Genomic DNA, 143,546 nt, shown 5'->3' with positions numbered 1-143,546 from the left:
TAGCAGGTTTGACATATTGAGAAGACCAAGAACTTAATTCATCTTGTGGCAGTGCACAACCCGTGCATGGGTTTCTTCTTATGACCCTGTTGTTGCAGCTGTACAAAAATGGTGTGAGAAATATGGTCATTCTGTTTCAGATTTATAATCCAGAGAGGTTTTTCCTTGCCATTATTCTAAATGGTGTCTTGTAGCTGCCATCCCGTTCTGTTTGAATTCTGTGCGTTATGGTTAGGTTTAGTGCTGTTTAATGATGGTCTGGTTGCAAAATTCAAAACAAGTGTTAGGGTAGGAAAATAAACTCTGGTTCATGATTGTAATAATATTCATAGGTTGTATAAGCAGGAGGAAAGGAGAAGCCACAGCAAAGCCTTACTGAAGGTCAGGTGTGTCACCAGCTCTGAGCTTCTGCAGTGACACCTGTAGTTACAGTGAAAGTGATTGCCCTGATGGAGCTGCTGTCCCTGCCACCACCACTGTGTCACCGCTGACTCTTCACTGGGGAGGGGCAAGTGCTCTGAGTATCATGAAGGTGTGAACTTTAAATGTTTTAAAAGATTTTGATTAGACAAAAATCTGTGTAGTAACAATTCACAGGATGTATACCTGCAGCATGCAGCTGAATGCTCTCATGCTCATTTTTTCCCCAAAATAGGATTCCCCAAAATACAGAGGAAAATGGAGTCCATTTAAATGTAATTCGACTATGTGATGAGTTTCTGTGCATTAAAAGGGAAAAAACCAGTATTATTAACTCAGCTCTGCAGTATTGTAGCTTAATTTGCACCATATATTGTAACAGCAGCAATGCTTTTTACAAAAAATTGATACCACTCAAGGTTTTGCAGTGTGGTTTCAGTCAACTTCATTGGCATAAAATGTGGAAGCAACTAGCAATTCTTTGTGTCTATATTCCCTCTTATTCACCATCTTAAGGAGAAAACTGTCAGTCTTGCCATGCTTTGAAGCATGTATCAGTTGATAAAATACAAGCAGATGTAACAGGGATAAGTTAGAGAAATATCAAAGTCTCAGAAGATACATACCAGGATATAGATCTGGTTTGTGGAAGTGATCTCCTTTTCACTGCTGCAGCTGTTGAAATGATTTAAATTTGCTTTTCTTTTCTTGTTTAAAAAAAACCAAAAGTCCCACCTAGAACCATTCATAGGCCTTTATACTTCCTCTGTGAGAGCCTGATCCCAAGCTTGACTGGAAATCAGTGGGCAGAGCTCAAATGACTTTGGAGGACTGAAGTCATCACAGATTTCACTTATGCAGAGAATCAATACTCTGCTCATGAGATTTGTGCAAATGAGTACATTGTGTGCTCAGAGTCAGAATGTCAAGGATATGGAAGTGGTGAATAAGCTCAGATAAAATTTTCTAAATTAATCATTCTTTTTCCTATCCTGTGTTCAGTTGGAAATTCACAGTGCAGTGGGCAGGCAGAGGAACTGTTCCATGTGTTTTTGCATGGGTATAGAAGGCTTGAAAAGGAAGCATAAACAGAAGGATTGGGATAAATTGTCCAGCAGGAATAATATACTGGATACAGAAAATATGAAAAATTTGTCATCCCCTTGTCCCTTTATAATTGGGAATGAAAGAACTTGGGGAGTAGTATGAGAACAAGAGGGATTTATTGGAAGAAAACAGTGAACTTCAGTGACTGGAAATATGAGTGAGGAGACCACAAAGCTGGGTAAAACGTGCTCTTCCTCGCTGCATGTCCTTCTTTGGGGAAGAGAAATCCATCTTTAACAGAATGCCTTGGAGAAGATTTTAGAAACCCTCCTGTTTCCCTCTCAGTGTTGTGTGAGGAGCAGGCCTTGCACTGGTTTGGACAACTGAGAGTTAATTACAACACAGGACTGGTACAGGGCACAGGAATGAACTGCCAGCTAATGAGGTGCAGCCATTCTCCTCACTCCATGTTTTGGGCACTGAATCTGTCTTCTGTTCAGGTTATTGAAGGGATTTTAGCAGCAATGAAAAATTCAGGAGTGGTACCGAGTGTTAAGTGAAATGTCCCTTATGATAGAAGATATGGGAAGTTTCGCTTTAAAGGTTTTTTTTTAAACTTGGTTTGAATGCCTCCTCTCTTGCAGACAAAGCAAACAATAAATCCCACAGAATAAAAATGTGGGGTTTTTGTTTTAAAGTATAGATGTATTTTTATAATTTTATCTTCTATATTTACTAGTTCACAATAATTGTACTTTTTTGTGTGTGTGTGTGAAACTATCCTATAGAAAATTTCCTGTAGAGTATTCTGATGTGTATGCCATTAGTTAGGATTGGAGATTGTGCCCTTCCCCACCCAGGCAAATTATTATTCTGAGCCTAAAATTAAATGCAAAATTGGATAGGTTTTATGGCCAATCTGTCACGTTTGCTGAGCTGAATCAGGGGTCATACCAGGGATAATTCATGTTTAAAACGTGTAGAGTGGACTGAAGTTTAAGACAGGCAATATTCTATGCCCTAGTCCTTACTTGGCTTAGATGAATGGAAATTTTTCTAAACAATGCTATCTCGATAGATATTTTTTTACTGTTTTACTACTTTTGCATTAATAAATTTTTACTGAATTGATTTGACAACCACTGATACTGGTTTACACTAATCTTTATAGGTTTAATAAAGCTATTTTAGTACATGGTGAGTTAAATTTTTTTTACGCTTACAACTATGATTAATTATAACTCTAAAAAGAATCAAAACCTGGAGTGTTGTTTTACTCAGAAGTTTGTGGCAGAGGGCTCTGGCAAAGTGTAGAAACATTCCCATATAGCTGATATTCTTCAGTTTCCTGCTCTTAAAATTTCATGGAAGGAATGCAGTTAGAGGCTCGCCAGTTTGGGTTAGACCAGGAACTGCAAAATCAAACCCGACCCAGACAGGACAGTTTTTATTCAAACCCAAGCCTCTGTTGAACTGTCTGTTTTTGTTCTGCCCCTGGCCCTGTTTCACTCCCCCACCTCTCTTTAAATTCACAAGTTTTTAAATGTAGAGATGTTTCTAATTTAGAAAATTATTTTGGTGTAATGAACTAAAACAGAGAAGAGTGGACTAAGCTGAGGGAGGTCAAAAACCAGATGGAAATAGAAAATCTGAAAACATGGAGTAAAGAAAAAAATCTGCCTTGAAATAATGGAATCTAAATGCTGAAATTATACATCTGCTCAGCAGCTGTGCATTCCTTAGCCAGGGGTTCTGTTGCAGAAATGGCATTACTCAAGTTTTTCTCAAAGCTTCAAATGCTGTTGTATAATATTTACATCTCTCTAATACTGTCAGTAATAGTCATAGGAGCCTGGAGAATAAAGGTGGAGGGAAGAGCTGATGTAAGAATTTTCTTCTTTGTCCAAAGGCATCTGTAGCATGTATAGTTGTTTGCTGCAATGAAATTCTGTGATTTTCTCGCTTAGTTGTTCTTCATAAATATCTTTAATTTCCACTGACTTAATTTCAGAGGAGAAGTTGGTTACAGGAAAAATAACCGACTAAAATGATATGAAAGGGTGCATTAGTGAGAAAAGAATGTTGCAAATGCCTCAACTGTTTTGCTCCCAACAATGGCCAGCAGTATTGCTCCAGAGGAACACATAAGACAGTCTACCAGACAACTGTGGAATTACACCACTCTGTGGAAGCTTCTTCCTACATTCCAATAACCAGGAGCTAGCTGAGACTGTAAGGCACATTAAATCCATTTCAGTATATATCCATAGCACATGAAGCAATTTTAGTTAGAAAAGGTCTCTCTAAGCTACTAAGCAGGTTATAAAAATGTGTAATTTTACATTTTCTTTTGTGTTTTTTTCTTTGTACTTTTTGACAATGTTGGTGTTCATCAGAGTGACCTGCTAGTACTGAGATTTACATATGGTAGAGCTGGTCTTTGAGAAAGCATTGGTTTGAATGCTGATGTAAAGGGTGATTTAGTTAATTTTAAGACCCTAAGATGGTTTTTTACTTTGTACAAAGATGACAAGCCAGGGGACTCTTGCTTCAAAGAATTTTTACCAAAATTTAGAAGTTTGAGGTTATGTAAGAGAAATGTCAGAGTTTTCAGCGACTTTGAATCTTGATTCAAACTGTTTCTGCTTTTGGAAGAAGTAATTGTTTACTGGAAGATACTTTTTACTGTGTGTACTTGGAACAACTGAAGGTAAAATAAATCTCGTTCAGGTTACTTTCATTGAGAAGGGAAGCTGTGGGTGTGCTGTAAATAGAGATCCCAGAGTCTCCTGAGCATCTGAAAGAGCAGGAGCGGGGCTTTGGGTTCAGGTAACAGGGAGTGGGCAGAGGAGCAGTGGCATGGTGAGAAAGGCTTTTTGCTGGGTTCGAGCCCTGGAGAGGAGCTCAGAGCTTTCTTCTAACAGGGTTTCTTACCTGGGGTAGGAGTGACAGAACTCTTCATCTCCTTGCTCTGTATATAACCGCAAAGCACCTCTTCCCATATCTACCCATCCATACATTATTACTCCACTGTCACTGTTGATTTTTCTCTCCAGCATCTGTGACTTTGTCATAGTGTGAAATGAGGTTTCAGGCTATTCAAGTGTAGCCAGAATGAAGTTTCTAAAACTTAACCTAAGTTGATTATTTTATTTGGATTTCACTGTTTTCGATATATTGTGGAAAAGACTGGGCACAAACAGGAGGAATTGGAGGTCTGTGTGCAGTCACAACTTGTTTTGATCAGAGATGGGGTGGGACAGCTGCTATGGCTGGAGTGTTGCAAGGGCTGGTTACAGGCTCTCCAGGAAGGACAGGCTGAGATGGTGAGGGATGCACAGTGTTGTGGGGGTTTTTGTTGTGAGAGTGCCACAGAGATTCCTGAAGCTCTTCCTTTTGGGTGAATGAGGAGTCAGTTGAGAGCTGTGGGTCAGGCCTAGCAGCAGGTCAGCAGGGGTCATGTTGGTAGGTGCCTGCAGGAGCCTCTCAGTGAATGAGTGGGGAGTGGTGGATATTGTTTATCTTGATTTCTTTAGGGTAGTGGCAGTGTCGCTTGTAACATCCTCATCAACAAAGTGATGGAAGTATAGACTGGAGAAATGGACAGTGAGATAGACTGAAAACTGGATGAGCTACCAGGTTCAAAGAGCTGTGATCAGCAGCACAAAGTCCAGCTGGGGACCAGTCACTAGCAGTGTGACCCAGGGGTCGAGCTGGATTTCCAGTACAGGGCGACCAAATGAACATTCATGGTGGATGGGACAGAGCACACCCTCAGAAGTTTGTGGGCAGTACAGAACTGGGAGGAGTGTTTGGTGGGCCAGGTGGTTGTGCAGCCTCTCGCAGGGACCTGGATGGACTGGAGAAGTGAGCAGAGAGGAAGCTCATGAAGCTCCACAAAGAGAAGTGCAGAGCCCTGCACCTGGGGAGGTGCCTCCTGGGCTGTCCAAGGGTGAGTGTTGTGGGCAGGCTCAGGGAGGTGATGATGCCCTTCAGCTCAGCACTGGTGAGATACATCTGGAAGGCCCTGGCCGGTTCTGGGCTCCCAGGAAGAACTGGGCAGGTACCCTGTGGCAGAGAGGTGGTAACAGCTTCACTGGAAGCAAGCGATGAGGGCTGTTTTATTTTGTGTGTTTGGAAATAGTGTGGACAGGGGAGTGGATGGTGAGGTGGTGAAATTTGTAGCTGATACGGTTACTGTAAACTGGCTTGAGCAGTATTGAATGCCTGGATGATAAAATACTGGATGAGGTAGAGTAAGTGCAATGTAATTTAATTCAAACAGAGGAAAAACAGTAATAGGCTCTAAATGAGGTATTAACACTTGGAGAGATCTTTGTTTTGAAGCTCCTACTTCAGATTGAACCTACCTGCTTATGGTGTTGAATTTTTTTTTCTCTCTTTTTTTTTGTGTTTCTACTTTTGTACTTGTGGCCATGTAAAAGGTTGGATTTGTTTGCTATTTTAACTGAAAACTAAGTACACAAAAAACCCTGGGTTTTCAGTATTTCCAGCTCACTGTGGGACCTTATGAAGAGTAAGAGGAGAGGAGGGCCAGCACTTCCCTTTTTACAATCAGCACAGGCTTAAATGAATTTAAGCCAATTTTGAAGCAGCATTCTATACAGTAAGTTTTTTTAAAATGTGATTATACAGCTGTATATGTTCATTATATATGGACATGCAGGTTATGGCCTTCTGGTAACACAATTTCAACAGTCCCATTAAAATGAGAAGGTAATTATTTTTGTTCTGGTTTGATTTTTCCTTCTTCCAGCAGTACAAATAGGATGCAGTACTAAATAGACTTGGGCCTCTTCAGTTAGGGAACAAGAAACAGTAGAGAGAGAGAGATGGTGATGGTAATCTATCAAACCTTAAATGAAATTAAGAAACTGATGAATAGTGTTTCACCAGTATTTTTTTTTTCTCCACAGTGTAAAAGAATGGCAGGTTTACCAGGATGGTAAAATGGGTCGTTTCTTTCCTTCCCCACAGCAAATATTTTGGTTGAAAAGGCGCTGCCAGAATACATGGCTGGGGCTGAAAGTGCTGTGCAGATTTGCAGTCACACGGATTTGTTGACGGATGTGGGCACTGATGGCAATAGCGCAGTCACTTGTGCCTGGTTGTAGGTCAGGAACTCCACAGGTTTCTGGACGAAGCAAGGGAGGACTCTGCTCTCCCTTCGTTCCCAACCGGTCTGATAGCAGGCGGTGTCAGGCAGAATGCTGGGCTAGACATCTGCCACGGAGCAGGCGGCGAATTCGGAGGCCTTTTATCACACCCACACGCAGCCAGGCACGTCAGCTCCTCTGCTGTTGCACTTAGTAGTGTCTGTAATGCCTACAGCTTTTTTTTATGTTGCACTGGCACCCATCTGCCTTCGTTGACACATTTGTTAGGTTTGCTTTAACGAAACTGCCATCCAACGTGAAGTAACATGTTTTTTTGTATCTGCCTTATCTTAAACATTTTTTGTTTAGGTACTTTATTTTGCTTAGTGTGGAAAGATTGATACTATAATTTCCTAAGGACTGGAGCACTGTAGCCAGGTAGACTTCCATTGATGTCTGCTGGATGAATAATTAACTGCCAGATGGAGAGGGCAGTTCTGGGCTGCAGATAAGCAGCCTAAGCAGCCGGGTGCACTCGAAGGGCCAGTTCTACTCCTTGTTCACGCCACCCTGGTGCGTCCTTCCCTCTTCCTTTGCAGCAGCACTGGCTGGCACTGCTCTGATGCTGTAGGAATCTAAACTGGCTGAGAGCCCATTACCCTTTTTTGCCTTCTTCTTTAAAATTTTTTTCAGTAGGCTTCACTTCTTGCCAGTCTAGCTGCAGTTGTGGGGGCAGACCAAGTGTCACCATTGGCGCAGAGAACAAGGGTACCCCTTCCAGGCTCATTTTAGTTGTAGTTTACTGTGCTTGTGGGTAAGGCTGCTGTACGGGAATGTTACCCAGTTTGGAGTGCCCCCCCTTTTGTTTTTTTAATTAGCTTGAGTGTTGGTGATCCCATGTAACTTCTTAGTGTATACTGACTATATCCCCACTCCACAAAGCAAAAATGGGTTGGTGAGAATCTTTACTTTCCCATCCCCACATTCCTCTTTGCTCTTTCGCAGTTGAGTCCTTTGTTTTGTAGTTCTGTTAAATTTTTCTCTCTGATGTAGTCTGCGAAGTTTTGGAGTTTGGCAAATTCCTAATACCTGAAACTTCAAAGACAAGCTTCATGTATCAGCAAGCTTGAAGATTATATATCTAGTCAGATTATGGAGTGGATGTCACACTGTTTCTGTTTCAAAGGTCTTGAGCTGTGTTAATGTCCGCAGAGGTGAAGGGTGTTACCATCAGAAGTGTTCAGTAAAGTTGTTCTGCCTGGTAAGAGGGAGGTCAATATGCACATACTGTCCAGCCAGCAAGACATTGTTTGGCACCAGAGGATGTGGGAGGCAAGGGAGAGAGAATTGTGGTTAGAAGAATATGCATGTGAGTGGGGAAATGGATCTATTGCTAAGGGACAGAGAGAGTGAAATCATACAGGATATATAGTGAGCTGGAGCAATTACACTGAGAAAAGATACAGACCAAAATAGTACAAATCTGTAGAAAACCAGGCCTTGCTATGTCTATTGCTCGTAATGCAATTTGTTTGATGTATGATGACTTGGGTTTTTTTTTTTCCCTGAATGAAGAGAAAAATTTGAGATGAAAGAATGACTTGAGATTTAAGAACTAGAAATACCATAGGTGTGTGTTTGGCATCACTGCCAGAGCCGAAGAGAGCAATTCAGCCAAGTTTTTTCTTCTGTTCTCCTCGTTAACCTAGGCTTTATTAGAACAGAGAGAAAGCACAATAAAATCTTTATATAGTAGGCTCAGATATAACAACAGGTGTGCTATTCCCAAATGCAAGGATTTTTACAGAGTTGGTCAAAAGGAGCATGAAGTGACATAGCATCTAGAAAGTAAAATGTGGGTCCTGTTTTCTGTATCAGACTAAGCTTGCTCATGGCTATGACTGGGGAAATGTATGTGGGAATTAAATACAGTCTCTAAAAATGTATTTTTTCAAAGAACTTCTGTAGTTGAAGCAGAAGGTTAGCTTTTTGACAATTAACATAATGGAATTAAATGCCACTGTAACAGTGCAGTTGGTATGAGAGAATAATCTAAAACTACAGTGTTGAAATGTCTGACAAGCTCATAGGAGTACCAGTGCAGCCACATGTTTATATATTAGTGTGTCTGCAGTCCACACTCTTCCACCTACAGAACCCATTACACTGTAATAAAAACCAGATTCTGCTTAAACTGCTTGTTGCAAATTCACTTGTTTTTTGAAAATGCTGGATTTGACAAATGCTATTCTTCTGCACTGAGTTTTCTCTTCAGCAGGAAGTAGTATCATCCAGAATCTGTGCTTTTGGAAGGTGTACTAGGAAGTATCTTAGTCTTGTGCAGAGAAATTTGCCAACACTGTTGAATTTTTAATTTTAATTTGGAATGCAAGTTTCTAAAAGTATACTTTAAAAATAACTTTATTTAAACCATCAATTTGGATACATCTTTCGGAAGATTCTCTTCTGTTGGAAGCAGTGACTGGCACAGCTTCCTTTGGCCAGGCACACAGCATCCAGTTACATCTCAGTGGGACTGCTTGTCCATGGTATGTTAGAGATCAGTGAATAAAGTGGCACTTGCTAGAGCAGTTAGTAATGTTCACAGGCACATTTCTCATAGGAAATCAAGTATGTTCAAAAGGACATTTTGTTCAGAATGACACCTGTCAGCCTCTCTGTTACTCATGCACCCAAGAGAAGTACAAAAAGAAGTTAAAGGACATTTTCCATTTCCAAAGTGCTTTCTAACAGTACTTTCTGTAATCTATTTAGTGTCTCTTCTTCGTCACCGTTTCACCATGTATGTATGTTTCTGTGATACGTGGTCTGTAGTTTTCAAAGAAGTTTGTGACTGTGGAAATACTAAAACTTGTAAGCAGGTATATTTCCTAACACTGCATTTCATTTGTTAAAATTCATTTGCAACGACAGTGTGAGTTTGAATGTTTTGTTTTGTTGGGTTTTTTTCTTGGTTCCATCTCCCTCCCACAGTGACTGGTTGTAATTTTTGCTGGCATGAAACTTGTGCTGAAGTACTTAAAGGTATTTGTGAATGTCCTTGTAAAACATTGTAGTGATGTTTTCTATGTGCTCTTCTGGAAAACAAAATCCTTGGTAAAATATGTATATATCTTGTTATTTTTAGCACTGTGGTTTTAACCCCTGCTGAAACCTTTAGGATTACTTTGTAGTTTTAGGACTGGTTTAATTTTCTTTATATGTAGTTGTTGTGTGAAATATCTCAATAATACATCTTGAGACCAAAACACGACCTGTGGGAGTGACGGGGAAAGTTTATGTTAAAAAAAGACACAACAAAGTAAAACTACAGGGAGGATGCTAAGGACGGAACTGTTATATTGGCCTTCTGAAAGAGAATCAACACTAATAACTTCTTGCAGGGCATTTAATAGCTGTCAGGTAATCATGTTATGGCGTTTTGAGCTTCAGTTCTAATGTGTAAACATACTTGCTCTTCCACTGCTAACCGACAATTTGAATAAATTTTATTCCAATGAGTAAGCATTATTAAATATATTTTAAAAGAAAAGTAGCTGTTTATTTGTTATATGTATGACATTTTCTGTTACCTTAGGTTAATAGAGAAATTCTGGATAAAATAGAAAATACTTCTAATTTTGATTATCTGATAGAAATTACAAACTGGAAATAAAATTCTGTAGAATGCTAACAGATAGGAGAGGTTCCTTTGGGGAAAAATTTAAAAGTCGTGAGTTTTATGTAATCTGAGAGACAAAATGCTATCACGTATGAGACACAGAAGCAAAATGAGTGTACTTTGCCTTCTGTAAAATGAGTTCTTGCAAATGTAAGTCTATTTGCAGTAAACAAAAATTTTGTTTAAAGTGCTCATACTCTGTAACAAAGGCACCTGAGTAGGGTTTTTGTTCTCATATATAACAAACAAGAAACCAATCAATCCTATGCTTACTTTGCCTAGAATTATAGAGGTAGCCAGTTGCTAGTGCTTCTGATCCTTGACCTGCAATAGCATTTATTGATAGTGGGGATTTTTTGTAAGTGTATTAGTATATCGATAAGGGTGATTATTTTCATCATCCTGCCTACTTTAGTTATTTGTTTCCAGATGTAAAGTCTTTTGGAAGCTCCCATCATAGTTGTATTTGACATTCCTCACTAGATTCTAGGGTTTTACATGAAGACAGTGATTTAATTCAACATATCTTAGCATTTTGAATTCTTTCCTATTTTGTAGTTCTGAACTAATAGAGGGGAAACTGTGTGAGTGAAAGAATCCTATGTAAAGGTCATTGAGCTCTGAATTTCTGGTTTTGACTTAAGATCCAGGCCTAAAACTTTGTAACAGTAAAGTTTCTGGCAGCCTATTGCTGGTGAGATTTTTTTTTTTACATGAACAGAAGGATTCTACCTATCCAGTGCACAGTGGCCAAAGATCTCTTCTTGGCAGAGTTGCAGAATTACCATCCTTAGCAGTGTTCTGCAGTGTCAGATTTAGTTAAGCCCACGAAAGTACAAAGCACCTCCTATGGCAGTCATACCAGAGAGAGTCAGTGTGAGCTCCTGGTTGCACACTGATGGCTGCACCCTCCTGAGATACCTGGAGGGTTTTTTTCTCAGTTCCTGATAGAACAACATTTGGTAGTGTGCTTAATGAGTAAAATTGCTATTGCTATAAAAATGTTTTTCAGGTTATTCTCTTTCTCTTCTTACATGTGCTGTCACTGGAATGATTATTTTTTCCAAGTCTCTGCTATCTGGTAGCATAATGGCATCTTAGCAATTTCAGTATGTTCAGAATGGTAAAATTCTTGTCCGTTTTGTTCACAGCAAAATACTTATTCCAAGTTGCAACAGCCTTTTTTCATGGTACAAAACGACTACTTTTAGAGAAGATAGATGGAGACAGTTTATCTCTAAGACCATCTCACACTTCCTTTGAGGGGTAACTTACTAATTTATGTGCTTGTATGTAATTGACCTGAAACTTAAGACATTGTAGTGTTGTTGTATCCTGAATAAACTATGCGCCTATAGTTTGAAAAGTTAAGTGAATTCATAACAAAATCGTCCTTTCATTTGAGAAAGGGACAATTCACGTCATTCTAGAAATCTGTCTCATTGGATCTACAGGAATGCATTGGTTTTGAGATGCGAGGCCTTTGCAATGGATGAGCTGTTCTTACCGGTTCCTTCCTTCTGAGTAAGACGGCTTCGTGTCTATCGGTAGCGCAGTTCGGGTGAGTTTTGAGTCAGTGCAGAGGTGGCCCGAAGGAGAGAGACCTGCGTGGCAGAGCAGCGGTGCTTCCCGGAGCCGGGCAGTGGTTCCCGTTGGCTGCCGGAGCGAGGGGACGCGGCCGGGCACGCGGCGCTCCGTCTCCGCGGGGAAACGCCGGTCGCCGAGAAAAGGCTTCTGCCTATTTCAGGAGAGGCTGGCGCAGCCCGGTTCCTGGGGAGGCCGTGCCGGGATGCCATTTTGAGGTTCGATGTGTGCGAGCGCGGCGGTGCGGGAGGAGGGGCGGCGCGGGTCGGGTTACGGGCTCCGCATTCCAGCGCCGCCGCCGCGCCCGCGCCGGGAGGGATCGCCCGGGGGCCGCGCGGGGCCCGCGCCCGCGGCCCCTCACAGCCGGGCGGGGCCCGCCGGGCCCGGGGGCTCCCTGCGGCGGCTTTTCGGGGCTTTGCCTTGGCTCCGAGTAAGCATAAGAACTTATTAGGAAAGAACTTGGTTTTGTGCTATTTTTAGAGATCAGAAATCCTCGTGGCGCTGTTTAATTTTGCTTAGCTGTAGCAGTGGTTATAAGGACTTTCTGGAAGCATACTATTGTGCTTCAGATATTTCCTTGAGAGCTGGAAGGTTAATTATCTGATGCATTTATTGCCTTCTCATTTTTCAAGTTGTTACCTGTATTTACAGTATTATGTAAATTCTAGGTAAATATGTGCTTTTTTTTCGTGGAGATGTAGATTTTTGTATTTTGCTTGTTTTTCCTTCTCTTCCTACGGATACAAAATAGGCATTTGAAGTAATGTGTTTTAAAGATCGTGTAATTTCCATTTCATGTTTGCACTGCAGCAGTACTCAGTTGTTCCTTGGCAGAACAATGGTTGGGTACTTAGTGCACACTTCTTAAAGCTTTCACCATTAAAAAAAAAACAATCTGCAGGAGAATATCGTTAAGGATTTTTATAGTAGAACTGTGTTTGTATTTAAAGTTGACTTCGGAACAGAATGTTTTGTGGAATATTTATTGTAGTTGTTACAGCAACATCAGCTGGTGCCTACTGTTCCTGCAGGGTCATTAGCATGTCTTGTGTACTTCTGTATAAATCTTTTCAGGTAAGAGAAACTAAGGAGGAAATCTCAGTTTGAAACTCTGGGCATGCAGTGTTGTGCTGTTTGGGGTGCTGTGTTCTTCTCCCCGCTTTTAATTCAGGTTGTAAATCATTCTGCCAATCAGATGTCCATAACTGTTGAATTTTTTTCCTTTAGCTTCAGTATATTGTCACAAACATGAGATAAATAACGACTTTAGATGTAGTTCAAGAGCTAAGTACAGCTTTGTTCATGGAAAGGCTCAGCAAGGGCATGAGATACATTCATCAGAGCTTGAATGATGAATACTGTGTATCAAATGCTGTGAAATGTACAGAGCAAATCAGCTGCAAAAATACCTTCCCTGGCAACTGGTTAGAGTCGTATTATTTGTAAAATAATTTGAAGCTGTTAGATCTTGGGATTTTTCTTCATGGCATGTAATCTCTTTGTAGCTAAAGAAGTAAAATGATCCTGGTTGTGGTTTGCAGTGCAGCTCTCTTGTCAAAGGAATTCCTTTTATTCCTCTCCCTCCTCCCACAAATAAAAGTGATCACACGCTGAAATGGGGAGTCTTCTGCAGTTACTTTATTTAGAATGAAACACTCAAGGAGAGTATCTTGTTCTGATGAAAATTCTTTCTGAGAGTTGCTGCTGCTGCATCCCTGAGCTCCCCAAAACTGAAGGTATCCAACTAATTCTTTCTATTTCACTGCAGGCAGTCTTGTGTGTCTCTGCCAGCAGAAGGGTCTCTCATACAGGTTGGAGAATTTTTCTTCACCTCAGCCTGAACATGTGAAATCTAGTCCTGTCTGGTGAAAATCTGTACATAAACTTACGGGCAAGATTGAGTTTACCCTAAAACCAATAAAATCTGGTGATAGTAGCGAAAATGAAACATTGACATTGAATCTCATTTTCTTATTAAGACTATGTATAGTAAAAATAAATTACTTGATCACCTCATGTACTCTTTAGACAAATTCTTCTCAGTGTTTTCTCAATTTACTGCTTCTTGTGCTATAATTTTAAATGTGTGTGTTGCTGGTTTAAAAAAAAAAGTTGATTCATACAAAGCAGTATGTAGTGGATGCAGCTGCTGTTGTGAATAGATAAAGGTAATTGATGTAAAAATCCACCACACCATTTTTGTTTCTGTTCTAGTCTGTATCTCTGTAATGGGTTTCAGTGCAGGGCAAATACTTTCATCATTTTCATACTGAGATCAGTGTGTATGTTGACTAGAAATGAGGAAAAAACTATAAATGCACATATAATGTATTTTACTTAGGTACTTCTGCCGGTTTGGAGACTGCCAGTAGGCTGTGATGGTAAAGCCCCTGGGCTGAGATCCAGGGCAAATTAATAAATGCACAGCTCTGGGTAAAAGTTTATCACCAACACCCAATTTCTTGCCTTAGCTGAAAAAGAGCACAGCTGCTGGAGTCACTGTAAGTTAGCAACACACGTATCTGAGTTATGCTGCTTCCGCCCACACATGCTTACCTTGCAGAATGTTTGCATAGATCTTCATAAAAACACTTCCCTTAATCTGCCCTGGCAAGCAACAAAATTATTTTGGCACTAAATTAACATGGTGTTGGAGCTGAGAGCCCAGAAAATGGAGAATAGGCTCTGTGTCTGCTGTTTCTTTTGCTGTGAAGCTGTTACTCGTTCACCTGTCTGATAGGGCAGTGAGGTAATGGGTGGATCCTGTGCCTTTCACCTTTATTGTATTCCATGTAACAGGTTAAGTAATTTCATTGTCCTGATCTCAGAAATCCAACCTATAAAAAACCAAAACAAACAAAAAAACCCCCAATCATAAACATGAAACCCATCATATCAGTTATTTAAAGAACTTCATGCTTAGGTTACACGGGGTACTAGCTCTCGTCTGCAGCTGGGGAGACAACAGTGGGATTAAGCCCAAGCCTTTTGGGTTTGGCTCAGTGTTCTGCTGGATTGGGACAGAAATCACAGCCAGCAGGCTGCAGGCTTGGTCTTCCAGGTCTGGGTTCCCCAGTACAAGAGGGATACTGATGCAATGGTATGGCCTGCAGAAGGGGGGCTGCCAAGCACCAGGTGTGTTTGCTCAGCCTGCAGAAGGCTGCGGAATGATGTTTGTTGTTTTCAGAGAAGGTGGAGCTAGAGTCTTCCCAGGAGTACATGTTGAAAGGATGGTAAATTAGTAGTTGCAAGTTACAGCAAGGTAATTTCTTACTGGATAAAAAAAATAATTTGAATGGTGAGGTACTTAGGACGTGTTGCTGTGAGAGGCTGCAGAACTGCCGTTCTTGGACATGTGCAGGATATTCCTTGTCAAAGTCCTGAGCATCTTAACATTGAATTTGGCTTTGTATTGGGAATGGGGTTGGACTGAGCAACTTCTGGAGGTCTCTTCCAACCTGTGAGAGTTGATGGTTCTGTCTGACAACAACCTGGGTCTGTGGGGCTGACAATTTGTATGAAGAGGTCGCCTTGTTTTTCTCTGGAGCTCAGAGATATAGATTATATCTTATAGATTGTATTGCAGCTGATTTCTAACCCATCTTAATAGGGTCAGAGTTAGTGAATGGAGGACTGGGGTGAAAATTGCTTGACCTTGTGTAACACCAGCCATGTTGGTTTATCTGGCTTCAGTGGTTAAATTTTCATTTGTATTGTGTATTGGGGTGAAAATAAAAACTGGAACTTGAGTGTGCAATCATCCTTCTGTGTCACACGAGGGAAGAACTCACTAATAGATGTGGCACTGAGTGCTGGCCCTTTTTATAGGGTCAGATTTGTGGTCTTTTTCTAGTAGATCTTTCTTTAGAAGGAGACTTAACAATTTATTTTTTTCATTCACTTCTAAAATTAGTTACTTGTTACTTGTATGGTTTGTTTATTTTAGATGGCCTGCATTCTAGCTTTCTGAAGATCTAGGTTGGGGAATGAAAAACTATGTAGACTGTTTTTTCTGTTTATTCCTCATTTGTGGTAGTCTTCTATTCCCTGATTTAAATCTGACTTTATACAGAGAGCTGAGCCAATAGAGCTGCCAAATATTTTAGTGCTACAGGCTATCTGAAAATCTCAATCTGAATATTTTGTCAGTGGGAGCTATTGGGTGGATGCCTAGCATTTTATTGTTTAAAATTTTTTTAGTCTGACAACTTGATTGTCTAAATAGATTTGGGCTCCTATTTTATTTTAAATCTTAGCATTTGTATTAGCAGAAATAACTGTACATAGTCTTGTGCTACAGCAGTTACTACTTAAGTTTTTTTAAATTATTGGTGATTGTGACCTGGGAAAGATAACATAATGCAATGGATGTTAAATGCTGTTTGTTTCGAAGAGCATATTTGAAACAATGGAAAGACTTTTAAAAATGTTGAAGTGTTTTTTTCTGTCAGTGTTAGATTTGGCAGTGGTTTGCGAACATGACAAATAATTTGCCAGGAAAGAAGTAACTCTTAATGTGCTTCTTGTGAGTCCCCTGATTTTTCTCCAAATGTTAAAATCCTATTGCAGGGCTTAGAATGAGGGAGTTTATTTCAAAGTGAACTGTGGGTAGTTTTCTTCCTTCTTTTTGCGAGGCTGGATATGAAATGGCTATAGGTAGAACTGTTGCCTGTAAGGAACTATTTTTATATAGGTATAACTGAAAACTGACAGTAATTTTTTTTTCAGCATAAATTTATGCATGTCAAGTTTTCAAACTCAAGAGAGGACAATGGTATCATTTCTGTTATAATGTGTAATAAACGGCGATGGGTTTTGTATGGGTGTTCTGGCCATCTGCAAGTCTTGTACAAGCAAATAATTGTGTTATTTTTCCAACTGGATTTTTCTTGGCAGTGTTATCAAATGTGGATGTTACCACTCAACTCCACAGAATCCTTTTTGTGTTAATTTTGTTAAAACAAATTTTTAAATAAACCATGCTGGAACTTGGTAGAGGATGAAAAGCCTTAAGGCAAATTACTAAACAAGAAAAAGTTCCCCAAATACTAAAGGCAAGAATCTTTTTCCCTGGTTCTTTGTATTTTTTTCAGGTATTAACTGTGTACTGGCATTAAGATCTCGTAGCCTGTGTGCCAGTTTGGCCAAATTTAGAAATAGATCCCCTGAGAGAAGGCAGGTCACCACCCCTCCCCCACCAGGTTCAGGAAAAAAGAAATTTTCCTCAAAGGAAAGTGAAAGAGAGAAAAACTATTTATTTAATGAACACACGGGAAAAGGAAAATAATGCTAAATCATAAAATCTCTCGCTGTGGAGAAAAAACCTGGGAAGGTGTCAGAGTCCTCCCTTTGGTCTCCTCAGAGCTGGGGCTTGGCCCAGGGCCAGGCCCTCTGTGCCTGGTGGAAAGTCCTCCCGATGTGCTCTGATACTGAAGCAGTCCAGTGGAAAAGGGAGAAAATCCGAAATTCCAGGGAAGGAAAAGAAGTTCAACTCTGAGTCTCCCTTTGGAGAAAAAGCAACTGAACAACTGGCCAAAAGCTGACCCGGGAGCAGCGAGCTGGGTGCTTCCTCACTCCCCTGCTGCAGCTGGGAAAAAAAAAAATTGCTCTCTCTGTGTGACCTTGAACAAGCTGCAAACTGCTTTGAAAAAGTTTTGCTCAGTTTTTCCTTCCCCCTCTCAGGCTCAGTTTAGAGGCATAGGAAGGATCAAGAATTAATTTCTGGGCATAGGACAGCGATATGGGATACACATCATAAAGTCACCCCAAGACAGCCTGTCTTCTTTTTCCTACTTTCAATTTTGATTGTATGAAAATGACAATTTTTATACTGCATATACATAAATGTATGAGGATAGCTCCAAAGGACTCGCAGCAGCTTGCAAGTTGTTTCCTTGCAAGATGGTGACTGTAAGTTAAGCCCAAACCCAGAACATTCATGGAATCAGAGTGGTTTGTGTTGAAAGGGACCTCCAGAGCATCTTGTCCAAACCTCTGTAGTGATCAGGGACATCTCCAAGTAGATCAGGCTGCTCAGAGCCTTATCCGTCCTGACCTTGAATGTTTCCAGGCATCCACCATCTCTGTGGTCCACCTGTGCCAGTGTTTCACCATCCTCACGGTAAACAAATCCTCCTTCTATCTAGTCTGAATCTATCACATAGTTTAAAACCATTACCCCTTGCCCAGTCACAAAGGCCCTGTAAAAACATTTGTCCCAATGTTCCTTTATTTGTTTACCTTGTGTATTGGCAGCAGTTCTGCAAGTGTTACTTCTTTTCTGAGGCCTATTTTTCCCTCTCCAAACGTCATTAGAAGGTGGAAATACAAGCATTTTGTGTCTTTCTTGGCTTTTGTTTAAAACTGCACATTTAATGTTTTCCTTTTTGTTACTGTTTTTAATTAGGATTTATTGCAACATCAACAAGAAATAGAACCTATCTGTGAACTGGAAATCTTTCTCAAATATGGCTATAGTTTCATCAAAGACTCAAGAAGATATCAAGGGAATACAGCTGTGGTTTTGTCACTAGGTATTTTGCTGTTGTTGTAGTTTTTTCTCTTGCATTAACTCAGGCTTTGAAAAGCAGTCCATTTCCTTGGAATTTTGGGCTTTCTTCCATGTCTTTTTCTTTGATTTTGTGTGTCAATAGGTTTGATCACTTTGAATATCATTATTGTCAGAAAATAGTGGTGATCTTGCAGAGAGCCAGATAAAGAAAAAAGTGAAAATTTTTCCTCCACTGATACATTCTTTGTAACAACTCTGTTGGAAAAATTTCTCCTGTAAAAAGTGGCTTTTTTGGTATTTTATTTTATTGTAGTAGCATCTGATGAAGCCTTTTTAAGGAGGCTAAAATAAAATAAGATAAATGTAATAAAGATAAGGCTAGATTATAAGGAACTTCCCATTACAATTGTTGTGCACTGTTTCTCAGTACTGCAGTAGCAGAAATCTAGCACTTCTAGGTTCTCCATAATCTGTTTTAGTTTCACTTGCTGACAGTGGCTTGGAAAGCTTTTTATCTGTTTTTCAGTGGTAGCTGTGTACCCTGGTGCTGTATAATTGGTGTTTCACACAATTATTTGTCCTAAAAACATAACATGAGAACAGTCTAAAGTATTAAATGGGCTTTCTGTTTGTTCAGGGTTGTATCCTGTCCTGCTTATAAGGGAAAATAAGCACTTGCAGCTCATCAAAATACACCACACTTTAGATATACAATGATAATCTATGCTGTGGAAACTTCTAATATTTGCAGTTGACTAAAGAGTTTAAAAATCGTAAAAGTCTAAGATTTCTTTTTTTTTTTTTTAATGTAGAAAATATTTTTTTCAATGATGCGGATGCTGGAAAACCTGTAAAAAAAAATGTACTCTCAGTGTGCAGCAATGGAAAAGTTGTTTGTCATCACTTCACTTGCAGTAGACACTTTGGTTTTTCATGTGCTGCTCTGTGGAGTCAGTGTGCCTGAAACAGCATGGTGAGGCTGAGGAACTTTGGGGTGAGTCCTTCCCTTGCTGTTTGGGTAGGCTGAGTTCTGGGGTATTTTAACTTCCATCTGGAGATGAGCAGTAGCTAAAAAAAAGCTGTTCTCTCTCCACATCTTTTCCTTACCTGTTTCATTATTCTAAACAATCTCCCTCCTCTTCATCCCAGTCAAAGTATAAAAAGTATAAATATTCGTGGCTATTTGATTTTTGCAAGATACCTTCCTATATACATTGCTGATAAACGTTGCTTTGTCATGACCTCTGAAGCTGATGGAGGGTGAGTTCTTGTTCTTCCTGCTCTTCTTGATACACCTTTGAAAGTCTCCCCTGTCAACTCGAACAGAGGAGTATTGCTTCATCTTGCTCATGTTCTCACTGTTTTTGGTGCAACAGATTCTGGATCTTTAAGAGCATCTTGATCATGCAGTTTTCAAATTATCAGATGTCTTTTTATTTTTTTTTTAATGCCCTCCCCCTCCCAGAGGCAGATACAGGATTCTGAAGCTGCTTTTCAGTTTGTCTGTTCTAGGCTCAGGTTAAAAGTAATGTGATAAGAATTACATATCCAAACTGCTGCTATTTTACAGTATCTAGGAATGTTCCTCTTAAGACAGCTTATAAATATTTCACATCTTTTAACAAAGAGGAACCATGAACAGCTTTCAGCTTATTTAACAGAAGAAAACACCCCTACAGCCGGCCAAGAAGCCACTCACCTCTATCAAACCAGTTTGCTGGACTCTGTGCATAGAACTGATACTGTCCCTGTACAAATTGCAAAGCATTAGGTCTGTTGACAAAGAGCTAAACCTTACCCCCGAGGGAGCATGTAGACAAGGAAAGCCTGCAAGCTCTTAATTCATCAAGAGAATTCTTGAACACTTGAATTTTTAAGCTTTTTGAGCAGTATTTTGAAGAATGCATGTTTTGTGTTTGCCTCTTCTCCCTCTCTAGTTATCTCAGGAAACACAACCCAAGGCCATGTGATGCTTTTGCAATGTTGGCAGGAGTTAGCAGTGTCCAAGGACACTGTTAGGAGTTTTTGGGTTGGGTGATACATATCTCTGTCCCCTGACATCATTGTTTCCTCCCTATTTTCCCACTCCCTTTTCTGGTTTTAGGAAAGGCCAAGATCCATATAGTCTGATCTACCCAAGATTTTGGCAGTTTGGCAGTCAAAACTCATTTAATCAGGTCACTGAATTATCATACAATGTTCTGGTTTATTAGAGACAGACATCCTGTATTTTAAAGAACTTCAGAATTTCTGGGTCTCACCTGATTTCCAGACATATATGCTTAAGCAAAATACATTACAGCATCTTGAGCTCACCCTTTCCTGTGTTTCCTGTGTTTCCTGCAACTCCAAACTTTTCTTTTTGTTCTTGCCCCAGATATTCTTCTTTCTAAATAAGGAGGAGTTAGGTTATGGAGATGCTTACATTACACTAGTGGCAGGCATCTGCTCTAGTGGCTGCCAGAATATGATTGCATGCTGCTTTGATGGAGATTTAGTTATGTTGCTTAGATCTTTCAAGTTCTGTTTTCGAGCTGTAAGCTTGTTGTTGAGTTGTTGTGGGGTTCTGTTTAAATATACTTAAATATTTGTTCTATTTTAATTTTGAGAATATACTAATGTTAGAAGGAATGTGCAAGAGTACTGCTTCTATTCAGCAGAACTTCTTTTTAAACATGCTCATTTATTTCTGCTTAAGTGACTTTTATTGTTTTATCTTGTGACTCTTTTAGAGACAGCAGAACCAAGTCAGACTTTCCAAACTTCCTTGTGTGCTGGAAAGCTGTTTCCTGACTTGCACTCACATATACTTGAATAAATCACTGGAAGTAAATGCAGGGACATACCTGGGGTACATACTTTATTTTAAATCTTATACTACTAAAGCAATCCCAAGAAAGTAACCCATTGTTGGCTCTGGGCTGAGTTGGTAAGGCTGATAATTAGGAAGGCTGTGTGTCTGTGGGGCACTGTGAAAGATACTCCTACCAACAGAGCCTGCTGCAGACTATATAGTTCTGTCTCAATTTTACTCATTTTCAAAGCTGCTTATAACAAGGTGGAAGGTTGTTTCATCATTCCAAAGATTCTGTGGTTTATAAGGAAGGGACTACATAAATAAGTTTTTTAAATGTTCTTTTACATTTTTAAAAAATAGGAATACTGAACTTGTTCCTCCTTGGCTTTGCAAGGCATGTAATCTTAAAAATTTTGAATCCACAGCCTATGTTTTTCCTGCAATTGTTTGTTCTGACAGTTGCATTTCAGATTTGAAGAAGCAGAAGTTGTCATGATAGTGTGTATGTATATATATATATCTTCCTTTTGCAGTCTTGTTTAATGATATGTTATATATATATATAGTAGTTTTAATTTGTGCACCTTGCTGTAAAAAAAAAAAACAACAGAGGCAAAATGTAGATAACCAATCCATCCTTTATAAAACCCTTCAGGAAAAACTGACTTTTTTGTTGTTTACTCTCTTTTTGCTCTTGGACAGCCTTTCACCTTTCTTTACCTGAATAAAGAAGCTGCTGCCCTGAACTGGAATTCTTTTCTATTTCCAGTAAATACTTTTGGAAAGTATCCAGTGTTGAAATCTATCAGCACTTGCAAGTGTCTTGCATTCTTGTCAAACAGGGAATGCTGAAGTTCCAGTAAGTCATTAGTGGGCTGAAATTTCTTTCTTCAAGGAGTAAGGAAGCTCAGTAGCTTTGTGGTTCAGTGGAAATTATGTTATGCTGAACGGACCCACCTGAAGACTGGCACTTCAGCTGCATTGTTGTTGCCTGTTTAAAGGATGAAAATATTCCAAGGAGTGCTTCTGTTAGTGAAGTCCATAAGTCATATACAAGTTTCTTTTGAGCATATACCCAGATGTGACTGAATTCCTTTTGAGCCCAAAAGATGTTTATCCGCAGTTGGGCCCTTGTCTTGCAGAGTCTTTGAGCAGTGGTGTGTGTAGTCTGTAGTCTGTGTTATAGGTGAAAACCAAGAAACTTAAAAGAAAAGATAGCATGCCAATCTTATTTGGAAATCTTTGTTGCCTTCCCCTAAATTTCAGTATTGATTGCTATTTTATAAATAGTTCTCCAAATTGCTTAGGAGGAGGAGGAGGAGGCAGCTGCTCTGTAGGGAGAAACATTTTGCTGCAGTTTTGCCTGTATAACTATAAAATAGATGTCATGTATCTGAAGGGTTAAATCAGCTGAGATTCCTAAAGAGCTTTAGCATAGCCAATAAAGAAGCTACCAGTGTTAAACGTTTTGCTGGTTCTTTTATTTATATGTTAACCCTGGTTAACATATAAGTGGCTTGATGGTTTAATAGAATCCAGATGATTCTCAGTGTAGAGAGGGACAGAGGTTGCCCCTGTATTTGAACTCGTTTTCTTATTTTTCCTTGATTAAAATAAGAATTGTATTCACTTATTTGAGTAGGAAATGAAATAGCTAAGTTAAGGGAACATAAAAAGATGCTCTCTTTTCCTTTTTCCCCGAAAGAAAAATGGAGCAGCAATTACTTAGGGTAATTAATAATTTTAAGTGTATCTGTACAACTTGTTTTAGCTTTTTGTTGAAAGATACACCTCACATGGTGTACTAACTTATACATCTGAAATAGCTTTACTTTCATCTTTATTCAAAGGGGTTTTTAAAAAAATTATTATTAATTAGCTACAAATGGGACAAAGATGGGAGGATAAAAAAATCTTCATATGATGGTCCATGGCCTGTGCAATGGAGCTTCGTCTCCACTGGTTTCGAACTGGTCCTGTATATGGGGAGCTCTGCTTGGTTGGGCTGAGCAGTGTTGATGTTGTATTCAGGTTTGAGGAATGCTGCTTGGGATTGTTCTCTGTCCATGGACTTCAGGGCAAAAGGAAACAACATAAATTCCTAGCTCAGTATGCTGTAAGTGGTCCTAAGCTGTGCATTTTAGAAGTCTTCTCAGAATGGAGAATCCACTGCATCAAGAGTGAATCAGTCTGCAATTGATAAGTCCTTAAAATGTATTTCCTGTTTGAATTTAGATGAGATTCAAATGTCAGCTGCTGGCTCTTGTGCCTTCAGTAAATAGAAAAAGCTGCTAGAGTCAGAGGGTTTTGGTTTTTGTTTGAGTTTTTTTTGGTTGGTTGGGTTTTTTTGTTAGAAGTCATATTAAAGCAACAATGTCAAATATCTTAAGTTTCTTGCAGCAGGACAAGCTTTCCAGAACTAAAATAAACATGAATTTTTCAAAAACATGATTGAACAATAACTATCACTAATGCTTGCTCATATTTTTCTGATGGTGTCTCTCAATGTTGATGGAAAAGCTTTCATATTATTTTTCATGCCACTCTGGAGCACAGTGAAGTCTAAATTACTTTCTCTACATACCAAGAATAAAATAACTTCTCACTTGGTGTGTATTTTGCTATAAAGAATGTATTAGAACTGTGGTTGTCTTTGGAGTGTTCTCCAACCCCAAGAGTGCTTAATTGGCTAAAAATCAAATTATGCCTCCTTTCTCCTCTTTTCCCTTTCTTCTGTAGGCTTTGTGCTTATCTCTGTAAAAAGTGATGTCTTTAGCAGGCACAGCAGTGAATGATCACTTGTACTGATCAGGTCCCTCTTGGGAACACCCTGTTCATCCACAACTTGTGAGATGATGCCCTAACTTCCAAAATAACGTATTGAGATGTGTCTGGAGGAGAGCAGCTGTCAGGTTTGTTAGCTCATGTCAGCATTGTCAGAGCAGTTGGAGGTGTGTGCAGAGTGCAGGGTGTGTTGCAGTTCTCAGCAGGCTTAAGCAAATGGTAGCACACCTCTGTCAGCTTTAGAGCTTTGACAAAAACCTCTCCCTGGCTGAAGAAGCCATGGATTTAATTTAGCTATTCTTTTTCCAGGTTTGTTTTTTTTTTCCAGGATACAGCCAGTCTCCTTCAGTGTTTGTTGGTAGAAGGTGGTGTTGCTATACAAAATGAACCTGTTCCCAGGCAGTTAACCAGAAGAGATCTTTATTGTTCTCTGCAAGTGGCCTGTCACCACTTTTTAGCACAATGGGTTTTTTTTAGTATGGCTTTGCTAAGGGGGGAAAAAAGGCAGCTTAGTTTTCTTTCAAATCCTTGATGAGGATGCCAGTACTTCTGTGCATTTGAAGAAGAGAATTTGAGATGAGATGAATTCTTTACCATTGCTTCCAAATATATAAATCGATAGGAAATGTAAGAGGCCAGATTAGATATTAGAGAACTGTACAGCATGTCCAGGAACTTGGTGATGAGTTTTCCTGCCCTGTGTTTGTGCCCTTCAGGTCTATTCTGGATGTAGTGTTTTAGAAATCTTAGGTCCAGTTGAAAGCATCCATTATTTGGTGACCGAAGAACTACAGGCAGTATAACATTCCAGTATTCAGAATGAATAATTGGTAGACTTAATAGCTGAAATGGTTGAGGATTTTTGAGCACCTTAGTGTCTACACTGAATTACCCTTGTGTATTATTTGCTACATGAGGCAGCATTGCCTTACTCCAACCTGTTCATCTCATCTGGGGCAGATGTTGAGGCCATGGTGGCCTGAGTTTAGACTTGCAAATCAAGTGCTGTGTATCATCATGCAAATGGTAGTAATGGAAATTATTTTATGGTCATGTCTTCTAAAATCCCGATGAGTGAAGGATACTTTAGCAAATATCCAGCTTGTTTTATTACTTGAGATATTTCTTCTAAGCGTGCTTTAGGCACACGATCACTGACTGGTCAAGGAATGGTATTGTCCCTCTCTGCTCTGCACTGGTGCAGCCTTTACCTTGAGTCCTGTGTGCAGTTTTGGGCACCACAATACAAGAAAGATCTAAAGCTATTAAAGAGTGTCCAAAGGAGGCCATGAGGATGGTGAAGGACCTTGAGGGGAAACCATGTGAGGAGAGGCTGAGGTCCCTTGATTTGTTCAGCCTGGAGAAGAGGAGACTGAGGGGGAGACCTCATTGCAGTACAACTTCCTCGTGAGGGGAAGAGGAGGGGCAGGCACTGATCTCTGCTCTGTGGTGACAGTGACAGGAGCTGAGGGAATGGCCTGGAGCTGTGCCAGGGGAGGTTGAGGCTGGATATCAGGAAAAGGTTCTTCACCCAGAAGGTCACCCTTCCGGGTCCGGCACTGGAATAGGCTCTCCAGGGCAGTGGTCACAGCAGCAAGGCTGGCTGAGTTCAAGAAGCGTTTGGACAATGCCCTTTGGCACATGGTGTGACTCTTGGGGTGGTCCTATGCAGGAGCTGAACTTCAGTGATTCTTGTGGGTCTCTTCCAACTCAGGGTATTCCATGTTTCTAATTTCCAGGTTTTTTTCTGAAATAACAATGTTTGAAGAAATTTCAGAGACCAAGTATGCACCAACAAGTCCCTAGTACAAACATCTTACTAAAAGAGTTGATTGCATAATTACAGCTTTCTTGTGTGTAACCACTTCTGCAAAAAAAAGATGACTTGTGTTTTCTGGGGATAATACTCAGTTGTCTGAAGAATGAATTGGTCTTACTGTATCAGGAAAAGTTTACAGCACCTGTAAATGGATGAAGGAAAGCTCAATCTGCTTAAGATGAGATACAATCACAGGCTACCAAGGTAATTTCGTATGGTCATCTGGACTATAAAGCATTCTTTCACTTTATATACAGAAAGGTGGGGATTTTTTTACCACTGAATTACAAAAAAGGGTAAAACATTTAGTTGTGTATCTTCTCTGGCAAAGACTGACAGTTGTTTCTGGAGCTTCAGTTAATTGTGGAAAGCCAGAACATTCCTGTAGATAACCATGTGTAGCATTGTGCATTAGAAGACTATGGGGTTATGACTTTTTGAAGTTTTAACCAAGGGAATCTGTGAAAATACCCAAATATCTAAATTTTAGATACTACACTTGGTCCAAATGAGTTCTGAAGTTGTCTAGAATAATTTGAAATATTTTTATATGCCTTTCTGTTTTGCTATGTGATATAATTAGTGATATAATTAGTGATTTAAAGAAAGCAGGAGGCTGGATGTAATGTGGGCTCCAAAGGTTCCCCCAGGAGAGTTATTTTACTCTTGAATGTTAGGGTGTAATCCACACATTTTTCGGTAGGAAAACTTATGTACTTGTTAGGTCTGCTCATGGTGAAGGCCTTTAACCTTATTGTGATGGGGGTGGTGTTTGAGGTGTCTCCTGATTTCCTTAAAGAATCTGTCATGCTTCCATGTGTTCAGAGCTGTTGAGCTGATGGCTCTGACTTAGTGCTTTGCTGAAGGCAGTGATCTCGTTGGAAAGGTTTTTTCATTCCCAGCTATGTGTTTCTGTGACCTGTGTTTCTTGTCAGAAGTTAGCCAGCCTGCAGCCTGTGTTTAATATGATTTTGTGTGTCTATGTGTATTTGGTTTGCGTGGTAAGGTTTTTGTTGCAGGAGGGCTACAGGGATGACTTCTGTGAGAAGCTGCCAGAAACTTCCCCCCTGTCAAATGGAGCCGGTGCCAGCCAGATCTAGGATGGACCCACTGCTGGCCAAGCCTCAGCCCACCACTGACAGTGCAAGTGCCTCTGGGATAACACATGTAAGTGAGAGAAGAAGTTACTGTGCAGTAGCAACTGCACCTGGAGAGAGGAGTGAGAATATGTCAGAGAAAGAAAGAGAACTCTGCACACCCCATGGTCAGTGGAGAAGGAGGGGTAGGAGGTGCTCCAAGTGCCAGAGCAGATACCCATGCGGCCCATGGTGGTGCAGCTGTGCCTCTGCAGCCCATGGAGGTCCACAATGGAGCAGAGTTCCACCTGCAGCCCATGGAGAACCCCACGCTGGAGCAGGTATATGCCCAAAGGAGGTTGTGACCCCATGGAGGGAGGAGCTCATGCTGGAGCAGGTTTGCTGGCAGGACTTGTGATGCTGTGGAAGGAGCCTGTGCTGGAGTAGCCTTCTCCTAAAGGACTGCATGCCTTGGAAGGGACCTACACTGGAGCAATTCATGCAGAACTGCAGCCTGTGGGAAGGAGTCACAATGGTTAAGTTCATGGGGGAACTGTTTCCTGAGGGAGGAATCCTGTGCTGGAGCAGTGGAAGAGTTTGAGGAGTCCTTCCCCTGAGGAGGAAGGATCAGCTGAGATAATGTGTGAGGACCTGATCGCTATCCCCATTCCCTGTCCCTCTGTGCCACTTGCAGGGAGAGGAGGAGGTAATGATTTTGGGAGTAAAAGTTGAGCCCAAAAAGAGGGGAGGGATGGAAGGAAGGTGTTTTTAAGATTTGGTTTTTATTTCTTGTTATTCTACTTCAATTTGATTGGTAATACAATAAACTGATTTCCTAAGTTCAGTCTGTTTTGCCTGTGACACTAATCAGTGAGTGATCTCTCCCTGTCCTTAGCCCACAAGCCTTTTGTTATATTTCTTCTCCCTGTTTAGCTGAGGAGGGCAGTGACAGTGACTTTGGGCACCTGGCATCTGGTCTGAGTCAATCCACCACACTATTTAAAAATTTTTAAAAATTTAATGTAAAATTTAAATTTAAGAATGTAAATATCAATCCTACATACACAGATGTATAAGGCAACGTGATAGAACGTTAGTATAGTTCTGACATTGTTTGCTCTATAGTATTATGATAGAGCATAAGACCATGGGATTTTAAAGTTGTAACAGAATTAATTTTTTTTAAAAATCAAAGTGTTCCTGAAAATGTTTCTCACCATTTGAATTACTCTGTAAAACAGACAGATAGAAGAAATACTTGACCTTTTGCAGGAATCTTAGGGGGAGGGAGAAGAGGATCACCTATCAGAATGTGGTCTAATATGTCCTGCGGGACAGGCAGAAGCTGAATTTCACTGGCTCTTTTGTCAGAGAGAAATTGCAGTCTGGGCAACATTCCCAGGATCAGTATTATGATAAGAATGCGCGCCTCGGAGTCTGTGTGCCAAGTGATCGAATTTAATTGTTGCTTCCATCGACGTGAGGCACCCTATTAGCCAGGTGGCAAGTGTGGCCCAGTGACCATCTGAAGCTTGCTGGGAAGGCTGACAGGGAATTTGCCTGATGACTGAACAGTATGGAGCCTGGGTTTGGGGTTTTTTGATACATTTTTTTGCAACTCAGGAAGACTTATGAAATCACAAGCAACCTTATGTTTTCGGGGATGTCTGAAACAGCAGAGGGCTGTTCATTGTGGGGCCACTCTGTCATCAGTATCCCAAGAGGAGGCCGAGATTGCGGGTGGAGGAGCTTTGGGCCGGGTACCTCCAAAGTTGAGCTAAAGCAGTTGAGTTTTACATCTCTCTTGAAAAGCAAAGATATTTGTTGGAGAAATTGTTTTGGATACTTGGAGAGCTGTGGGATGTGATGAAAGAAGGAGTTGCTCAGCAAAGGCTTCTGCCTAATTGTTACTTGACAAAACTTGACAAGTCAGATTCTGACTTCACCTCTCCACACGGAATGAACTGGTGGCTTTGATTTGTCACCAGTGCTGCAGGCTGATGGGTCTCCTTTTGAGGGTAACTGCTTTTCTTTTAACAGCAAGCTGTTGTCAGATTCCTTTTTATCTCCAAAGTTTGGAGACTGAGCTGATTTTTCAGCTTCTGCTGGCTCACTGGTGAGTAACATTTAAGAAGGCTCAGAGGAATTCTAAGGCATCCCTGGGAGCAGAGAGCCGGCTCTCACAGCACAGCAGGCTGTGGAGTCCTTCAGATGACGACAGATGGTGTAGTCAGGCATGCCAAAATAAAATACTGAAGATATCCTCTAAGAAATCAGGAGGCTTAGACTCTTCTAGTATGGGAAATTACATCTCCTAGGGCAAAGTAAAAACTTGGTGGAATTACCTGGCACTACTGATGAGGCAGAATGAGCCATGTGCCTGGATTGTTATGGCCCCAATAATGAATTCTTTGTGTCACTAAATGCTGTGGAGACTATGGTGTATTGTAATTTATGCAGATTTGTGTCATTATGAAAAATGCTTTTTTTTCTGTCTGATACTGCACAGTCCCACCTTACTCAGGAATTTATTTGTGCTCTCATACTTCTAGATATGCCCAGGGGCAATGATGTTCCAGGAGCTTGATCATGCCGACCATTTTGTCTTCTATCACAGCAGGCACTGAAAATGATGGGGAAAAAAAAGCGTAGCAAGGGCAGGGAGAGTGCTTGCTTCGCTGCTGAACAGTGTGTTGGTCCTTCAGATGCTACCTGTTCTGTGTCTGCTTGCATGGTTGTAAGGCCTCAGAAGAAATTTCAGGTTGTTCTAGAGCACAGATTCTCCCCTCCTATGAAAAGGGGGCAAATGATGTGAGGAGTCCTCTGATACCTCTTGAGTTGGACAAGAGGAGCTGTCTCTGTTCTGCAAAAAAAATTATTGCTGTGCTAGGCCTTGATTTAGCTTCATGAGACAAAAATCAGAGTGGGAAAAAGGAAGTTGTATGGCTCTGATAGAGAACAACTTCTCCCTCAAAAAAGAGGATGACCTGACTTAAAAGCAGTTGTAGGTTTTTAGGGGTTTTTGAATTGTACAGATTTGTCCTATATTTTCTGTCAGACTGGAAATGGAAGGTCAATCAAGAGTTGTTTCCATTAGTGGCAGCAGCACTCATTCATTACTCTACCTGCCTACACAACCAACCAGCCAGGTTATTTTAGTACTGAAATGGACTAGTTGATGTTTCAATCTGTATTATTTCTGTTCTGTGTGATATTTTGTTTCCTTCAAATTGCTTCATGGTAGTATTTCTGAAGTTCTCACAAATTATTAAGAATTGTTTTTGCCACCAAGGTTCCATGCTGTAGTCAACAAAACAACAAAATCTAGGCTTTCCAAGAACAACCTGGAAATGATGGAAAGGTCACTGGTTTCCTGGACTAATCTGAGGGTTTTGACCAGGTATATAGGAAGGCCAAACCACTGTAACACAGGTGCGAAGAACTGTAAGACATGAAGTGCTTGAATGTTGTATAATTCCTGGCATTTTTAATACCTTGCAAGAATAACTTAATGATTTTTAATTAAAACTCAAGGGAATCTAGGTATAAAATTAATTTTAAAAATTAGCTTTAATGGAGGTATATTTTTTCTTAAATGATTTTAAGCAATTTTGAGCTACCTTGCCTCAAAGATCAAATAAATGTGCTTGGATCATATCTCAGGTTCTTACTTTCCCTCTTGCTACCTGGAAGTTTTGGTGTTCAGGGACTGGAAAGTGATGTGTTTGTTCAGCCAATTTATTTTATTTCATAAACTGGTCTCATTGTATTTGGAAGGGCTGTTTCTTCAATGAGATGTTCTTGCTCATATACCTTCACTGTTTGAAAGACAAAACCAGCAAACCCCAAATCTGCCACGGGTAGTATGATGATTGCTTTTCCCAGCATGCTGTGGGGTTTTATCTCATGTGTATTTGTTGAAAAGGGTTTCCTTAATAAATTCCTATCTTTGGACATGAACTATGGAGTAAAATTTGAAAATTTTGTATGGCTTCTTTCCCTTTGCAATTAAACTCTTATTTCACAGCAGTAGTAGTCCTGTAAAAGCAATAGATTACAGCAATTCTGGCTGTATTTTGTAGTGGCAGTCATGAGATTGTTAACTGAAGCATCTTCCAGGCTGCCATATGGATCTGCAGTGTATTTTCATTGTGCATAGATTTCTAACAAAAAGCCTGTTGTTTAGGACTGTAGTTTACCTGAAAAGGAATAATTCTGCTTCTGAAACCTCTCCCATCTCTGGTTACCAGAGCCGTCAGCTGGCCGTGAACTCTGACACTGCACACTGAGACATGTTGCGAGCACCACATGCTTTTCTCCTTTTCCCCTCTGTTCCTCCCCAAGTCTCAGATGCTGAGTGGTATTGCCCTTTGGGTTTTTTTGCTGATAAACTGTGGGTCTGATACCACCCAAGCCCACGTCTGTGCCATGATCTGAATTTACAGAAACTCCAAAACAAGTTCTGTTTCATGAATTGAAATGAAGGTGTGCTTACCTGAATGGCCACCCTGCGGAAGTGCCATGTGGATGGCTGGAGAAAGTGAAAGAGCAGGAAAGAAGTAACTGGAAGCTGGAGTGAATGGTCAAGTATTTAACCCTGTCTGTATCAATGAGTCCTTGTATGGTCATGTACTTAATTGCACTTGAATTAGTTTAATTCATTTTGTTACTTTAAATTACTTTACAAACTTATGTTCCTTAAATACACGCTGTATTTAGCAAGTAGCAGGCTCCTTCAAGAAGAGAGATAATTTAAGATGAATAAAGTAATTAATTGAAAACTGGTGAGGCAGTTGGAGCAAAGTGGGAATGAACAGAGTGCAGGGAAATTCAAGTGCCAGGAAAGTTTTTGGCATCAAAAGAAAAGACAGGTGAGGGAATGAGTTGGATGTGGCCCTGGAACTGAAGAAACTGGAACTATTCAGAAGGGAAGCAGTAACTGGAGATAAGTAGTAAGACAAGGAAAAAGGAATCCACAGGCTGAGTAAGTTTGCTCCTCAAGGCAAGTCAGACTGACTTGAGTTCTGCCACTGCGAGTCCCTGCGGTCTGTTTGTCCTGCTCATAGCTGCTGCTGCCTGCACTCTGTGCTAGGACGGGAACCACCCCCACTTCTGAATGAGGTTTAAATCAACTCAGTTTAAATATTCTGACTGTTCCCTGGGACCTGCTAGTGGCAGAAAATCTACAGATTTCTGGGTTATCTAGGTAGCTAGTGTGTTCAAGTAATTCAAATCTGTCTTTTCACTGCTTGAGTGCTGATATTTTTCAGTTAATAGTACATGAAGATCTCAAATTTAATCTTGGCACTTAGAACAATTTGTAGATTAATCTGGATTTAATATGTAACTAGTGACAAGCACTGTGAGGCTCTGTACTTTTGAAGTTGTGTCTCTTATAGTTGCTGTAGTTTAGCAAATTCTAATAAAGTGAAGGTAGAGTTGTGCGAATAATTTATTCACTTGTTTTATTTTGTACTTGGTAGCACTTCTCTGGAAGATGCCATCAAGAATGGCACTAAACATTTGGAAAAACTTATCTGTTAATAATTAAGCAGTTTGGATAACTATATAAAAACAAATATTGAAGTAAAATGATTTTTATAAAATTGAGTATGTTCTCAAGTAGCATTTCATGCTGATGAAGAAGTGGAAGAAGTAGTAACACAGTGAGGTCACTCCCATAATTGAATAATTATCATTAGCTTCTGTCCCATCTCTGACAGAGGTTTTGTAGTTTTCCTTTTAAAAACAGGAGAGATTAATCTGGAACTGACACAAAAATTCAGTAAGTCATAAAGGAGTCTGTGTCCACATTACCAGGTAGTGTGGTGTAATAAGATCAGATCTGTCAGGTGCTGAGAACCTGGCATCCGTGCTGTACAGGGGGTGAGAGTTTTATTTCAGGCTGGTCCTGGTCCAATTCTGTGGCTGAATTCCTCTTGGTGGTTGAAGCATGTACAATGTACGCCTGAAGTTCATTCTGTGATCTAATTTTATTCAAAAGAAATCTGGTTCATTTACTTGATGACTGCTTTGCAATGTAAAGCGAAGCAAGGAAAGTAGGGTTGTTTGGGAGATGGACTTCAAAAGTGCAGTCCTGATTTGAATTAAATGCTAATACAGACATACCTAGAGTCAGGCAGATCAGGAAGTTCACCAAAATAAAGTTGTTTAGTAAGACAGCTTGGATATCTGATACATGGGATTGGAATCAGGAAAGGCAGTGAATACTTACGGAATTGCACTGCTACTTCATCAGTTTGGGAGTTTGGAAAAATATTAGGAGGACATGGTTTTAAAAACAAGAAAAAAAGGCCTGAGCATTGTTCAGAAATGTCTTTACTCTTGTAAAGCAACCTCTCAAAATAATACAAAGTGGACTTTATATAAATCAGATACTAGATACAGGGAGATTGGAGGTGGAGTAAAAACAGAAAGCACACCAACTTTTTTCTGTTGTTCTTTTGTCCAGAGTCCACCAGAAGATGAACTCAAGGTCCTTGGTTAGAGACAGGAGAAGAGACGGATATATTTTACAGATTCTTTACTTTAAAAAGCAAAAATAATCTCTACAAACACTATTGCACAGCTAGAATGTTTTCTCAGTTTTACCATGGAAGAAATAAGTCAAGTGTCAGCCTGTCTGCTCAGAGGAGACAGTTGTCTTTAAGAATTGGTGCTATCTGATATTCTGGATGGTTTTGGGTTACCATTTAGCACAAATTTATTATTTATTACCAAGACGATTAAACCTCAGTGTGTGAGGAGCAGTGCTTATAAATGGACATGGAGACAGAAGTATTCTGACCTTCTGGCAATGGTAAAGGTCTTTGTGGTGCTTAAGAAGGAAAAGAGAAGAAGAGTGGATGCTGAAACTCCTTCTCTGCTGGAAATCATGCACATGGTTTCTCTGTTTGCTCCCATCCTGTTGGCCTTGGTATTCAAAAGTCATTACATCTCTACACTGTATGAGTGGTTGTATGTTTTTTAACCGTACAGCTGGAATGGTGGTATTTAATCCTTTGTGTGATTTTTAAGGGTATCGCAGTCATAAGACTGGGACTTCTAAATGATAAAATTCTTGTAGGATCTTCTTAAAAGCTTCAGATGATGGAAATGTTCAAAAATTGTGACACTGATAAAATGGGAAAAGTTGGTGATAGGTGGCATCTGCTCACTGTGGAATCGATCTAACAAAGCTGATAAGCCCATCTTAGCTATCTACAATGCATCTGACAGTGCTGGGATTTGACACAGATCAGGCTTGCTCACAATCCTTAAGAAAAATGGGTAAGAGCCTTTGCCAGGCTTTCCTCTGGTGCTGGGATGTACAGCAGTTCAAAAACACAAACCAAAAATCAAATCCTACTGCCAGTACCTTTGTCCAAATTCTTGGCTTGCTTGTTTCTTCCCGGGAGGAATCATGTCTGTGCACAGCTACAATAAACCGACTGATTATTTCTCCGTATATTGCAGTTTCTGGGTGACACCAGTGGATTTTTGGTGTGGAGCTGCAGTCTTACAGATTCTCTGGTGTTTTATAATAAAGATTGAATTGTGCATGGCTTGTGTTTTCCATTGGTGTCACCAGCAGTGTGTCCTTTTCTTTGGACATTAGGAAGAAGTTCTTCACAGAAGAGGTGATTGGGCATTGGAATGTGCTGCCCATAGAGGTGGTGGAGTTACCATGCCTGGAAGTGTTTAAGAAAAGACTGGATGTGACATTCAGTGCCATGGGTCTAGTTGACAAGGTGGTGTTAGGTCATAGGTTGGACTTTTTGATCTCAAAGGTATTTTCCAACCCAGCTGATTCTGTGATTCTCTAGTCTGACTTTTTTAAAAGGAAAAATAAAATTGGGAACTTGGTGTCTGGAGGCTTGCAAATCTGGCTGGTATAGACCAGGAGAATCCAAGAGTTAGGAGGAGAGATGAGAAAGGCTTATTTTCATAGGAAAAGTCTCAACAGAGATTTTTAACACCCTTCCTGCCTGACATCATTCATCTAAGACAAATGTGTATTTAAACTAAAGGATAGAAATGTTTTTGTTGGTTCATTTTTCATATGAGCAATTAATGATAAAATAAAATTTTTAAATTCTTTTTTGTGTCAGTGTTTTACGAATATGCTGCAAGTGTGTAGCTATTGGATATGCATGACTCTTAAGAAGTTTCCTTCTGGTTTCTGTAATTCCAGATGCAAGTATCTGCAGTGTACAGTTCATATTCTAGACCATAAGCCATCAACACAGTTTCTTCAGCTATCTGTTTAATCAAATCCTCTTTGTGTTTTGCAGATCAACAGAAATATGCATTTCTATAATACCACCTTTGAACTAATGAAGTGGAAGTACAGATGAAAACAGTCTGGAGGAAGCTTGAAGTACAATACAGTTTCATTCAGTTTCCTAATTTGGAGGTAAGGTTAATGCTTGCAAAATTTTATTTCGAGTATTTCAGGGATAAAAAGTGTATGATAAGCAGCCACCATATCTTAGAAAAAATTTCTGAGCCATGTTTTTTTATGCTAGTGACAGTCTTTAATACCATACTGAAACAGCTGTTTGATCCAATCTCTGTCCGTGTTTCAGTTATGACAAAAGACAAATCAGCATCAACTACAGAGACATCTGTTGTACAAAGGCACATTGGAAAAAGTTACGGTACCAGACAAATTTTATTTGGTAGAATCTGCTTACTAATGCTTTAGTTGATTATTAGTTTAGTTTATTATTTTGCTGATATGACTGGGCAAAAGCTTTATACAGTATCAAGTGGCAGGGCATCAGCATAAGTAGTTGGGCTGAAAATTCTGGACACAATACTGTTTTAAAAAGAGAAACACAAAACACACACACCCAACCACCTTCACAAGTTACTTTTTCTGCCTTATAGTCTCTTAAAGAGGAGTAGTATTAGCAGCAGTTGAGGGAGGGAGGTTGTTTTATGCTTTCCCTGTATGTAAATAGCTGATCCAGCAAAAAATGAAATGGCAACACCACTCCACCACAAAATTCCTCTATCTTCACGCAGTTTGTTCTTTGTTTACTAGGGATTATGGGCTTCTGAGTCAACAAGCACACAAGCAAGAAGAGCGGTGCTTATCAGAACCAAATAAAAGCAAGTCCTTGTGCTAATTATTCCTGCTCCTATGTACTGCCTCTTGTTGTCATACCTTTTATACCTGAATTTCAATAGCAAGGGAAAAAGACAAAAGAAAAAATTTGATCATGAAGGCCAAAAGAGGGAAATACTATAAATACCAGATGTGAAACAGGGTATGTTGCCCAGGTGTTGATCAGACATTTTATGTGCTTCCTGAGTGAGATATCAGCAGTATTGTATTTCATTGCCTGACCTGCTTTCAGGTATGTCTTTGAGCCCATTTATGAGTTCGGACATCCACAAGAACCAGTAAAAATGAGTGTTTTAGTTTTAAATATTTACTGTATACTGAAGGTGTCTTTTGTTTGCATCTAAAACTGATGGTTTATTTGTTAGTTCCTCGTTGGTTTACAGAGAGAAATTGGGATTAAATTTCTTTGGTTGTCCCTTCCAATTTAGGGTTCTATGAAGAGTATCAAATGTCTGACAGTTCTCAAGATGGTTTATTTTATCTTTCTTTAATATGGAATCTCTGTAATACAGCCCTTCATTGTACTTTTGCTAATTCTGCTCTATTTTGTGGTACACTGTAAAATTTTCTTACATCTTATTTATTAGGGTAAATAGGTCTGTCTTTTAATTTAATTTAAATTTAATACACCTGTGAATTTATGCAGGCATTTCTAGTGCAATGCAACTGGAGAAATTCAGATTAGTATATTACACGTCATCAGTAGGGTTATGTGTGCTCAATTCCCTTCTTCAACTGGTGTCCCATATAGTGTTGTGTCTTCATTTAATAGAAAGATTTTGGTTGTATGATTACTTTGTTTTCTTTGGGATGTTGAAAACTGGACTTGGATGACTTCTCAGCACCACCCATTAAAATGTCAAATACTCCCTTAGTTTGGCTTGCCTGCAGCAAGGCATGAGTTAGGAGGACATTGAAGACCTCTAACATACAACCACTGAACCAATAACTTTTGTTGATAGTTTAGGAATAATTTCCTGCTTTTCAGCTTCTACTGTCCATAGAGTTGTCATCTTTGTGTCCTCCAAACCAGTAGTGGTAGGACCATCTTCTGTTCTGATGGAGCTTGTTCATTCAGCAGCCAGAAATAGATACCAGGTGCTTCAGAATGAAGGGTGCCAGTGATGAGATGGTATTCCTGCAGTGATTTTCTTATTAATCATCAAGACTGCCTAAGATCCTCTCTGTTCTGTTAGGAAACAATTATTTTGTAAGGTTGGGTTAGCTGCCATTGAATTTCCTTGGTGGCAAACTATTTGCTAGGAGTTAATTCCGTAACAAACAGGCTGAACCACTTGAGGCTCAAACCACAAATGGGAAATGCAGGTCAGTGTGCTCAAAGCATTTTCCAGGAGTGGAGTAAACAGAAGTCCGTGTCATCTTGTGAATCAGTTGATGAAAACAGGAAGTGCCAGTGGTTCCACTCTGGAGCTGCTCTCTTCTGCGCTGTCCTCCTAACAGGACTTTCCTTACTCCTGTTGCCCCTGGCTTACCCCATGTTGTTCCAGTAGTCTCACCATCTTGATCTCAGACCACACAAAACAAGAGCCTTCCTGTTGCTAGCCAAGACTCTCAGGCTCAGCAAGGTCAGAGTAAGCTGCTGAGAATCCCTTCATTTTTATGTTGGCTTTGTTTGGCTCAGAAGCTCCTGTTGAAAGTGTCATGGGCAACAGATTTGAAAGAAATCTAGACAAGTTCCTGTGTAGGAAAAGGAAGCTAAATTTTGTATGTTATTTCTGTATCTGAGGATGGGAATTTTCTGGGGTAGGACAGAGAACAATTAAAGATCTTACAGTGAGAAAAGCATTCAAGGAATGCGTTTGCAGTACAGTCTGAAGATGTTTGTATTGATAGGAATGTATTTTCCAACCAGATTATTGTAACATGAATATGTAATTAAAAACACACCAGATTTCCTTTTTTGCTTATTTTTCTATTTAGCGTTTAGATTAGGAATGGTAAAATGTGGGTTTCAATGAAACATTAATAGAGGGATTAATTTTGCTTTCAAGAATTGTTTTCTTTCCTTTTTTTTCCCTTGAGCCAAAATGAAGCAGATAAATGTTTGTTTCTGATGGTACTATTTTGAAGCAGTCCTAAGTAGTCAGTTATGGAGTATTTCCTCTAAACTAGGTTGAAAAGTCAAGAATGTCCTTCTCCAGAGGTTCTAAGGTTGTGAAGGTACAGTAAGTTTCATGAGATGTTAGGTGAAGTGTTTCTAAAGTATTGCAGTTGATACAGAATTGAATTAAAATAAATCTAGGGGTCCATTTCAAATGTGTTTTAAAATACTAATTATTAAAATAATAAGCAGTTACTTGTTAGCTTACCAAAATCTCAGACTGATTTAGATAAGGGTCTTTATATAAAATCCATAATGTTTATAAAGACACTGTGATAGAAACATGCTGATTTTCTTATTTCTAAACCAGATATAGGCACTGTCCTTTAAAAAAATTGACTGTGTGCCATAGCCAAGTCTATGTAAAGTAAGGATATTTTTATCATGTCCTTAAAATTTGTGTGTTTTGAGTTTACAGCACAGTACAGGAATTTCAGGATCTTGAGTAAAAATCTGAATCTGGTAGAGTAATGCTAGAGGGGTCAGTAGTCACATCTGTTAGGAGAATTTCCATAATGAGGATGTGCAGAGGGGTTCCCAAATGGCTACACTTCACCATGCTCCAAGCACATTTTGTTGTTCTAAGATCTGAAATTCCTGTTCCTGTTCAAACATGCTCGTTCAAGTTGCTGGTGTTTGAAAACCAATTATTTGTTTCAGTTGGCAGGTAAAGCACATGAAAGTTTTTTACAGAAACAGTTCAGTCCTATGCTTTCAGTGGGATGAAAGTGAAGTGATAAGGGGTCTGCCTGTGCAGAGGAGAGTCCCTGAAGTCTTTGAGATGGCAGTGTATGAGAAGAGGGATATTTATACAGGTGTCTTGAAGTTCTGTGCACTTTGAGTTGTTTTGGAATTTGGAGATGTACACTCGCAATCTACTTGGTTTCCCCTCCCCTCAGTAAATTTCATGTTTGGTGATATCACCAATCTCTGAATTAATAAGACTTTTTTAATGGGGAAGGGGGAAAAAAGTTTGCTCTATTGGTCTTTAAAATTTGCACAGGCACCCACCAAAGCCACTCTATCACTCCCCTCTCCATGGGTTGAGATAAGGACCAGGAGAGATCACTCACTGATTGCCATCATGGGCAAAACAGACTCAATTTGGGGATAATAATTGAATGTCTTACTAACAAAATCAGAGCAGGATAATAAGAAGCAAAATCTTAAAAACACCTTCTTCCCACTCCTCCCTCCTTCCTGGGCCCTACCTCCCTTCCCCAGCAGTGCAGGGAGATGGGGAATGGGGCTTGTGGTCAGTTCATAACACATTCCTGCTGCTGCTGCTCAGGGAGGAGAGTTCTTTCCCTGCTCCACAGACTGCTGCAGGGTGGGACACTCTTCCGTGGGGTGCAGTCCTTCAGGCACAGGCTGCTCTGATGGGGGCCCCCCAGAGGGTCTCAAGTCCTACCAGGAAATGTGCAGTGTGTAGGTCCCTGCCAGGACCCTGCTCCAGCACAGGTTTCTGGTGGGTTCACAGACTCCTCTCAGGCATCCACCTGCTCTGGCATGGGCTCCTCCATGGGCTGCAGGTGGATCTCTGCATCCCCGTGGGACCTCCATGGGCTGCAGGGGCACAGCTGCCTCACCATGGCCACACCAGGGGCTGCAGGGGAATCTGCTCTGGCTCCTGGAGCACCTCCTGCCCCTCCTCCTGCACTGACCTTGGTGTCTGCAGGGTTGTTTCTCTGACATGTTCTCACTCCTCTCTTCCCTGGCCACAGGAACATCTGTGCAATAACTTTTTTTTCATTCTTGAATATGTTATCTCAGAGGCATTATTGTCATTCCTGACGGGCTCGGCCTTGGCCGGCAGCAGATCCATCCTGGAGCCAGCTGGCATTGGCTGGACCATGGGGGGAAGCTTCTGGCAGCTTCTCACAGAAGCCACCCCTTTAGCCCCCTGCTACCAAAACCTGGGCACACAGACCCAGTATATTACTGCAGTCTTTCATCCGCTGGTTTGGTTTCAGTACAGTTCTTAACCGTGTGAAAAATCTCAGAGGAAAAAGGGAAATGGAAAAATACTTAGGATGTGGTAGAGGATTACAAGATACTACATAGTGCTTGATAGAGAAGGTTCAATAATGATGTCTTTTTTGTTCCCTTTCTCTCTGCCAGAAATAATTCTGAATTCTCTTTAACTAGCAACAAAAATTGCTTCCCATTATGGAATCTGTGGTTTTCCTGTAACCTCAGTTTTTCCTTCACAGATTTAATTTGAATCAGCCTTAATTCCATCCTATTAGAGGTGATTCCTGTAAGCTAAAGAATCCTGAAAGAAAGGTTTTGATAGTGAAGATCTGGAAGGAATAAATCACCCCTAGATGGAGTAACAGCCTTGACAGAAGTAACATAAGAAAAGGCAGAATGAGAGAGTTTTCAGGATGTGATCTTGAATGACTGGGGAATAATTGAATTGCCAAAGTTAATGAAGAGATGACTTAGGAGGAAGATAATTTTACTTTTAAGATTTTTAGCTTAAGGAACTGTTGAGACATCAGAGGAGATAACCTTCAAGTTTAAGGATGATGGGAGAGTGGGGGGAAATGTTTGCAGTAAAAAATAGTGTCCGAGTCATTCCTGTAATACTGAGTATGGGCAATTTAAGTTGTACACCATGATGGTCAAAGAGAAATGTAGGAAACCAAGTGAAATTCATAGAAGGAATATATCATATAATCTCTATACCTTTTTAGTTTCTTTAGGTCTTAGTCCAGTTGCTTTCTTACAGTATGGAGAGAAAAGCAAAAATTTGAATGAAAAAAAATTTACAGATTTTATTAGTCGAATGTGAATTTCATTTAATCTAAAACCGAACCAAATCAAGCTTCTACTCTACATGTTGATGTTCTGCTGTGCTGAGTTCTACAGTGCAACAGTTGTTGAAAAATGTTTTGTAGTGTGTTTAAAATAACCCTTTTGCACTGAGAGAAGAACTGGTATAGTTGCTTGAATATGAATGGGAGATTTTTAATCTCATTAATCTCATGACCAGAAAGCTTATGTTTGTTTTTGAATTTTGTGTGGAAAAAAAAAATTAACAGTATTGCTTTAGCACTTCAGTGCAGGGAAACAGAGGATTATAACTGTTGAAGTAAACATTACCTTTGAACTCTGTTTCTGTCTACCTATTGAAAGGTTACTGTGTTTGGATTTGGCAATGTCTTTGAAGCTACATTTGATGAAAGTACATTGTTCAAACTTAAGAGGAGTAGTTGTGTGTGTGCATGTGCATGCCATGTTGTTTCTGTAGTTAACTAAGCAGATCTACAGTGCCCTTAGAGTTTAACTTAAGTTTGCATTAAAATCTGTTTTCATCTCAGCAAGACTTGCAGAACACTAACAGGGTAAGATAACACTCAGACACATACAATGTAGAGTCCTGGAAATTTTTCCCAGAGCAATAATACTTTCTCATATATGTCACATTGAAATTAAATGTTACAGATGAAAATAGATGCTGAATGCAGCATATAATTAATTTTACATTATTTGTCCTGTGTAAGCACTTTCTTAATATAGCAATTTAGTTCAGTATATCCATTATCTGTGAGATAACTCCGTAGGTGAGCATGTCATGCTTTACACATAAGCATTTATCACTCTGATACGAAGAATATCTGAACACTTTGCAGGTTCTATGTAAGATAATGAATGATTCTAGTTTAGGCTGTTCTAAACTTGCCACTGATAATACTTGCTCAGCTCTTTAGCCCTTGCTGTGAAGGTAGTAACCTCCTCATGTTTTGTGCCTGGACCTTGTAATGTCCTGAAAATATCCCAGCGCTCTACGGTGAAGTGACGGCTTGCAGATGACAAAAGCTAGTCAACTATTCATTAAAATTCCAAAGAAAAAGAGAGGTTGAAATTTTAAGTTATAAGGGTAATATAACTTATACAAAGAACAAACTTTTTGTTTCTGTAGTAAGAACACTTAAAATATAACTTCCCCTGCCACAGCAGTCTTAGAGGACCATAAAGGAGCAGCACCTACTATTTCATTTATTTGTCCTATCCAGCTATTAAAATGCCTCTTTGGAAGACTGGTGGAGACCACTCCTTTGAGGATATCTGTGTGTTATTTACAGTGATTTGTGGGAACAGCTAGACAGGGAGTTTCTCCTCTCAGCAGAGTACAGTGCCTCTGTGGGCATGGGAAGCAGGTGAGGAAAATGAGGATTAAGACTTACCTTGCCAAGCAGCGTTTTGTATTAGCAAATCTTCATGATGTTTAACTTGCCAGTCTTGTCTCTGCTGTTTGTATGTATCGAGCAAATGCTGTCAAAGAAAGCTCATCTCTCACCCATTGCAGTGGGGAGTGCTGAATTTGATGATTTAAAAATTACGTTGCTTGCTTATGAAGTAATATTTGCAAGTATGTTTTTATCTTGTTCATGAAACAACGTATGAATTCACTTGGACAGCTGTTACCTTCTGTGTAGCAGAACAAAAAAATATGCCCATGTTGACAGTTTGAAGTGTTGTGAGGGCAAGCAGTTCGCTTCTTGTGAAATGCTCTTCTGTCAGCCTTTTTTAATACTAGATCACATGTCACTTGCTCCAAAAGGGACACCATAGTCCCTTTGTCGCATACCAGAGGGAAGGAGTTTGCAGATGTGTCAGTAGGCAGATTCCCCTGTGTAAGGCATCACCACTCGCAGTTTGGAGGGGTTTGTTTGTATTTTTGGCAGAGTTGTCTTCATAAATGTTGTTTCCTGTCTGTTTTCAGTAATTTGAAACTCCATCTTCCAGGTGTAAATTAAAAGGAAGGGGGACTTAAAAGCTCCTTTCTGTTGCTCCTTCCTAAATTTATTTATATTCAGCTCTGTATGGAAAGCATATCCATTAATAACTTTCATGTCCACAACGTGAGTGTGAGGAGTGAGGGCTCTGCGCATTATCAGGTTGACTCTTTTGACCTTGGTAATTACTAATCTATGCAATCGGGCCTTTCTGAGCCTTGTCAGCCTCGCTTGTTTAGCGTTTTATTTATTTTATTGTTTTCTACAAGTCCTGAATAGAAAAAGGGGATTTAAAGAGAAAAATAAAAATTAAAAAAAAAAAGAAACCCAACCCTATGTTTATTCTTAAGGGGTGGAGGTCTTCTAGAGGGGAGCTGGCTTGCAGAGGGGGAAGACAGTATTCTTATGCTAATCCAGGCTCTGGATAAGGAGCAAAGCAGCCGTGCAAACAATGGAAGTGGAGCCAGAAAGTCTGCGCTGCAGTCTAGCACGCCTTGAAAAGCATGTCAGGCCGGGCGCCTTGGGCTGCCGGGAGGGGCCGCGGGGGGAGCGCCTCCCGCTCGCTTTATGGAGCTGGCGGCTGGCCAGCGCACTTGGAAAAACCTTACTACCTAGAAAACAAGAGTTAAGCCTGGAAGAGGCGAGGGGAAGAGGGAGAGAAGTAGTCTTGGTTTTTTTTCCATGTGAAAGAAAGCAACCCTCAGACCCCGTATTGAGTTGTCTCGGCTTTGTTGCTGCTGTTTTCTCCTTTGTACCAAAAATTAAAATTCAAGTGATGTGTCCTTTAAATAGCAATTTTCTATTTTCTAAATGTTGTGCGTGAGAGAGGTAGGCTTTAGCAACGTGCCCCTACTGGGAAATGAGCTTACACCACCCTCCTGTGGGCGAAGTGGTCGGACTGGGAAGCGCGCCGGGAGCCGGAGCCGCGGGCCGGCCTGAGGATGGCGGGGAGGTGCCTTGGTTCCTGTCCCTCGCTCCTCTTCTGGGAGAAACCTGTGTCACTGACACAGGGAGAAAGCAGCGGTTTGTCCATCTTGCTTTGTTATTGATGAAAGCCCGTCACCAAAAATACAGGCTGTTTTCCTTAGACATCGTGAAATGGAAAATGTGCTCTTTAAGCACCACACAAAAACCCAGTTTCTGCAGAACTCTTCTTCGTGAGTTCCATAATTTGCATAATCACCTTCACTTTGGAGACATAAAGAAGTTGTGAATTTCTTCCTCTAGATTGGGCAGAGGTTATAGGTATAGCTGAAGGCAGCCAAGATCACGGGGGCTAAGTAAAATAAATGCTTGCCATGTCAATTTTTTGATCTGGGGATTTTTTTATACATAGATTAATAAATAACTGTCCTTAAATTATGAAAAAAATACTGTAGGATTGTGAAAACATTCATTAGTCCTTATAGTGCTGGAAGGGATGTTGCACGTTATAAACTCTTTCTATGAAAGCTTTTGTAATTTTGAAGGCACTGACACACTGTTTTTTGGGTCCTTTTTCCGCTCTAAAAAAGTGAGCAAATGTATATTCAGGATTGAGGCCCAGCTTTTTCCTTTCCTCAGCCCACATATATTATTTGTGTCAAATTATTGAAACTCAAAGCCAAAAATGTGTGATGAGTCTTAAAAGCAGTATAGTGTGACCGTAATATTTTTAATAGTGACAGGTAAAATTTATAACCATTTCGGTGATTTTTTCCTTGCTGCTTGTGTTCGGTGAACAAAAGTAAGTATCTTTCTTGTGAATGGGATCTAAAAGGTTTATGATTTCCCATTTGGATTTATTAAATTTAGAGATGGTATGTATTACATGTGGAGACTTTTCTCCTTGTTCACGTTGACTGGTATGACAGTAAGGAACTAACGAAAATGATAAATAGATTATAAAAACATGTAGGAAGGATAGCTTCTGGGTAGAATAGCAGAAGTTGATGTCATTTATGGTAGAAAGAGCATGGGTGTCCATTTTGCCAATTGGCTTAAGGGCAAAAGCTCTAAGCCAGCTAATCACTAAAGTGAAGGAGTTGAGAAAAAAGGGAAATGGGTCAAGGTGAATAAAAATGGTGTAGTGAAATTTTCTCTGAATATGTTCAAATAAGAGAATGTGTCATGTTTGTAACACATTAGGATATGTCTGAATACCTGATGTACTGGGAAAACAATTTTGCTGAATTTCATTAGTGTTAATTTAATTGAAGAAACTTTGTAGCAGTTAGTTAATTGGATACCAGTGTAACAGTAAGATGGGCATTCAGGAGTCCAATGAATGGCGTCCCCAATTACCTAATGGTGCCAGGCATGGTAAAAAGCAGCTAGGCTTTAATTTCTTCACGGTTAACAACTTTGTTTATGAAACAGACAGATATATCATAGTTTAGTACTTTGGCTTCTACATTTTGCCGTGATGTACACACGTTTGATATTTGCCAGCAGTGGGAGATCTTGCTTTCAGGAGATACCTGTTTGACTATCCAAGGTGGATTTTGGTGGCTTTTCCCACTGGTCACAAATAAAAAGGCCTTTTTGTTAAGACCATGAGCTCCCCTGCTGCAAAAAAAAATAGTTATTAGGATCTTGTGTTTTTTGAATGAACAAATGTGTTGCAGTGCATGTGTTCTGAACACATAGTTCTATATGCACTGAGGATTAAGATTTAATTTTTCATTTCAGTCTTTTGAGAAGTGTATAATACACACAAATGTGCTTCATTTAGCATTTCAGATTTCACTTCAGTTTGTAGAGGGAGAAGAAACATTTGTATCATTTACACACTTTATTGGCTTTTAAATTTATGCAATCAGGAACAGTTTTAAACAATTGTTACACAGTCCACAGTTCCAGGGAATTATTTCTGTGAGCTTGAACAGATTAGTGCCGAAAAAAATAGGACCTTACGTGAAGTTGTTTTTGTTGGTGGCCATGCAGCCAGCTGGCTTGCAATAGCCAGCAGTCTTCTCCATCAGCTGTAGGATTTCTTGACAGATTTTGGGGGTGGATTTACCGTGCTTTTAAATTTAACATATTTGATAGCATTCAAGCATAGGTAGTTCGAGTGTTTCACTGTGACACTTTACTACAATTTGTGTGACCACACCTTGCAATGGAATAATAGAAACACATTTAAAAAGTAGGTTTGTACAAGTATTTGACAGAATTACACAGTACACAATCTGAAACTTTCTTCTTGTTAGGGGCTTGGTTAAATTTGAGTGTTTGACTTTGGATAAACTAAAGCTAACTACAGTTCTTTTTGTATTAAGAGTGATAAAATATAGTCCCAGATAAGTCTGTTCCCTTCCTGACACCTGTAGCTACATGAGATGGTGGCCTTTGTAAACTAAAGACTGATTTAGGTTTTTGGACTCTATTTAGTCTGAAAATCTGCCCTACAGCCTTCTAACCAGTGGTTAGAAATTGTCTTCTCATTTCTGATCTAAAGAATTTTAATGGCTAATCCATACCTAGTTGTTGAACCAGTAATTTTCTTAAAGTTGAATAGCTGTCTGTCTTTCCTTGTGTTTATTCCTGTTATATTGTCAAAATGTAGTTATCTATCCATCAATTTTAACTGTCTTAATTGTATTATTTTCCTTTCTTTTCATCTCCAAATGTCTTTCTTTCCTTGAGATACCGATGTTGAATTTATCAGTCATATTGTCTCTGTGCTATTCATGCCTTACTGTTTTCCCAGGGAAATTTCCCTAGGAAATACTGGAGTTGTGTTTGTGTCTTTCTCCCAGCAATGTCACACGGATGTGTCTGATGTTCTGTAATCAGTTGGTGTCCTTGAGTTCTTGGACATAGCTATCTCTTACGTGTGAGCTTCTAGTCTGTGTGAAGCAGAAATTCCTCAGTTACCCATATGCGTGACGTTCCCAATTTCATGCTGTTGTACTTCATTCCATTTCTTCAGTTTTTCATGTGATGCAAATTTTCCTGCATAAAAACAACACTCAGCTGAACTGACAATTTGTGTTTGTCAGCAAATTCTTTTAAAGTCTTGCTTTCTGTGCCTACTTCATTAATGAAAAGGGTGAGTATTCTTCAGTCAAGCTGAATCAAGAATCAAGGTCCTCAAATGCCATTTGAACTAGACTACTAATCTCTGTTCTTGAAACTACTTGTCTGCCCTGTAGTGAATTCTTTGCTGTTCTTATAATCCCTCTTTTCTTCATCCAAATGAGTAATTTTCTTTGTGGCACCATATCAGGTTTTTTTATAATCTTACAAGAAAGTTGTTGTTGCACACTGACTTAGACTGACAGTCCAGTTTATCTCTGGCATTCTGTTCCATCTCAAAGTCCTGTTCAAAACTGTACCTATGATTGAGGTAATATGCTTACAGTTGCCTAAGTTGCTTCTTGCCCCAGTTACACATCAGAGAACCATTTAATATGTTTAGTTTTGTTTAAATACATTAACTTGGTGTTACATGTACTGCTGCAAATGGTTCGAAGTATCTTGTCTGTTGAAATGGATTGTACGTTCTAATTCTTGTGAAGTCTAAGATTGACATTTTTTCATGTGTTTCCCCTTTACAATACTGTCTTTGTTGTTACATTCAGCACTATCATTCGTTATTGAAATTTGGAGCAGTGCAGCTCACTTGATTTGGGGATCATGCTGTTAAAAATATTACATAGCCACATCTAAAGAACAGTTACCACTTAATTCCATGCTTTCAGAGTTGGTTTGGACCATATGACAGGTCTTGCACACTCCGGCTTCATATATTTGGAGTAAAGCAGAACACAGGGCTGGACTGCTGTGGTAGTGCCATGAATTCACTGCTGAGTTCCAGTTCAGAAAAAACCCCCACAGTTTTAACAATAAAAGCATTTTCTTCAGTAAACTGCTATTGGGAAGGATAATAAAATACAGTGCAGAAAAATCAGGTGTTACAATTGATGAATAAATTACTTTTTAGTGGATTATACTTGAACACTTCTTCGTGGCTACAGTAGAAAAGAGATTGAGAACTTCAAAATCAACTGATTGGCTTATGGGTTTGAATCTCTTCAGCATCATTCTGTTGGCAGAGTAGCATTCCAGGTGTTAATTGGTGCTTTAATATATTCGAAGTAGGTATTTAGTTGTGTCATTCTGCACTGTTATATCAGGCAGGTTTTGGAGAAATTCCAGCTGTTGCTCTCTCAGTTTTGTGCCTTAGCCAGGGCTGCTAGTCTTCCTCTTTAATGGGAGTCTGAAAAGGTATTTTTTGTTTTAAAATGGGGAATTAGAATTTGTTCTCTCTGATTTTTATTACTTGGTTTTATATATGATATTATATATATATCTGTGAAATGTGAAATATTACTGGAAGGAAGATTGAGGTACAAAATGCTGGTGGAGAGCATTATTTTTTGAATAGGCTTGGACAGCATGGGAACTACCTTAGATTGTATCACTGAACAAAAAAGCACCATGATATTGGAGTGAGTTGCATTTAAATGGTCTATTTTCCCCATTTTTTCTTGATTTTTTTGGGTAACATGCTTTGTGGTACAGTGGCAAATACATGTTCCTGTGCCAGTGTGCCCTCTGGTGAACTGGGGGGCGAGATCACCAATTCTCTGAAAGTTTGAAACACTCCTACTTTTGCAGTGTACAAGAGTGCAAATATATATTCTTTCCTGAAACTTGCATAGACAAGACAGAAATTATTTTTTAAAATACTTTAAACAGACTATTACTGAGATTTGTTTTTTCTTGATAGAATGCTGTAAATAAAGGCTTTGTTGTTATTGCTACATAAAGCTGTTGGCAGTTTTCAGCTTCCACATGTGTTATTGAGAATTGGGAGTTTATTGCCATTGAAACACAGAATAAAGCAGTAATGCTTACGGACTTACGTTGCTGGACTGGTGGTTTACAGCTAGAAGGACGTTCCTTGTTAGCTGTCAGAATTGGTGCTGTGTCTTGTGCATAGGGAACACCAAAGAGTGAATATTTTTGCTGTCACATCTCTTTTCCCTCTGCCTGGCCAGGAAGTTTACTTTGAAGTTCCTGGTGCTCCAGACGTTTGCGCAGCGCGCGATTCCGAGTCCATCCCACCACAACCTGGCAGTAATCCTGGCAAGGGCTGCCGTGGTGCTGGGGGCGCCCGGCTCCCTCTTTGTGGCTGCATTAGGGAGAAGTCAGAGACGTGTGAAAAGTAGGCCAGGGGTCGGGGCGCTGCGCCGCGCCCGCCGGAATTGGAAGTGACAGACACCTCCCGGCTCAGCCGCTAATTTGCCTCCATGTTAAATGCCTCCGAAGACTCATTAAAATGAAAAGTTCTTGGGTCTCGCCGACAGACAGATTGAGTTATTGATGCTGGAAGCGGCCACCAACAGTAATTGCTGCCCATCCCCGAGCGAACGCCCCTTCTGGCATTCATGAGCAGCGCCAGGCTGACAGGGGTCAGGGGGGTCAACCCTACCAAAACGAGGCCAAGGAGAGGCAAAATCAGTGCTCTGTTCATCTTTGTGCAGCTTTGCTTTTGTTGCAAGTAACTATTTAGGTGTTCAAGCTGTGTCTTAGTCCTTTGAGGCCCAATTACGCTTCCCTTGTGCATCACCATTGAAAAGTTCTGTAAGCGGAACATGACCACAACTATTGCAGTCTGAAAAAGTGACTTCTTACTCTGTTTGGCTGTCTTAGCTGTGTGTTCACCCATGCTGCACGAGTAGAATTATATTTGTGGAGCAAATGGCATGTGCATATGGTAGTGTAATTTTTCAGGAGGAATTAATTTGCACACAGCTTGGGAATCCAGGATGTCACGATTTTGAATTGCAGTTAATGTTGTCTTTTTTGTTGTTGTTTTTGTTTTAAAGATGCAGTACTCTTCTAAGAGACAAAAGTAACGAGATACGTATATTAGGAAACGAAACTAACTGTTAAATTTAATACAAATTTGGTTTTCATCCAGCAGAGAGGCTGGGGTTTTTTTGCAACGAAGTTTCTCTACCAGCAGTTTTCAACAGGTGGCCTAACATGGTGTTGCTGTTTCTCCCCACAGTATTATGGGAAGTCACCCATAATTTAATTTTTATAAAAAATAATTTAAAGACGTTTTCGTTTCTGTAAAGAAAATAGTTTTCAAACAGATTAACCTGGTCATCTGTTGAATATTATGTCTAATAGCTATATGCAAGTCTAAAATTACACGGCTGTGACCAGTGAGTTGACAGACCTAATATTTTTTTATAGGAATGCGAAAACATCCCTGTGGGTTGTTACCAAAAGTGTGTATTTCAGAAGAACCCTGCTCTTCAGATAGATAGTAAACATGGCTAATGTTTTCAGTTACTAATGTTAATAAACACATGGGGGTTTTTTGTTGGGTTTGTTGGTTATGCTCAGCATGATGACCATCTTGAGGGTTTTTTCTTGTTTCTCAAATACATGAAGTTTTTTAACACTTTGTTTTATTGTATCTTTCAGGAAACAAAGGTGGAAAAGCTACAGAAACATCTTTGCAGCCAAGCACCAAATCTTGTATTAGGCTTCACTGAACAGACTGAGCTTAGCACTTGTCAAGCAGAAGGGCTGGGTGCCCTACACAGGAAGGATTAAAAGTGAACAATGACTCGATTGAGAGTTCATGAGCAATTGCTTGGAGCCTATCTGCTTATCATTCTCCATGTTCAAGGTAAATATGTACTAGTTGAAATAAGTTTATCTTTTTGATTTGTAACAAGAGTTGTGTGTTCTCCAATGGTTGAAGTAGGATTTTTTTTCTTTTGGAGTTTCTTTTGCAGGCAGGTGACTTTACTGGCCTGATGTGCCATATGGATGGTTCCCTAAAAAGAAGGACATTCTAGTGGTCATTCATTGTAGTATAGATTAGGTCTATTATAGCAAATACTTAAATAGAAACAATACCAAAAATGTGTAGTACACCATGGAGCAAGTTGGATGAGCAGCAGAAGTGAAGGTTTGACCTTCTGTATTTCAGTTCCATATATGTGTGAATATTTGATCTCTTTAAACTTGACCCACTGAAGAACTTGCAGTGTGCAGTTCCCCACACCTTCTGATGCTCCCAGCAGCCCGAGGCAGTATGGTATAACTAATCTAAATTAACTTGTTGTGCCATCTTGATGGGCCAAGGTGAGGCTATGGAACATTCACAAATTACCCTCGTTTTCAGTTAGTGAAGATACTCATTTGTATGTCTGTTGTCTTTCCAGACACCAATTATCAAAAACTTCTGGAAATCCAGTTACCATTAGAGCTTTAGCTCCTCTGTCAAATTGGGTTGAATTGAAAAAAAAATATGCAGCAGTGCCCTGCATGTCCAGCAGACACATACATGCCTAGTTGGTCTCTGTGTAAGAGTATTTGTTCTCCCAGCTGTGTACTCCTCATGTGCTTAAGTACACAGAGCTTTCCAGGTATTTTCAGGAAAATAGAGAAAACTAATTTGGTACTGCCATCTAAATACTTGAATATAAAAGTCAAATATACATTCTTATTCCATGCTTAGATCAGTTACTGCTTAGTGCTTGATTTTGAAATATTATGTGAGATATTTACTTTCAAGAATAGCAATTCAATGAACCTGTTGAAGTGGGGAGAGGAGGAAGCCTGGTAAGTACCCAAATGCCGATCTTTTTGTTCTGTTTCTGGTGTTAATCTGCAATATTAGATTAAAGGATGTAGTAGAGCTGTCTCTTTCAAGACTGTGCTTGATACATCCATGTGTATCAAGCACAGTTTAGTAATAGCCTAGTTTTGGGTATAGTTGAAGTCTGTAGTAGATTTACAAATATTTGCAGATTGCTGTAAGGTGCTTAGATTGGTAAGGGGAATAAATCAAAGTAAAGGAAATTTCATTGAGAAATTAAGAAGGAAATTTTCACTGAACGTTAAGTATTAGAACAGGCTGCCTGGGGAGGTTGTGCAATATCCACCCTTAAAAAGCCAGAACTTCACTGCAATGACTGAACAGCCTGGTCTAACATAGAAGTTGGTCCTGCTTTGACCGAGTGGTGGTACCAGGTGACTCCCAGAGGTCTCTTCTGCTCTAAAATACTCTGACATAGTGTTCTGCAGTGGACCTTGTTCTCCTTGTGTTCGAGTAGTTTGGCTGCTTCTTGCAGAAGAGACCAGCTTCTCCCCTTGTTCCCTTGAAGAGTGATGTGCTTTGTTCTTTTTGCTGAAGTCATGGTTACCCCTTTGCATTAGTCACCATTTATCATTTTACTCATAGGCAGTAGCAGCTGAAGGATTCTTTTTTCTCTCTAGATACAAATCGAAATAATAATACAAATATACAGGTCTTCTAGCAGCTTAAAATTAAATTACATTAACTCCTTCCACGATCACGTTGATTAATAACAGTTCAGTAGATAACTTCCGGTAAGTAATATAGATAAATTAAGTTTAAAGACTGAAAATTATTTTTCAGCTTCAAAGGAAGAAATTGCCTTATCTTAGAAATTTTCCTGACTTCCAAATCAATGCTGAGGGAGTTCTGAAACTATGGAAGAGTTGAGCTTGTGAAATGTTGTTAGTTCTTTGCAGGTTGCCTAAGGGCTTTTCTGCAAGTGTGCAAAATATACTTGGTTTCCAGGGGTGGTGAGGCAAAAACCAGTCAAGTCTCTCTGCTTTTCCCTAGATTCATGGGGGAGGAAAGAATTAAGATCATAGTAATAAAACGTTTAAAATTTTTATAGGAAAGAGACAATCTAAAGTGAAAACTATGAACAGTTGAAAAAGTAGTTTGAACAAGGAAAATGTATGCAGGATGTTAGAAAAATGCATCGTAAAACAATCAACAGAGGTGAGAAAGATTCATTATGAAGAATTTAAGAGGATTTGTGTGATTTACAGAAAGAGGAAGAAAAAGCTGAGAAAGTAGAAACCAGTGTGTGTACTTCCAGTGTCTGGCATCCAGCTTAATGGTTTGCTCTCTTGGGGTTTTTTTTGGAGGCTTCTTCAGAATGTTAGGAATTTCAGAGCTTACCAAGACCTGAGAGAATGATAAAAGCAAGTGTGTCTGTATAACTGCATGTATATATACATACCAGATTCCTTAACAGGTAACCTGAAAAAGCAAGTGGCTGCATGTGTTGATTAATGTGAAAATATTCTTACAATAACAACAGAAACCAGAGGCAATTCCATGGCATTATTGGTGAATAGCTGCAGTTTCTCAGGATGGTACTATGCAGCACGGGGACCCAGTGGTTACCCTTTGGGTTGTATCTTTATAGCTTTGGGACTTCTTCACTTACACTGAGCAATAGTCAGAAATAAGCCTGGGGTGCAGATGGCCAGATTTAAGAGCAGCCTCTTCCATTAAAACGTTTTTGTATTTCCTTTCTTGCTGTGGTTGCAATAGCTTTAAACCTATCACTTGCTCTGCATCTTCATCCACCTCCTTTTTCTGATCTAAGGCAAGAGGGTTTCAGCTTCAGCTGCAGTTGTGACTGCACTAAACAGGCTTTGTCTTCCCACTAGGGCAGGTTTTTCGTTCAGAGGACTAGTTTTACTTCTGAGTAGAGTCCTTTCTTTGTTGTTACAGTGCATTGATGAGCACGTCTGATCAATATCTGTAACAGTAGTAAAGTGCTTAACATCTACTTAAATATGTTCTCATAAATTCGGTACTTCATTGCTGGCAGTTTACTTCCCATGTGGTTCATCACACCTTTGTGTATTCTTCAGAGACACCACAGAAGACCAGCATTTTAATCCTTGTAAATTAGTTGACTAAAAATGTATTAATAGCACTTGATATGTATAAAGCTTTATTAAAAGTCAAATTTTAACAGTGTTGATATTAAATATTAAAATGGACTTAAAGTTTCCACAGTTTGTTAGTGAACTAAAAGAAAAAACCTGTTGATTTTATTTCATGCCTCTTAATTACTTTTATTCAAATACTTGATATGGATAAGGTATATATTAAGATATATTTTAAAGCCCTTAAGCATTTTCTCAATTTCAGGTGAAATAGTTACTGAATTTGTATGTATAAACTAATCTGAAACAAAATTCTAAAAGCTATAGAAGGAACTTCCAGTTGTCAGTAGCCAATTCATTACTTGAAAACACTAGTTCTTTTTACTGGTGATTTCCCCTATTAACGGCTGCATCTGTCTTTAAAATATGGGCAGCAACTGTGTTCTTACGAATTTGTCTGATTAAAGTTCTTCCAAGGGATTATTAAAAGTTGATCTATTTCTTTATTAGAATTTTTCATTTAGTTTTAAGTAACTTTATTCTTTAAAAGTCCATTTAATTTAAGTTGGAATGCAGAGTACTTTTTAAAAGTAAAATACACAAAATTTTCATGTCTCTGGCTTTTATATTGAGTGCATAGGAACAGAATAGTCTTCAGAAGTGACTTGTGGGGAAGTGGGTGAAGAGGCTGAGGATTGTGGGTTGGGAAGTAGAGGAGGCGGGGGCTGCCTGTCTGTGTTGAACACTGGTATAGCTCCTGGGAGAGCTGGGAGGGCAGGAGAAAGGTTTTAAACCAGTAGTCTGGGAACATGCTATGATTTTTAAGAACCAGTTCTGCTAGGTGGAGCTACCTTTAACATGCCTGGTCTTTGGAGATCACAGCCTTGATATATAAAAAAGCACTGTAGGGAGAATTATGGTTAGAATGCCAAACACAGTTAGCAGAAGCATTTAAGATACTTTCTTTGCACTCATAACAATTTTTCTGATTTTTAAAAAAATTTTGTGTTTTAGGAGCAAGTGCTAGTAATTCAAGCTGTGTCAGTTGTACTGAGGTTTAATTCATAACAGAACATGTTAAATCATTATGAAAGTTTGATAAGCAGAAAGGTGAAATGTGCATCCTAAAGCAAGAAAAAGTAATTTAAAACTACCACATAAAAAATGTCAAGGTATGTCTTTTTCATAAGGAAGGCATATCTAACATAAAGAGCACTGGTACAACTTTCATCTTTGATGAAAAGAGCACAGTGTGGGTGAGCCTGAGCGTCAGTACCAGCAGGGAGGCAGGTGAAGGGGCTCTTCTGACAGATTCTTCTTACTTAAATACTGAATTTCTTGGCGTTTACAAGCATGCATCAGAGTAGCTACAAAGAAATGCCTCTAGCACTGTATTTCTGCTAGGACAAATCCCTTTTAAGGATAATGTAGTCTGGAATAGAAATGTTTTTATGGCCAATTTCTGTATTATGAATTTAGAAAGCTATCAAACAACTTTACTGCTATGGGTCATATTGGACCTTTATTTGTGGAGAAAGAGAGGAGACAATTAATTAAAAATTGCAGGTACAATTTGGCTTTTGTGTTTGTGTTCTTTCACTTGCTGCTGTCTCTGTATTTCATAGAGCTGGTTTTTTATGAGTTACACAAATTTTTTCTTAGATCAGAAGACTTAATGAAATTATATCTGTCTCCTGGCATTGAGTTGCAACCAGGTTAACTCGGGTTTTAGTGATTAGTAACACTGCAGTGTCACGCACAGTACATTTTTAAGTTTTATCCATATTAATATTCACATTTGAAGCATGCTTTCAAGTAGACTTAGGTTTCTAACCCAGTGGGATTTTTAATATCCTGTGCTTCTTTGAAATACATTTTATAGTCTTAAGTTATTTTCTGGGATTGGAAAAAGTACTGCTTTGAATAATTTATCTTTTTTGATCAAAGGCTGGATATGATATATTGGCGGGTGTTGTTCTATTTTAACAATTTGTTTTATTATTAACTTTTGTAATTTTTATTTATTTTATTAAAATAAGGTTCAATTTTAAACAGAAAACCATTTAAGTGTTGTCATATCTGTAGCAGTTTTTTACACTTCTAGTAGTCTACATTGAATGCAGTGTATGATGGGGCTGAGCAAATGACAAAGTCAGAACTTGAAGTCTCATCAGCTTTTTTCTCATCAGCATCTTACACTGTTGCAGTTAAGAGAGGAGAATGGTCCACCATTACTCTGATATTTCACTGAATGTTGTAACTTTGTAATGCAGTAAAATACACCTTACAGAGCAGTTTGCATGTTCAGAAGTCTATGATGCTGTAGCTCCCAAGGCTGGATAAACAGGCCAGAAGTGAGCCAGGATCTTGAATAAGCCCTCCAGTGTGTGATAGTTCATTTGTTGCTCGTGTATATTATTTTGCCACACCAGCTCTGTGCAGTTTGCAGGTGGAGGTTAGGAAATTTGCTGTGCCTGAAGTCTCTGGGTGCTGCATTTCAGAGCACAATATATGACACACATTTGAAGGTTATGTGAGATTTGTGTATGTATGTTTCTTAGCTGTACTGCAGAGTGACAACTGCATGTATCATGGAAAAGAAGAGATTAATTACATCATCAAGTAGTGTAGTGTCACAAGATCCCTAAAACATGATCCTCTCTTTCACTGTCCTGCTCCCAGGGGGAAGATGTGAATGTCTGAGAGCTGGAGCTCTGGGGGTGAGGAGATAAAGCTTGGAGGAAGATGTTCTTTAGGCCTATCCTTAGCTCTCTCTTGTTCATTTACTCAGTATCTATTAACCAGGAAAAACAGCAGTGAAGTATCCTGTGAGTTCAGGACCTTCATCTGCCCTCTTAACATCTAAGGTGGATGGAAGCCAAGTCTTTCCATGTTTGACTACCATCCCCATACCTACCAACTTTAAGATGGACACTAACCTGTCTTGAAGTGCTGAGGATGAATTACAGTACTGCAGTAAAGGATACAGTTAGGGATAATATCTAGGTGGAGACAATTAAAAATTGTTTCCTGAAGTAATCCCAAGTATCCTCAAAATTTTCCTATTCTTTTCCCTGGATACTTAAACTCCTGTCTATGAAGAGTTCTCTTTACAGTCTTAGAGAGTAAAAATACAAGAGTGATTTTTTTTTTCCCCCCATTCTTTGTGCAGTGCAGGTATTACCTGTAAGATGAAAGCAGGCTCCTATGGAGTTTCACATTACAAAAATAATGAAATTGTAGTCTGTTTGTGCTTTGAATAAAAATCTTTGCCTATAGAAACTGTACAAAAGACAAAGATGCTGTTTCTTTGAGAATACAGTTATCTATTTTGGATTTTATTTGGTATCTACTCTTCATAAATCTTGTAATGCAATCCATCATAATAACTGAAGAGGAGAAATGTATTTCATGTCACTTATAGTATAAAAGGTTGGTATTCTTGTAGTCATGCTTCAGTGTTAGTTTGCAGAGAATTATACTGCTTTAAAAGATGCAAGACCTGCAAAAAAATATTGTTCTTTCTGTTCTGAGCTAGGAGAAGCCATGTTTTAAGGGTTTCTTGGATTTCTCCTCTAATAAGCTGAAAAAATACTGCATTCAGTGATCAGAGTAGGAAAATGGATGAGTGACTGTAAGATGCTGGTCATAAAGTACCATAAAGACTTTTAACGTGTGGAATGTCCCTGAAGATAAAGGGGGGGGGTGGGGGGGTATAACATCAATTGGGAAAGATGCCATAGTCATTCAACAACATTAGAAAGACCTTATTTGTACATATGCAGTGGCTTTTCCTTTAAATATTAAGTAGAATTACCTGTTTCTCTGAGCAGGTAAGGATCTCTTAAATGCGAATACAGAATGTCATGTAATGTCTGTAGCACAGTATTAAAATTACCTTTCAGTTTACGCTGGGAAGAAATATGTGGAAAGAGAGGGGGGTGGATGGAGGAGCTATTTCATATGTGCAGAATTCCTTTTGGTTAAATCAGAAATACCTACAATCTACTGTTATTCTAGCATTAGATCTTGTTTCTTGTTAACAGTCTGTACATATCAGGACTGTTTAACTTGGGCATTACTGAAATGTTGTTTGAAGACCACATTAAATAAAACACTGCTCTGTGATTTCAGTGTTTGGGTAAATGGTGTATTTCTCAGGATATTCTCTTGGTTGTATCCAAAATACCACAGTTGCATTACTTTGCTGCATTGGACAGTGCACTAGGTGTGCTGTATTAACCAGATGAGGAAATCTGTAAGTCTGCTGTTTTCAGGACAGTAGGATCAAATTTCACAAATATTTAATTGGGCACTTGTCTGAATGACATAGTAGATGTTACAGTAGAGTGATACAGGTGGCTGTATCTGCACAAGGTTTTAATCAAGTTTTTTTGCCCATGTTTTAAGCAAGGTACAACAGGATGTTAATGTTCTCATCACTCAACACCTCGTGTTTGCTAGGTTTGACAGGAAGCCACACAAATCTGTTGAAAGGGACCATGAGTTTCCTGGTCAGGTTTCTTTTCCTTAGAAAAACTGAAATTTTTATTGTAACCTCCATTTTTTTACTAATAACTGAATTTGTAAAAGCCTCTGCTGGTCCTGACTGGCTGTTGGCTTACCTTGCACACTGAGCCTTACACAGAGCCTTGCTATAATCTGTATAAGTGTGGGTGATAGTTTGTTCACAGCTCTTCTATCTGTATTTTGTTCATACCTTGAGGATTTAGAGCCAAGGTGGTGGGCAGAAAGAGACTTCCTGTTGGTAAAATTTTGTATGATAAAGCTGAGGGAGATGGGTAAAGATGTTATCATCTCCTATAGTAATCACATAGCATATTTCAAATGAGGCAGATAATGTTCCTAAATTTTTTCTGGATGTACTTCACTAAGAAGAAAACAGATGGATGTTTTCTTCTGAATGCCTACATTCACAAAAGCACTTTCATAATATGAACAAGAGCAAATGATGTTTAACTCTGCTGCTGTTGAGAAACTGAAGGCTACTTGGAACATGATGTAGCCCTGTTTCTATTCTGTGAAAGCTTGTTTGGATGGATGTTCATGTCATTTACTGAAATTTAATTTGCAAACAAGATTTACTTTAGCTGTGTTTTGAAGTACTAATGCATATAGAGATCAAAAAAACCAAGAGATTTTGGAGTTATTACTGCTCTTCCATGAGACTGCGAATCTATAAAAAATTACTTCAGAAAATTAGAAAATTGCATATTAAGTATGTTCAGTCATGCATAAAATTATTCTTGTTGTGGTTATCAAGCCGTCAGCATTTTGGTTTTCTAAACACATGAATGAGAGAAGCTTTCTTCAGAAAACTCTAACCAGTTACACCACTAATTTTCTTCCCTACTTCAAAACGAGAAAATATCTTTCTGTTTATATGGATTATGGTTGGAAGATCTGCTGTTAAGGTACAAAATATTTCAGCTAGGTATTTCTAGAATAAAATTATTAACTCAGATTTCTACCATAATCTTGGGAGAGGAGATTGTCCCAAGGAGACAAAGGAGAGGAGGTTGTTCAATTCTTTATTAATATAATTACTCTGTTGTCATGTTTTGCCTGTAAAACTCTTGAACAGTTATCAAAGAGATGCAAACATTTTTTTTGTTGTTATTTTTTTCATGTCCAGGTCAAAAGCTAGACAGCATGCTTCATGGTACAGGAATGAAGACAAATTCTGACCAAAAGAAACAAGCAAATGGAGTAACACTTGCTCCAGAGGACACCTTACCTTTTCTTAAGTGCTACTGCTCAGGACATTGTCCAGATGATGCTATTAACAACACATGCATGTAAGTGTTGCATTCAGCATAGAGAGGCTCTTTGAAGAGGATCATTTTGGGTTTTGAGAGAGCAAACTACTTTTAGAGGCTGACCAAGGTTCTCTCAGGTGATCTGACCATAATTTATTATGTTCTGTGAGGGCTAAAACTCATGGTCATCTCTGTGTAAACAATACTGTTTTCACCACACCTTAGAACCATTTGCAACTGGTCATTTTAAGTCCAGCAACGGCTTTGAAGGACAGAGGTTTTAAGTAACCCTGTGATATTTTACAACTGGGTGAGTATTAAGTGACCCAAATCTAAGCCTTCTGACACAACCACCTGTTTGCTTATTTCTTCAGCTAGTAGTCAAAAAGGTAATGTAACCAACATAGCCATTTCCTGAGAATTCCTCTTGTTACATGTTCAATAGTTACAGACTATGAAGGAAAGGCAGCGGAAAATAAAGAAAAGCCTGTGGACATGTAGAGACAGGAGGGGAGTGACAGGAGGGGAGTTTTCTCTCTGATAGGCATAAGAATCCTAACAGACTCATGCACACAGGTTATGTGCTTGCTTAAGGTGGTTTTTTTTCATGTCCTGAAAAGTCGTTGTTTTTCCTTTTTTTCTCTTCATTTGCAATTCCATGTTCAAGGCCCTTCTGTTTCCTTCCTTAAGAATTAATATACACAGTTGAAAACATATTACTTGCTCCTGTACTCTGAGTCTTCACTTTAACATAGTATTCAGTCTCTCGAAGGTGTCACTTGGCAGATAAGGCAGTTTTTATGGAACCCAAGGAGGTAGAATAAACACTGCTGTCTTTTTAAATGTAAACATAGGCGGTAACTTACGAACCGTTTGGAGCTGAGAAAACGTTCCAGTATTTTGTCTTTCAAGCCTCTTGGTATTTATTTATTGGTTTTTATTGCCCTCTAGTGTGTGCAGTCAGTATAGGCCTTACTAGTTTTTGTCTGACCTAGTAACTGATAGGCCATTATGCTGATAATAAAGCTATTAGTTAAAAACACAGTGTCTATGTGCAGGGTATCTTACGGCATTATGCTTTCCATATCTGCATTTCTTTGAATTAATGTAAATAGATTTTTGGTAAACAAAATTATTTCTAAATTTGTTTTCCTTAGTATCTGTGTTGAGGGAATGAATGAATTTTTGTGAGAGAGCATCTGTCTAGTGTTCTACTTGAGAATACTGTGGGAGTCTTTTATTCTCAACCTGGATGGTAACCCCTGTGTTAAAAGAATTTTTATAGAAGTTTTCATTCTAGAATTCTTAATGGGTTCATGGTCAACTAATGCTGCATATTAAATGACAAACATGCTGGTAAAGCACACATGATATGTTTATTCCAGAACTAATGGGCATTGCTTTGCTATCATTGAGGAGGATGAACATGGAGAGCCCACGCTTGCTTCTGGGTGCATGAAGTATGAAGGTTCAGACTTCCAGTGCAAGGTGACAAAATGAGATTTATACCAATGCCTTACTTGGTTTCATTTTTATGCCTCTCCCTCTTTTATATGGCATTCTGAAGATGTTTCTAAAGCAAATAGTGCTGCTATGATGAGTATAAGAGAAAAACTTCTAAAGAAATTGGGTTTTCTGTCTTAAGAGCAGTATTTATTTAACATATGATTTAACTGGTTTTGACTAAGCTCAAGACCTTTCCCATGTATGAAATAGCAACTTAAGTAAAAATCATCTATTTCTGTTCAACAAGTAAAAAACGTTCAATGAAATGCTTTTCATGAAATATAAAAAAATGCAAGATCAAATGTAGGCACTCAGAGATTAGATGATGTCTGTCTGCCACTGCAGAGTGATCTCATACATTAAATGGTGTGGTTGAAGTGCCTTCTAAATAAAATAGCTTACACTTTTGTCTGTGCTATGTTGTAGCTGTAGCATCCCCTGCCCTGTCCCCATTTTAGCTTCAAAATCCAAATGTGTATCCAATTCTCCTTCAACAGGACTCGCCTAAAGCACAGTTACGTCGAACGATTGAGTGCTGTCGTACGGATTTCTGCAATCAGGATTTGCAACCAACATTACCACCTCTTGATAGTACAGGTAAACACCTCCTGTATGTTCACACTGCTACTAAGAAATGCTGTGTAGGTTCTGGTTTTCCTGATCAACAGTGGAAGTAAGGAGAAAATATGATTACAGTATTGCACAGATCTGTTTTTTCCCTTATGAAGTAATTTTTGTTTGAAGCTCTGTACTACACTTCATTTTCTGTTTTCAGTTTTTCTTTTTTTGCCACTTTCAAGTTAATCTTTTCCTCCATCAGTCACTCATGGTATTTTTATTCTTGTTTTTAGTGTGCTCATATCTTCATCTACATGTGATATTTTGATCTGTTTTTATTCAGTTTCCACAGTCTGATCTCTTTTTAAAATGTTTTTCTTAATCTCTGCTGTGCTTTTACTGTTATGAATGCCATCATAAAAGAAGTATTCTGACCTTGTTAACACCTCTTTATTGCAAACTCATTCTCTTCTTTCTGTTGTTCCCAGTGAAAATAGTTTGTTTTCATGAGCTTACTCATTCATTGCTAGGCAAGTCATACTGGTTTAACTGTTGCTTTATACCTTCTCAGAATCTTACTGCTCTAAATCCTTAATTTCTATTTCTAACCAGCAAGAGTCAACCAAAACAAACAACTCCAAAATCCTTTTTTTTTTTTTTTTTTCCGTTATCATCATCCAAATGAATTTATCTTTGCTTTTCTGATATAAATACTTACTTCAATACACGGTATATGAAAACATACCTAAATAAACTGTTTACAGTATATGTTTAATTAATAGACTTTGGAAACTCTCCTTTTTTTCTTTCTATTTTTTTCTTTCTTTTTTTTGTCAAATAGATGGACTTTTTGATGGCAGCATTCGTTGGATGGCAGTGTTGATTTCTATGGCAGTCTGCATAATTGTCATGGTCATCTTATTTAGCTGCTTTTGTTACAAGTAAGAAAGCACTTTCTTTATTGGCAACATTTTTAATTTTGCAAATCTGTGTAAACAGAACAGTTACTTTGCAAATGTTCACAGTTAATCATATGTAGATTAGAAGCAGTTGTAATTTAATTTCACATTTCTGTGGGTAGCAGTTTCCATCACTAGGTAAAATGAAATGTTCATGGCAGAGAATTTAACTGAATTTGGTCCTTTTCCCTGGCTATAAAGTATTTACAGTTTTGTAAGCTACACAGAACTTTGATGCTATAGCAGCTGGTAAACAGGAATATCTTCATGCTTTTTGTGCCTTTGGGTGTTCAGTCACTTTCAACAGTTAAATTTCACCTGCTTCTGAGATTTTCTTTTATCTGCTGTGTTTCAAAACTAAGTAATTGTCCAGCTGAACTATGGCAGTTCATTCAGGTGCTTCTGCAGCCGCAGCCCTGTGCTGGAGTGGTCACTGTTCTAGCAGGAAAGGTTTCCAAGGAAAGCTGCTTGTGTCAGCCTCAGCTGCCATGGTTCGAGGTTCTGTCTGTTCATTTAAACCAAAATCAGCAATGTTGTGCTGGTAACACTGGCTGAGAGCTGAGTATTAAAAATGCTGGATTTCCATGTAACTCATAATAAACTGACAGACCCGTACATGCATTACAACAGCTTCTTAACATTAAAAAGCTATGGAAGTTAAATTTCAGGAAAAGAAAAAAGATACAGTAAAATCTGATTCTCTTTTTTCTTTTGAGAAAACTTCTATATTTAAATAGCTCTTCTCCTAGATCAGTTTGCTACATATTTTAAGTGTTTTGGAGTTCAGCTTAACTTCTGTTACTTTTGCAGGCATTACTGTAAGTCGATGGCAAAGAGGCACTGTTACAATCGTGACCTGGAACAAGATGAAGCATTTATTCCAGCTGGGGAGTCATTAAAAGACCTTATTGACCAGTCACAGAGTTCTGGGAGTGGATCAGGACTGCCACTGTTGGTAAATCATAAACTAAGATTTTTCTTCACTGGATTTCTCTCCATCACGTACAAAGTTTGGTTTGTATCTAATGCCTAGAACAAAGCAGTTTGCTCATACAAAATGCTCATTATTTTATATGCCATTATGATGAAAGATGAAGTACAAAGTGAACAAGTTTAAAGCCAATCTTCACATAATTAAAATGAAGTGCGCAATTGAGTATGTTACAGAATCTGTTGGTGTCAGCAAAATTTAAAGAAAACTTAGAGCCTTCAGCCATTAAGATAAAAATGCAAGAAATGGCTAATAGAAGTATCAAATTGAGTGAACTCAGAGATTTTATTTTCTTAGTTTCCATTGACCATTAAAATAGATTTTGTTTTTATTGACTGATAGAAGTGTACAGGGAGACTTCAGAGCAGCCTTCCAGTACCCAAGGGGGCCTACAAGAAAGCCAGAAAGGGACTTCTTACAAGGGCATGTAGAGAGATAGGACAAGGGGAAATGGCTTTAAACTGAGAGTAGGTTTAGATGGGATGCAATAGTAGGTTTAGATAGGAAGCAGTTCTTGACTGAGGATGTTGAGGCACTGGAACAGGTTGCTCACAGAGCTGTGGATGCCCCATCCGTGGCAGTGTTCAAGGCCAGTCTGGATGCGGCTTTGAGCAACCTGTTTTGGTGGAAAGTGTTCCTACCCATGGCAGGGGGGAAGTAGATGATGTTTAAGGTCCTTACCAATCCAAACCATTTTGTGATAGTTGTTCATAGTTTTTTCTTTCACCATCCTATATAATACTTGCATAAAAATTAGCCAGTGAGACAGATGACTATTTATAAATCAGAAATAAAATGCAAGAGAACATACCCTTCAATTAGAAGATGTGCTGACTTAAATCTTCTGGGGTTATTTTTATACCTTGGAGGCAGCAATAATGAGTCCAAAATTGAAATAGTGAAAAATTCCATGGAACAAATTTTACAATGGGATCAAAATTATAACAATCCAAATTTGATAAATAGCCTGGCCAAGTACTTTTGGTTAACTGCTGTTCCCTCCTCCACCTTATACCTTCTTATTTCTTTTTCTTTTTTTTTCCTAATTATTTTTTTGTCTTCCTTAGGTTCAGCGCACTATTGCCAAACAAATTCAGATGGTGAGGCAAGTTGGAAAAGGACGGTATGGTGAAGTGTGGATGGGCAAATGGAGGGGTGAAAAAGTGGCTGTCAAAGTGTTTTTCACCACAGAAGAAGCCAGCTGGTTCCGAGAAACAGAGATTTACCAAACTGTCCTCATGCGACATGAAAACATCCTTGGTAAGGCAGGAGAACACTGCTTGGCTACTGGAGGGGTGGCATGAGGGTGGAGGAGCAGGAGCTCTTAATGGATGGCTTGAGGGGTCTAAGGCAGCTTCTGTGGAATAACCAGATGGGTTTCCCTTAATGTGTGCTAATAAAATGCTATTGGAAGGATAGAATCTTGGTTGGAAACATGTCTGCAGTCTCTTTGCTGGAAGGCTGGACTGGTAACCTCATGTACATTAAATAGAATCAGAGCTAGATTCTACATGATTAGTTTTCATAAGGGGACCACATATCTTCTGATACAGTACAAGACATTATATCTGTAGGAATTATTACTAAATCTACTGCATAAAAAATGTATGTGCAAATAAATAGTAACTTGGTTTATACATTCCATAGGTTTCATAGCAGCAGATATTAAAGGCACTGGCTCCTGGACACAGCTTTACTTGATCACGGATTATCATGAAAACGGATCATTGTATGATTTTCTGAAATGCACTACCCTGGACAACAGGGCTCTGCTCAAACTGGCCTATTCTGCTGCGTGTGGCCTGTGCCACCTGCACACGGAAATCTACGGGACACAAGGCAAGCCTGCGATTGCACACAGGGACCTGAAGAGTAAAAACATCTTGATAAAGAAAAACGGAACCTGCTGCATTGCAGACTTGGGTCTTGCAGTCAAGTTCAACAGGTAAGAAATCCTCTCTAATGGGAAAACATTATTGTAATTTTATTTATTTATTTATTTGGCATCAGATACCCAGGTTAAAAGGAAGATGGAATCATTTGGTTGCATGCTTTCATTTTTTTTTTTTTTTTAGTTTTGAGAGTAAAATGTTCTCAAATGCTGGTAGACGTCATGATGAAAATTGGTTGTTAAGAAACAATGAAAATATTCTTCTTAGGGAAAATAACAGTTTTGTAGAGGAAATGGAGACTAATTTTTTATTCAAAACTAGCCTTTTACAGTAATGGCAATCATATAAGTTCTTTCATAGGAAATTTGAACAGCATATAGGCAGTTGAAACATAATCGAAGATCTGATATTGTAATGGTATTATTAAATACTTTTTCTTTTATTGGTTTAAGTTCTACAGGGACAGAGAATTGGTTTTTTAGTGATTGTGCCATACAGTATTTCATACCTTGTAATAGTCCACAATTCAGTAGCTTCCTAATGTTTTCATACAGTGACACAAATGAAGTTGACGTTCCCTTGAACACGAGAGTGGGAACAAAACGTTACATGGCTCCGGAGGTCCTGGATGAGAGCCTGAATAAAAACCATTTCCAGCCGTACATCATGGCTGACATCTACAGTTTTGGGCTGATCATTTGGGAAATGGCTCGGCGCTGTGTCACAGGAGGTAAACTTCTAAATATTCTGTATAAAATCTACCAGGCCCTTCCCTCACTTTAGCAATGCTTCACCAGGAAATAATATAATTAGCTTGCTGTATGATCAGGCTTGTATTCTTTAAAAGCGGTAGTAATAGTCTGACACATATTTTTGTGACTCATCCTGGCTTTTCTTTTGCTCTTCTTTTGTATCCTTATACATCTTCACCTGTATTCTTCTTCCATCTTATATTTCTGTGTGCTTCTTTGTAGCATGTAGTGGATTAGAAAAAGCCAAATTCAGCATTTGGTATCAAAATCAAAGGCACTACAAGGAATTATTGTAGCTACTAAAGTTAATAATCATAATATTGGAGCTTTTATGATTGTTGTAGTGAAATTTTTAGATTTTTACACAGTAAAACAGTGTGGTGAGCTTAACTTGGCACAAAGTTAATTTTTGTTCCTGGCTAAGGAAATCCTAGAGTAGATATATAGATTTATTTCTTTTAATTGTTCTTAATCTTTCACAATTATCTCCAGGTATTGTTGAAGAGTATCAGTTGCCATATTATGACATGGTGCCAAATGATCCATCCTATGAGGACATGAGAGAAGTGGTGTGTGTCAAACGCCTACGCCCAGTGGTATCGAACAGATGGAACAGTGATGAAGTGAGTGTGCAGAGAGGAAAATCTACTTCAGTTTGTTCATTAATATAGGAGGGTATTTTAGTTTAATAACTAAAATGTTGTGAAGTAGGGACTGCATTCAGATATTCTGGTACTTTGAAAACCTCACAGCAATAATAGGAGAAAGACATGATTGAGATCGATTCAAAATACTGTATTTTTTAATGTATCTTTTCAGTGGTCTGAGGGGAAGATACCCTTAATCAGCATCCAAGTGTATGAATACTGCTCTACTTGAGATCATCTATTTTAGATAGTGGAATATATTCAGAGTTTTAATTGGAGCTAAAACTTAAAAGAATTTTTTATTGGCTTTATTAGTCTTCATGTATATAGCTTATTGGTTTGTGGCATAAGATATTTCATGAAAGATGAAGCAGTTCCTTTGTGGATTTCCCCTTTCCTTTTTTCCTTTTTTACTGTTACATCCCAGTACAATCTGTGATGTAACTAAAGTATTTTCATTTAGATGTGTTTTTAAAGGGCCACAGCTTGAACACAGTAAATAAGACATAACTATTTCACATAGCAAATTAAATATGCCATATCCATTCTTCACAGAGTCCTTGACTTCCTCTCTTCCTCTATGAATTCCTAGTTTTCTCCTTTTCTTTCTTTTTTTTTTTTTTTTTTTTTTTTTTTTTTTTTTTTGTGTGTGGACTGCTGACTGTTGAACTGTTGCCACACCTTCGTTTTCCCTGAAGGAATTTGCTATGGTTTCCTGTCATACACATGGAAATTTTTCTGTTTATTGCTACCATATTTGTACCACTGTTCATGAGTTATACTGAGAATATCTAGTAATGCATCATTGGGAAACTAAATCTACACTTTCATTAGATGCAGCTACTGTAATACTAGGCAGTGAGAGGGAGGGAAGACGAGGATTGGCATGTGGATATTGGGTTTGGGGTTTTTTCCTTCAGTAGATCTCTTTAATAGTTTTCTACCAACAATTCTGCAGAAAATTTGGAAGTTGCACATTTTTGGACTTGAAAGTTCTATAATTTGAGCTTAACAGTGAACCAAAACTATACACTTTGGATGTAGCAGTTGTTACAATAGTGTTCCTTTGCTTTTCCTTTTGCAGTGTTTAAGAGCAATATTGAAGTTGATGTCTGAGTGCTGGGCTCATAATCCTGCCTCAAGGCTCACTGCCTTGAGGATCAAGAAGACACTTGCCAAGATGGTGGAATCACAAGACGTAAAGATTTGACATAGGAAATTGACTTTGGAGAGCAAAGCTGGACTCCCTAGATCTTTTCACTCAAATGTGGGTGAGGAAGATAGAAATAGAAAAGAGGAAATAACTGAGATTCAGTATATTTTCTCAGCACACTTCTACAGGCTGCTAATTAAATCTTTCAGTACTTCATAGACCGTGATACTGAGAGCCTCTACACACTACGTGCTACATATATGGACAGCCTTGAGAAAATACACATTTTGTTTTGGTTTGAGCTGCATTGAGACTTCTATCATACTTAGTGAGTCTCCAGTAAAACTCTGGGTACTGAATTGAATGTTCAGATTACAGTGCTTTCTGTGAAAGCCTAACAAGCTATATGGATTCAACAGAGATGGAGAATATAAGCTTTTTTTTTTTTTTTTGCCTTCTACCTGATAAAACCTAGTCAGTCCGTACCAAGTTCTGGTGAAACAGCCTGTAGGTTATGAATCTGTTTGTGATACTACTCCGTTTAACAGTTCTTTATGCCTTTATGTGTGTGCCAGGATTATTTTGCTGTCATTTGGAATATATAAGAAACCATTTAAATGAACAAAGTTTTATGGTCAGGGCTCCATGCATTTTGTGGCTCCACAATCAGAGATTTGCTACAGAATCTTTTGCCATTAAGTTATCTTCAGAAATCTCAGTTTTAATTTTTTTTCTGGTTTTGTTTTGGTCATGAGGAGAACTGCAAAAATGTGAACCATTGATCAATTAAGGAATGCCTACCTAAATCTGTAAGGAGCTTGAAACAATCTCTTCTAGAGTTGTAGGCTGCCTTGGTCATCTCACTTGCCGTCTAGAAAGAGCTCCATAACTGGATCTCTGAAATTTGTCATATTTTTTCACAGTGCCACATGCAACCAGCATTTTTGCCATAAAATGCTTTACATCTTAGCAGAAAGACCAATGACAATGTGTTTTGCCTTCCTGCTGTTTTGGGACTCAGTTGATAGGTGTCTGTCATGCTCTGAACTTCTTTCCACAAAGGAGGGGATTTGTCAGCTGTAGCAATGTGCTCTTTCATCATTTGACAAAACTAGGCAGAAGGTGAGTTTTGCAAGGCTTGAGGACAGGTCTGGTTTACAGAAGAGGGAAGGCAGGAAGCTCTGACTGCTCTGAAGATTAGAGAATGCAATAAAGGTCAAGACCAGGAGAACTGGGTACGTGAACTGTTGAAGATCAGACACAGCATGCAGAAGATTTGGAGCTGGGTTGCTCTGATGTAGACACAGGAGGCCACATCTGTGGGCCACTTAGTGGAAGTGAAGATTTGAGACAAGGTAAATCAGTGGGTGTTTTAAGTTCTAGTTAAGTTTGGGAGGAATGGCATTGAAATTAATTCATGAAGATATACAGTAAACTAGCGGAATTGCAAAACTTGGTTTTATTGTGCCAACTGTGTAACCTGCACAAGAAACTGAAGTTCCCCCATTTTCACCACTGACCCACACAAGTTGGTTACAAGCCAGAACCCTCCATGAGGTTACTCAAGGCAGAATTATTGATTTATAACTCCTTTGGCACTTCTACTTGGAAGTTAGAAAATAGTACCATGACTCAAGCTGAAGCTTCAAAGCATGAATCATCTGAAGATTGAACACACAGTATTGGAACCATTGAATCTATTTGATAATTTAAGTGCCTATAACTTTGTACTGTAAATCTTGTTCTAGATAACTTTAAAAAGGGAAGTTATTTATACAGTGTGTTTTGTGCTTTAGTTAAAAAAAGAAACAAAACAAGAAATGCCTACTCCTAGGTACATGCACACACACACATGCCATAGTTGAGATTTGAAGAAAAAAAGTTAAGAATAATACCAAAATTGATGAAAAATGTTAAAACTTCAGATTGATTTATGCCGGATTATTTGTTGTCTTGAAATATTTACATGGAGATTGTTTTGATGTGTTTAAATTTCCCTTGAAAATACAACTGATAGAAACAATGTAACACAGAAGTAATGTGATTTGTGAACAATTACAACCTTCTAGCATGTTACTTTTTTGTTTTAATCCTGTAGTTCCCATAATGTAAATGGTCAGGCAAAAGATTGCAGTATTTTTATTTTCTATTGTGATGTACAGACTTTATTTAACAGTTCTACATATTTTATAGAAAACTAGCTATTTCGAGGGACTTTTTTTTTTTTAAATAAAGTCATTACTTTTGTTTAGTAATGCCTTTAAGTATTAATATGTATCTGGCTGAGAAGTTCATAGGTATGTCAACTTTAACTTATTTGAAAACAGCAAGAGATATATGATATTGTGCCACATTCCTCATGATAAAGGGCTTTTAAAAAAAAAAGTTTCTCCGTCCATTGCCAAGAAATATATGATGATTTTGAAATTGTCAATCATGTCTTCGCGCATAATTTTTGCACAGGTAGTTGGAAACTTTTTGGTATAAGCCAAAACCAGTAAGGGATAAGCTTTCTTTTTCCTTCTCTAGAATTTTTATCAATAAGAAGGAAAAAATGTTTATCTAGGTACCCTGCTAGCTTAAGCTTTCAAAGCATGGAGGTCTGTTTAAATTAACCCCATCCTATGTAGAATATGCTGTCATTTCTTTTGGAAGTTGCCACATCATTATTAGCTGTAGACATGTTTTGTGAAGATTTTTTTAGTTCATTTTTCCCAAGTCTTCAGGAAGCCTCTGCTGGAAGTATGAATTTCAATAATTTGTAAATTTTCACGGGTTTTCTTTTCCATTGTTTAGGCATTTGCAAGGCAATAGGATGGTTAGACACCTTAGGACCTAAACTGATTTACACGTTTACTTTAATGTAGAGGGAGCCGACTGCCACAAAGATGATTTTTCAAGAGGGAAAAAAAAATCTTTTTTTGCCTTAAACCTAATTTTTCAGCACTTCAGTTACTCTGTTCATACTCAAATGTATCATGCATGTGTAATTTTTATTGCACTGAACAGGAGCTTCCTTGATTCCAATACTCAACAAAATGTTAACACTAAAGGGTGTCTGTACTGGTACTTTAACAATCATTTGGGAAAAATAAATGTGCTCAAAGCCAGCCCATTAATTTTTACATAATTAAGCATAGTTAATGCAGACTCCAAAGGTAAGTTGTAGTTTAATGCAATCCTGTTGAGTTCAGAAGCCTTTAAGGTCAGAGAGGGTAATAGGATTCTTTTATTTGACTGTGATTAATCTCATTTTGTTGGTCAAAATTTTAAGCATTTGTCATCCATTAAAATGACATCTTTGTCATTTTAAGCATTTGTCTCCGAAACTGGCAAATGTGTTTTCATTTTTTTTTTTTTTAAATACAAAAATAACTGTGTGGAAAATACCTTGGGGAGTATCAAGACTGTGCCTTGGAAGTTCTTAAACAGTCATATGGAGGGGTTTTTTGTGTTTATTTAACCTGTTCCATGTGATTTTAGTTAGATGGAAATAATTGGAGTTACTTCATTCTTATTGTTACAGCAACTAAAAGGAAAGTTTTTGTGTTCCTGGTAACTTGTAAGTTCCACCAGAAATGTGATATTCCTGCAGAGAAAATTAGGCTTTGAGTTTATTCTGAGTTTTAATTAATGTGATTTTTCCTCAAGAAACAGTTTTCCCAATATCCATCACTTTTTCCCAATTATTTTCTTAAGTAGTCTCTTTTGAAGTCCTGAATGAAATGTAAAATTAATATTTTAAGTTACCTCCATAGTAGTCTAGAATCAAATTTTAGATCTTGATCTAAATGACCATTTGAATGTGTTTATAAAACAAATCATTTGGATACATTTCATCTACTCTCTCTTAACAGACTGTATTTTAATGGTCCAAAGTGTTTGAAGAGCAGAGATATAAAGTTAAAAAACATTCTTTTGCTATTGCAGGTATTTTTAAAGGGAAGTTACATGCTCGTCTTCTTTGGAATACTAGAATGATTTAGCCTTTCCTCACTCTCCTGACAGTGCCTCTGAGTCAAGTCTGTATCCCGTGCCCACAATCTTTGTTCCAAGTAGGGGTGATGTCTAAAAGCAGCTGGCAGTGTTGCACAGTACAGTGCTTTATGGAGCCATGGTGCTCCGCCTTGTTTGTACAGCAGAAGTAGAGGGCACATTACTTCTGGGTTTTTGACAAATCTAATGTAATTGTTGCTTTGTAATATTTTACTGTTTAATGCAATTATAGAAGCCCACATCATGTAGTGACATTTGTGCTCTGACATGACATGCCCAAAATGAAATGTACTATATTGTATACAAGAAGAATAAATAACATTGTAGTTAACCTAGAGAAGATGTAAATAAAATATGAAAGAAGAGTGGAACAAGACAAATGGTCACACTCTTGTGTGTGTTATATGCCAGAAGTGTAGAATACTACTTTAAAAATGTAACACACTAATGTATTTTGTACAGCATCTGCTTTAGAAGGTGCCTTATTGAGTTTACCATGAATTGCTTGTTCTGTACACAGATTATGTCCAATGTATCATTTTTAAGTAAATAACCTTATTTTAGTACACATTAGTAATGTGTTTTGTTACTATAAGATTTTGCCTTAAAAATGTAAATGACTTGGAAATCATAATACTGTAACTGAATAATTCCCTACTTTTTCATACCTCGTTTATGGTTTTTTCTCCCCAGTCTCTCAATAAGTTGTTAATTATTGCTTTTATTGTTCAATGGTGTTGAGAATTATTTGGAGCTCTCTTAAGTTCAGACTCTTTATTCCTTGCACTGAATTTGGGTGCAACAGTAAAAAAGTGTGTCTTTCTCCTGATTTTTATCCCTGTGTTACAGCAAAGCCAGAAGCCAGTCAAAATCAAATACTTTTATTAGAACATATGCAAGTTCACTACATGTTGGTTTTATCCATATAAATTTGCCTCAAGCTTACCAAGTAAAAAGAGAAAAAATAAAGGGATGGGGAATTTTGTAATTGCTTTTTGTTCCCTCTGTGTACAATGTTCTTTTTGTGTAATAGTATCCAAATTAAGAGATTTGAGCTTAATATGCATACGTACTGCTTGTTGCAAAAATATGCAGGTGCTTCTGTATATCCTGCTAAATTTACTCTGGTTTTTATGATTCAAGCAAGTGAAGACCAGTCAAGGGGTTATCTCAGCTGTGAGTACACAATTATATAAAGTGTCAGAATTTCTCATTGCAGAAGTGTATTGGCTTCTACTCTCCGTAGAGTTCACCTTTAGTTTGCAAGGAGGAAGAATTAAGATCAGTTTCTGTTCTCTTTTTATTCCTTTAATTAGGAATAATCTTAGATTTAAATACATATTTTTACAGTAGCTAGAAAGGTTTGATATCTATAAATATTTGATATCATAAAAACTGTTGCCAGTATATTATAATTATAAACCTTTATTTGTTTTCCCTATACAATCAAGCGTTAAATTCTTGCAGTAGAGTTCTGGAAAGTGCAGTGGAAAGATTAGATGATGTAGTTTCAAACCTTTCTTTCCTTAATACATAATACCAGGAAGTTAGACTGCACAGAGATTTGGTCTCCTTAAATTAGTATCTTGGCAAAGTAAACCTTTGTCCTGTGGTTGTGGCTATTGTGTTGTTTGTGGAATGTGTTCATTGGTTGCAGTGGTCGTGGTTGGATTTAAAACTGGGATTTCATGTTAGCGTTGCAGGAGGACATAATGTAAATTGTGGGGGTGTGTTTGCACCTGTCCGTGTTTTAATGAGCAGCTTTTTCTCCAGTTGTTCTTTCGCGAAATGGCCACGGGGTGGTGCTGTATCCTAAAGAAAGGATTTGGGAAAAGATTGGGGCGTTCTGAGAAGTGAAAACCAGTTCTGCCTGCTAATAATAAATATCAAAATGCTCTCCTTTATATATGGGTGTGTTTGACCCCTATATAAAATAAGCTACTGATGAGTTTGCATCAGTATCTAAGAAGTGAAACAGCAGTATCCAGTGAAATGTGCAAACACACCACAGGGATGTTTTGTGAGCATACCAAAAAGCAAACTGAGTAGTTAGTGAATTGAATCACAAGCTTTTAAATAGTTAGCAGAAGTATCACTAAATTCAGAAAGGATCAAGTATAATTCCTTTAATTTCCTTAATCCCTTCTGCAGTTTTATCTTCCTCTTTCCCCAAAACACTGCTTTGGTCTTTGAGTGATGTTAATGCAGTAAATCAGTATCAGCTGTGAATCTGAGCACTGAAAGAACCACTACTGTGGGCCGACCACCTCCTGAGTCTGCTTCATGAGGAGACCTCCATGGGCTTCAGACTCTGGCTTGATGTGGATATTATCTGCAGAATTCAGGCATTGCTGGATCTACAGAAAGTAAAATTGTTTATATATTATATAAGCAGTACTTGAATTTGGAGTACAGTAAGGAGATTGTCTTATTAATGGAAAAGAAAAAAAAATTAGGAGACTTTAATTTTAAAATGTACTGTAAGATTCTGACATTTGTAAAGCAACAGAAGTTTCAGTAACAAAATACTTCCGTGAAGGCACTAAGATGCACAGCTTTCTACCTTATAAAGCTTAGTGGTTGGTCTGGAAATACAGAAACTTGAAGCAGTGGCAATCGATGTTTTCTTGCAGGTTTCTAGGAAGTACTAAAAGCTGTTGGAAGGTTTTATTTTTAAATATGAGTCTCAGATTGACAATACTTATATCTGTATCCTGGAGTGAGCACACACATTTCTATGCCTATTGGTGCTTGGCCATCAGATGTGTTAGTCTAGTCAGTTTGCTGTGAGGGAAACGGAAGCTCTTGCAGACAGCTCTTCCCAATGCGTATGGTCATCTTCAGGTTGTTTTTCATGTTTGGAAATTCTCCTAAATCCACTGAGCCAACCAATAGCTCTATTTCAAATTATCTTCATTAAAATGATTCTTCTACTTTGCCTAAAAATGCAGGTCATGGTGATGTGGCTGTGTTAATCTTATAAAAAAGTCCAACCAACCATCCCACCAAAAAAATGCAGGAGTGGTTTAGATGGAGGCTTATGAAAAATCTGCTTTATTGCTTTGAACAAACACAACCACAGCCCAGTAGATTAATCATCTTTCTCTTGTTGCTTGAGAAGGAAGTCAGTCTTCCTGGCTTATGCAGCCAGCAGAGTGTTTTAACCCATTGTCTTTCATTAATTTTTTGCTTCATAGTCAAAAAATCAGTCTTCCAGTCAAGTGTGTCTTTGTGTATGCAGATGGCTAACTTAAGCACATATTTGAAGACGTCTTTAAAATATGAAAACATCTTTAAATTAACATTTTGTTCACTCTGGAGTCAATGTTCTCTGAACTCGTCTGGCATATTCTTCAACAAAAGTAAACTCTGGTAAGCACAAGAAAGGACACCAAATGTGTAGAAGTCCTGACTGGATGAATTGCAATGCTCTCTACTACCTCCTGTGTCCATTTCCAAGTAGCTGTATGGTTTTCGTTCCAGTTGAAGCTTTAAAAACAAAGTGTTTTTAAATATATCTGCATATCATATCCCCCATATGTAACATATACGTGTTCCCCAGCTGTCTTTATTTGTGGAACTTGGCTGGTGGCTGCCGAATTGGTGTGCACTTAAGATGGGGTGTTCCTTGAGCCATCGAGACCTAGGCAGCACACTGGGCCTGGCTCTGCAGAGTGCTGCCATCACAAAAGTCAGGAATTGGAGGAACACTGGTAAAAACCAATCTGAGTCACCCCAGGATGGTAGCTTTATACTGAAAGAACCTAATCTTAACAATTCGATGCTTTTCTTCATTTCACCTCTTCAATTTTATTCTTGTCTTCTTTCCCTCAGATATTTGAGCAATCTGTGGGACAGAAGATGATACTGAGCTTGCAGGCACTTTGTGCCTGCAGCAGAGCAATGTGAGCCATGGCTCCATCCTAGAAGAACAGGGACACCTGGCCTGGTCATCTTTGGGAAGCAGCATTGGCCAGAGGAGATAAGGAGCATTTTTAGTTGTTAGTATTCCTGGCTTTTTCAGGATAGAGAAAACAATGTTCTCTGTAAGGCAGTAGCTGAAACTGCTTTGTAGCTTTATTTCAAAAGATACGTATTGTCTGCTTGTCAGACTGTTGCCTTAAGTGCAGTGTGTGTTGGTACCAATGTGTAGGGGGCTTTTAACAATCGATAATAGTTAACATTGCTTAGAATGCAGGTGGGTGGGGAGAAAATTCCTTAACAGCAGAATAGATATCTGTTAAAAAATGCGACCTTAAAAGGGCACAATTTACATCATAAGAATTTACATCTTCTTCAAAAATATTGGGAATTTCAAAGTGCATTTTATTTTGGCAAATTTAATTGTTTTAATATTGCTTTGTAAGGTATTAGGATAGACAAAAATAACACAATATTTGAACTTCTTTAAAGTGAAAGTCTTTGGGAAGTTTTATTTGACAGAAGAAAAGTTTAAGGCATGACCAGGCATGGTCACCTTGAAGTTTTGGAAATTTAAAAAACCTTCCATATTTCAAAAATTCTACTCTTTGGTTTACTCTAATTACAAATTTGTATTCAGCAGTGACAACAGACCAACGAGCTTACCTTTTGGTTTTAGTTTTGCTTGCTTGGTTTTAAAATACTTACTAAATGCTGAATTCTGGGCTGAATTCATTATAATCTTCAGGATTAACTTTAGAAATAAACTGCATTTTCACCAATACTTTTTAAATACTGTTGACATTTTCCTAGTGTCTAAATGTCAATGTAACTCATCTTAACAATGCTTTAAATTTTTGCAGTGTAGCTGAACTACATCACAGTCCCAGAAACAAAAACTGGGCCATTTACGAGATCCTTGCTTGCAAATACTGGCAATAGAGTGAATTTTACTGGATTTGATGGATCTCTTCTAGTGTTCCTGTTGTGCACAGTCTGAAACATTGGAGTGAGTTGCAGAAGTTTCCAAGATAGTCTTTGGTCCACAGAGAACTAAAAGGTAAAATTGCCCTGGCTTCTGGGTTTTAAGGTACCATTCACATAATATAAGAGTTGCTCTATGCAGTCCTACCTCAAATCTGTTCCTTGCCACTGGTGGGGTATTTGCTATGGAAGAATATTCTTTTGCCAAGGGAAAGGAGAAATTTGTGTTCTAAGTGAAGAAAGTCCCACAAAACATCTGTGTGCAGTTCTCACATTGGAAGGATTTGGGAATGTGTGTGCTGATACATTTGAAGTCCAAACAATTAGGTTTTCACTTGAAAGAAAATCCCATTGCTGCTCAGAAGCAACTAATCAAAAGCCAAACACTTCCAGAAAAGAAGCATGAAGACAAACGTAGGGTAGTGCTATGTTTAAACACATGCGGTAGCATTGAATACATCACAGATGAAGCAATAGTGAATGCATCCATTGCATCTATGCAAAGAGATTAATAAAACATAAATGTCACTAATCAAGTTTTAGATATTAGAAATCCACCCATAGTTGTCCCAGGTGGGCTTCGTTTCACTACAGAGCCCTGCAGCAATTCAAAGCACACTGTCTCCCCCTTCTCCATTTCTGCCATAGCAAAAGTAGTCATGGTGTTTCCGTGTGGGGTTTTCCTCTGACTGCTCGAGAGAGTTCTTTTGTACCCACGGCTGAAGGAGAGTTGTCCCAGTGCTGGTCCTGAGCTGAACTCCACAGAGATGACAAACAGGTAGACACCTTTGTGTGGTGCCTTAAAGTGGCCCTGCTCAGAGAAATAGCTGTTTCCATAATTGAGGTACGTTTCATTAAACCTCACGGTTTTTTCTTTATCCTTTCTTTCTGAGAATCCCACATGGAATGCCACCAATGAGTCTGAAAAAGAAAGAGGAACAGGATTTTAGCAGTGAGTGAGCGCTCTTCTCTCCCCAGGATCATCAGGATGGGAGATAAGTTGAATCCCTGTCAGGCCTGATTTTTGTGTGCTGCTTTGCAAAGCTAGACACTGGAAATGGGTATGTGCACTGGAGTAGGTCCAGTGTTTCCCTGAAACTCTTGGAAAAGTATAATGCTGGGACCACCCGGGGAAAAACAAATAACACTTTTTTACTGTCCTAAAAATAAATTAGTTAAGAATATATTCTCTGCTTATTCAGGCTCAACTACAGTTTTGCAGCACAGATGCCTAAAGGGGCTGATTTTTTTTCTATGTTGTTTGTCCATACCAAGGGCTACAATCATAAAAGCCAATGCTAAAGCTGTGGTGGTTGTAATTACCAGGTGCTTATGGTCACAGGTTTACAGGGAAAGGGAACTGGCCAGTCTCAGTGAAGTATAAGCTGAAAACTTGTCTCTGAGACATAGTTGTAAAAGAGTGTGTGCTCTCTGGTCAGTCCTGCCAGTTCCACTTGTGCAAATCATAGCAATTCATTTAATGTGTCTGTCTGCCTTGGGAAGGATTTGGTGCTTTGAGTACACTCCTTCCAGATTCAAGTAACAAAGTAACAGGGAAAAAGAAGCATTCTACATCAGCTTCCAAAGAGGAAACTGCTACTGCATTAACATGAGCATCTACAAACAAAATTTGTCTTCTAAACACCTGAAGCTGGCTTAGTTCAAGGCAAATTTCCTAGCAGCTATAACAGGTGTAATTTTATTGGCTTTGACCAAAATACAGCAGAATATCCACTTGGTTCTCACTCAAACTGCTTTTTTTGGTGGAGGGGGAGGATGTAAGTAATGTCAGAATTTCTCTTCCAGCATTCCACGGGATACCTGACAGTTCTCATAACTAATATGCTCTGTGTGTGGAACTTGTAGCAGGGCCCAGAAAGAAGCTAGACCTGCACATGAGCAGGTAAAAGAAAAGAACACACCTTTTTCCACAAGTTCTGTCTGCACTGTATTTCTCCCAGTTTTTTGTGTATTTTCTCTGTGCTTCTCTGGCCTTTTCTTGTCTCTTTGCTTGTCTTGACCCTTCTGTTGCCTTCTCCCTTTTCTGTTCAGCATTGACTGAATCTTTATAACATCCAGACTTACATTTGAGGCAACTAATTCTTCATTACTTCCAAATAGCTTTTTAAAAGTCAACAGATGTTCCTCCAGATTCCGCTTGATGGTTGCTAAATCTGCAGAGAGAGTTTCTACAGAAACGTTGAGTGGCTCAATTGCATTTGCTATTGTATGATTGCAGCAGAGACTTGTGTCACCTCTGGATTCATGCCTCTTGATTGCCAGGCTCAGGTGTTTGATATCATTCTTCAGAGTCATGATATCATTATAAGCTGAGCTATCCAAGGAGTCATCCTTGACAGCCTCATAGTTAGGTTCCATGTGTTCTATGATGCTGCGTTGACTACTGACTTCTTGTAGAGTAGAGGAGGTTTGTGTTTCCTGCTTGGGGTGCTTAGGAGGCATGTGAGCATCGTAATTATTCTGGTGACCTCTCTCCAAGGGATGAAATCTCCTCATAAGAGATTGTAGTGTCACATTTTGTTCTTGCAGTTTATCTGAGAAGTGTCTGAGAGATTCTTGCAGCTGAAATACTGATGGTATTAGGCTACTAAAATCATCTTCAAAAAAGACATCCAAGAATTCGTGTCTCAGTAAAGCCTCCAGTGCTTCTTCGTGCCGCATTGCATCTTTCAAAAGAGAGCTAAAAGAACTGTTGAGATACTTGATGTGTCGATGAATTTCTTCATCTTTCTTCTTCAACAAGCCTATGTCTTCTGAAAAAGCCGTAACCTGTGACTGAAGCTGTCTGTTCTCTTCTTGACGGAGGTTAAGAGACAGATGAATGGATGGAATAGCTGAGGAGAGCTCTTCAATTTCACTCTGGAAGAGATCTCTAAAAACTGACTCTAAGTGCTTCATATCCTTTGACTGGGTATCTTCAAGGGAATAAGTGCTATTCTGTGGATCTTCCTCCAGTACATCAGCGTCAGAAGGTATCCTCTGACAATTACATTCCTCCATGTACCGCAGTAGATCTGAATAGTTTTCCTGAAGGTTTGAAAGAGTGTAATTGAGCTCTGATATCTGCCTTTCCATTGCTGCATTGTTCTCTTCCATAATAACTGATTTCTCAGCTAAAGTTATTGTAAGATCTTCTGGCCTGTCCTTTGAGATGTTTTTCTTTAACTCCTTAAACCACCTCCCTAAAACTTCAATATTCTGAAAGGCCACGTCTGAGTCTATGTGAAGTTCTTTAAGCTGCTTTGCATGGCCTGACAGAATTTCCCTTATTTGTCTGCTGGTTAATTGGCTGTTTACATCTTTGGGACCATAATGTGAAGAAAGTTCTGTTAAATTTTTTTTCAAAGCCTCCAATCTATTTTCAAGAAGGTCTTGCTCTTGTTTCACGTTTGCTATGCTGTTGTTCAAAGCTAAGAAATGTGTCTGCTGTATCTTATGAAGCTTCTTGAGTTTTGTGTCAGTATCTGCCTTGATCATGCTGAGATTATAGTGAATATTAGCCTGCTGCGTGTGCACTTGGTCCTCTATATCTCTTTTCACCTGATCAACTTTCACTGTGTTTTCTTGGATTTTTGATTCAAATTTAGTTCCCAGCTCCTGAAATTCCTTTTTGGGCACAGTGCTCTCTTGGAATCTTTCTATGCTTTTCTTGTTGGCTTCCACATCATGGGACAGGTTTCTTACTATGTTGGACAGGTTCTGTAAGCTTCTGTTGAAGCTTGCCCACATTGGGTTAAAATGTCTCCTTAGAAAATTCTCCACATGAGGAAACAAAACTTGCTGCAGAAGCCTCCACTGATGATCTGTTAATACAGTTGAAAAAAAAAATTAATTAAATTTAAATTCTGCTTTTGGGACACAACCTAGGTAGGATAACTCAAGTATGAATTTTTCTGTAGTAGTTGCCATCTTAATCCCCAGAATCTGACCTCATGATAAATTTTGACAATTGCAAAAATAGCCTAGCGTTAAATCAAGGTTACTATAAAGCACATGGTGTCTATGAGTCTGCAGACAATAACTTGGATATGTATTGACTTCCCCCTTTATGTCTTAAAAATGATGCTTTTTGAAACACCTGGACAGGCAGTTTTGCCAGTGGCCATAACTGTCCATTTTCCCAACAGTTCTTAGTTGGTGGGCTCTTCCTTTTTGACTGTGTCATAATGTCCTTTTTCTCATGCTTTCAACTCCACAAAGTTATACAGCATCTTAACAGCTTAATATTCCAGGTCAAGAGTAAATAAATTAGAAAATCTATGAAGTATCTGTACTATACAGGAATTGTAAGGTTCAGTTTCTAACTTTAAAGTTCAGACTTGAGTGCCTTAAAGTTCACTGAGTACCATAGTCTGTGTCCTCAGAAAACGTTTCTGCAAGCCAGTGGCTCACTATGGTAGGTGAAATTCAGCAGCTCTTTTTTTCCCACTCCTGTATATGGTAGAAATAATGTTCTAGAGATGGGTCAAATGTTTCATTCTTTCATGTAACACCAGGCTGCTATTCCACACATTAGAGTATATAGCATGAGTATGGGAAAAGAACAGGTCTAAACTCTGCATCCCCAGGGAAGAGAAGAAGCCATAGAAGCAGAATAGTGAGGTTAACAAATTTTAAGCAACCTCTTTATTCTGTAATTAAGGAATGTTCTGAATTCTGTCTTTCCTCTCATTGCCCATTTCAAGTTACTCTTTGGTTCATTCATTTCCATTAGGATTGCACCCATTTTTTTTCTCTTTTTAGAAGCAACCAGCAGACCAAGGAATATCAGGGTATTTTTGCTTTCATGTTTTCTTTCTGTGTGGTTTCACAGGGCTTATCATGGGCTGATAATTCTGCATCAGACCTCTCACCTGAATTGCTCTGGTTCACTTCTAACACCATGCTTGTACCGTTGTTTTCAAATAGTCTCTGTAAGTCACCTAAGGTGCTGGCTGCTTGATGAATATCACTTTGAAGATCATCCAGTAAAGCCTCATGATTTTGAATGACTTCGAACAATTCTCTTGAATCCACTGATGTTGACACTAGTCACAAGATTAGAAAAACAAAGTCATGCAACAGAGTGCAGCGACCAGGTGACAGGTATTCATGCAAGACCTCTGAGAACACCTGTCTGTTTTTTACTCTGAAAATTTTGCACTGACAATTAGGGGGTCTGTTAATTTATGGCACCTTAAATTGCAGTTAATTTGCAAGGATTTTTTTTCAACAGTGATGAAAAACCTAATATATTCAAATATTTGCAGAGAACTTCAGCTACAACAGCCGTGATGGCAATAAAATGCTCTTAATTAGAAATCTCACTATGCCATAAAAGTGTTTTGGAATACTAACCCTTTTCAAGCCATGGACTGAAAGGATGGCAAGGTTTAACAGCCTAGAATAAAAGGAGAGGATGAAAGAGCAATTGAGGCGTTCCACTAAGGATTCAGGAGCACAGTGTGTAAGTTTCAGAGCTGACTCATGGAGGGGGCCTTTAACTGATGTCTTTCTAAATAAATACTTGCGAATTTGAGCTGTAGATTTCGAAGTGTGCAATACTACCCTGAAGGTAATTGCTGGAAGATAATTAATAGCACTGCAAGCCACACCATTTCCCAGGTAGTAAGGGAAGGTCCTTGGTACTTAGACTGGTAGGGTGGAGTGCCTGAAATACAAATCTGTGGTACCTATGGTACCTAATGGTAATCTCAGAGCTACTGGGAAGCCGTTCTAAAATAGCATTTTCAGTGGATTGTTTTTCTGGTACATTTGTGAGCATGGTGTGCTGTCCTGTGAACCCACTTTGCAGAGCAAGGGATTAACATCCGTGCCACTGAAAGGTGTAGGGCTCTGCACCAGCTGGCTTTCACTGATTGCCATACAGCTTTGAAACTTAGGGATGCTTTGTTGTGAGCGTTCACAGTGTGTTATAGCAAAAGCCCTCATATATGTCAATAAACATTCCATTTCAAAGCTTTCCCAGATAATGCTTTCACTAGAGACATTGTCCATAGCTTATCAGGTTAAAATTGCAGCATCAACACTTTTTTTTTCTTTTCTTTTTTTTCTTTTCTTTTTCTTTTCTTTTTTTTTTTCTGTTTTTTTTCTGATCAGTGACTGAGAGGTAAAAGGATGACAAGCAAAATAACTTCAAGCACGTACTGTGGTTTGAGAACTCCTCTTCTTGTCCTTCAGTTTCAGTTTCTGGCACCAGAATAAAATTAGGATCTGCAATTGAGATATGATACAGCTGTGAAAATGTTTTAGATGCAGAAAGTACTACAGTTTAGCAAGGCCATGCAGAGAATTTCATGTGTTGTGTAACTGGTGCGGAGACAGGCTTCCTTGGGAAAGAACACCTTCCCTAGAGAATTTACTTCCCTTGCACTGGCATACAACATTGCATACATGGCAGTGCTATGCAGTAGTGTGGGGATTTTTAACTCATGCCAAGTTATTGCTCATAAGAAATTAGTTTATTGCAAATAGATGGGGTTTTTTTCTTTTCTGGGGGTCCCATCTAAAGATCTGCAAATTACTCTCCCTTGTTCCACAGTTACCTGAACATTCTGGTGGCACCAACAGTGAATGATGTTACATAAATGAGGAGATAATGCTGGAGGAGCTGGTTTTGGTCAGTGAGTGTAACAAAAGAGAGACTAAACTAGTTGCACTACATTTGATAATATCTTTCCAACGTTATGGGTGAAGTTCACCACCTAGAGATCAACCTACAATTGAAAGCTATCTGTGAAGAAAAGCTAAACCTACAGAGATATTTATCTGTGGAGTCTGTAGGTGAGTTAGACATAGATTGTGCAAAAATTTTCACACGATTGCCTTTTTTGTTATGGTTGCCTTAATTGCAAATGGGAATTACCTTTTATCCATTTAAATTCCCTTCATAGCATTTAAATTCTTAAATCCGTTTAAATTCTGCTTTTTGAGTATTATTTGCTAAATCCTGCCAATGCCATTTTTAAACCACTGTTCAGTTTTTAAACCACACTGTCTCCCCTCTCTTTTTTTTTAGCAGCTGCACAAATCATAGAATCATGGAATGGTTTGGGTTGGAAGGGACCTTAAAAACCATCTAGTTCCCACCCTCTCGCCATGGCAGGGAACCTCCTGTTAGACCAGGCTGCTCAGAGACTCATCCAACTTGGCCTTGAACACTTCCAAAGATGGAGCACCCACAGCTTCTCTGGGAGACCTGTTCCAGTGCCTCACCACCCTCACAGTAAAGTATTTTTCCCTCATACTTAATCTAAACTTGCCCTATTTCAGCTTGAAGCCATTTCCCCTGGTCTTAGCACTACATGTCCTTGTGAAAAGTCCCTCTCCATTTCTCTTGTAGCCCCATTAGGTACTGGAAGGTGCTCTAAGGTCTCCTTGGAGCCTTTTCTTTCCCAGGCTGAGCAGCCCCAGCTCTCTTAGCCTGACCCCATAACAGAGGTGCTCCTGGACTCACTCCAACAGGTTCATGTCCTTAAGCTGGGGACCCCAGAGCTGGATGCAGGACTCCAGGTGACGTCTCAGGAGGGCAGAGGAGAGGGGCAGAATCCTCTCCCTCATCCTGCTGCCCACGGTGCTTTATTCAACAATGCAATGGATTACAGTAGTTCACTCTAAAGGCTGTTCCTGGAGCTTTCATGGAAGTAACGGTGTGGGCACTGTTCCTGCCTGTGCTGTGGAGCTGCTCCCTGCTCTAGGAGCCAGTCCCTTTGCAGCCAGGGTAAGCAGAGAGGAGCAGCAATGCAGACTGCAGAGCGAATGCTGCCCTCTCCTCTAAACTTGGACACCTTGTGATCTCCTGAGCCAGATGATTTCATCCTGTGAACTGACCATAGGGGCATTTCACATCCTAGTGTTGCTTTCTGATGTCAGCAGTTTTTACCTGGATTTAGGCATTCCTAGATGGACTTGCCTAGATGGACATCTGACAGGCTCCCCAGCAAATGAATACCTTTCTCCATGAGTAAAGATTACAAAGGTGCTATTAACAGAAGAATAAGTAGCTAATGCTATTTAACTGCTAATTAGTACTACTCCTTGCCTCGAAGTATCGGTGATTTGGGGTATAGCAGACTGAAAAAAAAATTCTGAAAAAAGGGAAAAAATTTAGGCAAACTCATTTCTTTCCATTGTGCCTTGCATTTAGTCATTCATTCCTATACTTGTTCTGCAGCTTTGCTTACCCCGCTGTTCACAGTCCTTGCCAATAAATCCAGGGCAGCATTTCCACTGCAAAGACTTCAAAACCTTCTGTTTCACTTGGTAGACTGGCTTCAGAGCTGTCCTGTACCTGGGGAGGAAGGGTCCGGGCATTAGATTTATTGTAATAGAGTCCTTTGCAATCAAGTTTGGACTGATCCTGAACTTCTGTAGTATTCTGATAAGGTGTAGAGAGAGTTTTATTATTAAACAAATATTCCAAAATGTCACTGATACCAAGGAAGATACAAATTTGTTTAAAACTCCCCTAGAAATAATGCTGAGGCTTCAATGCTGTTGACAACATGCTTTAGATACTTGAGGGAAAATTCTCTTTTCTTAACTGGTTTTATTTAGGACACTTACATGATCTTTTGGCAATCTGGGGCTCCATTCAGACAGGGCTGTTGGGAGTTGACAATGTACTTCTCCTTCATGCAGGCTTCTATGTATGTGACCAGCTGGGACTGCGTGAAGGAACACCAGTTCCTAGTGGAAGAAAGACGTGGGAAAAGAATTTGAAGTAGGTCTCTAAGTCTCTGGTTGTAACAATGCCAAGAAAAAGTGAAATGCAGAAGGGCCTTTATTTTTTTATTTTTCCCAGCTGTATGATGAGGAAAGTGGAAAATGCTTCCTACCTTCTCCCTCCACTCCCAATTCATTTGTTTTCGTTTGAGATGTTTATCTGAGTTTGTTACCGAAGGGCTGATTGTCTGAACTTTGATGCATTTGTTCCATTTCCAGTCCTTTCATTTAGCAGGAGAAATTTCCAACCCCTGATAACCTGCAGGTTAATGTCACTTTAAATGTCAAATTGCCTTTTTAGGCATGCTGCCATTTCAGATGCCTAATGACTGACTCATCAGGTTGAGGCAGACTGCTTCTGAAAACTTAATCCAACATAAGCTCCATTAATAATATCTTTCTAAGTATTACTTCTTCAAGATAATATAGTAAGTTATTGGATTTTATTAAATAGGCTAGCTTCAAAATAATTTCTCCCATCACCTGCAGGAAAATAATATTGGGGGGGGGGATGTTTTTTTCTTGAGTCTTAGTTTTATGCTTCTAGCACGGACAAGTGAGTTTTAATAGTCTGATTAATTTTCCAAGTCAGAATTACATAGGCAGCTATTAATCCCAGAGTGTAGATGAGCCTCTTCCTTTAAAGTCAGGACTTGGCAGTGTAGCATTGGCTGAAGTTTGATGTTTAAATCCAAGACCAGAAGGGGCAGGAAGTGACGAGTAATAACTACAATGGAAACAGCTGAACTTCAGGCAGTGTATTTTTAAATGGGAATACAGGAACCAAATCTCTGACTGTCAGCATATATGGAAAAAGCTTACCCCTCTCAGGGAGTTGGTGAAACAATGGGGAACCGAGTCCTGCACAAAAGCAGAAGCTGGCACTGCAGCAGCCAAGAGAAGGGGAGGAAGCTGGAAACATCAGGATGGAAGGGCAGACAGCCTGGGCTAGCTGGGAACAGTTCACCAGGCTTGCTGGGCCATAGCCTGTTTTGCTCCCCTGTTTCTTAAGGAAAATGTGATTGAGATTCCAGCAAGCACTCATGCATGCAACACGCTTCATCTGTTAGAAGCAAGGGCAGGAATCTGGCAAAGCCTGCAGTGCTGGGAAAGCAGGACAGGAAAGGAGGCTGCTGCCTTTGTTGTGATTTCCAGCCAAAACAACTTGTTAAGAGTTGTAGCTTTGAGGCCTTTGCAAGTGGCTGGGGGAAATTTTGGGCCTATGATCAATGGGAGTCTTGGTTCTTATGGGACTGAACTAGAAGACAAATCCTTGAATAATTATTGAAGTATTACTCTTCCAAAGTCAACACTCTGCTTGTGTCAGTAAAACCACTCAGTAAAACCAGCAGACCAGCACACATGCTCTGGTGACACCTGCCTCTGAGGTGTGCCTACATCTGGCAGGCTTTATGAGGCTCTGTCACTTTTTGGTAATTGGTGTCAGTTAAGTAACTCTAAAACAGAGACCTGGTTTGTGCTCGGTTTTGGGCTGTCCTCTCTCATGTGCTTGGCAAAGCATAGCTGGGAGAGGCTTTTCCCCCCTCAAATCCTCTCTTTTTTCCTGGGGAAATAAAGTGCTGCTGCTGGAGCTCACTGGTATCGTTGCTAGGTGCAGGATCCCTGCCCCTGCCAGCAGGATGCCTGCCAGATCCAGGCAGGAGTCTGCATTCAGTGTGGAAATCTCCTTTTAAAACAAGATTCTTTGGCTTCAGGGTTTTGTTCTTTCCTAATGAAAACAATCCACACCCAGTGAATCATCATCTGGGCTGATTTTTTTTCCCACCATATGCAAGTCCTTCCTAAGAAGTCCTTGGAGTCATGTCAGCCACACAAATCAAAGCCAAATGTGCACATGCATCAACCTGTGTAAGCAAGAATGAGGCACTGTGGGACAGTGAGTACTTTTGCTGTCCTGCATGGGTGGATGTGCACAGACATGGAACAGAAAACACGAGGATTCCTTTTCAAAACATGTTAGTTAGTGTGTTGGAGGTACATGGTGGGCTTCCCACTTGTAGAAAGGGGTTATGTTGTATCAGAAATTTGGATCAGTGGTTGATGCCAACTTGATGCCTGCTTTGGACAGTTACTAGAATTCTGCAGAATGAATAGTTTGAGGGAAAAACAAGGGGGGAATATGATGAGCTCTCAATAAAAACTTCCATAAATGCTGGTCACAGCTCTGTATGTTCAGTTTTCTTTACTATATATTCACTAGTTTTCTCTCATTTGATCTTAAAAGTTTATTTGTGGAGCTGAAGGGCTATGTAATACCATGTTTTGGTTTTAATCACAAAAACTTTCAGAGGTTTTGAGTTCCATAAAACTTACCAAAGTTTATTCTTTCCTCAAATAAGTAGATAAGGTCTGTAATGAGCTGCAAAATAGATACATGTGCCCAAAGATGAAACTTCTGTTGCAGCATTTTTTTGTGCAACTTGTCAAATGCTTCCTTTAGGGAAACTTTGCTATCTGTAACTAAAAATACTTCTTAATGGGATTAACCTTGAGGGAAAATACGTCATTCTTTAATGTTAAGTGCAACAATGTAAGAGACTGAGAAGGGCTTGATCTAAAGTTCGGTGAGGCAAGCAGGACTTCTCTGGCACCAAAGGCTCTGAATCAGGCTATGAAGTTTCAAAGAGCTACTCCTTCACAAATAGCACTTTCTTCCTTGGGCTGGTTTCTGGAACACAGCAGCTTTGTGTTCTGCTGCTGCATTTTTTTCTCATCTTTGTAACTATGTCACTTCATTCACTGAATATGTAACCAACCTAACACCCTCTGCTTTTATTCTCTTTAATACAGTTTCCTTTTGGTGCAAGCTTCTGCTGCCAAGGAGAGAGAGAGGACAGAGAAGCTGCTCATGTGAGGAGAGCAGAAAAGCCTTCTCTGTAATGTGGTGAACAGTAACATTTATCACAATGCTGCAAGTTAGAGCAGCGCTTGAGGGAACCCTAGCGAATTCAGGGCTGCAGATGTTCCATTTGTTCAGTGGCTTTTCCTGGTTTATGTTCCAAGGAAATGAATCCCCTTTTATTTAAACCAGGAAAAAAGTATTTTAATAATTTTGTTTGGTAGACTGCAGTTTTCCTAGGCTTCATTCTAGTTATGAATTAAACTTATTAAATAGAGTCTTCGCATGCATCTATCCACTTCTGCCTTATTTTGAGGCAAGTGTATTCTTATGTCTGAGGTTAAATATATCTGATGACAAAGCGTTCTGTATTTAAATAGGATTCAGCAAATGTAGGTTAGCTCAAGCCCTTTTTATTTGAAACTTTCAGTTTCAAACACTGATATTGAAATTATTTTTTTCTTACATTGGGTCTAGTTCTGCTCTTACTGTAGCAGCAAAATGCAGGCAGTTCTTTCTCTGATTCTAGGATTTGACTGGACCACCTTATATCATAGGAAACAAAATAAAGAACCAGGAGAAAAGGTTAGATGGCTGCTCTACAGTAATTGACTCTGCTAAGATGAATATGGGGTAGTGTCTTTTCTTCATACAGATAATTACAGAGTGTGAGTGAGTGTGAGTAAAGCTCCCCAGCTCAGGGAGGGACTGACACACTCTAGTTCTCTTTGCTACATGTTCTCTTGATTGGCACTGTGGTGCATAATTTTAGATGTTTCCTAGGTCAGTGGAATTTTTTGCCTGAACAAAAGCTTCAGGAATTCAGGATGTTGGTTTTTTCATAAGTTTTGTTATTCCTTTGGCTGTACTAGTACAACTGGGTTGTCCTTCACACATCAGTTTCCTCAGGTTTCTATTCTAAAGGAAGCCAGTGTCTGTAATTACTTTGAAAACTCCTGCCCAGCCGTTCCTGTGTCTATTACTGACCGTGCACAAAACTTTTCAAGACTGTAACATTTTCCTATACAGCACAAAAGGCACCAGATAAGCAGTAATTCCTGCTTAAATTTGCTATAGGAAGGTAGAAGACTCTTACTTCAGTTTAAACAAGTGATTTTCCACTGACTTGTACAGAATGACTTCTATTTTATACCAGTTGAAGAAGAATATAAGAATGAGGCTTTAACTGTGGTTGGTTTTTCTCTCAGTGCAAATTTCTCACTGGCAAGAAAAAGCAGCCTCAATAAAACAGAGGTAAAGTACCACATTTAAATTAATCTAAACTAAGACTGTGCATGCCTGTATTGAGACAGACATATCTTTTTATTTTTTATGGAATGCAGAAAGTGTTCAGCTGTTGGGGAAGGTACTGGCTCTCCAAAGCAGCACAGTGTGCCACTGGTTTTTTAATTAGCAGACAGTAAGTGATGTCTGGTGGTCTGTCAGTGAATTCTCCAGCTCTTCCCAGGCAGCCAGCAGCCCTGTATTAGAATCAGACAGCAGAAACTCTCATATTTCTCTATCTTTCCCTCGGGATGAGTAGAACTCCCTCTCAGGCAGGGTCTGGGATCTTCCTGTGTCTCATCCCATGGAACACCCTTGTTTTCACAGGAGTGAGAGCAAACTGATTGATTTGCAGTTCACCTTAAAAAACTGGGCTGAAGAGAGTGGCAGTGGTAGTTTCAAACGTGGATTTCCATACAATGCTGGAAATCTTCCAGAATCCTAAGTAATGCAGGTCGAATGCAATGTGTATTCCAACAGTAGTGCCAGTTAGTCTGTTATCAGTTGGGATAGTCCTGTCCTGCAGAACATCCTAAAATCTTAGTGCAGTGAAGACTTTCAGAGCAAATGCAGTCCTGAACTTGGAGCCTCACTGGGTCCAAGAGTTCAAGGAACAGCAGGCTTGGCTGGGAGCTGGTTTTGAGGCAAATCCAACTGTTGTACAAAGTACTTTAGAGAAGTAAATCCAAGAGGTTTTTCCTCTTCAAGAGCACCCACAGCCATTACCTCATTTCTGTTTTCCCCCCTGCAATGGAAGCTCTACAGCCCATTTAGAGGGCACCTTACACTTGGGTTTTATCCTTTGGTTCCTGCAGACTTAAGTTCATCTCTATTACAGCCTGGTCACTCCTTTGTCAGGCCTCATCTGGAAGAAGGAATTGCAACCAGTGGCCACCCTCTAGCACACCTGTGCTGATGCCAGGGAGACAAAACTCTTTGGGAAGCCAAGCTTCCCACTGGCACATGCACAGGGTGCAGGCAGTGTGCGCCAAGGCTTGCCCTGACCGTGTTTGGGGCATGAGGGTAGATTTGTTCAGGGCTGGCCACTGATCACTCCTTCAGGGAGTACTGACCCACACAAGCAGGAAGGTGCTGGGTCCAGGTGGTGATACTGCTGATGGTAATTCTGTGGCTATGCTGAAGCAGGAGCTTCCTTGCTATCTGCTGAAGAAATTAATTGCTGCAACTTGCAGTAATGAGCTGTGAAACAAATCAATCCCTTGGGCACAGAAGGTTCAATAATTCCTGCACTGTATGGAATGGAGCTGTGTCATTTGCATCAAGCAGGCTAATGGGGAGCTATTCCGCCTGCAGCTGAGCAGTTCAATGACAGCCAAATATTGGAGAATTTCCTGAAGTCCTGAAAGGAGCTAAGTGCCTAACTTTGATAGGAAACCATTGCTTCTGTTGATGCACTTGGCACTGCAAAAGCTATTGTTGAGCACTCAATGGCTGTTCCACTGCTTTGCAGGATGTTGGGGGCTGAAAATCACTTTTAGCTGCACTTCATCCAAACTGTTTTATTTTAAGCATATGTTCTGTGCCCCTTTGGTGGGAAATTTCAGTATTCCATAAGCTTCCTACAAAAGCCCCTGCCTTGTTTTAAAGAAATAGGTGAGTCAGTGTGAGACTGGTCTTAATTAAATTAATGGATTCTTCCTGTAAAAGCAGACAAAAAATAGTAAGCTATTAAGATTGAACATTGTTGTGACTTTCCTTAGAGTAAGACTGATTTGAGTTTTCTCTGCTTGTGTACACTTGGGAGGATAGTTACATATTTTGACACACTGGGTAGTCATGAGAACAGGCCTGATTCTTTGTGGCTTCTTAATACAGAATTAGAGGAAGAGGTGAGTGTTTCAGTGAGATAACAGCACACCTGGCTGACATCAGGAAACCTTCCTCTAATCAAGGGTGACTTCACAGAATTGTGCGTCCAAACCTCAAAATATGTTAATGCAATTAAGGATTTACTTAAGCTGAAGATTTCTGCCTTGTTTTTCCGTTTTTTGCAGGTATGTTGTAATTGTAAAAAAAATCCCAGGAGATGACACTGTGTGTTTGTGGATTAAAGATAAGGAAGGAAAAATGAACCACCTACCCAGCCACAGGGCAAATCCAAAACAGGGATGTTGGGGGTTTTTTTGGGGGGGAGAAAAACCACTTGGCAATGATTACACTTTTGGAAACACAGAAGTTCTGTGAGACTTTGGATAGATGGGAAGCCAGCTGTAGTTGCTCTGCTCCTTCCCATTCCACCACCACTGTCCATTTCTCCCTTACAGGGTGAGCCATCCACCTGGGGACTGGCTCCATCAGTGGTTACTGAGGGGGAAGGTTAAAAATAACCTCTGCCTTTTCCTAAGGTTATTTTTAACCTGGAATGCTTGAGTGATCTGGTTTACAGTGTTACTTGACAGACAGGTCAGGCTAACTGAGGGTACAGGCAGCTTTGGGCTTTACTGTGAGAGCTGCATGTGCCTTTTACATGCTTCATTTGTCTTGGTTTCTTTAATGAAATACAACACTAAGTGCATGAAATCTGAGTTGTGAGCCTGACTTCCTGATGTACAGGTCTCTTAATTTCCCTTTTTAATTCTGCTGGAAGTTTTGGGTACATGGGGATCCATTTACCTCAGCAGTAGAATAAAATAGCTGAAGTCAAACCAGTCAGCTCATTTGAGACACAGCTGCTGGGGAGTAAAGCAGTATAAAAAGCTGATTTGCTTTGGAAAATTGCCCTCTTTTTGATAGTTTTAATTTTATACACATACAGACACTTGTCCACTTGAACATGCAGAGCTTCTCCTTTTTTTCAAATACAAGCAACAGCTGAGATACTAATCCATTACCTAGTTCTTCCTCTAAAGGCTAGTGACTTCTTACTGATTTTTATTTTAAAACTCTTACCTTAATAATCTTGTTATTCTTAGAGGAATTAGCAAAATAACATATCCAAGCATTTGACTGAGATCTAATGAGTCATTTAATCTCACATGTTGAAACAGAAACCAGAGGATTCTGGCTAATACCTTGGACTACTTAGTCATGGTGGTCTCAGTTATTCAAATAACTGCAACATGAAAAATAATACTCTACATTTTTAAAAAATATAGGAATATTTTGTAACTACCACTATTCCTAATACATAGGGAAAATAAGAAGCAGTTGAACAAAACACATCTTGCTTTTATTTTTTGAAAATATTGAGAGTCAAAAATTCATCACAAAGACCAGGTTACCATAGATTTTGTTTACTTGTTTCCTAGCTCTGAAAAAGAAGTATTTTCTTATTTCAAAAGCAAAGTAGATGTAAGACACCATTTTGGTGGAAAACTATTCTCCACCATCCTGGGCTTTTTTGGCATATCTGTCACACTTTTTTATGGTATGTCTTTCTCTCCCTTTATCTCTCAATTCCTATTTAACTCCTGATGCTTTTCTTCTTGTTTTCCTCTTGAGAGATATAAACCCCATTTCTCAATGGTGTTTTTTCCAGGGAATATGTCACACTTGTAGGGAGGAAATACCAGATTCATGGCAACATCTTGTCTGTGCATAGCAGAGTATTGCAGCCACAGCAACTGCCAGGCACTCGAGGACTTCATGCTCTAAAGTTGTGTTGCTTCAACCATTTTAGAATTTGGAGTGTGGTTACAAGGAGAATTGTGTTGTTCCTTCTTATTCACCCTCTCTCCCCTTACTTTTAGATATAATTCCTCTCAAAATCTCAAATTTCTTTCCTAAGACCTAGCAGCTGCCTGGCCTTGTGTGTGCTGTAAGTATGACAGCTCTACAAAAGAATAAATACCTAAAAGCTACTGCCAGGCTAGATTTGGGTTGTCTGTAGTCATCCACATAGCTTTATAATTGGGAAGAATGTTATGATTTGACTCATTATGCAACCATCTCCATAAAAGAAGGAAGTATTTCTCTCCTTGGGAGGAAATTAGGGTGAGTCATAGCTGGTGTTGAACTGAATTAGACAAGCTGGTGCTGAACAGAGCTACAGAACAAAGGAAGAAATCCTGATTAGCACAGTATATTACAGCATCTTGCTGACCTATAATGCTGACCTTTTTACAGCATTGAATTTTCATAGTACTGGGAGTTTCCAGAATGCTTTCAGCATTTCAACCAGCAGTCAAATGATTACCACCTTGCAGTGTAACTGGAAAGCCCAGAGTACCCCTTGGGCCTTGTTTCCTTCCTTTGACAGTGTCTGAACTGCATTAACCAGGAGCTGGTTAATTAACAGAGCACGTCATTATTGAACACTACCCATCATGGAACTGGAAGTGAACCCCTGCAGGCTTTGGGAAGTGACTTGGGGCTATTAGTGGGGGGTACACATTTGTGGGAAGATGCAGTATGAAGGACAGCAGGATTTCATACACTCAACATGTTACATGTGGAAGGGAGGCCTTAATTTTACATGTAGATGAAATTAGAAACAAGATTGCATACTGCAGTTTGCCTGAAAAGGAAGCATGACATGAGCAAGGTTTTATAGTCTCTTTCCATCTCACTTTTTTCCTTTCCTCAAGAGCATTTAAAGGGAAAAATACCAGGGCATCCTAAAGCACTGAGCTGTGAACAGCACTCAGTGTGCTGCTGTTTCAGCTCTCCTGAACAGGGCTCTGCTGTATCCATCCATCAGGGCTATAAAAGATTCATTCACTGTCCTGCTTGGTTTTCATCTATTTTAAACATTTAGAGACCTACTTACATGCCCTGTAAAACTTGCACAAATCATAGGGTTTGGGAATAATTCTAGTGAAGTACATACCTTTTGCTCTCAGAATGGCTACTCTTCTGCTACAGATTAGCATGAGGAACATTTGCTGGCATGAAAACCTTTTGAAGGGGATGGGGGTGTGAAATCTGTAGTAATTTTCATGCTTATTCATTATTCCTTACTTTGTTATATTTACTCCTCACTATTTTTATTTTGCTAATGTCCTGCCATTCTCTTTCCCTCTCCAATTCCAAGGCCCAAGTCTGCAGGCAGGTACATTCTGCTAATGGGCAAAGTTTGCCATGCTCAGCAGAAATAATTGGCATTGGTTTACGGTAAGAAAAAGTCAGTAAATTAACTTCCTCTAGCTCTGCTTTGCCAGAGGTAATGTTTTGGTTTATGCCAGAACTGGGAGGCTTCACCTCTGCCAGGCATGTGCACACGCCTAACCTCATTCTGCTGTCTCAGACTAAGCAAAGAACTAGTCCCATCTGTGGTTTCATCCTCCACAGGCAATTCAGCTTTCTGTTTGTGTAGTTAAAGCATTTAAACCATTCTTGTTTGGGTATAGGTTGACCCCTAAAATCTAATGTATTTTCATGAGAAACCTCTATTAAAAGCAGTCCTGTATCAACAGAATATAAAAGTATCAGAGGGGATTGCACTCTCATTATGTGTAAGACAGACATGGTGGGTACTTACCCATTTCGGGACTGTGGGCTCGCAGCTTCAAAATCCCCTTTCTCTTCCTGATGTGAGGAGACCACACTTGAAGGGTAATCTTGAGTATCTTCCCTGAGCCCTTCTGCCTCCCAGTAACCTTCTTCTTGGCGTGGCAGAGGAGCTCTCTGAGGGTGTGCAGAGGTCTCATGAACTCGTGGCTTTAAGCTGTGCACGGAACCATAACGATATCCACGATGGGCTGTGTGTTCCACCAGCTTTGCCAGTCCTATTGTACTACAGACCAGCAAAAGCTTCGCGAGCATCCTGGGCTTCTTCCCCCCCAGTTACACCTGTCTCTTGTTCTTTTCTCTGAAGCTCAGCCTGAATTACTTCAGAAATGCCCCAGCAATATTCTTTAACTGGAAAGTTGGAAGAAGGAAGGAAAAAATAAAAAAAAATTTTGTAACAAAGAGCGGAAAGAGCTTTCGGCCCTCCCAGCTACTGTGGAAACGTCCGTGGCTATTGAACAATGTGAGCCTGGTTCCTGTGTGGGGCTCAGACGTCTCTGACAGGGGGAAAGAAAAGGTGGTAGGAATATAGCTTATTCAAGGGCCTTCTGAGCTCGCCTGCCTTCTAAACTTATCTGTGAACAGGAACTCGGCTCTTATCAACTGCCTTCTCAGGCACAGGAAAAGGATGTTAGCTTAAAGGAAAGGAAGAGAAAAGAAAGGAAAGAAAATATTGAGTGCTCTAACAGACTCTCATTACAGTGCCAGAAAGTGTCACAGACCTGCTTGGTCCAGTGCTGCACATGGGGTTTTTTCTACAGTTTAAAGGCTGAAATCCCTTGGCTTTAGCAGCAGAATATCTGTGGTATGTACAACAAATTGTGGGCATTGAGGGACTCAGAGCAAATGTACAGTAAAAAAGAGCCTACAAACATCCATTCTTGTGTTACCTTTGCAAAGTAGCTCTGTGAATCATAGTCTGATCCCATCAAAAGGGAAGATTTTCATGAAGTTGTCCTTCAGAGAGGTCAGGATAATTGAGCATTTTCAGAATTTCTGTTTGGGTTGTCATCTCTGGGTGTCAGGCCTTTTTTTTTTTTTTTTTTTAATTAGCATTAAAAAAAAACCTCTAGCCAAGAGCTGCTGTCAAGAGCTACCTCTGTCACCACCTTCTAATAATAAATTTAAAAAAAAAAAAAAAAGGCTGTGGAGGTTGCATGTAGTCGTCTTACTGGTTTTGCTTTTCTTGGTGGTGCTGCTTTTAGTTTTATTGCTTTCATTAACTGTGTTTCTTTTTTCACAGTCTTGCAGAGTGATGTGGTCTGGCATTTTAAAGAATAAAATGAAGGAGAATGATGCTCCACTGACAAAACAAGTAGGAATGCAGGACTGCTAGATCATCTCTCAGTGTGAATGATGAGATGAGCAGCCCAAAGTTCAGTATGTCCTGCAGAGCATTAAATGTAAAGCTTTTATGGATCCATTCCAATAGCAGCTGAAAATAGAGGATAAAATCTCTCCAGGATTTTGGAAGGCCTTGTTATTAAAGGCTATGAATTTGCATCTCCATATCACTGGCTGAATTTGCAGCCCTCTCCTGATGCCCTGTTTTATGCTTAATGGAAGAACCTAGAGAAACAAGGAAGTGCCCTTCCTGACCTGTGGTAGACACTGCTGCCTAAGAGCAGTGACAGCAGCATAAGGGGCCAGTCAGGGAGAGATTTTCCTAATTCTAAGGGAAAACCTGCTCTTGTTGTAGCAGTCACTTCTCCCAGGAGATGAAATCACAGGGTCTGGACTGAAGACTGAAAAAAATTAGCAACTTCCCTCTTTTCCTTCCTGCTGCTTTTATTTCAGAATTGTGTGCATCCTGCTGTAACACATGTCAGTGTGTGAATATTTCATGTGCCATGTTTCACATAGAAACGTGCTCTTCTCACGAGTAACTGGATGTGACCTAATCATTATATTTGTTTACATATTAAGACCATTATCAGGAAGGAACTGAAGCAAACATGAGACAAAACAAGCAACAGGCTTATAACCTGACCTGCAGTGAGATGCTGCAGAGAAGTGAACGGTGTTGCAGGTATTGAAGTCATTCTTCATGGGTGTGATCCCTCCCAAGTGGTGGGGCAGTGTTTCTCTGCCATCCTCCTGGCTCAGAGCATCTGCTGCTCCTCCAGGGGCAAGAACCTGTTCTCTGTGCCTTTGTAATGGTGCTGCCCTACGGGGGCAGCAGGCACAGATTTGCAGGTTCATAATCTGGCACAACTTTTTTTGGTAGCAGTTACAAAAGATGCTAAATATGGAGCAAGGCAGGGGGTGACATCCCTTCCCTTGTGATAGGCATAGCATAGGATGCTGCCATGAACACATGAAAGGTATTAATTATTCAAAGACATTTCCTTACTGAACACTAGTTGGGATTTTTGTCTAATAGCTGTTATAATTTGGGGTATCTGAATAACATATTCAGGTTATACTATTGGTTCATCAAATTAAAACATCAAATTTGTTGGCAGACTGAGTTGTAAGTTTTCTTTTATATCTGTAGAGGAACAGGTATGAGGAGTGTACCTACTCAGGAATGAGGTACACCACGACTTTGCCTCTTTTTTTTTTTTTCTTTCTTTCTCTTTTGAGCTGTTGCCTCACCATGGAGCCAGGGAAAACAGCCATATATTTGCTGTAACAACCTGCTCATTGCTTTCTGAGGTCAGTCTCTTCTAGGAGGTACTTTCTAGATGAGAAAGATACCCATGCACCAACTAACATCAGTAGATATTTAGTCACTCTTCAGTTGCCTAGTTTAGTGTTGGTATACTTTACAGAGCTGCATACCACTGCTGGAATGAAAGAAATGGCTGAGATAAATCAATTTAAAATACGGTTTGGAAAATTATTTGGAAAGTGTCATTGTGAAGTGTTACTCCAAAAATATACTTGAAACAATTCAGTAAGTGATGTTATAATAATAGTGGTGTGGGGATGTTTGGAGCTGCCCTGATAGTTCTCACAAGTTTTTAGTGGTTCTAAGAACAGCTAGCCAAAAGATACTGTTCCTCCACCCTTATTCATGAAAATACTTTTCCTCCAAGTATTTCTGGGAAGTACTTCCTTGAAGTGTTCAAACTATTCCTCAGACTTCAAGCTAGTCTGTAAAGAGTTGATATTGCCAGTTCCAGCAGATCGATCACTTAGGCCCTGGGATCTTGCCAATAAGTCTCATGGCTGCTCTTCCCTTGTCTGGTAATTATAACCACTTCCTTTAAACACAGCTCTTAACCCGCTCTGATGTTGCCTGTCCCAAGAATTCAGTGTCCTTTTTGCAGTTCCATCACCAAGTTGTCAAATGCCAGCACCATCTGCTGGATAATCTGCTTAAGGTGCAAAATCTCATCTTGGCCCCTCCCCTTTTGTTTAGGGTCGGAGCCCTGCAGCTACAGCTGGATGGGAGGTGGGCAGCCACAGAGTGAACAGTGCCAAACAATGAGTTTGATTAATGGTTTGTCTGATAAATGGTTTGGCCGTACTCGGGAAGCAAACGCTCTGGCTATTCCAGTCAGCATGTCTCTGGAGAAAGAGCCCTTAGAAATTCAGTTTTCACTTAATAGATTCTGATGATTTTGTTTGTTCTTTTCTGTCTTTTCAGATTCACTGCCTATTCTGTAATACTCTTAATTATAGACTTAAATTCCGAATCTGTGTATTTAAAGGGAAAATAAAAACCCTTGAAAAAATGTGTAAAAAGCCAAGAAAAGACCGAAAGCAAGTGTTGGTTTAGATTCATATATCCCAGTTTGAAATCTCTGAAGCAAACTGAATAACGAAGGGATTTTATGTCTAGGAAGACAGTTTTGTTGATAGCTGCACAGCAAGGGGACAGCCTCTCATTAGTCATTGGGATTTAGATCTGGAAAATGCTGTCTCATTCCTTGCCCGCTGCTGATGCGCGCTCATGCGTGTGCAGCTGCTCTGGGGGAAGAGCACGGGGAGAAGAGTGTCCAGAGCAGGACTGCAGGGCTAGGGAGTAATTCCTTTCACTGGTCTGTCCATCAGAGGAAGAAGATGAATTCTTGTTGCCTGTATTTTTAATGGTTTGCTCAAAAGCTATCAGTGGTGTTCGACAGCAGAGATCAGTCACAGAAGATTGCTGTGCTGGCAGCACTCTGTGCACTGCGTGTGGCCCATCCCTGTGTGTGTTCCTGAAAAATGGCTCATCCCTGGGTTATTCATTCCCTGGCTAAGGAAATTAGCTCATTACCTATGCAAACGTACATGCAGGGATTCAAGTCCTAAACTGTTTGCCAAAGGATGTCAGACAACTGCTTGTTTTCATTAGGACATGGAAATGACAGATCTGTGACAGTTCTTCTTTCTGCATTTTGAAGTTTTCATAAATGGAGAGAGAGAGAGGAAGGATTTCTGTTTATTTATAGCAAGGTGTGATCCTGTTAATGTTAATATTATTCATTAAAAAACTTCCTGAACAAAGGATATTTACCAGCCACAAAAGCAGTCTGTCTTTCCTTTCCTTACCTCTCTTTCAAACCAGATCATACCCCATTTAAATACTTCAGTAGAATATGACCAAATCACACTTCTTTCATCTAGCAAAATGACTTTGTCAGCTGTTAGTCTCCAGCATAAGTTCATTGTTAAAGGACAAGGTTAAGGCTTTGTGGGCGGAGTAGCTTGCAGCTAGGAAAATTCAAGAAGGAAGAGACCCAAAATAAGTAAAATCCTTTTTAATCTGTTGCAGAAAGAAAGAAAAAGACAGTAGAGGACAGGGAATCTCGATTTCTGCTTTGCATTATTTTCTTTGCCTTGCATCAGTGCTTTGGGAATAGGTAGACTTGAGTTAGAATTTTCTTGCCCGTATTCCAAAATTGCTGGCAGATGTTGCACAGACCTGCTTCCAGGTACCAGCCACCAACACCCAGGGACAAATGGAGGTACATGAGAATTGGGGAACTGTTCCTTTCAGGGGAATTTTCAAGAAACACTGCTGTTATGCAGCAAGAGGCTCAATGGCCAAGCCTGAGCAGCCAGAATTCAGACTTCAAATGAACAGCAAGTGGATGGTTTGTCATTGCACAAGACAAGGCTTTCCTTCAGTATTATGCAAATCAGCCAAATGTTTTTGAGATACTGATTTGTTTACAGTGATATGGATTATATTCAGTAGAAAAAAAAAGCTTAATGTGTAGCTTAAGTGGCTTCTCCTAGTGTTGCAAGGCAGAAAACAGAGAAAAAGAGGCTGCTGCCACGTGAAATAGGAACTTGGGGTCTCTGAATTGCCTGCTGGAGGTCTTTCTCTTTAGCTGCTGATTATCTTATCTGATACAAGGGGGGAAACCTTACCAGGCAGTAAGTCCTCAGCAAAATGTTAAAGCCACGGTAGTTTGTGTTAACTCTTGTTGTTAGTTTTGGCTGAGGCAAGGCAGGATTGGCAACAAGCTGGGACTGAATCCTCTGCTTTGAGTAGAAGAAGGGTTCTGCAGTCACCTGGACGTGGCGAACGTTGAGGAGCCATTATGGATGCTTGCCCTGTATAGATCGCCTACAATGTTGTCTCGAGTCCAGAGCTTTCCTAAAAAGGTTTCAAGGTTAAACAATGCCTGTGCAAGCTGCCTGCTGCCTTGGGAGGGATCCAACAGCATGGAAATGTGTCTTGTGAGCCCTTTCTCAAGGTCATCGGGACAGGAGAAGGCAGGAAAGGAGTATCCCACTTGAGTATTGGCTAATTCAATCTGGTGATGATTCATGTTTTGTATCCCAGGATGGCTTGATATTTCATGTATTTGTTACCTTTTAATAGCAATGCAAAATACGTAAAATTGAATTGTACAAATCACAATGACAGAACAATAGCCGAACGAAATCAAAATACACTTCTCACTCAACCTTATCAGCCTTGGTGTTCTCCTGAAAATACCAGTAAAATTCATAACCCTGGGAATGTCTGTGCTCTGCTTTAATGGTCTTTGAAAGCCTGGTGAAAAAGTAAATAGGCCCTGTAGCAATTCCCAAAGATGGCAAATTCATTTTTTTAACAAATGTAGTTAAAACAAGACTCCTGCCCTGTGCCTGATGAAATCAGTGGCGGTTTTGTGACTGGCTCCAGGAGCAGTGAGGTTAAACCACTGTTGTATGGCACAGTAAGGTGCAGATGTCTTCAATTTGAGAGCACCTTGGGACAAGGAATGAGCACCAGACATAGCGTCAACCGCCTTGGGGGAATTTTGACAAATGGTAAGAAAAACCTTCTTCACCTCTTGCTGCAACAATCTGGAACTGTGTGAGCTCCTGTAATAATTGGTGTGCTGTGCTGGCCTTCCTCTGAATCTTGCACTTTTTTAAATTAACAGTTGATAAATTCATTAGTCTGACAGAGATTTGGCTCCTTTATGTTCAGATGGAAATTTTTTCTTCATTTATAAGTAAGGAGACTTACCTGTGGGAAAAGGATTAAGAATTCTGTATGTTATTTCCCAGATCAGTAGCTTTTCAATTATTTCAGTATGAGGTAAAAAACACTTCCAAAAACTGAAGAACTCTTCTTAGTTCCACAGTAAGAACTATATTTGTGTACATGTCTGCATGTATGTACAGATACGACATTTTTTGTTCAGACATTTTCTGTGTAGTCATTCCCCATCTGACACTTCCAGGCTGATACCTCATAGCAGCAGTGGCTTCCAGACCACTGCACTTCATGATGCTGTGGTGTGCTACCCTCCCATAATGCAGCTCAGCCTATGAAGTTCATATTCTCTTTGCCTGGTGAGGAAAAGCAACCAAAGCAGGTCAGGGTTTGGGCTCAGCAGCTGATGATTCATGCCTTCCATAGTTTCACATTTGGCACTATGTAAAAAACCAAAAAATTAAAAATCACCTTGCTGCACCAGCAATTGCTTTCACAAGTGCTGGCACTGAATTTCAGTTTGTGGGGAATAGATTCTTTGGGCACTCAGGATCTACTTCAGAAAACACTTTAACTTAACTGCAAGCACATTAGGATATCCAACTGTGATTAATGATCATGTTTTGGTATTTTTTCCTAGCCAGGCCTTGAGGCTGGATGGATCCTCTTAAAGATTTCCCCAGTCAGTTCTCAGCTGGCTGTTCTCGCCCCTCTGTGCTCTGCAGCACCGGCTCTGACGTGAGGGATGGTGTTTGGTGTGTGATGTTGTCTCACTCCGTGGCAGTGGAGCAGGGCTCTGTCTACAGCAACTCAGAGAAACAAATAGGAAACAGGATTTCCCCCAACAGGCATCTGATTTTTCAGAAATGACCTGTTGTAATGGGATGTACAGCTGAGCAAACCCCACAGTTTATACTGAATGATTTCACGCTTGACAAACACAGCAGGTGGGACCTCAAGCTCGCTTCACCTGAGCACCAAGCTGTAGCTGGTTGCCTTTTCCTCTCAGGATTTACTAGAAATAATGTTCTTGTTAATTTTGTGCAGGGTGGGTTCTGGTAAACTGCCAGACCAAGAAACCTTGACCTTACTTGTTTGCTACAAACACTGCCAGCATTACATGCTCTCCACCCTCTGGGGCCTGGGAGAGGTGGTGTTTGGCTCCTGCTGCAACCTCGGGAAGATGTCCTTTCAGGAACTCAGCTCTTCTGCTAAAGTCTCCCTCTTCACTGAAACCATCCTTCAGTGACAACGTTGCAGCATATTTCAAAAGCTCTATCTGTCTGGAAATTCTCCAGTCAGCCCCTTACCTAGTGCTGTCGTCCTCCTCTCCCCCTCCCTTCTTAAAGCTTCCCAGGCAGATGCGTATCATTAATATTTCAGTATCAGCTGTACACGGGCATTGGCTACACTGCAGCACGCTTCATCAATAAGAGCCAGCAAGGGCTGTGAGCTTCGCCACACTGCCTTCATCCAGCACAGGAGGAAGAGCAAAGGCAGAGCCTGCCAGAGAAGCCGAGTATCTGCTGAGGGTAAGGCTGCATCTCGCAGTCCCAGCATTGACGGGCTTTTTGCTGCTTTTGCTCCCTCATTCAGATCATCCCAGATAATACCCTAGCAAGCAACAAGAATGGATGTCTTTAAGAAAGGTTTCTCCATTGCTAAAGAAGGTGTGGTGGCTGCTGCAGAAAAGACCAAGCAGGGAGTGACAGAGGCTGCAGAGAAGACCAAAGAAGGGGTAATGTATGTAGGTAAGAGAGAACTAGTTTTGATGTACTTTTGAGCATGAGCAGCTGCATGGATTGTCTCTGAGGAAGTCCGGGGAAATCATATTGTGGCTGAAGCTTGGGGGTGACTAGCAGGATGGTCTGGATAAGATCCTGGGCTCTACAGAGTTGCTATGTAAACCTGGAGTGCCACAGCCTCCCCGTGCCTCAGTTTCCCCAACTGTTAGGCATAGAAACCACTACGTCGAGGGCGGGGGGGGGAGGCAGAACGATATTAAGGAGCAGATGCTCAGGTGTAGGGTTTGTTTGACTATTCACTGATTGTTTGCAGGGTGAGTCAGACACTCTCCAGGCATCTGATCACTGCTGGTCTCTGCCTCACCTCCACACTGGGAGAGACTCACTGAGGGGGTCCCTTAGAGGAGCCAATGGTGTTAGCAAGAGGGGATTGCAGGATGCATCTGTTTCCCCACAAACAAATGGGTTTATCCTGAAATCCTTCTCCTGTTCACCGACCTCTATCGTTGCCCGTGCACAAATTAACCTTGCTTTACAAGAGACGCCCAAATTCCTTTTGCCCAAAGAATAGGATCTGGAAAACAGCTTGCCTGATGTCCTGCCTAGAGATCTCTTTCACAGTTAATGGGCTGAAACCTCCCCTTTCAAGGTCACCCTCAAAACCCCCTATCTCCACTTATCTAGCACATGCAGTTATATGGCTGGATGGTCAGATATTCCAGATAATACAAACTCTAAAGAGTCTTAGGTTCCCAAGACTGATTATCTCACTGCTGATTACTGCATTTCACACAACTTCTTATTTTTGCTGGATGTGGGAGTGATTATTTTTGTAGGAAAGTTTACATGCAGACTCTTCCTGCTATCATACTGCAACATCCACAGCTGTACTTAGCTACTATATTTAAAACTGCTCTATTGCCAATAGCTACAGATATGTATTTGTACATTACAAATTAAATACAAAATTTGTATGTAGCAGGTCTGGTAATGTCTTCTTCTTGAATTTTTAAATACTTAATTATTGACATGCTGGAAACGAGTGGATGTAACAGTTCACATTTCAATTTGAAGCTGACCCACAAGAAAAAAAGGTAAGCAGCATCCCTGTAAACAACTGAACTAACTACAGTGAGTGAAATACCAGTCTGAGAAATGTCACATTTGGGTGTCACATTGTGGCATCATTACTGCTCCATCTGCTTCCAAATTTGAGTTGTGTTGGGGTTATTCAGAGTTTGTATACATAATTCCTCACATCTCTGTTCAGTCACGTTGTACATTTCCACACTGTGACCTGGTTTTCATTGTTGCACAGCCAAGAGGTCTCTTTATGAGATTCTAACCTTTTCAGTAAAGTTTTCTACAAGTCTAAAACTAAAAAGCCATAAAACCTTAATCTCTGAATGAGGATCAAATAAGGGTCAAGGTGAGGATTAAGTCCTTTCTCCTTTTATTGGTTTGTTTTGCTGGTATACTGCTAGTTCCTGCCCTGTCATGCTCTGGACAGAGCTTTGCCTTGGCCTGCTGATTCAGTTCCTGTTTGGAAGCTCAGCCCTTTAGGGAAAATTCAGTCTTTCACAGGCAGGAAAAGTAACGGCCAGATGCTGATTAGCTCAGAAAATAAGGGTTTTGTTGTAATAACCAGAGAAGGTGGAGGCGTGGTATATTGGTTAAAACTGGAATGATTAGTATGTTGTTCATGCTGCCTTTTATCACTCTGTGCCACGTAAAGAGTAAATCAGAGACCTGAACTGTTCCTTCCTTGCTCCTTCCCTTGCAGAGCCCTATCCCAGCAGCTTCATCTAGAGCATTAGGTGATGAGACTTGAATTTTTGGATGCTAGGAGAGAATACTACTCTACTGAACCTTGGGGGTCTTTTGAAAACGTCAGGAAAGGGGGCAAAATCCCCAGGGCCTAGGATGGATGAAGTGGATCCCTGGCTTTTATTCAGGTTTGTGTTAACTCATTGCTGACTCTCCAAGGAGGATTCCAAATGTCTGGGCACACCCCCCACGTCTGGTGAGTCACTTGCTGCTCCCAAGGAGAAGGCAGTAATGCTCACTCAGAGGCATCTGTCTGGAGTGAACAGTGTCACTGGGACACTGTGGCCACCTCATCCCCCCCATCTGCTCCATGTAGGTTCAGCTCCCACAACCCGTGCCAGAGCAGGAGATGCCTCCCTCCTGTGCTAAGCCTGCAATGCGGTGCTCCTGCCCTGCCACCGGCCTTGCTGAACGTGTGGGGTAGAGAGAGGGTGCACAAAAAAGAGAAGGAGAAATCCTGTATCATGGGTCGCACTTGGTGAAATCACAGTTTGCTTTCCAAATTCTAACAGCTTCTGAGTGTACTGAAGTGGTAGGGGATCCCTGTATACTTAATGTGGATCCAGCAGCTGGTTCAATGGGCTGTCTTTTTTTATTTGGTTTAAACAGGGGTGTAAGTGATGCTGAAGTTAATTCATTAATTTAATGCAAAGCTGCATCAGAGTATTGGGTCATTATAGTACTGTTTAGTGCTATAGTTCTGGAAGCCTCAACACAGAATGCACTGATAGTTTTCCAGAATGATTTTCGACCCTGTGTGTTGCAGAAAGCCCCAACACGCCGAGCTGTTTTTAAACTGAGTGATTCCTGCAGGACTTAATGCACATCAAAATATCCCTTTCTACTCTAGACCTTCTCCCAGTGCACAGCACTCCACCACCTCAGTCCCACCCTGGCGGTCCCAAAGCTCTTACGATGACTCACGGCACTCAGAAGAGGCAGGATGCATGAACTTTTAATTCTGTGTACAGAAGCTGCAGGCAAGGACTAATGAGGGAAATAAGATTGAGCATCAGGTGATTGCTTTCTGATTCAACAGATGCGGGTTGCTGGCAGCAGTGTGCGCCGGCAGGTCGGGTTTCATGCGGTGCATAATGGATGGGAGCCTGAGTCATCGGGTGTGGCTGTGCTGGGAGGATGAGGCGAGCTCTCTCCAGGCTGCAGCAGTGACTCTTCCCAATGACATTGCTTCTGTCATGAAATGGATTTGGATGTTTTCCTCCATCTGCATCCCTCCTTTCTGGAATTATTTTTCTTCCACAAACATAGCACCTACCCACTCCCCTATCCCTGTAAAAGAATCGAGCCCAGATAGTCACCTTAAAAGTCAGGCAAAAAGCATAGAGGAGTGCAGCTCTTGTCTCACTAAACATGTTTACTGCAAAACTGAAAGGCATGAAAGGCTGGCACAAACCATGTCCTTTGCTTACCTATCAACTGCTCTTTGACCAAAAACCAGCAAAGGGCTAAGCTTGGGCATCTGTGTCTGATACGAGACAGGCTTGGATGTCAAATCAATATTGTGGCAGTCTTTTATTGGAATGGTACTGGGAGGGAAAACGAAGCAGGATGGTGTCTGGATCGAACTGTGTGTGTTTGGCCCCATTCAAGGGCTCACATTCATGGCTTGAGACCTGCACCTGCTCTGCTCAGGGCTGTGCTTCTGCACACGTTTGTGTATCATAGGCACCATTATTTAATCCAGTTCACAGCAGTGCACATGTATCATGTACATCATTAGGAACTGCAGTTTACAGCAGTAACAAGTAAAAAGGTACAAAGAGTTCATCTCTTGAGCTTTAAGACAGTTTGGGAGTGTGGAGTGAAATGTTGAGGGCATATTGTAGTAGAGCAGTTTTGTTCTGCCCCAGGCAAACATTGCAACCACTGAAATAAATCAACAATTGAGAATTACATTCAATAATACATAACGTGTATCAGGCAGAGCAGAGCTGGGCTGGACCTGTTGTTATCAGGGCACTGCACCTGTTTTGCTTTTCAGGCTGTTAATGAGAACGAGCTGTGGGTTGTAACTGGTTTCTCCCACCACACCCATGGATTCTCCACTACTATGGAGTCAAAAAATCTGCTTGGTTGTTGTCCATTTTTATCATTTTGATAGGTGGCCATAGAAATCCTACTACTGTATCAGTATGGGAAACTTGCAGAGAACCGGTATAGGTGCAGATGATTTACAATATACAGTAAAGTGGGACCAGTGGAGTATTTTGGCACGTGTTTCTTTAACTTCCAACAGAGATACATTTGATCCTTTATTTTTTTAATGTGTAAAGCACCTAGTTAACCATGGGGGCTGCCCATCTACCATATGAATTAACTTATCTGCAGCGGTATCAAGTAGAAGGGATATATAGCTGGTCACTTCAAGCGTAGAGGAAAATCAGAGAGATTAATTGTTCCTTAGGGCTATTTGTGTTGCATCCTGTTAGCTTTCCTGCATTGAGAACAGTGAGATAAATTACAATGTAAGCATACATATGGTGTATTTTCATAATTTGAGATAAAACCATCTGCTTGCTGTGTATTGCTGTGAGCAGGCACTTACAGCCTAGGCTGAGGCACCCAACTGGGAATCTAGTAAGTAGGTATGTAGTAGGTGGGTAGTGGTTCTGTAAATTCAGTCTCAGGTTCCTCCAGAGTCTTTGTTAGTGGTATAGAATGAGAATTTAAATGACCACTGCAGCCAAGTATCCTGCTGAAAGGCAGGGGAGAGTCACAGATGTGACTTCTTGTCTTGCAAGACTGAAGTAGGTGACATGTTACCAGGTGATTTTATTTGCAGTCATTTTTACAACTAGCTTAATGTTGGTTTACCACCACTCAACTGCTCATTTTGGAAATATTCCAGGGACAATTTTTCAGGTCTAGGCATCTCCAGCTCTTGACACAAAGGTACTCCTTGGCTTTATTGGGGAGGGAAGCTGGCCTCTTTTCTGGCTCTATGAATGGTTTGTGTCTGAGCAGGAGAGTACCAGCAGCACCTCGGTTCCCCACTGCACTTTCTCGCAACAGGAAGGCATCTGTGTCCAGAAATCAGGGTGTTCTTTGCCAGGCACACTGATGGATTGTGTTTCCTTTCACAGGCACCAAAACCAAGGAGGGTGTAGTGCAAAGTGTGACCTCAGGTAAGAGCACAGCCCGGGAGGGATGTGGAAATCTGTGATGCTTTGTTAGACCTCTTGAGAAGGCCATCAGCCCTGCCAAGGGGGAAGTCTCTGTGGGACACCACTGATCTGCCTGACTTTCCTGCTGATGAATGGAGGCTACTTGCCAGGAGCAATGGTTCAGGGTCTGGCATTTTCAGGGATATGGATGGGAGAAAATATTTAATCAGTAGACTAGGTCAAAAAAATTTAACAAAGGTTACTTGGCAGACTGGGATGATTCACAGCAATTTAGACATTTCACGATGTGAGGTGCACACAGACAGGATTTACTTGCATCAGATCCTGTCTGGCCAAAACTATGGTCTTTGGGAGACTCTTGTCGCACAGTCAGGGACCCAAAGGGTTCCTTCTAGGGTGTCCTAAACTCCAAGGCAGAGCAGCCATATGGACTGCCCTGAAGGAAGAGGAATGGATCCTTTCCCAAGGGGTATTAAATTAAATGGAAGGTACTCAGGAAGTGGTCATGCACAATTTGCAATGCAAAATACCTTATTTACACTGTTGTCTCTTAGTATCTGACAGTGAATTTTTCAGTCTTCAGTTGCCCACAAAGACTGACAGACTGCAGTGCTGCTCTCTGAGCAGCATTTTGTGTCAGACAGAAATCCTCACGTACACGATCTAAGTTCAGACATGAACTAATCTAAAAAATCCAAACAAGGACTGCACCAGGGCTAATTTCTTCTTTTCTATCAATGCAATCATTTCATCATCCCAGGGAATTTGGCAGCCTTCTGGCAGTGTCTAGCTTGCTGACTTTCTGCTTTTGTTGAAACTGCAGTTGCTGAGAAAACCAAAGAGCAGGCCAACGTGGTGGGAGAAGCTGTAGTAGCCAGTGTGAACACAGTGGCAAGCAAGACTGTAGAAGGAGCAGAGACCATCGTGGCCACTACAGGAGTAGTAAAAAAGGTATGTTTGTTTCTTCTGTCATGTGCAGGACAGAAGAGCCTTTGGATTACAATTAAACTACCTGCAAACATTTACAGTTAATGGTTTTACGTATTTCATGAAATGTTTTCAGCAATATCTGCTTTTGTATAATACCTAATATTATCATATAATGCCTAATATAGTCACAGAATCATTTAGTTTGGAAGGGACCCCTTGAGATCATCTAGTCCAACCCCCTTAGGTCCAGTGAGAGAGGACTGTGTCCTACTGGGTTTTGAATCTCCATGCAAGGAGACTCCACAATATCCCTGGGAAACCTGTGCCAGTTTTTGACCACCCTTATAGGAAAAAAGAGAATTGTTTTCTTCTGTTCAGATGGACACATTAATCACTGGGTGCCTGTTGTCTCTTGTTCCATCAGTGGGCAATGCTGGCAAGAGTCTGGCTCTCCATTTTCTTATGAATGTAGAAAAGCATTTTTCCCCGAGACTTGAGTAGACGTGTCTGGGCTGCAGTGAGCATCTGGACTGAGTCAGAGCTCTGGAATGTTCGTGGTGGGAAGCCATGGGAGCCAGCATTTGCCCTCACCCCTGTGCCATGCTGGTGGGATGTACAGGCTTGCTCTGGCCATGGCAGCTCCAGAGGCAGCAGAGGGCAGCAGCAATTCAGGCACAGCCTGGTTGCAGCAGAAAGCCTGACCCTGCTGCTCTGCTTCGTGCTGGTTTGACAACAACGAGTGCTTATTGATAAAGGCCGCGTGACCCAAATTGTGTACGGATTAAGCCAGATTCAGACAAGGCATCTTCTGTCCTCCAGCCTAATTTGACAAACAGGGCTGCTTCAAGTGAGGGGATTAAGGGGCATGTGAAGGAGCAGAACAGCTCCTTGGATGAAGGCAGTGTTGATCATTAGAGAAGATGCTTTGGTAACAAACAGCACCCATTTGTACAGAACGAGGCCAATACTTGGCAGCTCTTTGGTAAAACCGGGCTCTTTCCCCTCTTCAGAGAGTGTCATCAGTGCTGTTGATGGCCACATGAGCTTGATGAGTCACAACAAACCCAAACCCAGAATCAAAGTGAAGCCAGGCTGGCCAAAATTGTTTTAATTGTTCAGATAGTCGGCTGATTAATTTCCTGACCTGCACATAAACACATTGTGATGTGAAACAAAACTTCTACACAGCATATAAATCCTGAGAGAATAGCCTAACAAAAGAGGAGAACAGCAGCTACAAGTGACGCAAAATGTCCTCCTGAAAGCATGTGAAAAGGGCAGATAGGGGAGTTTTGCTAAGCCCTTGGGATAAGTTTAATCTCTATTCCCACAGAGAACAGCAGTTAGGCTGCAGGAGTGCAAACAGTGATTTCTAATTCCATGGGGCCAGAATATCCCTTCCTACCTTTTGACTGACCATGGGGTGATTGACCCAGGAGAGTGAGGAATTTGCTGATGGTAGGAATCCCTGCTGCAGATATCAAACTGTCTCCCCTCCAGCAAGGACTGAGCAACAGCAATCTTCTTCCCCTTTCCTCCTAATTGTGAACCCCACCTCAAAGATTGGCATCTACAGTTTACAGCTAATTTCAGAGTTTAAACGAGTGCAAGTTTTCCAGAGAGCGTCTAAACTGTCATTCTGCTGTCTTCCATTGATGCCTGACTGCTTAGACTTAAAATGGAGGTTGATTAAGAAATAAAAAATTAGGATGTGTCACATGATAAAGGGCAGAATAAACGGAGCCAGGAAGCTGCTTTGGATACAGCATCATGGTGTCATGCCAAACAGCAGAAGTGGGCAGCTGACTGAAAACAGGAGGAGAAAAACAAGACAAATCACAGGAGAAAAAAAAATTCAGGAAAAATATTTGTTTCTGTGAAAGAGGGTTCATCTGTTCTGCTAGTTTAGTTCAGCTTAGAAGTGCAAATCTTTTATTCACACTCACCCACCATACTTTAGCATCTAGCTAGACACCTTTTGGATCCAGCTAGACACAGAAGATTGAGCTCTGCATGCACACCGAGTACATCCCCACTGTTAATGGATAATTGCCATGGAGCCAAAGCTGATCCAGAGGGAGGGCCCTGAAAGGAGTGTAAGGAGTTGTGCTGGGCTCTCAGCACTGGGTGGTTTTTCTCCAGAACTGCTCCTATCATGTTACACAATTTGCTAATGGAAATACATCCAGGGTTTGCCAATAGCAGCACCAGGCACTGTAATGCATGTGCGAGATACACTGGAGATACACTAAGAGTGATAAGATACAGCTTTTAAATGTTTAAACAGTGAATACCCACTGTCATAATCTTGCAATCCTGGAATCATCACAGGCATTTCAACCCCTGATATTCGAGAGAGCTGTTGCTGTCCTGAGACGTCTTTGTGCTCCACACCATCCTCCTTCTTTCTAATTGCACAGAGCACTTGCCAATATCCTATTTGGGTTTTCAGCTATCTCCAGTGTTGTTCCCTGCAGTGTTGTTCCCTGGGCTGTTCAAAGTGCCAGGGATCTGTGAATGCATGGCACTGAGCACTGCTGTGGGGTGCCTCAGGGCTGGGAACTCGAGTGGGGAGGCATGTCCCCAGCTGACCATTCCCAATATTAATATCAATTGCAGAGAACTTGTTGACATTTAATCTGTGCATTTGACAGCTGGGATCAGTGGCAGGCACACACTAGGAAAGAGAGGGGAGCTCTAAGGGTTTTGGGTTAAGTTTTGCTTGGAATAGCTGTAGGGTGCTTGAGTTCTATGGCGTATCAAATGGTGGCTTTGGCCACGGGAAAGAATTCAGCCCTTTGTTTCATAATGGCAGGCACCGGAATGTGGACGCCCTGGCAACCTGCTGTTCCTTTCTGTCCTTGGGGGGAGCACTCAGAGCCACGCAGAAAGAAATGAGGCTGAAGTGATTCTACACCTATGGAGGGGTGCCAAGCACCAGATGAGAACAACCTTGGGTAGTGCTGGCACTGCCTGATAGAGCTTTGGCAATGACCTGGTCACTGCTGAGTACAAGAAAATATTCACTGGTTTGGGGGAGTTTTTAAGTATTAACTAAAAAATCTATAAATTAAGAGATTATAAATCCTCCACAATTTTTCAGATGCACAAAGGAACAAAACCTATCAATAGTGTGTTCTGTCTGTGGCTTTGCACCCATCCCCATCCCTGGGGTGGACATTAAGAGATTCCGGTGAGATAACCACCCACTAAATATCCCTGCCTTAGAAGTGGATTAATCCTTCGTCTGTATGACACAGCACAGAGCTTGCTGCAATGCAGACACCACGTGGCTGGGAACAAGCCCATGTACATACACACACTCTCAAAATGTCCCTCAGGGTTTGGAACAATTTCTCCAGTAACAGATGCTTCCCTACACCCTCTACCTAGATCTTCCCTTTAGATCTATTTGTCCTGTCAGTTTCTATGATTCAGTTGTCAGTTCATGACTCTGTCACTTTGAATTGGGTCTGATCTTTGTTTTACTTCACTCCATAAATTTAATGAGCGTTTGTCAGTTATGTGCAACTGCTGGGCGTGTTCGCTGGCGTTTCTGTGCACCTGATCTGGTGCACGTGGGCCGCACCCACACCATGGCTCATCTCTTTCATAACAACTGCACATCTTGAGTGTGGAAGGCTGATGTGCATGGCTTTAATTCCCTTCACTTACACCCTGCGACGCCTCTAACGCAAAGAGAGTCGCACCCAAGGAATTAGAAGCAGGAACTGAGTGACCTCCCTGTTCAAGTTAGATTGGGCTGGACAACTGCCACTAGAAGAGAGCAACCAAGGGCCTCTCAGAAGCCACCAAGGGAAGAGCTGCTAAGCAGGAGGAGCAGGGAAATCAACAGCAGAGCTACCTAACAATTAAGTAGAATAAATAGCTGAAACTTCTTCCCCTTTGTGTTCAAGCTTCCCTGTACTTAGTTGATGCAGTGATGCATCCCAGTGGTATCCTTCCACATCTCATGGAGCAGGGGAGACTGCAAAAGTGGCATGGAGTGGGGTACTCTCCCTACAGGCACTTTTTCTGTGCTTCCCTCTCAGTCTCATTAGTGCATGCAAGCATACATTTTCTCATGCAAAATAGCTGAGTTAGTGGCACTGGTGAAGCCTTAAAGCCTACAAGACCATGGATGTGCTTCATGGCTCAAGGCCGTATCCCAGCAATCCCATAGGATACACTGTTAAATATGTATTATTTGTATAAGCAGTCCCAGGAAACTGTCAGAATCTGGCTGCTGGATAAAAACAAAGCCACCCAAAAGTCTACCTGGATTTGTAGGGTGAGACTGGAATCCTGCATGGCCCTTCGTCTGTCCTGTTGGTGGGTCCACTCACTTTAATCAAGGGTTGACCCCTTACTCAGAGCTGTCAGCATCACTCTGAGCACACTCAGGCTGAAACCTGTCCAGGACAGCTTGTCCACAGGACCTGTCAGGCTGCCTGAGGGATTCCAAGGGAGTGGTTTGGGGATGCTGCCAGGCGGCGTTGTGTTTGCTCCAGCACCCAAGGTCAAGAGCACTACAGGAAGCTGAACCTCTCCACCTTATGCAATTTATATCCCATTGAGGGCTCTTAAATTTGTAGCAGATTAGGCTGGCAGTGAACCTCTCTGGCTTTACAGCCTTAAAAGAATAGTAATAATAATAATAATGAAAATAATAATGAAATCTTGCTTGCTACTGAATTTGTTGAGATTTGATGAGTATATTCCAGCATCCAATATTTGGACTGTCTCTGTTATATAAGGAAGATAATCTTAGTAAGATTGTTTATGTCCAAATATTTGGGGACAGCAACAAAACTCCTGCTGGTCCATAAGATAATATAGACAAAAAATATAAATCCCACTTTGTATATGGATTCAGACAGCAGAACATACAAGCCAGTTGCTGAGGAGCTGAAAAAGGGAATTTCATAGAAACTGTGAAAATGAGAAATCTGAGGAATGAAATTGTAATTAATTTCTTTCAGTATTTCTGGGCTTTTAAAATCAGTTTTTAAAAAAACTTGTTAAGATATCTGAACTCAGAAGCCTATAGTACAGTCTGTTTAAGATCCCTTAGCATTGCACAGGAATATTTTTATAAACAGCAGGTCTTAATTTGTTGAGTTTTTCATTAGTGATAGCTGAGCATGTACCTATGTTTCATAAATTTAGTGAAATATTGTATTTTATATATATAGATCTTCTGTGGTGTATATATTCTGCATAAAAATATATTTTTAAACACACAAAATATTTTAAAACTTGTATAGTATTCCTGGAAGGAATTCTAAAGTCTTGTGTTTCACTTAACTATTATGTTCAAGTACTTCACTTTTCTTTCTTCACTAGCAAAAAAAGATTCAACTGCCCACCCAAAAATAAAACAGCCCATAGCAAACTAAATATTTAAATTTTTTTCCATTTTAAATACTTTTTTCTAAGAAAGCACGTAATTTCTGAGGGGAAAAATTCAGCTTGCCCTTTAAGAGCAGGAGAAGCATTACTAATTGCTTCATGGTTTCAACATGCCTTTCACTTAGAAAATGTTACCCCTTTTAATGAGGAGATGAGCACTGACAGGAATGGCAAAACTCTTGATGTCCCCCAAGGAAGTTGGATTTTCACCCCTTCTTTCTTGCCCGGCATTGTTCTGTGGGTCGGTGTTATAGCTGGAGCTAGTGGCCAGGAATTTCTGGCTCTTCATCCAAAGTGAAGACCCCTACACCACATGGTCCTGCTCTGTATGTTGTCTTCCTGAGCAGTTCCTAACACTCAGCAAACACCCAGCTGAAGAATGCAGCCCTTCCTCAGCTCCTGCTCCCTATTCTGGGCAGGGTGGAAGCGCGTGAGAAAAAGGCTGCGAGGCAACATCCCTAACATGGCCTGACACCTCTTCATCCTGCTATTGTGCTGGTTCCTCCAACACCATTTAGAAACACCCTCCAGAAACTCAGTTGCTTCCCTTTCTAAAAATAGGTGGTTGATTTTTAGCCTTCTGCAGCGGTCTTGGCAGAGAGCTCGATCTAAGGGATCTGACAAGCGGCACAATAGCTGAACAGGGATTCTCCAGCCCACACATTGCTCTTGGATACAGTGTCCCGAGGGTGGTCCTGAGAAAGGTGTCCCTCTTCCAGGACTCTTTCCACATCTGCCAGAGCCGAGCTCCCTGCCCACAGGAACAATAGGTGGTCATACCCTGTAGGAAGATGGGGTGCACTGCGCTGTTCCTTGTGTTCCTGCCAGCTATTCCCCAATTTTCCCAATGCACCTTAGGCAGTTGCCTTTGATTGACCGTCATGATTTCACACAGCAGCTGGTAACTCCACCTGCAAAACACGATGAAACACCTGCTGTTGCAGCTATTGTCAATGGCTTGCATTAGAGGTTTCTTTCCTTTCCACCTAACAATAAATAATCTGTTTGTAAAGCTTCAAAATACAATTTGAGGCTATTTACCTCCTTTGGCCTAATGTGCACTGCTGAGTTATAAGGTGTAGATATGCAAAGTGTAATGCAAATGCAAATGTAAAGTGCTTTAAAGCCACAGGCTGGATCCTCAGGCTGGATGAGCCTCCATAAATTGAGAGTAGTGAGCTGTTTGCTGGCAGCAGGAGAGCTGACTCATTTCAGAAAGGCTGTGGCCGAATGGCTCCATCAGAGCAGCAGCCTCTCCTGAAGAGACACAGGTCTCCTTGCAGGAGAAACTGGCTTCTATCATGTGCAGTTTGATGTCATTTGGTTACCTGGGCTTTCTTAACACAGCTCAGGCTGGTACCAGCAAGAGTCATTTCAGCCAACAATGCAATGCAAGTTAAGGGCACGTTCCTTAGGAAAAGATGATTTATTTGTTCCTCCCAAATTTCTTCACACTGAAGGAGTCAAAACTCTGGTCTCAATGACAGAAAAAGAACTGATTTTCTGTATGAAAAAGACCCTAAACCAGGCTGTAAGAAATTGAATTGGCTTTTTCATAGATATCTGCTCTAACCAGTGGCACAACAAAAATGGATTTCAAGCAGGATCTGCCATCTATTAAAGCTGTTGTTTTGCTTGCATGTGTTATGCTCAACCCCATCTTGCAGTCTGTCTAAGATTAGGGCAGTGACTCTGCATGTGGCAGCAAGGACAAACATCTTGCTTGTGACTTGGCAGGAGGACCTGGCAGCGCCGCAGCCGCCCGAGCAGCCCAGGGTGGAGGGAGAGGGGGCCTCAGCGAGCACCGGCACGGAGGTGAGTGGTGCCACAGCCCTGCTGCCCCGGGTGCTCTGTGCCATACACGGGCTCCTTCTGGGTTACTGGCTTCCCCCTGGGAGGATCTCCCCTTTGCCTCCTGTGGTTATGGAATTGCCATGCAAGGAGCCCATCACTGTTCCCACTTTCCTGAGTTACTGGACAAAAACCTGAGCTCATCTGTTCTCACTTTTGCCACTTCCTTATCTTGGGAATTTTCCATCAGTGACAGATGGACAGATTGGAAACTGCTGCCTGAGTTGGGTTGATTTTGGGGTGTGAATGCACATATAAAAGTTAATGCTGTCCTATGGTTCTGTCATCACATGGAATAGCTTTTTCCTGGTTGCAGCCATGCTTTAGAAGAGATTTAGATAATGTTAGGTTTTTCTATAGATTTTTCTGTATTTAAATTCGTTCATTTAATTTTTGAACTGTTCTACTTGCAATGTCCTTTTGAAGCCCTGGGTCAAACATCAGTCTCTGGGCCAATTTGAGGTCTTGAACAAGGATGACTGGATGACTTTTTGTCCAACATGGGCAACAGGGGCAAACGCATCTTGTGTGGTATTTCCTTTACAATTTCAGTGTTAAGGCCTTTGTCTGCCCCATTCACAAATACTGCATGCACCCAAACCCCACAGTTTCCAGCCTTTCTGAAGCTCAGACTGTTTTCATGGTCCCCGAAGCTCCCAAAAGTCTCAGCTTGCACCTGCCACTCTCTGCCAGCCATCACCCCCCACTGCCAGTCCCAGAAATGGGCCCCATAATCCCACTGGCTCCATGGCTGCACCAGTGCTGACGCCAGGAGCACAAAGCAGGACACGCCTGCCAGTGGAGCCGAGCCCCACCACGTGTGAATTCACACCCTCGTTTTCCCCAGAGATCTGGGTTACATCAGGAGTGTGTCTGGTTTCCAGAAGGAATGGATAATTCATTTATTTTCTGCATCACCTACGGTCTTCATTGTTTTCTAGCTGTTTATGGGGTTTTGTGTGGTGACTATCAGCATTGATTTTTCTCCTAATTTTATTTATATATGTTTTTCACTGGAAATATTTACCTAATTCTGTTTTCTTATCTGTCTTCTCTCACAGGGTGAAATTGAAGGTGATCCATCAAGTTAGGGAATTCTAGCTCAAAAGAGACCATTCCAAGAGCATACATGAAAATATTAGCTGACACCACAATAGGAAAATCCCACTGTCCGTAGACTAACTACATGCAGCTCTGTAGTCTTTCACTTGCCTCATAAACCAGTCCTACAGTATATGTAAGCCAGACTCTTCTAATTGTAAGTAAAGTGCAGGTGTGTACTGGGCTGTGTGTCTTTTCCAACCTCCCTCCTGGCCTCCCAGTTGCTTTGTATATTTTGGTTGGACTCACTAATCTGTGTCTTGCATCCTTATGCACTGGCACTTGGGATCTCTAGGCATTGTGGAATTTTTTTTTTTTAACTAATAAAAAGTGTTTGAACAAGTTTTTTTGTCTTGTCAGTTTTGTTTGCACATTTTAGATGCTGATCCTTCCAAACTGATGCATTCTTCCTATAAAAGTGCAGTATTAGAATACAGGGATCTCAAAACTGTAAGGGCCTTAAATCATATTGTAAGAGATGAAGAATCATGAGAAATTGTATTTCTTAAGTCAGTACTGTAGGTAGTCTGGCTTTCTGTCTCAGGGCTGAAAAACAAATATTTCACTTTTTAAATACTTGCCATGTTTAAGAGACAATGTGGGAGGGTGATACTGGATGAAAGGAGGCCTTTTAAAGGAATGTGAAAGTGATGTTGAGCTCAGTTTATTCTGTTTGCACCAGACAGCTGCCCTGACATCTGGGGGTAACAAGCTGCCAGAAGGTAATTGAAAACTGTGATGGGCACCAACCGACCTGATCAGAACTGCACTGCTGCTGGCAGCACGGGCAGGATTGCTGTGAAATGTGTGAGTGTGAGGGCAGGTGCCAAAGGAGAATCTCCTGGTGCACCACGAACACGGGGCTGGTATCAGTTACAGCAGTTGGTCAGGCTGCAGATCAGCTGCTGAGTGAGAGCGGCAGAGACCTTCCACATTCACCAGGGTAGAGAGCAAGAAATGTTGCTCATTGCTGTAAATAATGGGCTAAGTTTAAAGCACATCAGTAGTTACGGGTATAAAAATGGATTCTTTTATTTACCTGCAGGCAGAGCACCCACGAATCCAGAAGAAGCCAGTGTAAACTGTTGAGATTCAAACTGCTTCAAAATCAGACCATTAGTCTTCATTAAGCTGCTTAATGATGATGACCACGGAAGGTATTACAGAAGAGACTTGCTGTGGCATGGAAGCATCTAGCAAGTGTGCTGGCAGCCTCTCTCAGGCATAACAGTATGTGTAAAGCATTGCCTTGCAGAGACCACAGGATTTCCATCCCAGTGAGTCTTTGATCTCAACACAGAAAGGGAACAAAAGAGCCCTAGCAGGGGTAACAAGGCCCCTCAAAGGAAGATGTATCTGGTATGTGCATACTCTTTTTCTGATGTCCTGCAAAACATCTGCATTTAGAATAACTAAAATTGAGGCCAAGGTAAGAGGACATAAAGAGGTACTCATGCCCAGCAGCAGGAGGCTGGAGTCTATTCTCAGTGCTCGCTAGAGAGAGACAGAAAAACCTTTTGCTCAAAAGCTTTGCTTTATGGGGATACAAACAAAAGTGTTTTGCAAAAAAAAAGGAGGTGAATGCCTTCACTATGTAGGGCATGTGTGGGAGGGAGGAGCGGGCTGTAACTCAGAGGAGGAGTAAGCTGCTCCCCAAATGCCCATCTCTCAGGCAGGCTTTGCCCCTGGTTCCAAGGGCTTAAATCAGGAGAGAATAATTACTGAGCTAAGAGTGCCGGGACACATCTGCCATGCTGAGCTACATGGCTGCTTGGGAGGGAGGCATACAGCACTCTGTGTTTCCTTCCCTGGGGGAGGGAAATTGTTTTACCAGTATTTACACAGCTGTGTCTGGAACTGTGGGACTGAAAACACTGCTCAACTACTGCCCAACATATGGGCACAAAAGTGTCTGAATGTTTCCTAAAGATCTGCCTCTGCACTTGCCTGCTTCTCACACGGGAGAGCACTGCTCGGGGCCCAGGCTGGACAGGCGTTCAGCACTTCCTTGGTGCAGTCCCTGCACAGGCCTGGTCTAGCCCCGTGGCAGTCAGAGCCTAGAGAGTGTTTCTGCATCTTGCACAGGCAACCACAAGTCTTGGAGACAGACACCAGGACATGCAGTTTCCTCCCATATGAGTACCCTGTGTCAGTGAGGGGGAACAGGGTAGTGCTGTGCCCATGCAATGGCTCAGTGAGCCTCTATTTCCTCGCTGTCCCTTCCTCAGACTGGCTGTCACCCAACTGGAGGGAGCAGAAGCCAGAGGTCTGACCCACCCTTGTCAGAGGTAAGAATAGTGAAGACTTGTCTCCTTCTGAAGTAGAAGGGTCTTTCATAAAAGAGACAAAATATTGTCTATTAATTATTCAACCAAAGTTTGTTGTACATCTGTTTGGTTTGTTGCATGGAAAAGAAGTCCGTGCTTTCAATGAGTATTCAGGCAAGTGTAACAAGAGGTGATGGAAGGAAAGTGAAAAGTGGAGTGATGGAGGAGATGCTTCAGAAACATCCCACAGAAGAAGGTGCTTTCACTACAGAAGTGCTGGCACCCCCTGCCCCACGTAAATGCTGAGGGAAACAAACGTTAGCAAAATCATTTTTTGCTGACAGGTCATGGTCTGGGTGATCAAGTATTTCTTTCACTCATCTCACCCTGTGAATTGTTTAAGTGGACTTTGTACATGTGATACCACTGTCACACAAGCTGTTAACTTAATCCCACTATGGTGAGACAGCACCCAGTGCCAGGCACAGTGTGGCCACCAGTGACGTCCCCAGTGACGACCCTGGGCACTCGCACTCTGACCTCTGAGGGGATCCAATGAGCCAGGAACAGCTGCTGCCAAGTGTTGCATCAACCTTGCCATACAAGTGGCCAACAAAGTGCTGAAAACCACTTTTTCCCCTTGTAACAGCAAAACTTCCTTACCATGTAAAACTGCAGTTAAGCTTTATTAAGTGATTTTTTCTGATAGACCTCGCAGCCTTTGAGAGCTCCCCCCAGTTACATCCTAGCCAGGGGCTGAAGGGCATGCAGAGTCTGATTTTTCAAAGATGTCTGTCTGGGATGAAGAAGAGGAAGCAGTGGCTCTCTACAGAATATCCCAAACAGCATTCCACTAATTTAAATGCAGATCAGGTAATAATACACTTAAAATCCCACTTCATTTGAAAGTCCTATTTTTGTGTCTGCATAATGCATGCCCTAAAACTGAACTCACAGAGCACCCAATTAAAAACTGAAGGGCTGTTTTTTTAATACTGTTCTCTATAAAACCATATTCTCACCTCTTTGACACATTGAAACTTGGCTTAACTGTTTCATAAATGCACTGAAACCCTACCAAATCACAAGAAGATACTCCATACTGTTAACAGCATAGCAGAAAAAGCTCAGATTAAAACTGAGCTTTCTGAATATCAGCCCACACAAGTTTGTAGCAACACAGAGTTTCTCTGTCAAGCTTTGGCACGCGGATCCCAGCATGCGAGGCAGCTCCACTTCTCCACCCTTCCCCTTCCACTAAGCCCATGTGGGGTGGGCAGCACAGCTGTGTGCCAGAAGAGCGGAGCCACAGCACTCCTTCCTCTCAGTGTGCCTAGAAAATATACACAGCTCTACTGGAGACTTTACATTCAAGCTCACATTCTCAGCTTTCCCAGCCAGCCACTCCTTGGATAGGACCAGTTATTTATTTCCTCAGTTCCATGCCAGATTTTAAGGTGGGAATCAAGCCTTGCTCATCTTCCTACCCTTTATAAGTTAAAGACCTGGCAATTTTTTTTATTTGTAGTTTCTAGTCCTGAATCTGCAGAATATCATGAGACTCCACAGCAATCCCAGCATTTAAGCATGGTTTCAGGTGCTCCAGAAGGCGGTAGAAACTTGACACTTCATCTGGATGTTACGGCAAGATTGAGAAAGCAGAAGGTAAAGAACTCCATTTGCACTGGCCTTATGTTGACCTCATGCTTTGAAGCAGAGCTGACTGCTGATTCCTGGAGGATGTTACTACCTGTGTAAAGGATGAATCAGTTAAACCTACTTTTCTCCCAGAACTGTATATCAACATTTGAACTGAACAGCTAATTTAATTAGAACAACTTTAGTTTGATCTTGTAAATGACTAACATATGACTTAAAATAATTATTTCTATTTATGAGCACACCATTGCATTTCTTAAAACAGTTCTGTTTCATGATATAAACATCACATCCCTTCCACACTTGTGTCAGTCTCTTTTAGCAGCTGCAAATGCTGAACACTGCACGCTTCGTAAACTTCTGGAGTGATCTGAGTAGAACTTTTTAGCCCTGACACATCATTGCATTTGCCTTGCTGATGGACACCAAACCTGTATATAAATCCCAACCCTTGTAAAATTAAAATTTAAGAAAACCCAAATAAATTTCAATACTTCTTAATTAACCTCACCCATTTTCATGTGTAAAACATGTAAAACTCTAGCTCTGATTAATTACTTCTCACCTTCATCAGGTAATAAAACAGAAGGGTTCATGTCACTGATATATGAGAGGGTGCTCAAAGACACCACAGAAGATGTCTGAAAGGAAAGGAAACCAGAACACTTTCTAATTTCCCTGTGGTGCTTCAGATTTAACTCACAGCTTTTTAGGCTGCATGTTTGGAGTTGCCATTTCCAGGGCCACAGGTAGTGGAGCACTCCTAGCACTTAAGGAACCAGTTCTGGGTTTCTTTTCCCCAAACTGCTCATCACAAGCAACAGACTGTGAAGGTGCAGAATGTGGAGAAAAAGCCCAAGGACTCAGACACAGAGAAGGGTGTCAGACAAGTTACATGTCAGAGGTGAGCAGATGGTGCTTCTGGGAGTGTGACACTTTTTAACTTTGGTCCAGGCCAATGTCAGCGATGCACCCCGGCATTACCAGGTGGAGTAACTTTTGGAATAGTCTGAAATTCCGGGGGCACCTTGGCACGTGGCTGTGCCTGCACACTGTGGTACTTGCCCCAGCTGGCATTAACCAGGATTTCTACCTGCAATCTCAGCAGATACAAAGAGCTGAATGGAGCAAAAGTCCAAACTAACCTTCCACCCTTTCAAATCCTCATTTTTGAGCACTCTGATTTAATCAGCCACCTGATGCATGGATTGTTGGTTCCATCATATGGAATAAATACTATACGAATGTCCCTCTTCCCTCTGCTCTGGGCTGCATTATAATGATCATGCCATGTCAATTTGGGCAAGGGTAATTTGCTCACTTTTCTTTTTTTTCAGTTTGGAATCAGGATAATGATATTAATGCTAAGGATAAGGTTACATTAGATAAGAAGTCATGCTGTCAGCAGTGTGGGTTTACTCAGGAATTCATGCTACCTAATGTTTTGAGCAGGATGTAAAGCAAGCAGTGGCACAGATCAGACACCCCTATTGAGTCCAAAGTGCTAAACAGAGATTTCCACTTGGAAGAATAATAGTTGGAGCTGGGGAAATCTAGGTAGGTACCAAAGCAAAATTAGAGAACAATATTTACCTGAACTGATTAGGAGTCTATAAAATATTGCTCCAATGTGGTGCATGTTTAATGCTTGATGTAAGCATGTGTCAGTTTTAAATTCTTTTCCAAATTCCTGGTGTCCCTTTCAGGCAGACTATCCCAGCCAGCACCTGCAGGGATCTTGCACTGAAAACCCAGCAGTGGAAACAAGCTGGGAAGGCAGCTGGAAGGTATTTGCTGCTGAAGCCTGGGCATACCTCCTCTCAAACTGTGACAAGCTGCCTGGTGGATTCCAGAGAGCCTCTTCCTTCCTTTCACTCACACTCTGCACAAAGTTAATCTACCTGGCTAGGGAGCTGAGAACAGCTGAAATCCACCTTTTTGGTGTGGCTTTGCTGTAGCTGTGTTGTCAGGTTTGGGCAAGAAAAATAGGTCTGTGTTAGGGATTTGATTCAAAAAATGTCAGAGCTCCACAATACTGGGTGTCTTTTTATCTGAGTTTTTGCAAATTCAAGTAAGAAAATCATTCCAGGAAAGAAATCAGCAAGGAATCGAAAAAGATACCTGATGTGAATGTATAATTAAAAGTCTAATTGACTGTTGAGGGGGAAAGAGGATTGCTGTTTGAAATAACAAAGGAGTGGTGCAAAAGCTGACAAGAGCTCTCTGAAATGACAGGCAGAATAGGAGCGGCAGAGGAATGCACAGAACCTTGTTTTCTGTAACTCTTCCTCCCTTGGGTACTAATGAGGTCCTAAACTTAGGAGAACTGTCAGTGCCCACCCTAGTTCATCTATGGCATCTTGTTCTCATGCCTGTTTACCAACACAAATCTTTACTCAGGAAGACAAATATGGGTATGAGTGTGGCCATCTGAACAGAGACACTTTGTACCCCAGAAAATGGCAATGAGGAACTCAGACCCCACAAAACCGGAGAGTCATTTGGCTCCTGACTCTGCCAATAGTTTATTTGTACAAAGTACCTTTATACTGGGGACTGATGGCAGGAAATATAAACTCCAAAGGCTAGTGGAAACCTGGGAAATGCCAGAGGTTAAGGCCAGAAACTTTTATTAATGCGGTGATGCTAGGAAAGGAAGGGACTTTAAAACATAATTTCTGAACTAAGAGAATCTTACCACAAAGCCACATTAGGAAAATGTGGGTTTGTTAATTTGGCTTCTTTTTTTTCCCTTCCCCTGAGAACTGCTAGTGCTGGCACTGGTTACCTGCCTCACTCAGGCAAGGCCTTCTGTGATGATGGGATTTGCAATCCACCTTGAGGAGGCAACTGGAAAGATGACCAGATTAGCAGTTTCTTATAAAAATACACATAAATCACAACTCTCACCATCCAACATTATCCCACCTGACAAGAAAGGGAGATTGTGACTAAAACTTCTAAAAACAGAAACAAGTTTGGGCTTGTTTTTGTTCTCATGAGGGTCTGCTCAGGGACTGAAGGAAGGAGAAGGAAGTCAGCCCGGCGGGGACGAAAGTTGGCCGTGCCCACACACTGCACTTGAGTAGTTTTCCAGCACTCTGTAAAGCTCAGTCCAGTGGCTTTCCTCTGCCTGTGATGGTGGAACAGGTTTTTTTTTCAGTTTTGGTTAAAAAAAACCAGACCCCACAAATTAACAAAGACAGTGCAATGGAGCAGAAATCTCAATCTGGGCACACCCTCTCATCAGGGAAGGTAAATAAACAGCTTTTCTCTATTTTCAGCTCTCATTCCTCACATTTGAACTCCACCCATTGTACCAGTCACCCCCAAAAGAATCAGCAGGTCTCCTGGCAGATGTATAAAACCAGGACAAGTCAGGACACTATCACATAGTGTGCTATACATCACCAGGTGCTCAGTTTTATCAAAGGAGAGGACTTTTACCAGGTGTCAGAAGCCACAATGTCGAGTAAAAGCTTCCAGGGACTTAAGGAACAAGCTGAAGGTGCAGCAAAAGATGCTGGTAAGAAAGATTAAATATTGTTGCGTATTTGGAGGGGGTCTTAGTCGCTACTTTCACTCAGAAATACCACAACCTGTAGCTGCTTCGGTGCTAGCAGGACACAGCTTCCTCTTTTTTCTCCACTTTGCAAGTTTTGGCCGTCACCTGGAGAAGACCACAGGCTGGTCATGGCTCTCAAAGCTGCCTCAACCATCCACCCACTTCTCCCTCTGTGTCTCCTGAGCGTTGTCCAACATTTATCACTCTCTAAAACATTAAACTTAATGTTTTTAGAGCAGTGAAGCCTTTTTTTGGTGATAATAACCTTTAGCATTTACTTTGCTCAGGGTGGTCTTTTCTTATGCTCTGCAGTGGTTTTTAATCTGCTCTCCTTTTAGTAAATTGGAAGTAACCTTTGATTAACATTTGCCACTTGGCCTGTCAGTGCCTTCTGGTAATATAACTACCTTGCAATGTATAGTTTGTAATGTATAGAACATGTTTCTGTTGTGTTCTTCAGCAGTAATCACCAGACTCTGCAGGGTTTAAAAAACCCTGTATGCATGTTTCTATCATAGCAATGCCCATGATGTAAGACCAAGCACTGTTGTCATTAGCACTGGGCATTGGAAACCAAATTTTCAATGCAAACCATGAAAGATTTTCCTTCAAATGAAAAATTGCAAAATGTGTATGGCTTATACTAGCTTTTTGTAGTATATTCCCTACTGTGTTTGCATGCAGCTCTTTCCCAGTAGCATATAATTTGATCAGATATGGTTCTGGATTCTGCTCCTGCAAACACTTTGTTGTAAAGCTGAAATATATGAGTAACATCATTGGTTATATTTAGGTTACAGTAAGTTTCCATACATCTGGGACAAATATGTAGTAGCCCCACAAACATGACAGAACTCCTTTCTGAAAAACAAAATAGCCTTTGCTGCATCCTGAATATATTGGTGCCACTGAGGGGGCACTTTGCTGTTTCATAAATGATCAACTATCTTACAATCACAAGGCATCTCACATTTTTAATATTTCACATTCTGGAGTTGATCTGTTATGTTTCTAGTTTCTTCTCCTCTTCTTCCATTCATATCTTGTTTGTAAAAATCTCCGTTCTCTTGTCCTGCTCTGTTTAATGCACTTGTTTCCATTTTAGAACAAGCCCTGCTCCCAAATGGCCCACAGAAAAAATGCACATTAGATGGCCAACCTACCCCAAGCATAATAAGGTAGAAAAATCAATAAAAGCAAGTGTAGTGTTAAATAAGCAGCTTGCACCTAAATGTCATCATTCCAACTCGCTGCTAATCTTTGCTTCTTTATCTCCTGCTTATCTGCCATTGATTTGCTCTGCTGACCGTAGGTGCCAGGTGAGCACTAATCTCAGAGCAAGCAGCTCTGGCAGCACACAGTTCCCAGGGTGCCCACCAGTGAAGGGCACAGCCTCAGCCTGCTCTGTACCAGCCTGGGCACTTGCCAGGGGCACAGCCTGCTGCAGGCATGCAGAAAGCTGACTGATGTATGGAATTCCTGTAACCGGAACTGGGAACAGCTGGAAATGATTTTGATTTTGTTTTACCTTAATTGCAGCAAACACATTGGAAAAGGCCACTCAGGATGCAGTCAACCAGATTACAGATGCAAGCCAGAAAGGTAGGAGCAATGACGTTCAAATCAAGATGGAGCAGCTCAACACAAGCCAGAAGCGGCCAGTGCTGATTCCCCTCTGTCCCACAGGTGTTCTCAGCCTGAAAGCCCTTGGTTCCAGTGACAACTTTATATAACCTTTAACATTTTATAACAACTATAACGTTTTTATAACAAATTTTATAAATCTCATGAAAGAATTTCAAGATCTGTTGCTTAGTAGCTCCGCACATGTACTGGCAGACAGTATCTGACACTCCCTGGCCACCAAGTCTCCTGCACAGCGTTCAGACATTGGCCTTGTGTTTAGAAAACTTGTGCTAACAGCTCTTCTTTCCAGAGGATTAAGTAACACTTTGTTACATCTTGCTCCCCCCACCCCAGCCCTGAGGGCAGGGATCTGTCCGGGTCCAGCCCTACGCTGGATCCCAGCACCTGCCGAGGCAGCAGCTGGGGTCGAACATTACTGATCCTGCAGGTGAAAAGGTGCTGTCTAGAAAGTGCTGGCAGCTTGCAGCTGGGGTTTGGGAACAAGTTAAACTAAAACCTAGACTGATTTTTTTTTTTGTTAGTAATTTAATAATATTCTAAGTATGAGGGGTGAATTAGTAATTTTGGGGTGTAAAATATTTCACAAAAGCCAAAATGCATTGGCAGTATCCCCTTAAAACTGACATCTGCCACAGCTCCATGGATGTGACGAGAAGGGCAGGCTTGGGCACGTGTTGGTGTTAGATGGGGAGGCAGCAAAATGTCCAAACTCTTTTTTAGAGATATATCACTACCTTTTTTTGTAATCTAATTATTTTCACACCTTTCTTCCATCTTAAGTATTGAACCATGTTGCATTTTTCCAACTTTCTGTGTATCTTTTCCCTCTCTTGCAGCTTTTGACAAGGCTTCCAAGAGGGCACAAGATGGAGTAGAAAAAGTGGCCGGACAAGCTGCAGAAGCAATGTCTGGCTTCGGGAAAAAATGCGAATTTAAAAAATGATGCTAATTTAAGTTGGCAGTACTGCTTGTATAAACCTCTCTTTGGTCTGCAATTCCCTACTTCTTTGTGTAGAAAAATGAAAGCTGTTTGATATCTGGATGATTTCGTCCTCTTCAAATACAAATTTTTAAGGCAGAAGGTCCCCTCATCCTTTACTTAGAAAAAATATCTTATAGCATATCTGCTCACAATCATCAACATGGCTCAAAAGGTTTCAGCAATGCTGTTGCCCTGCTCTTACAACAGCTCAGTGATTATTGCCACATTAGCTGAGTGTATTTACAAAGCCAGTGAAACTGTTCATAACTGGGACACCAGAACATTCATGTGATGAAACTGAGTCAACTTCCAAAAGTTAAGCTGGGGTTGTATTTCTTGTCAGTTGTTTGATTTGTTCCCATCCTCTGTATTTTTAGATTAAGATAAATAAAGGTACTGTAAGATTTCCTCTACTCAGATTGTCTCGTTGTTTAATCTCATTATTTTACTGGAGCTTTCACTGAAGGATCGCACAGTGTCTTGCTAATCTCTTTTGCTCTCTGATTCAAAGTCCAGTGAGGTCAGTGACCACCCTGTAAAGGAGAGGAGTACTGAACCCTTCTGCAGTCTGGCAGACGGATGGAAACCAATAGCCCCGCACTGCAGACGAGCCCTGTGGTGTCTGTGAGTGAACGGAGTTTTGGTGTCCACCCCCTTCTCCTTTCTCCTACACGTCTGTTGCCCATCTAAATGTCTTGTTTCCATTATCCACAATACACCTGTTAAATCTGCTGGGGACAAAGCCCGGTGTCTTTACCCTGTGCTCTGGTGGGCTCGTGCTGGGGGCTCTGCTGCTGAAGCCAGGCGGCAGCGCTGAGGTGCCCCCTGGGAGCGCTCAGGCTCCAGCCATGCCGGAGCTGCAGTGTCTGTGCAGTTCGTGTGGCTGCTCCGAGGCAGCCCCGGCCAGCCATGGCCTGCTCAGGGACGGAGCCGCTGCCACACAAGCAAGGGGGCAATCTTCTTGCCTGGGAGATGGAAATATTTATTTGAGATTGCTGCTTGCTGGGCAATCAGAGGCTGTGCAGACAGACAGGATGCCCATTTAGTGCTGCCTCTGTCAACAGAAGGCACTAATATCCACTTATTCACAGTAAGTGCTCTTACCTCAGCCTCTGAGCGTTTCTCATGGCTAGGCAATATTTCTTTTCTTCTTTTTACTTTTTTTTCCCCTCCTCTCTTGCTTTGAAGCCTTACCAGCCTGTTTCAGTAAGAATCTAATTTGTGTCTTACAAAAGAAAACCAAAGCATGACCAAAACCATCTGGCTGCAATGAAATAGGGCAGTCCAGGCCTGTTTGAGGTATCACAGTCTCGCGCCTCTGGACCAAGAGCTGTGGTTGTCCAGGGCTTTTTGGAAGCCAAACTTTGTGAATTTGGTCCAAGGAGAGACTGGCTCATCACTGAACCCAAAGACCACCCTTGTCTGCAGTCTGCACAAGGACTGTACAAACTGAAAAGACTTTCCAGGACCCTATAAGTAATAGACCATCTGTGAGTAAACATAGTCCAGGGCTTTGCACAGAGTGTCCCTATGCAATGGCTCCTGTCATTTAAAGCTTTAAAAGCCTAAATATTTACCCAAGTACAAGCTCACAGAAAAAGCATTAGACTATTGCACTCTCAGTTACTGGGCAACCCCCAATAGTACTTCATTATTTAGTACTTTTCATGGTTACCTCCCTGATGGAGAAATCTTCAGAGACCGAGCTCTTTAGGCTCAGCATTTCAAACACCAGTGCTGTGTTTGTATGTTATTGTGACCCATACACCACTCTCCATCACACTTTTATTCTGCCTGCAAATCACTTTAATATTACAAAAAAAAATGGTACCGTTGCAGGTATTTTCACCAGTAAAACCTGTTATCCCCTTACATTACAGTCATTAATCCTGTTTTGTTCATGCAGAGCGCAGTCCTGACTCCTGGTATGCAGTTTTATATCCCCTTATTCCACTTGTCTTCAGTGTAACACAGTTGTCAGTTCCCACTGCTCTGGCATAGTGTTGGCAGCAGTGCTGGCAAGGTAGGGACTGGACAGCCTGGCCGGAGGGACTACTGGAGGTCACACACTGAGTTGAGAGAGGAGAAACCACTTTATCCATCCAGCCAGGGAGCACCCAGAGGCAATTCCTGACTCCTGATCCCCAGCACAGGGATGCCCTTGTTGCTTCAGAAGCCTGATTGGAGTATTTCACATCTCTTTTGTCCCCAGGGTGGACGCTGTGCTGTGGGTGCCCATGAGTCTGAGTCACTTGCTGGCAAGTGTTTCCAGGTCTAAACTTAAGCACTTTGCTCCACGAGTAAAGTCCCTGCCCTAGTCACAGTGCTCTTTGGTCTGGAAGCATTTGGGGTTTCTCTCACCCTTGTGCATCACACAGAGACGTGTGTCCCAACCAAGGACTGCGCCTTGCCATCCCACCCAAAGCCTCCAGATGTTCTGTAAAAGTAAAGCAGGCATCCCTAGAGCTCCTAGCAGCTCCTGTGCTATCAGCCCTGGACATGTGAAGTTATCTAACACCTGAGTTCTCAGATTTCCTAAAATTTGCTGCTGGGTGTGCCTGCAGCTGCCTGAGCTATGAAATGCTGAGCAAAGGGGATTGGTGTTTCACCCTGGCTGGGCTGCCCAGCCGGAGCACCTTTGCTCCATGCCCCACTCCAATGCCCCAGAGACCTTCCCAGGGTGGCTGAGGGGCAAACAGCCCTCCCCATCTCCTCTTCACAGCTCAACAGGCCAGAGGCACAGCAGGCCACAGACTTTACCAGATTTTTCTCCTTCTCTCAGGTGAATACTGCAATTAATGGTCAAAGGTTATCAAGAAGCCAAGCTCTCTGAAACATGTCTGCAGCAGTAGTTTCCGGTCATGTGGCAAAGTAAGACCAAGAAACCTGGAGATGAATAAACTGTTGGTGTGTTGGATGCTGTTGCCCATGTGCCACAAGGATGTCCCGGAGGGCTGCACACTCTGCCTGGGTTATGCCATTTCACCAGGCCTGAAACAATGTCAGGTGGCCCCACGCAGCCTCTCTCGTCCCCAGAGAGGAACAGCACGGGCAGCAACAGGACAGGCGGCAAACCAGGCCCCTCTTGGCACCGCCTGCCAAGCAACCATGATTGCTGGATTAGCAATGATGGAGAGTATATCCCAGGCACTCCCTGAAGTCTCTGGTTATGAGCAATGCTGTCCAGCTCCCTTTTGGGGCTGTCAGCACTGTTTGCCCCTAGGGCCCGTGGCGGCAGTAGGATTTCCTGCCCACAGGACAAGTTGTCTTTCATGTTCCCACCCATCACACAGATGGACCCTTCACTCAAAACCCCCCAAGGTTTGGCAAATAAGGGCCTTTTCCCAAAACCTGCTGCACCTGGGCTGGGGCTGCCCAGCTGAGCTGGGTGGAGGCTGGGGAGGCTTTAAAGGGGCTGTGAAAGGATCCCTATGGGAGTTCCTGGTTGCAGGCATGATAGGCAGGTAAGACCCGGGTACGCGAGGTGGCGATGCTCTGGAGGGTGGGTGTTGGTGTTGTGGGTGCTGCAATTCAGCCTGGGGGATGAGGGCCCTGCAGCCCGCGGCGAAGGTGCTGGGCTTTGTCTCTGCCCTGCAGCTCGGTATGTCTGCCGGCTGAGCTCAGGCAGTGTTTGTGTCTGTGCCTCGGCAGCTCCAGCCCCCGCGTTCGGCTCTGCCCCGGCATTGCCGGCCCTGGGCGCCGTCCGGGCTCAGCGAGGCCGGGAAGGAGCGAGGCCGGGCCGGGCCGCCCACAGGAAGAGCCCTGCGGGGGCGGCGGAGCCAGGCCCGCTCTCGGCAGCCCCCGCGCAGGAACGAGCCGAGCTCCTCGGGACGTGTCCCTGGGCTGGGAGGGCTCAGGGGCCCAGCAGAGCAGAGGCAGCGGCTGTGGTGCAGGGCCTCCGTCACTGGAGCTGGGGAGTGCAGTTACCGAGACGTGTTGCTGCGATGGGGATGGCAGAAACCGTGACACTGAGTGCAACCTTACATCGTTCTAAATGCATGTGTGACAAAAGGCCTGGTGCCTGCAGGGGACTGCACCTCCTCCTTGGTCTTCTATGGCTCTGGTCTATATGTAGTGAGAGAAAATGGGTCCTTTTTGTATTTGAAAAGTGAGATGCATTTTAATGCTGTGTGCTTTCACTCTGTGAGACAAACATCACCTTTACCTGTGCGTAGGGAGTGTTGCGATGGCAAGTGCTCTCTCCCATGTTATAATGCTATATGTACGTGCAGTGTGTCAGTGTAATGTAATTAGGGTTGGCTCTATAATTTTATTTCTGCACTGATGTTCACTGGGAAGCTAGTGCTGGTGCTGTACCAGTCTGCACTCATGGAAGTTGCTCATGAGCTAATGTGGCTTTCAAAAAAACTATTTGTGGTACTGGAGTGCGTGAGAGTGGGAACCATTCTTCACTTTGGAATTAGAATAGGATGAGGAGAGGTATTTCCAGTGACAACATAAACACTTGTACCTCGACAAATACACAAACCTGTTGCTTACTCTGAGTCTTGCTATCTTCATGCATCTCTCTGCTCTCAGTAACTGGAGCAGCAGCAGAACAGGACTAGGAAACTGCAATTTCCTGTGAACAAGGCTGGCTGTGGGTAACTGAGGATGTCACAGGGAACAATGTGTACGTTTTACTGCTTGGCTGCTGTGCAAAGAATTTCCACTGGTCAGGTGCTGGTCTGAGTTATCTGAAATATTTCTGGGTTTGTTTTCTTTTTTCCTGCATTGCAGTTCTGTTTTGAACTTTGTCAACAACCCTTGACTTGATGTCAGTTTAAAACCAATATTGTTACTTTCCTTCTGGCTTTTTGTGAGCATATTCTGGTAGAATTTGCTTTCAGATATGGTGAGTAATCCTTTCCCTGCTGTCAGAAGATAAAATGAGGAAGGCAACCCCATCCCTACCCTCAGTAACTCTACATCCTATTTCATTGGTATAAAGTAGGACTTTGTGGTCTGTAAAAAAAACCTGCAGTGGTGGGAAAAAACCAGAACTTTTACTGTAATGCTGGAAAGGGACATTGCAGAGGAACAGTTGTTCATGAAGTGCCACGTCTGGCATCAAGAGAGGCATTCCTAGACCCTGCTGTAGGATAAAGAGCAGCTTGATAAATAAACCCTTGTTCTGAGGTAGCTTATGCTTCCCTCTCTGCCTCTGTCCCCATCCCACCCCCTCCCTCCCAGTCATTTTCAGCAATAATTATTTGATCATAGAGTGAAACCTTCTGTCTTGTGTGAAAGGGCACATAAGTAGTTCTGCTGGAAAGCTGGTGATCCCAGAAAAAAGCAAGCCTAGTGTTTTGGGGTGAGATCATCTCCTGTGTGGCAGGACAGCATAAAGGTGCCCTGTGAAGAGGAACCAGGGTGGCATGGCGGCTACATGCTCAGCAGTCTGCATCCTGCGTGTCCCATCCCATTGGCCACAGCTGGGGGGACAAGGCTGGGCAGCCCAGCTTTTTGTCAGCTGGGCAGGTGGAGCCAGCCTTGCTCTGAACCTCACCACCTGTTGCTGATGCCTGAGATTCTGGAGGCTGTGCTGGGTCATGCAAAATGTTTGCTGTGGGGAAGGACACAAACCTACCCTCCTGAGCCAGACCTTGGAAATAAGAAGTTAAAATATTAATTATGACACACCATGAAATTATGAGCTTTCTCTAACACAATAAAGATTTCGTCAGATGCTTTAGAAAGCAGGGTTAGCGCCTCCCATTTCTTTTTATAACCGTGAATTTTAAGTCCCACTGGGGATCAAAAGAATGTGGGCAAGAATCATCTGAAACTGGATACTTTTCTATGTAAGGTTTTGAAATGACAGAGTTGATTTAAGCAATTCTTCAGCTGAGTGTTTCGTGATGCAATGTTTTTCTGCCTGGTTCACGACGGGCTGTGCCAGCCTGCGTATCCCCCTGGGGCACTGGAGCCTTTGGTCAGGACAGCTGTGGCATGCCCACTGTTTACCAACTGCCCGATATGGAAAAACAAAGCTTTCATTCCTGGGCTATGGAAAACTTCTGCCGATGAATCCACGCCCTCTCTCCGGGGAGGAAAACATAAAAAACATTAATGTCTCTTCACCCTTTTATGCCTGGTATATTAATCACCCAACAAGGGCTCATGACTTTTCCCTGTTCAAGTTTGCATTTGCCCTCTAACTACTGGGAGGAGTCCTGCTTTGTCTATAAAAAGCTGCACTTTGCCAAACAGTGTAACAGAACCGAACTTAGGGATTCACTCACCCATCTCATCCGGGGAGAGAGAACTGAGCACAGCCATGTTCGGGATTGGGAAGAAGCTCGCTGAGGAAGCTGTGCAACAAGCTGAAAGTGCTGCACAGGTGGCAGGTAAATACAAATTGCTGCTTTCCCTCCCCCTGTGCCTTGGGTGTTAAAGTATTTGCCCTGCTCCCGCCCCTGCTGCTGGGAGCAAATCTGCCCCTGGGGCATGAACTCTATAGATGCTGCCCTCAGGGGTGGGGTCAGCACATCTTGTAATCTCCAAGCCCTCTAACACTATAGTAAGTGAAGGTCTGATATTAACTACTGGGTTTTCAACAACTTTTCCTCTTCTGGCTCGTACTGCGTGGGTGCTGAGATGATGCGCTGATGACGGGACAGCAGAAAGCTGAGAGCAGAGGCGAGGCTGCTTATTTAGGGCTTTGCTTCCTAATATGACCAGCCATGACAAATCCGAGTTCTGTAGCAGTACAGTGTATCAGCTCTGAGGGCTCTGACCCTCTCGGTGCTGCACAGAGAGGCGCAGTTAAGTGCCCTGATGTCAGCGCACCAGCCCTGCCAGCGCCACAGTTACACACCCCACAGAGAGCACAAGTACAGTTGCAGGGGCTCAGGGCATGAGCCAAATTCACTCCTGCAGAGTTTTGCTGAACTGGCCCTGAAGTTAAATAACCATTGTTAGTGGAGCTTTAACATGGAGACCTGCAATGCTGAGATTCCTGAAATGTTTGTGCTTAGTACGTGAGTGCTGGAAACTGTTTCATATTTCTTTACATGACATCTAAGTGAACTTTTGAAACCAGTTACTTTGCCTGTGATTTCAAATACTGTAGAAATATCACTTGTGGGTTATGTGCCCAGTGAAGCAAGTGGGAAGTCTGCTACTTATTTACTATGACTTGGTTCATTTTGCTAGGAAGATGAAGGATGCATAATCCCACAGCCACCCTCTTTTTCAAAGGATTTGGATTTATTCTTAATTCAGCTATTTTTATGCTGAGGCATGGAAGAAAAGCACCAGGATGTGGGCAATTGGAAGGGAACCACCAATTTTTAAAATGAAGATCTTTCTGATTTTGCCATAGAGTAGTCCTAGAAATGCATATTTTGTGGCAGGTTTTTGATGTTCCTAATTCCTTTAACATTGGGGACACATCTACTGTTTCCTATGCTGGAAGACAGTATGGATTTTTCAGAAGTCACATTTGTCATCTTCAAAGAAGCTGAGTACTAATCTCAATCAGCTGATGGAACTAAGTGTTCAGGAGTCAACAAACTCTGAGAGCAATGCTCATAAATAGTAGCTGCAGTTCTTCCCCCTCTGTCCCAGCTCTTTGGATATCATCAGTCTGAAGCCCTTTGCCTGAACCCTGCCAGTGTCTTCCCAGCAAGTCCTGCACTGCAGCATGGCTCTTCCAGCTGGAGTTGGATCCTAGAACAACAGAGGGGTGTCCCAGGCACTGGCCCAACTTTGGCCACTTCTGGGCAATCTGCACATACCTTGATGACAGGCAGTAAATACACAGCACATGGTGCTGAACTTATCACACCACTGTTAGTACTGCACTGACTGCAGAAGGATTCTAGAGGTACCCTCTAAACCCCCATTTAAATGAAAGTAAAGGGGATTTAATGCCAGATTTCAACTAAAAAAAAGACTGTCTAACTGGTGGTTTTGCAACGATTAATTACCTTGTTTCAATTACTGTTGTGCTTGCACGTGCCCCAAAGGCACAGTCCCGTGAGCCATTGCCAAATACAGAGTGGCACAACTGGGCTTTGCAAGTATCTAAAATTAGCACCTATCCCATGGGTCCTGAAAGGAGTCACAAACTCGGCTGTGACCCAAGACTGCTACGGGAAGCATTTTCCTTAGCTGCACCTTACGAGCAGTGAACATCACTCACATTAGGAAACTGCAGCAAAAGATGATGTGTAATGATAATTAGCATGTCTTTTAAGTGGTGGAAAATGTCCTACAAGCTCAGGGTGAAACAGGCCACTGGTTTTTACGAAACACTTAAAACAACCACTGTTGAAGAGCCACTCAACACAAGACCTTTGAAGTTTTAGACGTTCTCAGTAGACTTAAATGCCTTTCCTCACCTCAGCATTTCTCCCTCCTGCCACTTCCATGAGGAATGTCTTGATCAGTCAGCCACCCCTTCAGTACCTATTGTGCAGAACACATCTACAGTGTTTTTAAGAAAAGTAGTACTTGGAGCCAGGGGTAATAAAACAAATACAGGTTCAATGAAAGGCCATTTGCCCCAAACTTCTGACTCTTGTGAGCAAGACTTCCCTAAGCGTAGCTGTTAGAAGCTGATCATCCAAAGATTTACCATTATTTCCTAGGCTGCAGGCCTTTAAGACAATACCTTCTCTTGCTCTTCATTTCTCAGTATTCATTTCTCTTCTATTGAACTTTTCCATGCCTTTAAAACTACTCTGGTCTCTTACAGAATACATTTTCTTTAGGTATAAGAGACAGTATTAGACTAATCACTAAATTTTTGATGTGCTGCTCGTACAGCACACCAGCTCAGAGAGTGAACACCAGTTTATGCAGCTGGTGAAAGAATCTTTACCAAACTGCTCTCAGCAGATCCTAGCCAGGCTAAGTAAAAGGAAGGTTTCATTGCATCCAATTCTCTACTAGGGTTTATTTCTTGACATTGTAGGTGTCACACATTACAATCCCATAATCTTCATCTATACCAAGACCCATGGATACTGTGGGGAACTGTAACCAGAGTCCTAATAGCACCTCTCCCACTAGATCAGGATGCCCATCCTTATGGAATAATTATTCATTTTCTAGCCCTGAAACATTTAGGGAACCCTTTGAAAACGTGACTATTGAAATTAGGGGGAGGGTAAAGCCTGCTAAACTGACTTTTTTTTTCTCCTAATTGCAGTTGACACGGTGAGCCAGACTGTGCAGCAAGCAGCAGAACAGGCTAAGGATGCTGGGCAGAAAGGTACGGTAATGTTTGTGTTTATTTCAAAATGTCACGACAGTGAAATCCCAGACAGGGCCCCCAGCCCTGCCTTGCTCCTTGTCCCACACCTGGTGGGAAAGGGAAGCTATTGCACTGATGCTACAGTTACCTTTGTTTTTCTCTTTTAAAAGCACTTGATGAAGTCTACAAAGTTGCTGAAACCGGTGAAAAAGCTGTAAAAAATGTAGCAAACCAAGCAACTTCATGGGGCAAAAGCTTTGGACAATGAAGATAAAAATGTACCACTGAAATTTTTGTAAACAAGTTTCTGCTACACATACTCTTAAATAAAGACAATACTTACACTCTGCCTGGCTTGCATGTATTCCTTTGGTTACATATATAAAAATAAATTTACAATCACTGGTCTAGAAAGACTGGATTACTGTACAGACCAGGCAGCTAGAGAGCTGTGGCACGCTACTAATGCAAAGATGTTTTTTGGTTTGGGTTTTTTTTTTTTTGGGAGGGGTAAGGGCTAGCTTGAAGTCGGCAGCAAGTGAAGTCAAACACTTGAGAGCTGGTCTCCCATTTTGTCACTGAGCCTAACTCCCGATTGTGTGTACACAAATCTCACAAGCTGAGCACCCAACAGCCCTCTCCAGACAAGGTAAGAACCTCTGTGTCTCTCTGTGTTTGTGCTTCTGATCTTATTGATAAAATCACAGCTAGCTGTGTGTAGAGGAAGGCTCAAGTGTGTTTAAGGTGTATGTGACCACTGTTCAGCAGCACAGTGACGCTCAGAGCCAATGGCAGCAGCAGAAGGTTGCACTGCTGCCAGCAGAGCACTTGGCTGCACGAGCTGCTTGGTGCTGAGCTGGGTCACTGGTGCCACTCCAGCAGCTCTGCACAGCACAGGCAGGATGGGTAATGCAGCCACACTGTAGGCACTGACCATGTCTGCAGGGCTCCTGTTAAACCCACACAGGGGGACAGCTGCTGGAAGAATCAGAACCAGGTAATTTTGAGTAACTCATCAACAACCAGAAAAAGATCCTCAAATACCAGGAACACCCTGTGTGCATATGAACTTAGAATGAGATCTTAGAATCTGATACAACAGACTTCTCAATTAGTAACAGAATAATTTAGAGGTTTCTTACCTGGCATCTTGAAATCACAGCAAGAATTTCCATTGCTTTGACACTTCTTCCTGATGGTGATAGTTGGCATCAATGAAAAGAAGTGTAGTACTGAGTTCTTTGCTGGGACAGAAAAAAGGATTGTTCTGCTTGCTCTTCTGTATAATAGAAATATTTTGCATTTAGTAGTTTGCAAGCACCATGCAACTCTGAACACTGTAGTTGTCATCCTTATGTGATTCACTTGCAGCTTTAGAGGACTTGCTGAGCTGCTATTCAACACAAACTGCATACCTATGCAGTACTTAGTGCTGAATGAGAGCTTAAGAGCACTTGGTAAGGATGTGCTTTGCTCTATGAAGTAGGCGTGGTTAAAAAAGTTACTAATCTGTGTTCAGATCTAACTTCAGGTCCTGACTGGCTCCCTGCCAAACACCACAGCAAGTTTTGTGGTAAATGTCTGGTGGCATATAAGTGAATACATGCAGTGATAAGGTTATTAGCTGGCAGATAAGACTTGTGTGTGTGGGTACATGATATATAAAGAGGGTCTAACACCTAAGTGAAGTCACAATTTTAGTAAAAAACCCCCAGGATTTATAACATGCACCTCAGAGAGTGACGTCTGTCTTCAGCTGTGGCTTGGGCTGGGAAAAGGCTAGAGCTGCTTTGCAGCCAAACCTCTAAAATCACATTAACTCATAGAAACTGTACAAAATTTTGCTACTTTCTTCTCTCTGTTGTTGTTGCTGGGTCTTGAGAGGTATGTGCACAAAATGTGATAAGGAACACGTGACTCCATTTTTTTTTTCTTAACTGTCTGATCACATTAGGAGCGAGGTTAACAATGCTCAGAACCGGTGCGAGATTATTTCAGAGCAGGCTATCACAAGCAGTCGGGGATCACTGATAAGGGTTTGGTTCTTGTGTTTAGCTACAAAGGGCAAATCAGCCGACATGCTCTTAAGTCAGCCTCCAAGCATTTGTCTCCTCAAGGATTTCAACCCTTTGATTGAAACTACCTTAAGTTGTTGTTACACCCACCCTTGGATATGCTTGGATTCACGTCTCCAACACTGACTCTGTTAACAAGAGGTCAGTAACCTTACAGTCAAGCCGCTGAGCAGAGATCCAGTGAACCTTAAGGGCTCATCTCTAGGTTCAGTAAAATCATGCCAGGTGCTAGATCAGCTTTTTTTCCAAGATGTCCCTGGAAAAGAAGTGTTAATGTGTGTGTACACAAGAACAGACGATGCTAATGAATCGGGGAATACAGACAGGCATGGTGCAGACTTTGGCTTTTTTTCCCTTCCAAGCTGGGAGGAGGTAGAAGATATCCCAGCTAGCTAACTATGCCAGCTTTCTGTATGCTCCAGCACTGAAAGAGTCCTGTTTTTTGAGTCTGCAAAACCAAACTAGCTATAGAGGAAATTAAGCAGGGGAGGGAGAACAATAATAAGAATTTTGCTTTAAATGAATTTGCTTCCAGATAATGCAACACTGCTTTTAAGATTATTTCTATTTTTTTATAATCCAACTGTTTATTTGTGAGCTTTTAGCCTACAAGTTTTGGTTACAATTTGTTAGAGCTGAATTGTTAAAATCATAATTTTGTTTTACTATATAATGGTTTATGTAAAAACTGCACTGAAAAATATGATCCAGGATACAGAACTTGTGTTTAGAGATCCACACCTTGATCACAATAGTTCTCTCAAGCTCAAAGGGTTCACATTTTAAAAAATATGTGTGTATGTGTATATATATATGTTGCACTTAGGTGATCTGTAGTACTTTTACAACCCTAGATGCCAGCATATACGATAGAGTAAGCCACTAATTAAATGTATCACACAGGTTTATTGCTCCATACTAACTCCTAAATAGTTCTTCACGAAAATTTTAGAGGACAAGCTAAAAAGACCTGAAATTATTTACTAAATATATGCAACTTCAAAATCTTGCTGATAGGCAAGATTTTTCAAGAGATGAAGATCTGTAAGAGTGAGCCCCTGAAGATAATTCAGGGGCAGTATCTTAGTAGTGGTCATGTAATGAATAGACAAGGGTGCTGTGAAGATTTGCAGATTGACTCTAGCTACAGAAAGCTATCGCATGAAATAGAAAACAGTAATACACCAGCATAGTAGGTTTGGAAAGGTCAACTTTTTTTTAATAACTGCTCTCTCTCTCCAGGTTATGTCATGCAGTTACAAAGTAGTTAGGAAAAAGCATGAGTTTCTGGGAGGGACTAATTGTCTTTTTAAAAAAAACATTCATATTCATTACATAAATAACATCTGGCACTTCAAGGGGACTCCAAGGGACAAAAGCCTTACACTTCAAAAACTGTGCTTGATCCAATATTTTGTTGAGGTCCAATTTGTTGTACTTTATGTTCAAAACTTTCAAGACCTCCTGATGACAAAAAAAAAAAAAAGGCTGTGTGTATTAAGACAGTGGATTAAGTTTATAGCAGCATTCTAGCTCCTCTGTGGTCTGGACAATGATTTCTGGGTTCAGTTTCACTTTAGTTGTTCACTGAGGCAGTATCTAATTCTCAGAAAGCCTCTGAAAGGAAAAGACTGAAAAAGAATTCCAAAAAATCTAAGTATGATTGCTTACCAAATTCAGAATATCCCTTTCTTAAAAAAAAAGGAAACAACCTATAGTCAGAATAGTTATGTAGATACTTGATTAAAAACATAACTAGAGTTGCTCAATAGTTTCAGCTTATAAAAATATTAGTCTGTCAGCGCTACAAACATCATGATGATAGTCAAACTAGCTTGAACAAGCAAGAAAAGGCAGTACTGTAACAGTAGCACAGTTAAAGAAAAAATATTGCCTTAAGAGAATCAGGCCTGAAGCTTTACTACAAATAAAAACTAGACTCCTATCAAAATTAATCCCTGCTGGAGGCCCATTCTTCCTTTGACAATGCCACAGCATTGATCATACAAGGCCTTACTGAAAGTGCTGAAGCCAAAATTATGTCATTAAACAAAAGTGCATGAAGTAATAATGAGCTAGGTGCTCATATAGTACAGTATCTGATCTGAAGTCTGAGAAGTGGCTCAGGTGGCAAGACCACTCTTTCATACATAAAATGTACCATTTTGTTTTGTAGGCGAAACACCCAGAATGGCCCCCACAAGTGCAGACGAACTGTTATCTTCAGATACATACTTGTATACAATTTCCTAATCCACGGATTTTTATTGTAAAAAAAACTAGTTTGGAACTGAAACTAATTGAGAATAGAATCCACTATAATGTCAGAAGAAAAGAAAAGTTTGTGGTTACATGTAAACTTGTGATAAGCTTTCTCAAGAAGAGGGTACATTAACAGCAAGGGGTGGGATACAATAAGGAACCGTAATGGCCTGTTTATGTAAAGGTCAAACCAGCCTCATTGTACACTTTGAAGACTTTCTCAATTGCATTGACATAGGCAGCTGTTCTCAGGTCCAGACCCAGGTTGTATGTCATGGCAGTACGCATGATTTGCTGAAACAGAAAAGGTTACATGTGATTTCTGCAAGTTTCTCCACAGGACCTCAACAATTCTGCTTGGAGGATCCAAGTTAGGAGTAAAAGGAGCTGCTAGATTGGTATCAGAGCTGATCCTTTGTGGATCAATTCTGACATTTCTTGATTCCCCTTGCAACTGAGAACTGAAAGGGAAGAACATCTTTCCCAGGTCACTATATTATCCCTTTTCAAGTCTTACAGTGATAGGGAGAGACAAGATGTTTAAAGTAGCCTTTGGCCCGCTAATTAAACATACAGCAGAGAGGAATTCATCTAAAACTGTTAATGGTCAAGTAAAGCACTCTCATGCTTTAAAGCACTTTACATGTCCCAGATTAGCCAGGTACAAGAAGACAATTAAAAAGTTTCTACTTACTACAGCTTCTACTAGAATAATCTCTAATGTTTATTATACCCAGTTAAAAGTTGGCCATGATGGCAGGGAGCAGAGATTCTTCATACTCTAAGTGACTTCCATTAATCATGTACTGTTTATCTACTCCTTTAATTGCAAAGAAATTCTGTACAACATATTCAAAAACTGTCCCAAAGTCACGTGAGTTTCCTTTCATGTAAGTATATACAGCAGTGCAATATTTACCCGGGCAGAACGTTCCATTGTATAAGCCAATCCAGAGTGTACAATGTCTTTCTCAGATGCACCCTGTAACAGGGAATAAAATCAGAGTTTAATCCAAGAAACAAACAGGTTCTCTTTGTGTGCTGAGGACAATGACGTGTTCGATTCCCATAATTACTGAAGCTTGTTCACTCATTCTCTTCTAATGATTCGTGAAGAATCTAAATAGCCTTTACTGTGTTACTTGAAGAGCTAGTTATGGTCAATTCAATGCTAAAACCTCAGATACGAGCACTGAAGTCTTTTATAGGCCTAGCTTCCAGATGCATGATGCTACTATTATCTACTGCTATAGTAATGACTGTTTTCAGCCTTCAGACCACACAGTAAATATTAAACAAAAAAGCTCCCAAGAGTCAACAACCTGTAGAGGCCTCTTGCAATTGTTTTGAAGACAGACAGGTTTTAGGAAGGTCATAGATCCCAAATTCATATATTCCACATTGTATTAGCCCTTAGCAACTCCATAACTTTATTCCCATTAAAATTTAAATACACAGAACAGTAAGCAGTTGAAGAAATTACAGGTTCAATGTTCCATCATCCTGATTGCTGTAATTTACTAATAATTGGACATTGGGCTCCACAAAATACTTGCCTTCCCTGAAATACCAATTTGGGCTGGAAGTAGAAAGTACTAGGCCAGATTCTATGGCTTGTGTTTAAGTGATCCAGCATTTGCTTTAAGCCACAGAATCCATCACACATGCTACTCATATAGCCTAACATGCATGAACATGCACCCCTCTGGATCAGGCTAAAGTCTATTGATATCATCCAACTTAGTCCAAGTTTATATGCATTTCCCCTGATTTCCTCTTGAGGAAGCATGGTATAATATTTTTCACAACTTGCTGGACATTTTTCCCCTCCTCAGTTGTCCCATCTCCTCCTGAATTTGTGTTTAAGAACAATTGATGCTTTTAGTTTCCATGTATCCCTTGGCAGAGTATTGCACACCTGAACTATCTGCTGTGCTAGGAACCATACCCTTATTCTTCTTTCTGCACCTCACTGTGCTGGTTTTGTTTGAACCTATCTCACTCTCTTCTATCATTCCCTGCAGTAAACAATCTATCCTTACCCACCCCTTTTTATATGCCTCATTCTACAGATCACTGTCTCCACCCCAGGCCTTGTTCAGGCTAGTGGGACCTAGGTTAGTTCATTGTTCCATGTCAGAGAAGCTCCTGTACTTTTATCTATCCTTATGATCTTGCTCTGAACTTTTTCCACACCTCCAGTGTTTGAAGATGCAGAGACCTAACCTGCACACAGTATTCAGAAGGCAGCACACTCTGAATTCATATGGTGCCATCATTAGTAAGTCTTATCCCTTCAGAACAATTTCTTATGCTGGATTTGCTTATTGACTCTTACAGACTTCTAGGCTTCCAAAACTTCCTTTTAAATGCAAATGGATCAGCTTGCAACCCATCACTTCGTGTGGGAACTTCCCTACCATGTATTGCTGCATATTAGATAGCAATGAATTTTACCTGGCATTTCTTTGCCCATTGATTCACTCTTTGA

The 143,546-nt window shown here is 40.8% G+C and overlaps 4 protein-coding genes across 6 annotated transcripts in view; 2 read left to right on the top strand and 2 right to left on the bottom strand.

Annotated features, from left to right (window-relative positions):
- Positions 1 to 35,131: 35,131 nt before the first annotated feature.
- BMPR1A (bone morphogenetic protein receptor type 1A) lies at positions 35,132 to 72,314 on the top strand. 2 transcript variants are annotated; one of them, XR_006016905.1, is made up of 13 exons: positions 35,132 to 35,253; positions 50,266 to 50,473; positions 59,171 to 59,333; positions 60,680 to 60,782; positions 61,298 to 61,397; positions 62,200 to 62,299; positions 63,128 to 63,272; positions 64,376 to 64,568; positions 64,956 to 65,253; positions 65,755 to 65,930; positions 66,445 to 66,575; positions 67,684 to 69,107; positions 71,683 to 72,314. XR_006016905.1 is itself a non-coding variant. In XM_042033257.1 (12 exons), the coding sequence occupies exons 2-12, from the start codon at positions 50,407 to 50,409 to the stop codon at positions 67,807 to 67,809; spliced, it is 1,602 nt and encodes a 533-aa protein (XP_041889191.1). In that variant the 5' UTR covers positions 35,132 to 35,253; positions 50,266 to 50,406; the 3' UTR covers positions 67,810 to 72,314. The 2 variants fall into 2 exon arrangements, 1 of the variants encoding a protein (XP_041889191.1); XM_042033257.1 differs by having other exon boundaries at positions 67,684 to 72,314.
- Positions 72,315 to 72,613: 299 nt separating this feature from the next.
- On the bottom strand, positions 72,614 to 95,565 carry MMRN2 (multimerin 2). Of its 2 annotated transcripts, XM_042033255.1 has the most exons (7): positions 94,983 to 95,564; positions 85,240 to 85,362; positions 84,858 to 84,964; positions 82,822 to 82,887; positions 81,528 to 81,701; positions 78,576 to 80,477; positions 72,614 to 77,574 (listed from the first exon to the last, which is right to left on the bottom strand). In XM_042033255.1, the coding sequence occupies exons 1-7, from the start codon at positions 95,264 to 95,266 to the stop codon at positions 77,186 to 77,188; spliced, it is 3,045 nt and encodes a 1,014-aa protein (XP_041889189.1). In that variant the 5' UTR covers positions 95,267 to 95,564; the 3' UTR covers positions 72,614 to 77,185. The 2 variants fall into 2 exon arrangements, with proteins under 2 accessions (XP_041889189.1, XP_041889190.1); XM_042033256.1 differs by lacking the exon at positions 81,528 to 81,701 and having other exon boundaries at positions 94,983 to 95,565.
- Positions 95,566 to 102,645: 7,080 nt separating this feature from the next.
- SNCG (synuclein gamma) lies at positions 102,646 to 117,736 on the top strand. Its single transcript, XM_042033650.1, has 5 exons — positions 102,646 to 103,132; positions 108,058 to 108,099; positions 108,923 to 109,050; positions 116,179 to 116,256; positions 117,354 to 117,736. The coding sequence occupies exons 1-5, from the start codon at positions 103,012 to 103,014 to the stop codon at positions 117,381 to 117,383; spliced, it is 399 nt and encodes a 132-aa protein (XP_041889584.1). The 5' UTR covers positions 102,646 to 103,011; the 3' UTR covers positions 117,384 to 117,736.
- Positions 117,737 to 139,986: 22,250 nt separating this feature from the next.
- The window catches only part of GLUD1 (glutamate dehydrogenase 1), a 29,391-nt gene continuing 25,831 nt past the window's right edge, over positions 139,987 to 143,546 (bottom strand). Inside the window, exons 12-13 of the mRNA XM_042033366.1 lie at positions 141,975 to 142,037; positions 139,987 to 141,349 (exon numbers count right to left, since the gene is read on the bottom strand). Of these exons, the coding sequence (XP_041889300.1) occupies positions 141,230 to 141,349; positions 141,975 to 142,037 (183 nt within the window). The 3' untranslated portion in view covers positions 139,987 to 141,229. The remainder of the gene's footprint in view (positions 141,350 to 141,974; positions 142,038 to 143,546) is intronic.

The sequence above is a fragment of the Corvus kubaryi genome, unplaced genomic scaffold, assembly GCF_017639235.1.
Source record: "Corvus kubaryi isolate FWS band 111438036 unplaced genomic scaffold, C.kubaryi_AGA036_p1.0 37357, whole genome shotgun sequence".
NCBI classification, from domain to species: Eukaryota; Metazoa; Chordata; class Aves; order Passeriformes; family Corvidae; genus Corvus; species Corvus kubaryi.
The sequence above is the reverse complement of the archived record's forward strand: the minus strand, read 5'-3'. Positions and strand labels throughout refer to the sequence as shown.

Bases quoted from the DNA above. Each gene is read 5' to 3' on its own strand.
- SNCG (XM_042033650.1), top strand. From the start codon at position 103,012: ATGGATGTCTTTAAGAAAGGTTTCTCCATTGCTAAAGAAGGTGTGGTG. The intron at 103,133-108,057 runs GTAAGAGAGAAC...TTCCTTTCACAG, and splicing joins AGAAGGGGTAATGTATGTAG to GCACCAAAACCAAGGAGGGT. The intron at 109,051-116,178 runs GTATGTTTGTTT...GTGACTTGGCAG, and splicing joins CTACAGGAGTAGTAAAAAAG to GAGGACCTGGCAGCGCCGCA.
- MMRN2 (XM_042033255.1), bottom strand. From the start codon at position 95,266: ATGCTCGCGAAGCTTTTGCTGGTCTGTAGTACAATAGGACTGGCAAAG. The intron at 81,702-82,821 runs GTACGTGCTTGA...TCTTGTGACTAG, and splicing joins AGAGGAGTTCTCAAACCACA to TGTCAACATCAGTGGATTCA. The intron at 77,575-78,575 runs GTGTGTTCTTTT...TTTCTTTTTCAG, and splicing joins GACAGAACTTGTGGAAAAAG to ACTCATTGGTGGCATTCCAT.
- BMPR1A (XM_042033257.1), top strand. From the start codon at position 50,407: ATGACTCGATTGAGAGTTCATGAGCAATTGCTTGGAGCCTATCTGCTT. The intron at 61,398-62,199 runs GTAAACACCTCC...TTTGTCAAATAG, and splicing joins ACCACCTCTTGATAGTACAG to ATGGACTTTTTGATGGCAGC. The intron at 63,273-64,375 runs GTAAATCATAAA...TGTCTTCCTTAG, and splicing joins GATCAGGACTGCCACTGTTG to GTTCAGCGCACTATTGCCAA.